Source organism: Brachyistius frenatus, unplaced genomic scaffold, assembly GCF_029030835.1.
Source record: "Brachyistius frenatus isolate BFR_SWC_R1_liver_20210118 unplaced genomic scaffold, ASM2903083v1 Contig_309, whole genome shotgun sequence".
In the NCBI taxonomy this organism is placed as follows: domain Eukaryota; kingdom Metazoa; phylum Chordata; class Actinopteri; family Embiotocidae; genus Brachyistius; species Brachyistius frenatus.
This window is the reverse complement of record NW_027210908.1, coordinates 1-130,000: the sequence shown is the minus strand read 5'-3', so window position 1 is coordinate 130,000 and position 130,000 is coordinate 1. Positions and strand designations below refer to the sequence as shown.

At 40.5% G+C, this 130,000-nt stretch overlaps 5 protein-coding genes across 14 annotated transcripts in view; 3 read left to right on the top strand and 2 right to left on the bottom strand.

Moving 5' to 3' along the window:
• Positions 1-11, bottom strand: part of aaas (achalasia, adrenocortical insufficiency, alacrimia) — a 7,785-nt gene extending 7,774 nt beyond the window's left edge. Inside the window, exon 1 of the mRNA XM_069722944.1 lies at positions 1-11. This exon is cut by the window's left edge and continues 416 nt beyond it. The gene's annotated coding sequence lies outside the window, so the exon portion shown is untranslated.
• Positions 12-2,531: 2,520 nt separating this feature from the next.
• map3k12 (mitogen-activated protein kinase kinase kinase 12) lies at positions 2,532-13,273 on the top strand. Its single transcript, XM_069722934.1, has 14 exons — positions 2,532-2,745; positions 4,059-4,582; positions 5,883-6,066; positions 6,182-6,373; positions 6,460-6,618; positions 6,938-7,096; positions 7,305-7,413; positions 7,639-7,748; positions 8,005-8,121; positions 8,214-8,348; positions 8,463-9,186; positions 9,275-9,342; positions 9,526-9,823; positions 10,513-13,273. Exons 2-14 carry the CDS (start codon positions 4,120-4,122, stop codon positions 10,666-10,668), a joined length of 2,874 nt encoding a protein of 957 aa, XP_069579035.1. The 5' UTR covers positions 2,532-2,745; positions 4,059-4,119; the 3' UTR covers positions 10,669-13,273.
• A 157-nt stretch (positions 13,274-13,430) lies between these two features.
• LOC138635453 (poly(rC)-binding protein 2-like) lies at positions 13,431-19,833 on the bottom strand. 2 transcript variants are annotated; one of them, XM_069722925.1, is made up of 13 exons: positions 19,665-19,833; positions 18,535-18,668; positions 18,346-18,369; positions 18,220-18,252; positions 17,973-18,089; positions 17,748-17,879; positions 17,535-17,663; positions 17,366-17,440; positions 17,124-17,165; positions 16,668-16,740; positions 16,518-16,573; positions 16,184-16,353; positions 13,431-14,650 (listed from the first exon to the last, which is right to left on the bottom strand). In XM_069722925.1, exons 1-13 carry the CDS (start codon positions 19,828-19,830, stop codon positions 14,614-14,616), a joined length of 1,188 nt encoding a protein of 395 aa, XP_069579026.1. In that variant the 5' UTR covers positions 19,831-19,833; the 3' UTR covers positions 13,431-14,613. The 2 variants fall into 2 exon arrangements, with proteins under 2 accessions (XP_069579026.1, XP_069579025.1); XM_069722924.1 differs by having other exon boundaries at positions 17,106-17,165; positions 19,665-19,832.
• Positions 19,834-29,976: 10,143 nt separating this feature from the next.
• dlgap4a (discs, large (Drosophila) homolog-associated protein 4a) lies at positions 29,977-113,786 on the top strand. Of its 7 annotated transcripts, none has more exons than XM_069722930.1 (12): positions 29,980-30,493; positions 90,684-91,968; positions 92,309-92,550; positions 92,946-93,023; positions 93,597-93,738; positions 95,491-95,737; positions 105,266-105,687; positions 105,796-105,893; positions 107,228-107,664; positions 109,115-109,206; positions 109,694-109,846; positions 110,305-113,786. In XM_069722930.1, the coding sequence occupies exons 2-12, from the start codon at positions 90,760-90,762 to the stop codon at positions 110,527-110,529; spliced, it is 3,345 nt and encodes a 1,114-aa protein (XP_069579031.1). In that variant the 5' UTR covers positions 29,980-30,493; positions 90,684-90,759; the 3' UTR covers positions 110,530-113,786. The 7 variants fall into 7 exon arrangements, with proteins under 7 accessions (XP_069579033.1, XP_069579031.1, XP_069579027.1 ...); XM_069722926.1 differs by having other exon boundaries at positions 90,684-91,980; XM_069722927.1 differs by lacking the exon at positions 29,980-30,493 and adding an exon at positions 30,505-32,117 and having other exon boundaries at positions 90,684-91,980.
• A 1,820-nt stretch (positions 113,787-115,606) lies between these two features.
• LOC138635457 (6-phosphofructo-2-kinase/fructose-2,6-bisphosphatase 2-like) lies at positions 115,607-128,279 on the top strand. Of its 3 annotated transcripts, XM_069722938.1 has the most exons (17): positions 115,607-115,734; positions 116,653-116,837; positions 118,034-118,159; positions 118,615-118,711; positions 118,923-118,989; positions 119,188-119,262; positions 119,726-119,782; positions 119,888-120,012; positions 120,551-120,758; positions 121,212-121,358; positions 121,443-121,547; positions 122,125-122,254; positions 124,094-124,156; positions 124,252-124,316; positions 125,269-125,469; positions 126,995-127,066; positions 127,157-128,279. In XM_069722938.1, exons 2-16 carry the CDS (start codon positions 116,747-116,749, stop codon positions 127,046-127,048), a joined length of 1,611 nt encoding a protein of 536 aa, XP_069579039.1. In that variant the 5' UTR covers positions 115,607-115,734; positions 116,653-116,746; the 3' UTR covers positions 127,049-127,066; positions 127,157-128,279. The 3 variants fall into 3 exon arrangements, with proteins under 3 accessions (XP_069579039.1, XP_069579037.1, XP_069579038.1); XM_069722936.1 differs by having other exon boundaries at positions 126,995-128,279; XM_069722937.1 differs by having other exon boundaries at positions 115,639-115,684; positions 126,995-128,279.
• The last annotated feature ends 1,721 nt before the right edge of the window (positions 128,280-130,000 follow it).

Genomic DNA, 130,000 nt, shown 5'->3' with positions numbered 1-130,000 from the left:
CCCGCCGTGTGGACTACGGCAAGTCGAAGGGACAAACAGTCCGGTCGGCGGTGTTCTTCTTGGATTTATTTGGCGTACCGCAAATCAGCTTTACAAGTGCGTACCGCCACCTACCGTGCCGGCGTGTGGATTTAAGGCATTAGATTTATCTGAATACTAACTAACAAAGTTAAATAAATAACACTATTTCCTAATTCTACCTGTATTATAAAATGTATAACCCCCGCCCCTTGAATGAATTTCAGTTCTGCACTAAATAATTGATTTTAAACTCCATCCCAGCTCTTGTAGGCTACTATATTCCTGAATATCTCCCTCTGTTAATTTATATTTGCTGTAGTGCGTTATGGCATGATCACATCTTCAAAGCAACATCTTCCAGGGTGTTAGCTTACCCCGTGGACGCATGTGTGATTAACTCTTTCTAGTTATAAATAATGTGGAGAGAAACTCTACACGCACAGGCAAATGTGACACAACCAGGCCACAACACACAAACTGGATCAAGCTGACGTGCTGCCCTCTTCAGGACACAAGGGGACATTGTATCCCCACTGAGGCAAACGGGCATCAACTATTTGACATTACATTACATTTTATTTAGCTGACGCTTTTATCCAAAGCGACTTACAATAAGTACATTTCAACCATGAGGGTACAAAACCCAGAACAACAATCAAGAAAGTAAAATTTTCTTCAAGATAGCCAAACTTCAAAGTGCTATAAGTAAGTGTCGTTTTAAGTGCTACTGTTCAAGGTAAAGTCTGAAGAGGTGTGTTTTTAGTTTGCGGTGGAAGATTACAGAGTTTCCGCTGTCCTGATGTCTGACGGGCCGGGATGTAAGGTTGGACCATGTCCTGGATGTACACTGGACCCGATCTGTTCGCAGCACGGTACGCAAGTACCAATGTTTGGAAACGGATGCGGGCAACTACTGGTAACCAGTGAAGGGAGCGGAGGAGGAGGAGGAGGAGGAGGAGTAGAGGAGTAGTGGGAGTGAATTTAAGAGGTTAAATACCAGTCGAGCTGCTGCGTTCTGGATGAGCTGCAGAGGTCGGATGGCACTAACAGGTAGACCTGCCAGGAGGGAGTTGCAGTAGTTTAGACGTGAGATGACCAGAACCTGGACCAGAACCTGGACCAGAACCTGGACCAGAACCTGGACCAGAACCTGGACCAGAACCTGGACCAGAACCTGTGCCGCCTTCTGAGTGAGAAGGGGACGTATTCTCCTGATGTTGTGCAGCATATATCTACAAGAACGTGTTGCAGTGATGTTGGCAGTAAGGGAGAGTTGACTGTCGAGTGTAACACAGAGGTTCCTCGCAGTCAGGGTCGGGATAACACAGGGTTGTCAAAGGTAATAGTCAGGTCGAGGGTGGGAGAGTCTTTCCTTGGAAGGAAGAGCAGTTCAGTCTTGTCGAGGTTAATTTGCAGGTGGTGTGAGGACATCCACTGAAAGATGTCAGTCAGACAGGCAGAGATTTGTGCGACTATCTGTGTTTCAGATCGGGGAAAAGAGAGGATCAGTCGGGTGTCATCGGCATAGCTGTGGTAGGAAAAGCCATGTGAGTGAATGACAGAGCTGAGAGAGTTGGTGTACAGAGAGAAGAGGAGGGGACCCAAGAAGGAGCCTTGAGGGACACCAGTAGTGAGAGGACAAGGTTCAGACAGATCCTCTCCAAGTTACCCGGTAAGTGCGGTCATTGAGGTAGGATGAGAACAGGGAGAGAGCAGAGCCTGAAGGGAGGAAATAAGGATCTGGTGGTTCACTGTGTCAAATGTAGCAGAAAGGTCTAGAAGGATCAGAACAGTATAACTAATTATATATATATATATATCTGAAACACAGATAGTCGCACAAATCTCTGCCTGTCTGACTGACATCTTTCAGTGGATGTCCTCACACCACCTGCAAATTAACCTTGACAAGACTGAACTGCTCTTCCTTCCAAGGAAAGACTCTCCCACCCTCGACCTGACTATTACCTTTGACAACCCTGTATATATATATATATATATACAGTAACTATTTGTTGTTGGAGAGTTTAAAAAGCTTATTCAACATCCACAAATCGAGTTTTTTTTTTCTTCCTATAGTATATTCATCATATTGTTGTGCAGATCTAAACAAGGCTTTGATTTGCTTTTACGATGAATATAATGATGTTATATGTCCCTCCTCATCAGGGAGGGCAGAACGCATGGTCAGCAGCGCACCAGCATCCCTGGAGCTGGCGGGGGTTCAGTGTGTCTTGCTCAAGGACACATCAGCAGCAGCAGGACGGATGCTGCTGATTCTTGGTCGTCCGGTTGGAGCTCAAACATAAAACACAGTGAATGCCATGCGCCCACAATGACACATTTTGCGAATGGAAGTGTTGAATGTGTAGATGGCAAACTGAGCCTACGGTTCCGTGTGTGTCTGTGTGTTTGCTGAGGCGGGTCGTAGCGCCCCCTTGCGGCGCAACTCGCATTTCCGTGACGTCAATTGAGCACTGGGAAGGAGACAGCTCCCTCCCCCAAAAAACCCAGCGCGCCTCACGTTGCATGGGTCCCCGGTTATTGATAACACAATTTACCCGCTGGGATCCATCCCAGTACGTGAACCTCGTGGATATTGGCACTGGAAACACAAGAGACACCACGGAGCGAGGAAAAACAGCGATTTGCTCATTATCGCCGACAAATAGAAAGCCGAGCCCACCCCTTCACTTGACAACGCGACATCAACCAGGCAGAAAGGTATGGGAATGTCATACTATCCGGTTAAATGCTGATTGAATAAGAAATCAGGCATCTCAGGACGTTTGGGTTGGATGCCGTTGCTTGGTGCGGTAGCGTTCATGCCGCTCACACTGCACCACTTAACTGATGCTGCCAAGAAACGAATCACCGTCGATGAATGCCACAAAATCATATTTATGCAGCGAGAAACCTCACATTACGAAATATTTGCGTGGATGCCAACGTTGAGCAAATGTAGGGACGCTGCGGCAGTTTGACTTGGCATGGACCATAGTGGGCATCGGGCTTGCAATTCATGCACGTCGGTTATGATGCTGCTGAGTGTCATCATCACATCCTCGGTTATTTAAAGACTGATCTTCCTTGCGTGTGTGTGTGTGTCTCTGCCTGAGTGTGTGTGTGTGTGTGTGTGTGTGTGTGTGTGTGTGTGTGTGTGTGTGTGTGTGTGTGTGTGTGTGTGTGTGTGTGTGTGTGTGTGTGTGTGTGTGTGTGTGTGTGCACTGCTCCTTCGCACAGGCCCGGTGGTTGTTTATTGCCCGTTTTTTCACGTTCTCATTTCGCTCGGCCGCCGTGGCTCTTCTCGTGCAGTGGTGCAGTACAAGACACGGAGCTGCTGTAGCATATGTGAATTGGGTACATGTGCTTTCTCTCTCTCTACCTCCCTCTCTCCCTCTCATACACACACATGCAGGCACGCACGCACCGACATACACATCCACGCACACTGAGCTGGTTATGCAATTCATCATATTCTTCATCATGCTCTTCACTTGATGCATGACGGTCGACATATGGGAGCTGCTCTGCTCTGATCCTGTCAGACACTGATGCTGCTCAGAGGGACAGTTGAAGAACAGGTGACAGTCAGGGCTGCGGACCTTACAACCGCCTCTGGTCGATTCATTCATAAAGCCCGTCTCAACAGTGGATGATGGCTCCACTGGGCCATTCATAGACACAGAGATGAGGCTTTGCTACATGATTCACACAGAATTTGGGTATGAAATTGGAGTGGATAAACTGTGGGACTGGCTGAATGCCCGACTCACAGCACGAATCCACTGTTTTGGTGTTTTGCATTGTTGAATGGAAGAAAAGTTGGTGCAAACTCTGGAAGAGACTGGACCTGACGGCAGCTGCGGTTTCAGCACTGGACAGCTCCATTATACGCAAAGCAGTCTGACTTGTGGCGCTGTCCGGTGCTGAAATTAACCTACATGTTTATATCCCGAAAAGCAGCACTGTGAGTTGATTGTGGGTTTACAGAAAGTCATCTTAATGCATTTATTATCATGAATCTTCTCCTTCAGGCTTTCTTCTCATCTCTCCATCCTCCATCCACCCTAACCTGCTGTGTTGGGGAAACCCCTGATGAGTGGGACCTGTATCCATGAGCCCCGTGCCCCTTCCCCCTCCCTGTCAGGCTTCAGTACCCCCATCTCAGAGCCCCCCTATCGAAGACTCGATGGAGACACCCCTGCCTGCACCCCTGAAACGGACCTGACCCCCACACAGTGTGTCCTCCGTAACGTACTGTCCATTGACACTGGTGGACCGGGGGCACCGGGCGGCAGCAGCCCCACTCCCAGTGATGGAACCTCAACCCACTTTGACAACAGCGTGCTAAAACTACATGAACATGAGGCCTGCCAGTGCGGCGGCGGGGCCGAGGCGGGGCACAGTCCAGAAGCTGGAGCTGTGCGGAGCCAGTCAGAGAACATTCGGTTACAATCAGGAAGTGGAGGTTTTTTGGAGGGACTGTTTGGCTGCCTAAAACCAGTCTGGACCATGATTGGAAAGGCCTACTCCACTGAACACAAACATAGTCATGAAGGTATGTGAAGAAAAAAGAAAATGTTCTACCTCTATGCTGTCTGATGCTATGTTTGGAAAGAGAAGTTAGATAAGACCGTGACTTAAACATGTCAGTCGCTCAGTACATGAGATTATTGTGGTGCCTAGGTAACCATGGAGATGCACCACAGAAAATAAATATGTGAAGCTTGAACGTCACAGTGGTGGAAGAAGTTAAACTCCTGCATTTATAATCCTATCTCAGTAGAATTAGGGAGGTATAATGAGCAATTATTCAGCTACATGAATTTACAGTTGCATACATTTTTTCATATTTCTTTTCAGTGAAATATTGGAGAAGTTGTGTTAAAACCCAATAAGGGTTAAAACCACAAGCAAAAAGATTTGTAATCGCTGTTTTAACCTTTAACAGTGCATTATATTTTATAGCCTTTTTATATGTTTTTATATTAAGTCTTAATCTGAAAAGTACCTAGGGCTGTGCGATAAGGTGAAAAGTACAATATTTACCCCTGAGATGTAACGGAGCGAAAGTGTAAAGTGGCAGAAAATGGAAATACTCCAGCACAAGTACCTTAAATTGGGCTTAAGAACAGCACTCGAGTAAATGTACTTTGTTATTTTGCTAAACTAGAACCCCATTACTGTCATTGCTCCCCGACTGCCACCTCGTCATCCCGGCAGCGTGACTGTGTTTTCGAGTCTGTCAGCCCGACTCATCCACACTCAGGCAGCCACACTGAGTTTTCACAGCTGCTTGGGGAGGGGGAACATCATGTGCATCTGCCTCCGCTGCTGCAGCTCTCCAGAGATCTCGACACTTCAGTGGACCTCATGAAGAATTGATTTGCCTGTCTGCTTTTATTCTGCCCGGCTCGTCCGTCTTTAGTGACCAAGCTCTCCCAGTAATTTAAGTAATATCAGCAAGATAGATGACAGACTGAGTAGACTACAAGGGGATTGTTGCGTTTCCTTTAAATCCTCTCTTGTCTCTGGATAGAAATGTAATGGTCTACCAGATAAGTTATCAATATACCATTTGTTTGAACATGGCAGGCCCTTTGTATGATGTAATTGTGTCCTACCAGCTCATTCTAATGTGCAGCATGGAGCTAGCATTTGCCCAGCAGCCCCTCAGACTCCTCTCTGTCCAAGCAAATTGACATGAGGAGGCTTTGCAGTGTGTGATGGATATAAATTAAGTAATTACTCCAATGGTGCAACTGAAAACATTCTGCTGCAATGCCTCTGTCATACTGTATAACTCTCCACATGTACTCACTGAGGTTTGTTTTGCTGGCTTGTTGGTCTGAGCTTAGAGTCCTGGGAAGTTCCTTTTGAGGAAATCTCGGACCTGCAGTGGGTGGGCAGCGGGGCGCAGGGTGCCGTCTTCCTCGGCAAGTTCCACGGAGAAGACGTGGCTGTAAAGAAAGTGCGGGACATCAAAGAGACAGAGATCAAACATCTCCGCAAGCTCAAGCACCCCAACATCATCACTTTCAAGTGAGGAAACTACCACTGATATTTTACTGGGTCACGTATCAACAGTTTAGTTATCTAACTCTTGATTGTGCTTTCCTTTTCCGCTCTGTTACCTGACTGCTGTGCTTTCTTCCAGGGGTGTGTGCACGCAGGCTCCTTGTTACTGCATCTTGATGGAGTACTGTGCCCAGGGCCAGCTGTATGAGGTGCTGAGGGCGGGCCGTAAAATCACCCCGTGCCTCCTGGTTGACTGGTCCATGGGCATCGCAGGTGGCATGAACTACCTCCACCTCCACAAAATCATCCACCGAGACCTCAAGTCCCCCAAGTGAGACTCAGCACAGCTAGCATAGCGACACTTTCACCCAACACTAGAGCTGAAAATTTATGACCGTGTAATCTCACCTTTTTCAGCATGCTGATCACACATGACGACCTAGTGAAGATCTCTGACTTCGGCACTTCAAAAGAGCTCAGTGACAAGAGCACCAAGATGTCATTTGCCGGTACTGTAGCCTGGATGGCTCCTGAAGTGATTCGGAATGAGCCGGTGTCAGAAAAGGTGGACATCTGGTAAGTCTGATAAAAAAAATTTTTAAAACAATGTTTATCTTAAAATGCACCAGCAAGTTTGTTATCTCGATTCAGTGTAGCAGTTCAGCAATTATCTTTAAGATATTGCCCTGCAGAAGAAGTGCAGATAACTTATTTGTAGTCTGAATTAATAGTTGTGATTCCAATTTTGTAAAGACATTCAACCCTCTGAAGTATTTTAGGTTATACTCACTAATATTTATTGTGTCTGGATTGTCTTGCTGTACTTTGTATGTGTGTAATTTGCTCTCCAGTCCATGATTTGTCCTGAATACATAAAACTTGACTTATCTTACAGGTCCTTTGGAGTGGTGCTGTGGGAGATGTTAACCGGAGAGATCCCTTATAAAGACGTAGACTCGTCTGCCATCATCTGGGGCGTGGGAAACAACAGCCTTCAGCTGCCCATACCCGAGAGCTGCCCAGATGGCTTCAAGATCCTCCTCAGACAGTGCTGGTGAGCAGCGCCTGGAAATGGACAGTTGAGAAAGAAAAATAATGAGCACAGCGTGGAGGCCGAGACAAATGAGCAGATGAAAGGGTTGAAAGTAGTTGCGTGGGGGGTGCGGGGTGGGGTGGGGTGTTAGTCTGTGGTTAAAGGACTTTATTGATTTCACGGTGCATTATAAATGTACACAGCTGTGTTTCCCATCTTGGATTTGCAGGAACTGTAAGCCCAGAAATAGGCCGTCTTTCCGTCAGATCCTTCTTCATCTGGATATAGCGTCTGCTGATGTACTCTCCACTCCACAGGAAACATATTTCAAGTCTCAGGTATGTATGGGAGACCTTTTTTTTTTTTTTTTTTTTCTTTCCTTTAACACCAAAAGATCTTATAATCATACATTTAAATATCGTCTATATAGCTGTACACAAATACACATGAACCCACTCGTGCTTACAAAGTAATCGGCTATTAAATGGCAGACACAGAGAGAGCTGGTTTGATGGTTAGCTCTGACTAGACAGAGCTGCTTAACAGAAATGTGCTCTCATCAGGCTGAATGGCGAGAGGAGGTGAAACAGCACTTTGAGAAGATTAAATCTGAGGGCACTTGTATCCACCGACTCGATGAGGAACTGATCAACCGACGCAGAGAGGAGCTCAGGTTTGTTCTGCACGGTTAGATCGCACTTACGTTGTTCCACCATAGCCCCAGGCATTACGCTGCACCAGATTAGACACCGGTAACTTTACTAGGTTAGCGTACAGAGGCTTACTTTCCCTTCTGTCCCATTTCTTGCCATCACTCCTTTGTCTGCCCCCGTGGATAAAAATGAGTGCCCTAAGTGCACGTCTATTGTTGACGATTGGATTCTCTCATGTGGATGCACAATGACAGCAGCTGCTCCTTTTCTCCTCAGGCATGCTTTGGACATTCGTGAGCACTACGAGAGGAAACTGGAGAGGGCTAACAACCTTTACATGGAGCTCAGCGCTGTCATGCTGCAGCTGGAGCTCAAAGAGAAGGAGCTGCAGAGGTACAAATAAATCAGTGAAAACAGGGTATACATGTTTGAAAGTAAGCCTCAGTGCAGTTACACTGTGGTGTCATCTGGAATTTCATTTCCAGGAGAGAGCAATCTCTGGATAAGAAGTATCCAGGTTTGTTCAAGCATCACAGCTCTAGGCAGAGCACCTCGTCCAACTCCATGGACAAACTCATCAAGAAGAGAAACGTCCCACAAAAACTGCCCTCAGGAAAGAGGTGTGAGATGTCATTTCATTTGGATCTGATTAAAAATGAAAACTGAAATGAATAAATGAATATTCAGCAGGTTTGTGGATTGTAGTTGTTGACTAATCCCTCCCACTCTTTCAGGCCAGACATCCTGAAGTCTGAGGTAATCATTCCCAAAATGGATTCCTCCGTAATGCAAGTCACTATCCCGGCCTGCCCCAACCGAAGCTCCACTTCTCCCAGCCGGTCTCGGAGGGTGAAGACCCGCCATCGTAAGCCCGGTAAGGGCAGCAGCGGCGACCTGGCCGGACTCAAAGCAAATCAGTCCTCTCCTAACAGGGACGCAACTGCCCAGGCTAACGGTTGTACCACTAACACCTCCAAGCAGCTCCTGGAGCCCTCTGCAGCGCTGCGGGGCCTCAGCCACGAGCAGCAGCAGAGGCAGCTCTCCTCCTCCAGCCCTGACCTCATCTGCACCACACTAGAGGCAGATGGTCAGGGAAAAGGGGAGCCCTCTGTGGGCGGGTTGGAGAGAGGAGGGAGCCTCAGTGCCTCTGCTGGTTTAGGGGGGTCAGAGGGCGGGGCAGCCGGTCTGGATGATCTCACAGAAACTCCTCCACGCAGTGACACTCCCAGCGAGGACGCCGCATCGTTCCCATTCTCCAGCAGCCCCGACTCACCGTGCGGGAGGGGGGCGGCAGCGGGACGGGGATCTCTGGGATCTCCTCGCCTTCCTCACGACGGGGAGGACAAAGAGGAGGGAGCCGGCACTGTGAGGTTGCCCCGGGGGGCATCAGGGGGGATAGGGAGTCAGCACCTCACACCTTCAGCCATTCTGTACAGGGCAGCTATCACACGCAAACAGGTACGATGCTGCACATTTGTCCGTATTCCTCCCTGTAGTGACACTTCGAGCATTTTCACTCATGCATTTTTCCTGTTTCTGACTACAGAGGCGTGGAGTGTCATCAGAGGAGGAGGAGGGTGAAGTTGACAGCGAGGTTGAGTTACCACGGAGACGGTGAGTAACCTGCTGTCCTTCGTCACGCGAAAAATTCCCTAAAGCCATTTTCCATCTCTCACAAGTTGCTTATTTATTCAGTGAACCGAGAAGGATTTCTAGTTTGCGTCATTGTTTGTCTCAATCAAATTCAGTTATTTAAAAAAAAAAACGATTTTCTTGTTTTCTTTTTTATCTCTTCAGACGTCCCACGAGCATTACCAAGTGCCAGTCTGTGTCGACTTTCAGTTCAGAGAACCTGTCGGTGTCGGACGGCGAGGAAGGCCACACTACTGACCACTCTCACAGCGGTACTCCCGATGTGGTCAGCACCAACACCGACGATCGGCTGGACGACCGCAGCGACGACCTCCTCTCTCAGGGGTCGGAGATTCCAGCGGACAACACCGACCCTGCGCAGGCTTCTGATGCCCTGTCGGAGAGAGACGGAGCCGTGGGGCAGGCCAAACCTCAACAGGACGCCGGGCAGAATTCCAATGAGGTAAAGAAGCTCCACAGAGAATCGCATGTGTCAGTTTGAGTCATCCTCAGGGGTGGAAAGCGCATTTACTCAAGAACTGAGCAGAAGTGTAACTTTGAGGTACTTGTACTTTACTTCAGTATCTCCATTTGGTTTCGTTTTATTGTTCTAGTACCACATTTCTCAGGGAAATATATTATATTATAATGTATAATAATATTATATATAAATTTTTTTACTACTATAATAAACTGTATTAAATTAGCACTGATTAGATGAAGATCCAACATTTAAAAAAGAAAAACAATAATGATAAAAACCAACCTTTTTGGCCTTTCAAAATAATCAGGGCTCAGTTGGGGTCTCTTTCCACATTACAGTTCTCAGACTATTTTGTTGAAATACAGGCCCAAAACTTTTAAATTATTTATTTATCTATTATAAAATATTCTTTTATTTCATAAAAAAAATATTACAAATAGAAAGAAGACTAATAGAGATTTGCATAGCCACACTTCCCTCCCCCCCCCTCTTCCATTAATAATCTCATGACCCTTCAGATTTGTCTATGTGAATGAATACTTTTACTATCAATACTGTCATACTTGATAATAGTGCATCTTCACTTGTAATGGAGTATTTTCACATTGCACTATTTGCACTTACTACTTAATTGTCCACTTTCCACTCTCTTCCTTACGTCTCTTCAGAGTCGGGCCTTGTGTGATGACTCTGACTGCGACAGCGCTGAGCTGGATCAGTCAGGTAGCGGGGAGCCCAGCCGTCCTCCCAGTGCCGGAGCGTGGGTGCCGCCATCTCAGCCCTATCAGGGGTCTCCGCAGGCGCCCCACACAGGTCCTCCATAGGCCACTGGACACTAGACCTCCAGCTATCCTACAGTGAACAACCATCACAGGCGTACACCAATCTGTCAGTGCAGTACATTACTGTTGTCATGAGGGATCACACCCACCGCACCACTCAGACTATGACAAGTTGACTTATGGTGTCTCATAAGTTTGTTGGCTGACAAACCTGCATCAGATGACATAGGACATTTGTCATAACCTGACATCAGATATTTTGGCAGCTTGTGACATCAGATAAATGTCATTTAAGTTCAGCAGGGTTGTTTTAAGGGAAAATAGTTACCACGGTAACCTTAGCCACTGCTCCAGTTCAGCAAAAACCCCTTCCACAGATGCACACGCACGCACAAAAAAGATACCACACTCTAAGTCCTTTAAACACTCTAACCCTCACTCTGGGAGCATCCTCCACAAGACTCCACACACTAATGCATCAAATACTAATGAATAATAATGTAAATATCCATTACATACCACATGAGAAATATCTAACTTTATTTTATTTGTAAGATAAAATGTAAGACTAAACGGTATGCAGCCCTGTGAACAAATGCATGACTACATGTTTATAATTTATGGTTCGAATGTGTCCGTTTTATATTTTGTGAAAGTTTACACTTTTTTAATCCTGAAAGTATTGCTTCAGTTATTTTGTTTTTTTTTGTTAATAAATGTCATCACTCAAGAAACAAACAAACAAACAAAACAAAAAAAAATCATAAATGGAATGAAAATCTCACGGAGACATTGATCATGATGCATAATTAGGGTTCTCAGTAGATACTTTTTTTTTTTCTTTTTTTTTAACCCTCCCACTACTGAGTTTCGAACACATATGACACGTTTGAGGTTTTTATTGAGTTTTTCAAATTTGTGACAGGATGGGAGACCTTTGGGTTCATTCAAAATGTAACCCTGCCATTGTACATACACTCAGTTGGCCAGTTTATTAGGTACACCAAACTAAAATGAATGCACAGAATTCCTGAAATAAATCCTACATTCAGGAACGTTGTAGTGTTATAATGTTCATGTAGATAATGTAGTTAATTAGCGGTGCTGTATCATTTGTAAGTGTCATTACGCAGAGAGGTGTTTCTGTTATGTAGCCAACAATAAGTGATGTGAATGGGGCGCACAAAATAATAGAAACATCTGTCTGTACCATCACCAAGTACTGCATCCTCCAAAATGACAACAACTGAGTCAACATCTTTTTAAAAACAAGTGAAACAAAAACTTTGCATTACTCCACCAAGGCTGAATTTATTGCAGGACCGCTGTTACTTTCAGCTGGGTGTACCTAATAAACAGGCAACTCTGTGTTTTCTGTCACTGCTGTGCCAGTTTTTTTTTTTTTTTTAAACTGTTGCCTTTTGAAAAGTAATGTTATTAGAGATAAACTCATACATGCACTCGCATCATTAACCAAAGTAACCTAACATCTTGTACTTTGACAATTTCAAAAGTGCAAAAGTCCTCCACTGATTTAGCATTGCATGTTGAAGTCTCACAATGAACTATTCACAATAGGATTCACATAGAAACAGCAGGTGCAGGGATCATTTTTTATCCCGCGCATTCTTTCATATTGTCAGAGCCTGTCACCTACATTACCCATAATGACACACAACCAACAACAGTTGAGTCGGTTGAAAACTGGCGGTGCAAGCTGTGTTGGTTGCTAATGTAGCCTCGAGCCTTCCACAAAGATGAAGAGCTTTTTTTTTTTTTCTTTTTTTTAATCTAACTTTACTTCAGAATAAAACGTCTAGACTGTCTACAGAGGTAAGCTTCCTTCCTTTTAACTTCACGTCTCCACATTTTAAAACTTTTAAAACTCCCAACAACACTGACTCGAGGCAACACTGGAGGCAGCGCTAGTTGGACTATGATGGAAGTTAAATCATTAAACTCGTAATTACGAGCATCCAAGTGTGAAAACAGGCTTTGACTTATAATTCCACAGTCATTACTAAGTAAATGAACAACAAAAGAAAGCAGCACATTTTGGTTGTTTCCATTTGGTGTGACTACATGGTTAGCGCATGGATTGATGCCTGAACACGTGTCAGAGCTTTATTCTGCTGACATGGCATGAATACAGCCACTAAAAAAATAAAAAATAAAATAAAAAAAAGAAGTAGTTCTTCCCAATGAAACCTAAATAAAAAAAGTGTAATATCAGTCGAATTCTCCTTTTAGTATTAAACCAAAAAGCCTCCTGCGGTTCATGATGTTGTCAAGCTCCATAAAAACCTCATCTGTTCTTTTTTTTTTTTTTTTTACCATTTAAGATTATTACTGCAGAAGCAGCCAGATAAAGATTAGAGCACTTCTCTGTGGTTAGTAGAACAGTAAGTATCCTTTGGGTTTGAATAGAAATGTTTTGTTTTGATACAGCATTGCACATTGTACCTGTAACATAGGAATTATATCAGAAGCAAAATATTATGAGCAACAATAAATAATGTATTGGTTAATAAAATACAAGCTGTGTGATGTTTGTTTAAAAAGACGGGCCATGTTATAGCTACAGTTTGTGCTGTTGCTGCATCACGAAAGACAGCTGAATGAGAAATAAATGACTATTTTCAATGACTTTGAGCATGTCCAAAAGGTCCCAGTGTCATTTCTTGACATAAATTTGCCCTTTCACACTTCAGTACAAGCTTTTCTGGATAAGATCAAACTGTATTTTTAGAATTATTATTAATTTGAAATGGAAAAGAGGCTTATATAAAGGAGGAGGCCAAGAATTGTTTAAGCATTTCACATCTTTTATTTCTGCATTTCATTTCTTCAACAATTTAATTGCACCCAGATCTACAATAGTTTGAAAACGTGCACAAAAACTTGAGTTTCTTCATCCTGCAAAGAATAATAAAAAATAAAATCTGACCCAGGCAAAAAAGGATAGCAGGAAACTAGTGTTAATTCTATAATTCTCCTTCTAGTTAATCATAATTTAATACCTCAGCATAATATACTTATAAAGACCAATATGTCTTGTAGTTTTGCCCCTTGCAGCATTCCCCAGCCCTGCAGTTAAAAAAAATATTTTCTCTATTTAAAACAAACATTTCAATGTTATTATCATCATCATCACTATGGTCTTAGTAATTTCAGAGGAAAGGAAAATATCTTCCTCTCATTCAGGCCCACTCCTGGTGACCAAGGCCCACCCACCCTTATCAGAATCCAATATACAACAATGCTCAAAAGTCCTGATCGAGAAATAAAACGGATGGAAACACAGGAATGACACAAAACAATTACTCAGCAAATTAGAGGTGAGACAAAATGTAGCTTAAACTTCGCCATTGAACCCGCACTAAACCACCTTCTGTCTAAAAAGGTTTTTCCTGCATACATTTTCAACTGGAGATCATTTACACCCACTGAAACCCGTTAAACCAACAATGCCTCGTTCAGGAAGTACAGCTTCAAATATAAGATGGCAAATATCAATGAATTCTACTCGTACACATAGCTGTGTATTAAATAAAAAATAAATAGATATTTAAAGGAAGGGAAAGAACAGTCCATCTATAATGTTATTGTGTCTTTTTTTTTTCTTCATTTTTACATTTTCTAAGAAAAATCTGACATAAGAAAAACATCATGTATGCCTTTTCAGATTTTTCTAAAACTTTTTACCTACAGTATATCAAGAAGATCATACAGATATACAGCAAAATAAGAGCAAAAAATACAACAGAAGGGAGTCTTTAAAAACTATATGCAAAGGGAATTTAAAAACGCAATAAATAAATAAAATACCAATATCATGATGATGGTGTAATTACAACTGAGTAGGTGTCTAACCAAAGCTGAGGAGAAAACAGTGAGTACTTGGTTTTTGCATTAAGTTCAATAAGGGACCTCTTGGTAAAAAGTAGGGGGAGGGGTTAGATTAGGTGCTGATGAAGATCCTCCGTGTCAGTTGGCTGCGAGTCCAGTAGCTTCAGAAGACAGCCTGGACAGAAAACAGACAAACATCAACCCTGATATACAATTCAAAATAGAGAAAAGTCAGTAATACATGCCTCTACCAGCTGCTGTATTTTAAACGGGACAATCAGTTTGAGGGTTGCGTAGTGAAAAATGTATCTACAGTCCTATTTGACATTCTGACAATCTGAGTTTTAGTGACTGAAGGGCCACATTTTCTGTTTTTGAGTTACACAAGCTCAGTCTGTAGCAGATATGATAATTACATTACCCAACTGCTTACTCTACTCAAACTGTATCCGTACGGCCCCTTTCACACAAGTTAGTGCAGCTCAATGTGCTTCACAGATAACTCAACGAGCGGATAAGACAGCGTGGGGGAAGGAAAAAAATTAAAAATCAATATATAAAAATGGATTACTAGGCCAAATAAATAAAAGACAACAAAAAGTGAGGTAAATAACTAAATAAAATAAGTAATGGTCATAAAAATCCTAATCCGATCCGGTGACATATTAAAACCTACCTTCTTATCTAAATAGGACTTCACTTTCTAGTCAGATAAATTTCAGTTGGAAGCAGAACAATGTAATACCAGAGTTCTGGTCAGTACGGCTGTCACGATCACAAAATTTTAGATGATTAATTATCATCCAAAAAAAATAAATCTCAATTAATAATTTATTTGTCATTTTCTGTTAATTTCATGCTACTATTATAGCATAATCTTTGCTCAATAACACACCTTATGAAGAAGAACATTGGCATTAAATGCAAAGTTGATTTCTGTTTGCCTTTTAGGCTTAAACAAAAATTGCACAGGGCAGATATGACATAATTAACAACTTCAATATACTAAGCGTATTACTGAAATATACGAATAAATTACCGATAATAACAGGTAGCATTAATCACAATAAACACTTTACTGTGGTGGCGCTAATACGCCACTCGTGTTCCATTAAGCCGCAGCTGAAGAAGCTTTAAAAAGCCACGGTCAAACCTCAAACGATGTAAAAAATGGTGATGGAAATTTGACGTGTGTTAGTTTCAGCTGATTAATGGAAACCGTTCCAACGATTATGCAGAACGATCTCAGTCAGCTCAAATAGTTGCGATCAGGTGATTATGTAATAATTGTGGCAGGCCTTCGGTGGAGTTTTTGCAGTCTGATTTCCAGCATCATTCACGATTCTGCATTTCTTTTAAAGCTCCCATTAACTGCCTATTAAAAAAAAAAAAAATGTCAGTAGTCCAATGAGAATAAATCTTTTATAAAACTCATTTTATTTTGGGGAAGAAGCACTCCTTGTCTTCTCTCTTATTATCAATGGGAATAAGGGCCCTTCAGCTCATCTTGTCTCCTGAAGTCTTTGACAACTACTAGCTGGCCTAGTGAACATGCGATCACAAAACTGAAGCCCCATAAACTCTGATCCGGTTGTCATAGCGCACACTGGAAAAAAAAAAGCAAACAGACGTAAAACACAGCCGTGTTCCTGTAAAACTTGCTGCTCTGTGGTGGATGCGATGCACGAGCCTGCTGCTTCTTTCTTACCTGGCATTGATCAGGTACTCGGCCAGGCTGATACTGGCGTGGGAGCCAGTGATGGTGACCTGTCTGTCAGTGGAGCCCTCCACAGGGTTGGCAATCTTGATCTGAGCCCCTGACATCTGACGGATCTCATTGATCTTTGCGCCCTGACGGCCGATGATACAGCCAATGAGCTGCGGAAGGAAAAGAACAAGAAACACGAGCCTGCGTCAGTACTTTCAATGCCAAACAAGAAAAGACACAATTAGGAAGAAAAACAGGCCGCTTTGCGGAGGCCTCCCGTTTCTCTGCTAAGAAGAAATGGTAAATTCGCAAAAGCAATATAAATGCGACTTACATCGTTTGGAATGGTTAGCTCATGAGAGCCAGTTTGTGCAGAGGCATCCATCCCAGCTGGAGGAACACAAAGAAACCATGAGAGTGGAGTCTGGGTGGATTATTACAAATGTACAGCGACATTATCCCCTCTTTCAGTCTGTCCACCTACCCTGGAAGCCCTGGTTGCTATGTGCAATGGGGAAGGGGCTCTGCTGCATGGCCAGCTGGTGAAGTTTGGTGAGCTGTTGGAACAACGGAGGGAAGGAAACGGAGAACAAACACATGCATAGACTAGAGTTAGGAAAATATGGAAATAACACTTCAAGGCTGAAATTGTGTTATTCCCCTTTTGCAAGTAGTTGCAGTGAAAATGAGCAGAAATCATGAAATGGAACACGGGGCCCGTGATTTAGCCTTAAGTTTTAAAAACAATGTTTGTTAGCATTTGAAACTATAATCTTTGGAATTGTTAAATGGATGCATGTATCAAGCAGTGGTGGCTGGAAAAATAACCAAAAAAAACCAACAACAACAACAACAGAGGGATGAAGTAAGAAGGTGGCATGGCTTCCCAGGACCGAAGTTGCAAATATATTGGATCACTTACAGAGGGGCCTTCACTTACATCAGGCTGTGGAATGGCGTGCTGCCCTTGGACAGCGTATGCCTGCAAGGAGAGAACAGCACTTAGGAGGGTGTGGCAGTGTGACACACAGTGTGCTCCAATATCCATCAGACCTCTGTCCTTGATGTACTACAAGAACAAAATCAGGCGTGCTACACGCAGCACACCGGCTACTAGAGTGACACCACGCGTTTAACTAAATCCCCTCGACCGCTGCGTTTCAAAGTGCTTTTGTCGTTTACCTGACCACCTGCAAAGATGACGGGAGAGCCTGAGGGTTTGGGTCTGTACGGGATGGTCACTCCTTTTGGTGGAGACTGAGGAGACAAGAGAAACATCGAGTTGACTCTTGACGCAACATCGAGGGGACAAAACCGCGAAAAGCAGCATCGCATTGAACGGCGTCCATACCTCGAGCATGACAACACAGATCTGCTTGACACACTCAATAATGGACTGTGGGGTCCCTGCAACGGTGATGGCACGCTCTGTTGAGTTGGGTAACATGTCCCCTGCTACTTGTACCTGAGCTCCTGCTGACTGTGGAGACACACAGCGACAATCAGGACGAGTGACAAACGGATGTAACATTTTACAAGAAAGAGAGATGTGCGACGGACTAACCTCTCTGATTTCTTTGATCTTACAGCCACCCTTGCCAATGAGTGAGCCACACTGGCTGGCAGGCACAACGAGGCGCATGGTGACTGGCGGTTTGCTGGTGGCCGTACTGTTCGTCATTGAGGTGCTGATGTCCTGCGGGGAAGCGACGCAACAGGAGGGATTTTAAATGACACGCGTCTTGTCGCTTCAGCGAGTTTCATTTAGAAAGCGGTGAGCCTCTCTTACCTCCTCCAGTTTCTCAATGATCATGGAGAAGGCTTTAAAGATGGAGGTGGTGGGTCCTGCGAGGGTGATGATCCTCTCCGGACAGTTCCCCTCTGAGATGTTGATGCGAGCGCCACTCTGTACAAACAGAGGAGCAAAACAGGAAATACCAAATCAGTCACTGCGTTATCACATTAGTCAGCGCCTCTGAAATTATGAAAATGTTTCTTTACGTTGGCCCACATGTTGAAAACAAAAAACATCGTACCTCCTCTCTCATCTTCTTAACCGACTCGCCTTTCTGTTAAAAGAGAGCACAAATACAAAATATTAACAAAACACACGGAGGAACAGGATGCAGATGGACATCAGTCTGGCAGGAAAAACAACTTACCTTGCCAATGATGCTTCCAACCTCCTGCAGAAGATGACAAAATGCACGTTAAAACAATATGTGTTTTTGTTTTGTTTTTTTACAGGTTTCCCTTGCTTTGATTTTACAGACTGCAGCTCCTAATTAAACCGAGTGAACGAACGCAGATTTAAAAGGTGGTGGTCAAACCGTGCGTGCAGCCACACTCACCTTCCCGTGCATGAGTAGCCTGATAGTTAAGGTGACATTAAGTCCTCCTTCAACCAGACTTGAGTCCATTGCTGCAGCTGAATTCAGGATATTACAAAGCTGACAAAGTGAGTCTTTGGTCGCTGGCTGAATATCTGCAACAGAGAGGAAAATATGACAGTCAGAGACAAATGCAGTTACTGGAAACTGTGAGGACATGTCAGAAAAAGAAAAAGAAAAAAAAAAGCCTTGTTTACAACCAAAAAAAAAAAAAAAAAAAGCTGCTGTCAGTGCAGATCAGCGAAGTGATGCAGGCAGCTAACATCTCGTAGACGCGAGCTTGCGCTGTTACTTTTAACAACGTTAGCCTGCCGCTTCCAAAGAATGAAAACACGTCAGTTCAGTAATTCACACGAGTCTGGCCCGAGTCCATTCATTCAACGTTAGCACAATGACCTACTGTCTCCCCTGCGGCTGCGTCTATTCCCCGGCGCCGAAGCTGCTGTGGCGACATAGCTCATCTATTTATACGTGTAGCCTAAATGCACCCCTCCAAACCTCCTCCCCCCCTCCACCCCCCTCTTTATAACACCGTAACTTTCTGGACGACAAGCAGGCTCACAAGATAACACGAACATGGCAAATCCTATTATTATTATTATTATTTTTTTTTGTGCAAAAAAAAAAGATGGGGGTGGTGGTGGGTGAGAAGCATCACAGCTAAGTCACGCAACCCAAGATTTGAAAGCTAAGTTAGCAACGAAACATTTCTACCGTAACTCCATTAAAAAAAAAAATACAAATAATAATAATACAAAAAAAAAATCCCCAGCTGTTCGTTTGCACGACCACGTTTTTGCCGTTGGGACATTTAACCGTTCATATCGGTAAACATTCTCTTGAACCGGGGGCGCCTAGCAACCAACTCCTGATCCGCCGTCAAGTTAAGTTACAGTTCGGTAATTTTCCATCCGGCTCCGCTAAGCGTTAGCATCGTTCCATCCAGGAAATAGTCCGATCCCGCGGCCTACGAACCGCACTGAGTTGTTCCCGTCCTCTCACTCAGGGAAAAATGAAATGTAAAAAAAAAAAAAATTAACAAAAAAATATTTAAAAAAAAATTAGAAAGCCGCATTTCTGCAGAGTCTTACCCGAACCGTCCCTTGAAGTGTGTTCAGGGGGTGGGTAGGGTGGCAAGGGTAGAAGGGGAGAGGTTCGGGAGGGAGTTTTAAGAGGATCCGGGGAAGAGGGAAGAGACACCGCTGTTCGATCGGACTCCACTCTTCGCTTCTGCTTAGCACAAAAGACAAAACGCATTCAACTTTGACCCCTTATCTGCCCCGCCCCTCCACCGGGTCAGCCCCGCCCACCGAGGGAGGGGGGGGTCAATGCCCCTCCCCCACGGATGTTTTAATTCAATTAACTGCAGCCTGGAGTAAAAAATAGACTACGCGTGTGATATTTGTAGTTCAGATAGAGTAAAAACACATAAATGTTTACTTTGAGATCATTCAGTGGGAACTGTGATTCTGCTGACTGATGTAGGATGTTTGATGGGACACCTCACACTTCATTCAGATGCAAATCAATACATCTGCATGAACTGGCTTCAGATCCTGCTTTTGAGGGTGAGGTTAGGTTAGGTAGTTACTTTATTAATCCCCGAGGGGAATTTTTTTTTTTTTTTTTTTTCGCTACAGCAGCATTACAGAAGCAATAAGATAATAATAGAACAATAGAAAAGCAATAAAATAGCAGTAAAAAAATATAAATATAAAATATAAAATGCACAGTATATACAGTACAGTATATATCTATATATATTATATACAAAATGTTGAACTCAAAAAGTTTAGAAGAACCGCAAGGAATATGAATATATCAATCTGTTAACTATTTTACACAGTGTTTTTGTAGGACTATTGATGTCTTTTAAGTTATATTTTTGATTCTACAATTCTTCTTATAATAATAATTCACTGTATATTTACCTTTTTCGTTTTCCATTTGATTTTTTTTAAAACAATCACAAACAAATAATATCTTCAACACACTTACTATTCTGGAAATCAGCAAGCAAATGATAAGAAAATAAGAAAAATACATATAGCCGACAGAAAAAAAACAACCAAAAAAAGCAATACTTTTACCCCGTACATATTCAACGCTGTCAGATATTTTTGAGACCTTACAAATACTTGAATTACATTTGCACCGAAAGCACTTAGTCTAAAACAACATAAAGATAAGTAAAGATAAATAGATAAAACAAATAGAGAAAGGGAACACGGGTGTCGTAAAATATAATTATTCTCTTATTTTATTTTTTTATGCAGGTGCCTGCAATTTAGCTACATTTGTTCTGTGTAAATATATCTAACTTTTACTAAAAATTCATATTTCTTTTGTTTTGTTTTTCTCCATAATTCAGTGACCACTTGAAATGGAATTAGTAATAATGTTTATATTATGGCTAACAATGCTAATATGACATTTTGAATATTGTACAGCATGCTATAGTGATTGGATGAAGAAGCAACAACAAAAAACAAAACAGCATATATAATTGGAATAGTATGTAAAATGTCAGAAAGACATGTCATTTAAACTCAAAGTTTGCATATTACTAAAATACTGTTGTATTTATAGTTTCCAACAGCGCTTATAGTCACGAGGTCTGCTGGGAAAATCACACGTTCAGTATTTCCCAACGACTTCAGTAATAATGGCAACAGGCATATTACTGGCTCACTGGAGCAGATGTTTTCAACACCTGGTCAGTCCAAATGATCCCTACAGTGTGTATTCTAAATGGTGATAGATGGAGGTAGACCCACAGGAGATTTGAATGGTTTGTGTGCTACTGTTTGAAGCACTGTACCTGCCACTGATAACAACCTGCTGCAGTTGTCTGTGAATCCAACAGATGGCGTAGTAACACTGATAGTTTGGGCCAAGAATCTGGACATAGCTGGTTGCGTCCTCTTCCTAATCCTACATCCAACAGCATGGCTGAAATTAAAATGACTCACAGCTGGATGCATTGACTGAGGAGTCCTGGCTCTACTCCCTAAAAAAATGACATTTAGTGAACAGGTTTGACCAATGTAAGAGCCTTTTCATCCAGTTAAAGATGTAAAATTAAAGGTAGTAGCACGGCGAAAGTCATTCGTCCCAAGAATTTTGCTGAATGAGTCAGCACTCAAAATTTACATTTCCATAGAGCTGCTGGAAAATGTGTGTTTTAGTTACAGAGCAGGACAGAATTATAAACATATCAACTAATAATTTATATTCCTGCAGTTAATCTCCCAGCACAGGCTCAGGCCACAGGGCCGGCGTATCTGTAAATTCCTGATGATGAAGAGGAGACATTTGGTCATTAACTGGATCACATTAAATTGGCTTTTGCTCTGAAAGATTATTAAAGGTTGTTAATAATCTGGGGACATATTGGAGTATCAGTCTGGTTTTTATACCTCCATTGTTTTACTCTTAATGATATGTGAAACCTGACACAGTGATTTTGCTAAAACGTCATCATTTTGGCCAAAAGGAAGATTTCAGAAATTGACCTCTTGACCTGAAAAATATTAACCTCAACCTCATCATTATTTTATTTTTTAATACACAGAATATGATTGATGACTTTCTGCTTCATGATGAATTGCCTTGTTTTCTGCAAGGGTGCTGTTTTGTTGTTTTGTCACATGATTGATGGGATAAACAAGGATCTTAATTGTCTGCTAGTGTTTATTTTTGAATTAGACAGAATACAATCAAAGCCGTGTATTGTACAGTTAAATCCTGGGAATCGTGATGGTGATGGTTTTAGTACTTTATGAGGCCGGAAAACAAATAAGATAGATGAAATGGAACAGCATAGCCCTACAACCATGTGTTCATGGTCTGGTTGACAGTGTATTCTGCCTGAACTCACTCAGCACATGTTCATTAATCTGGTGCACATCAGAGCACCCACGATACAATTAGTCAATGGCCAGAATAGCCTTCAATTGTCTGTAACCAAATTCCAATGAATCCTTAATCTTGTGTAAATCCTATTTTCTCTCAGAAGTGATGTCCTACACAGCGTGGTTTACACACTAGTGTTTACATGCATGACTCATGAATCACGTCTGGCTCAGTTTCATGGAGTTAAAATCGCTCTGCTTTCGATAGATTGCCTCCACACAGGGAGAAATGGAGCTCAGCTATTCTGAAAGCAGTTTGTCTCAGCACTTCCTGTTTTTTTTTCTCCCCCTTCTTCTTTCAAACATGAATCCAGGCAGTAGATATTGGAGCTCGCTTTACCAAGCCATCTGCAGTGCTGCCTGAATGGTGCCAGGCTTACAAGGCTGGTGGTGTTTTTAGAATAGAACCATAGCTGTCCAGATTTGCCCCAACCAGGGATCATCACACTCTGGTAAACAGGTTGAACGTGTTACTGTATGTAAAAACTCTTGTATTAATATGTGAACAGTGTTGGTTGTAGTTTTCCTGAAGGAAAGGTAAATAAAATTAAGTCTACATGCAGTGAAAGACTTGTAACAAGTGTTTTTTGTCGTAACAAAAGATGTTTAATTAGTGTGAAAATGCCTGGCTCTTTGATCTGAAGCACAATCACTGAGCTGGATTATACAGGGGAGAGTAGGTGCAAGCGCTTCAGCTTTTCCAAACAGCACACCGTCTCCCTGGCCTTTTATGTGTGTCTCTCCCTGTCAAGCAGTTGCTTACATAATCATCTGCTTACTTTAATCTCTGCATCTTTCCCACAACTTGTGCTTCTTTTTTTTTTTTTTTTTTTTTTTTTTTACAAGTTCACCATGTTTTTCTTTTGTATCCCCGACCAAATTCAAATCATCCTCCTCTTGTTCCCAGTTTCCCTCCATCAGTGCTTTTATCTGACATGCCCACCGGCACTCTCACGCTCTCTCCTGTCCCTCTTCCCTCTACTGGTGAGTGGTCATTCTCTTATTGTACATGGATTGTATGATTAAATGCCACTCGCCCACCTATCATCCTCTTGTCAGCTGCCCCTGACATCCCACTGCCTCTGGCTGTGCACTGCAGACTGTCTTTGCCAGAGTGTTTAATGCCCACAAGGTTAGATCACCTTGATATGATGTGGATTCACATCTGGATTCACTTTCTGTTTGGGCTAAAACAAAGTGTGTTTTGCAGTGAGGCAAGCACATATATCCCAGCACATATATGCAGCACATGTGATGCCAATGCAATAATGGTATGAAACGCCATTGTTTACAGTGATAAAAAGGGATACTAAATCCAATTTATTCTCTTCAGCTGTAAATTGTCTGCACATATTAAAGTAAATTATTTGGATTACAGTGTGAAAACTGATGACACACTCAAAGCCAGAGAGGCGAGCATCCAATTAGTCACCTAATTAGCAAGTGAATGTTGTTTTAAAAATTAAAGGTCTTAAAAAGAGATGGGAAAACAAAAGCACCGAAGACTAACCTGCATCTTTTCAATTTGGTATCACGACTTAACTGATACAGTGAGGACACCTGCTTTTCCATTCGTGAGTTGTGACATCTGAAACAGATATGTACTGACTGTCTGATGGAGGCGAGGGGGAAGATCGGCATTCGTGTTTGACAGAGCCGCGGGCAAGTTGTACAGATCTTTTAACTCACTAAAATGGAGATGCAGGGACGCACAGTGGGACTGAATTCTCTCTGCAGGGGTGTGAACAGAACCAAAAGCTTGTGCTTGTAGGGTGACTGCAACGTCACAGCCAAAGTTAGATGGCCCTGCAGGGCCACAGTGAGAGGTGACACGTGCCCACGTAAACTGTCCAGTCAGGAACCAGGAAGGATGTAGGGCGGCTGTGACTCCCCACTCTTATTTTAAGACGATCTTCCACAAATAGCTTGCCCCCACAGAGACAAATAATTGGCGTGATATCTTGGGGGCACGAGCATGAGGAGCCGTCTGCATTTTAATGCCAATCCTCCACAGGAAGAACCCAGTTATGCATGCCACTGGGCATGATCTCTGGACTCCGTGTTTTCAGGGAAACACGTGCGACTGGAAGAGAGCTTAGGACAGAGTAGAGGTGTAATGATATATACGGTGAATAAATAGAATTGTAACGACAGATTGTGGCACACATTTATCTTTGTGGAGTCGAATGTTTGTGGTTCTAAAATGGGAGCAATATCAGCAAGAAAATAGATATTTGCTGTTACAGATGAATCAGCTGTTTTGTATTTCATCTCTTTATGACCTATTTGGTTCCTTGTTGTTTCTTTGGGTGCATTAAATAGGCCACACAATTGACTGAAAGTATAACTGCCAGATAATAACAGACTCTGAAAGCATCTTAAATACAGATATCCTCGGATCCATCTGCCTTACATCTGTTTTATTAGTTATATGAGGTGATTTCAAATGGTAAAATTACTGTGTTGGTCTGCCAACTTGTGTCCAGACTGAAATATCTTGTTGTCTATATTCTTGGTGTCCAGATGATGAACCCTACTGACTTTGGAGATCCTCTGACTTTTTATCTGCACCATAATTACTTTGGTGGGTTTTTTTTGTGTGTGTGAAATATCTCAACATCTACTACTTGAATACGCACATAATTTTGCTCAGACATTCATGATTACCAGATGATGTACTGTATGCTACTGCTACTGTTTTTCGTAGTCCTCTTGACGTTTACCCTGGTCCCACTAGTTAACCTTTTTAATTCAGAATGAAAGACAACTTTTGTAAGGCTAGCTGAGACATTCATCTTCCATCCATCTGTCATCTATACCGGCTTTATCCTGAACAGGGTCAGAGGGGAGCTGGAGCCTATCCCAGCCCACATTCATGTTCCCTCGGGAATAATTATAATAACTTTGATGATTATTTAAGTTATCATTTTGGTTTGGTTTATGACCAAATGCCTTCAGAACTAATGACATTCCCATCAACCTCAGCATTTTTTTTGTGTGACACAGAGGCCAATCTTCTATTAATCCATCCATGGAGGCAGGTTCTTAATAATTAATACTGACTTAATAATTATTTTAAATGTCATACCTTTTGTCTGCTCCTCTTTTCTTTGTTAGCTAACTCGGCACAATGCATCATGTCTTTAACCAATTTCAAAATGGCTACGTTTAACAGCTGTCAAAAATACACACATGCTGTACATCTGGTTACGATGCTTTCTGAGTAATCTGAGAACCAGTTTGTTCGTCCTGGAACAAGTACTGTATGTAGAAATTGTTACATGAAACAGATTGTCAATGACAGAATGGACTGATCTGATCAAGCTCACAACACAGCTTGGCAGTTGATGGTGGAGCAGCTTTCTACCTCCTCCAAAACACTCACTGTACACTTTACTGTATTATACACTCTACTCACTGGCTTGAGTACACGCAGGGAGGACAGAGACAAAGCAAAAACAAGCCCGCTATTTTCACTCTCCCTGCCAGCTATGTGTCACGATTTTGTACTGGTTTCAATGCTGAAAAGAGACCGTTTAATTTCAAAGGAGAATGAAACCGCACGCTTTGTTTTCAAGTGAAACATCTGCATCTGGACTAAATGAACCACACAAAGTAAAGGACACTATCAATGATGAATGGATTGTGAAAGCAATCCCTATTATTATCTATCTGGAGCATAAAATTCAGAAGAAGAAAAAGACTTATAGTAATAGTTAGCCAAACAGCTTTATTTTCAAAATATAAGCAGTGTTGCGTTGAGACAGACTAAAAACAGAAGTAATTGGTTTGTGCTATGACTACATATATCTGGACTTACACAGGCTGGTGGTGCAAAGCTAATTTGGTGTGTTTATTTAAGTAGCATTTCAGGGAAACCTTTCTTAAAGAAAAAAGTGTCATACTATAAAGTTGTTTAATAGTAGTTAAGTTCTTTGCTCATTTAGTTTTACTGTTACTGTTTTTGGTTGTCATTACTGTGTTTGAGGGCAGCATTTGGTTTGGATGTTGGCCTAAAGAAAACATTTTCTTTCCATGGAAAAAAGGACAAGACTTGAACTTTTGATGAAGGCGTTACCTCTTTCTCAACAATTTATTTTTGTCTATGGCAATTCATAATTTTCCCAATAATTCTAAAGATAATAATGCACACATTAAAAAATAAAAATAAAAAAAATAAAAAAGTAAACACTGGTAACAGTCACGTGACCTTTACGTCACCTCAATGCGACCTGCAGCGTCCCGATCACTGAACAGCTGATTGGACTCGGCCTCTGTTTGAATCGGAAAGCCCCGGTGCACACACAGAGGTAAGTGGACCAGCGGCGCATTATACGCTGCAGGAAAGCTACAGGAAATGTTAATGCTTTATGGTGTTTTATTTTCGTTTTCGTCAAAGATGACCTCATCATTAAGAAAACGTTTAACACACACACACACACAATCCTACTGAGACGCACACCCCTCCCACGCACCCCTCATGAAACACTCATAAAACATCACTTCACTTTTAAATGAAATATTTGTCAACTTTTTATTACCTGGATGTATATTTACTGTACGAGTAACTAAAGACAAGAGTTAGTGTCAATTTACTGTTAAAGTTAAAGCTGTTTCGGATTAAATTGCTGCATTGTTCTGACTTCACATCGGCCCATTTTACCTGAACAATGTGTTGTCGTGAAATATTCTGCTGATAAGCTAACCTTTTTCTTAACAAATAAATATTTAAGTGTCCCATACCAATTTATAAAAACATCATTAGATCTCATGCATGGCTTATTTGGTCTTTTTAAATCATTTATCCAAACATGTCCAGTTTTAGCTGATTCCACCAGTGTATTGTGGAGAATGGGATGATGGACGAGATGTCTTCTTGTAACTTCTGGAAATTCCACCGTGCAAGTGAGTTTCAGTCCACTAAAGTGGGAAAACTGAACTCTATGTTGAGACTGAGAGACGAGACGTGGGGATATTTCTGCCCAACAATTTAGCTGAACCCCGTGGAAAAGGACAAGCTGAACAAAAAAGTACTGAGTTTATAAGTCGACACGGGCTGCCTTGATGCCCTCTTTGGATAGCCGCCCTTGGATCAGATGCAGAGTTATTAGTCATGGTCTTATCCAATCAGCCGTCCTTAATGCTTGTGCTACTGGGCATTGCTGTGGAGAGGAAAGATTGTCTTTTATTGTCAGTTTGATTTCAAACTGGAGATTAATCCTATACATGCAGTCGCTGGTGGCACAGACTTCTGTTTGCGTGTGTGCGTGTGATGTTTGCATTTGGGAATTCAAAAATCTGTGTGGCCGTTATTCACTTGGACAAACATACATGTGTAGCTATGGCTTCATAGATTAAAGAAATAATCCACCCTAAAATATCTCTCGCATGTCGTATAGAATATCAGAACAAAGACAGCCTCGAGTGGTGTTGACAACTAATCTTGAAGCTGCTCCATCATGCGATTTAGTCCGAGATATGAGGTGACCATATATGACTATGATGATCTCTGTGTTTTCTAGGGAATTCGAGGGATTGGCATTTAAAAATGGATAGACTTGTAGGTTTGATGTGATACATTTTCACTAAATGTAGAGCAACAATCGTATACAAAGATGTATACAGCACTGAAGAATTAAATAATACAGCTGACTGAATGATGTAATGTATGATGAAAAAAAACAACACTAAATTGAAATAATTAGAATGATAATGCCTCAATATTTTATTTATTTTATCTAAGGACATTTTGGACACTTGGGGGCAGAAAAAAAAAAAAGCTGTGAACCCAACTTGGACATCCATATACTGTCAGCTAACAGTTTCTTACCCAAACAGCGGATACGGAACAAGATTGTCATTCATGTGAAGTCTTGTTTCGAAACATCAGCAGAACGTGAGTACTATATTCTATCTTAAGTCTTTTAACTCTGTTTTCGGTATCTTCCACATGCTGAAGAAAACGTTTAGCCCCTCGTAATTGTGCTTTTTTGGGGGGGGGTTCACAGAGGTATCATCTGTTTGTTAAAAAAGACCTGGCGATGTTTGAAAACCACTTACAGCTGTTCCAGAAAAGACTCTTCAAACCATCTGGATGAAAAAAGATTATTTTACCATTTCCCAACTGTGCCTCTGTTTATAACAAGTCTAGCAGCTTAAATGGAAAAAAACAACAACAAAAAAACATGGTGAACAGGTTAAGAACTTAATTTTTCAGACTGGAAGAAATATCTTTCATCTGGACAGTTAGAGGAGTCTTTGAGGATTCTGTAACATCGGCAGAACAACTAATACACGACAGGCGTAAACTGGGTCTGGAAAACATCTGTCTCTTTAGCTGCTAAATGCTCAACTCACCAGCTTGTTGCTAACTTTGTCGTTCTTCCATTTGGTGCTTGGCCGGTCTATTTACAGTCAGTTTTTTAAATCTTATTTGGCAAGATGTGCTGCCTGCTGCGACGGGAAACAATACGAGAACAGTGAGAGTGAATCAAAACAGTAAACTTGAGGCCAGAAAGTAAAAACAATGAGTTGAAAGACTAGAATGCTCCTTAGAGCTGAGGGGACCTGCAGAGTTCACGAGGAGAAGTCTCTCTCGCACGAAAGAGCCGTGAATACATGCTATTAATCATGACAGGTTCACTCCTCTAGCTTAAATAAACAGATATGAATTAGACACAACTGTATACATGCAGGTAAAAACGTTAGCCTCCATAACAACCGAACAAGAGCTTCAACAATGAATCTTGAAGCTCGACATGTCCTCCTGACAATTAGAAACAGTTTTAAACCCACCTGGGTATAATTTGTTTTCATGTATTGACAGTTTCATGTTTTGTGTAGTGAAATACAATTACAGCTGTATTGTAAAGGCTTTAAGTTATTGACAAATACATCAATCTATATTTAAGGTGTCTTTTAAAGTGTTGTACATTATTGTGAGTTATAAATGCTAAAGGGGATATGTGTTAGATTTTGGTGAGTTGCTCTTTTGAGCGTTGGTTTCATAACATGTCTGATTTATATGAACATAAAACGTACTTGGAGGGAGCATTTTAAACAAACACTGCATCCGATTAGTAAATCAACAGAAAATGAGGTTTGAGCCACTTTTCAAGCAGAAATTCAGGTAACAGATTAAATATGAAGATTTGCTGCTTTGTCTTTTGAGTTTTTGCAATGTTGTTTGGACAAAACAAAACCATTTTTAAGCCCTAATGTCACTTTGGGTTTTGTTTTATTGAAAATTCCTAAACTCTACCAATACGTTAATCAGCAGGTTAATCAATGATGACAATAATTAGTTGCATTTTAACAGACCAACTTGGTAAAGTGCCACATCATCACTCGGTGCTCTGATTTCAAAGCTCATACAATGCGTTTGTTGGTTTTTTTGTTGTTGTTTTTTTATGAATTTTTCCTTTAAAGTCCCCTTTCTCTCCCCTTGAATCATCAAAGAGCATCACTCCTCACACGCGGAGAGAATGAATAACACACGCACGCATGTCGCCTCTCTCTGCGCACAATGATTCATCAACCACCGTTTGCTCATGAGACCGTGATTTCGGCTCCGATGAGTTCATTTTCGGAGCTGGCTGTTTTGTCGTGGGCCCTCGGATGCCCCCACCCCCCACCACCTCTCTCATCCCGCGTCTCGACGGACCAAACGCTGCTGCAGAAGCATCACCGGCAGCCTCCAAACTGCGTTTTCCCTGCCGCGATGGATCCCCGTGTAAACCGGTGAGCTGCTACCAGAAGACCGCTGTACTGTGGCGAGGAAGGACCGACACCCGATGACCGCAGAGACGTTGTTCCACACATCAAAGGGATAAAAAAAAAAACAACAACAAGACAATTATATTTCCAGCAATGTTATAGGATCGTCTTGTTTACCTTCCCGACAGATAAACAGCCGGGTGATTGAGATATTACGGCATGTAAGAGCTGGATAACTATTCCCGTGTGACCGACACCCATCTGCAGCTGATTACAATAAGATGAAAAAGGTAAGCTGGTTGACACGTTCAGGATTTACATCGGGCGTTGCGGGTTTCAGTCAAATAAAAACCTCTGACGGCTCGATCGGAGCTCATCAGGCTGCATTGTTGCATCGTCAATCCCCCTCCTGAGTTGAAATTGACGATTTGCCCGTTCAGATGAAGTCCCTCTCCACCTGCCGACTCGTGAGAGTGGCTGTTTAACCGCAAGATGCCGATATGTAACTTGTCATGTCATGACAGCACCCTGTTTAATTGTGAATCTGACTGGTTGACCTCAGGATGCCTGGAACTGGACGCGGCTCCAGGCTCTGCCTAAACCGAAGTCAGTTCAGCCCGTGAGACCACCTGAAACATTTAAATCCCTCTGCAGCCTTATGTGCGTGATCTGTGTTTGGTAAAGTTATCAAATCCTTTGCTTTCATCAGTCCTACAGAGAGAAGGGCTGCTGAGTTTGGAAAGGGGAAAAAAAAAAAAAAAAAGCTTGTCTTTTGAGAACAATTAGGTGAATCTCTGTTAGCTTTTAACTCTGTGCAGATTTTTAATTAATCAGCCCTAAATTACCATTTACTTGTACTTGTTTGTGTGCTTTTTTTTTTTTTTGGTGGGGGGGGGGGGCTTTTGATGAGTAAAAAAAAAAAGAAAATCTGACTGGCAAAATCACAGAATATGCCGCCTTTGAAGTTTCATCACTCTCACTGTGAGAGTAATTAAATATTGCAGTTTTTTGGTATCTAAAATGTTACTTGAAAACCATATTTCTGAGGGAGCTAAGAGCTGCCTGCTGGATGTCTGTGGATGTAAACCACCACTCGCCTCCTGGGAAGCTGAAGACGAGGCTGCGTCTAAGGGGGTGATCGATAGGCAGTTTGTATTGAGGCCCGTGTTGTAGTTGTCGAACGGGGTCCCTACAATTAAAAGCCCATTTTGTTAGTGGAAGGGGGATTAATAATTCATCCGCAGCTCAATAGGAACCACAAATCTGTGGATGGTACAGTGAAGGATGTCAGCGTAGCAGTGTAGCGCTGGGCGGGCTGAGAGCTTTACACATCACAGCATAGGCTGGATGATAATACCCATGTCTCCGTTTCCTGCGCGTTTTAAATGTGTTCAGGACTGTTTGCTCAGAGCAGAAGACTAAAACAAACTGAGTGTTGAGCGGTACAAACAGAGCACTGGCGCAGCTCTGGGTATCCAGTGTCAAACAGCTCTCTCGGTGGTGGACTGAAGCCTCGCACTATGGTGTCAATGTCATATCTGCTGCCAGGGAGCCAACAGCCACGACGATACTGTACCACAGAGTTTGAAGGAAACCCAGCTGGCTCTGATCCAAGTGTTTAGAAGAAGAAAAAAAAAAAGGGCTTAGTCAGGGCTACTGCGGGGAGTGATTAGACAAGATAGTGTACAGTATCGCACAGAGCAGTATGACGTCAACAGGACACGGAGCATTAAAAGTATTTTCACACCAGGACCCTGAGGAGTCCTGCGACGAATGAGCTGCGCAAACAGTCACTCTGAGTCCATTAAGTTAACATTTAGACTGCTGTCATTGCAAACTGGCTGCATGGACAGCGGCTCTTCTCTGAAAAGGTTGCAGGTGTCTCTGAATGATCTTTTTGGGTTCCACTGCAATGTGAGTAATTATTTACTTACAGGCTTGATGTACTTGCACGTTCCTTAAGTACCTAAAATTTCGACTTCACATCATTCTAGAGGGAAATGTACTTTTACTCCGCTACATTTAACTATTTACTTGTGGAGTAAGTACTCAGCTCCTTTACTTGTGAAAGTAGAAATACTGCAATGCAGAAACACTCTTTTTTGTTTTTTTTTTTAAAAAAGAAAAAAGTAAAAGTACTGGAAAAGTATTGGCATTAAAATATATCTGAAGGAAAAGTTCTCATTACACAGAAAAGCTGTGTTCAGGATAATGTAAATTACATCTTAAATAAATAATGGATAAACATTACTTTATTTTACAGCTAGTAATGGAGGCTGCTCCTTTTAAGCATTATTTCATGCTCCCAGCTAACTTAATCTATAATATGTGATTAATTTGTTCATATTTTGTTTTAATAATCTTAATCTATAAAAAAGTAACTACTAACTGTAGTTATAAGATAAATAGGAGTAAAAAGTACTGTATCTTTCCTTTCAGTTATCACAGGTCCCTTCATCACAATTAAGTCCTGACCAATAAATGCACAAATGAACAACGGTCAAAATTTGAGCTATCGATAAGTCCAGTACCTGCTTAATTATTCACTTTAAAGATCAACGTACCTGGATTGAATGGAGCGTGTAACTGCAAGCAACATTTAACACAAATGTCTAAAAACTGACTTGGGCAGCAGAAATCAGTTGGACATGTTATCACCAAAGAAGCAAACTTGTTAGTGAGCAGTTTCTTATTACAGATTCAGTAGCATCATCGTTTGGAGTCGTGTTTGAGTCCACCAAGTTCACTATTAATTCTCTTTAATCTCTGTTTTTGGTCTCCACCAACTCCTGAGGGAAAAATGTGGCTGTTTAGCTGCTAAATGCTTCTATATGTTCACCAGCTAGTTCCTAACTGTGTCTGTGTGTTGATTGGTGCTGATCAGGGTTTTAGAGGTTGTCGGACAGCCAGTCAGTGAGCTGCAATGGTAAAACTGCATTAAAACCAGTGGTGGAATAAGTATTGAGATCCTTTATAAGTAAAAGTACTCCATTACAAGTAAAAGTACAGAACTATTAGCAACAAATTTAAGTTTAAGTATTAAAGTAAAAGTACAGGTTTGGTCCCTCTGACTGATATATTATTCCATATGACATTATTAGATTATTAATAAGTGTGTAAGCAGGAGGTGGAGCTAGTTTTAACTACTTTATATATTGTTTTAATTGCAGGGACAGCAGATAAATCTGAGGGATCATCAGATGATAACTGGGAGAGGAAAGAAGAAAAAAAAACAGTTCTGATAAACAAACCGTTTTCAGTTTTGGATTTTTTTTTTCCTCTACTCTTTTATTTTTTAGGGATTTGCTGAGTCTTTTGAACATCTATTGAAATAAAATCATGTAAGCAATTTAGAGGGAAAGCTGCTGGTGGAGCTCTTAAAATCTCATAGACATCTGAAAAGGGACCTCGATTACACACCGCTGTTTGCAAACCACTGGTTTAATCTTTAACAATATGCTGTATTTTAAAAGGTGGTTATATTATCCATTGTGTCAAATCATCATCTGAAAAGTAACTGAAACAGTCAGATAAATGTAGAAAGTACAATATTTCCCTCTGAAATGTAGTTAATGGAAGTATAAAGTAGCATCAAACTCGAGAAAAGTACAAGTACCATAAAACTAATTTACTTTCCATTACTGTGTAAAACGGAATTTTGACTTTTACTTGGAGTGGCATATTTTGTCTGTTGTATTGTTCCTGAAGTTAAAGAGCTGAACGCTTCTTCCACCTCCGCTACAATCAGAAAATACTCAAGGAAGAGTTTTCATTTTCTGCTTTTCTGGCACGAAAGGAGCACAAGTGTTAAAATCTTGTGGGTCTGACCCACTGTGTTAGATCTCTGGCATTATAAGGCTTCCCGAAGTATGACTGCCCATGCTGGGGCGCATTAGCTGTATCATGAGAAGAGAAAGAGCAGAAATGTCACAAGGTATTGGCTTAATTGGTATTTCAATGGACACAGACAACAGTCTCTTCTTTTATTCTCTTTGTCTCGCTTTCTCCATCTGTTTTATTATCTTGCCGGCTTTCCTCAGCCATTTTCTCTACGACACCAGCCGTATGTGGTGGGTGTGAGGTCAGATCACAAACACAATAACGTAATTATAATACAGCAACCCCACCAGCCTCTCATGTCACTTGTCACACTACGTTATATTGAATGATGTTGTGCCATAAACAGTATCGATATAGATTCCTGAATTATCTTTGTTATTACATCTAACACTCATATCCAAGGTAGTTTGTCATTTTATGTGTCCACACTGATTTGCACTGTGAAAAGAACAAAAGGCAGCAGAGACCACAAACAGATTTATTCTTCAGTTCCAAATTTGAGGTATTTCAGACAATTTGTTGTGTTCACAAATTTTCTCAGACGTTGAATTTTCTCTTCGGGACAAATTAAATTGACAAACGGTCCATAGGTGTAGAGGAGATTTATATTTGTTTGACCTGAAATCAAAATGTTTACGAGTTTAAGATACAGAAATGAATCAAAACAAACTTAATGTGCAATTAATTATCTGTTCAATGTATCCTCATCACCATGGCTGTCAGTACTGAAAGGTTTTTTAGAAATGTATAATTTTATTCGGCCTTTTTCAGTACAGCAACACACACTGTACACGTTCTTAAGCCATTTCCTGTTTACGTCTGTCTCGACACAGCACTGTTGACGTGTTGATGCCGCTGCTAAATTTTCTGCATTATTGTCTGCTCAGACATTCCACTTTTGTACTCCTTTGGCAATACTTTTACAAATAAAACTGGTCCTCAAAGGCAGCAGAACAGTTCTTTGTTTAGGGCATCAATAATGCTCATGAAGAAATTGATGGATGGAATTCTTCAGGCTGAATCTAACTTGAGAACCAACAATCCTGGCAGATAAAAGTAATAGAGGTTGAAGATAAGAGACGAAAATGTTCTTTCATGAGGCCCGGTCTGTTTACTGACTGAGAGAAAGGAGTTCACATACAGTATTTCAAGCTGTTGTTTCTCTGTTTACCATAGCAACAAGCCACCAGTGTAACTTCAGTTCAGGCAGAAGAATGGCGCTCTGAACTCAGCCATGTGTACACTTCCTCCTTATCATCGGTGAAGTGTCTTGGTGCTCCATCTGTTCAGTTATTGTCTCATCGTCGCCCTCTCAAATTTGTGGAGAAAGACGACTCAAATGAAGAGCAAAAACTGTGTGATTTCATCACTGAGGAGAGTCGTCTCACTCTGTACGTCCTCAGCACAGAGAGTTTTTATGACCTTGGTGATGCTGCTGCTCGGTCCATCTCACGCGGGACCTGATGAAGTGGCTGGAGGTGATTAAAGTCTGCCTCCATTGATGCTCTTCTGTGCTGCTGAGTCAGTGACCTTTCCTGCCATCAGGTCACCAGCTCCTCTCCTCTCCTCTCTCCTCACCACCTTTCCTCTCCTCTTCCCCTCCTCGCAGCTTCTGTTCAGCAATTTGTTTAATGCAGCAAACAAACCAAGGACAAAGCAAATAAAATGATAAACGGTCCCGTGCAGCACACTGGAGAACTCTCTTTCCGCCGCACCTTTCAGCTCCCTCTGAGCGTTCGTCAAATCAAAGTTGTAACATCCTCGCATGGTCCGTTTCTCGTATCGTAGCTCAAAAAAGAAACAACTTTTTTACAGTAGGCACCCGACAAATGTCTTGTTATCTCCCTGCATGTGTCATCTTACAGTAAGTCCCTGCCTGGGCTGCGTCACTGAATGGATCCTCTGACACAGATTTGTTAAGAGGAACATTCATCACCAGGGACAATTAATCAGCACACAGCAATTAATGAGTCGGTGTCCCCTGGTGATTAATTATGTCTCATGTGTCCAAAGCAGGAAGGATCCAGCAACAGCTGTTTGTTCATGTCAGTGTTTCTATTGGACTCCGTATTTATGTTCAACATTTAAGAAAAACTGTTTTCTTGGGATGTTAAGCCTTAAAATTGGGTTTGAATCAACAGCTGATGAAGATTCTGAAAATGTTTTCTCTGCTTGCAGTTTACAATCAAAAGCAAGCAAAAGTTAATTAATATGGACAAGAAGCATGGTTGAGAGGTATTTGCTGTGTGAAAGATGAAGGAACACACGAGCTCAGAGGATGCTTCAGAAATAATGCAGGGTGATATTCAAAGCTTTGGGATATTTTGTTTCGCGACTACAAACAGCATTTCTTCAAGCTTTGCTTGAATTTCTGGGGCAGTTCTTGGTGATTGTGTCTGTGGGTGGTTGCGTGTTTGTAAAAATATTTTTTTGGACAGGGACAGAGCTCACAGCGTTATATTGTAATATCCACTGCCCTTGAATCATAAGTTGGCTTTAATTACTTCCGTGTAAACATAAGAAAACTGGTGTTCAAAGCAGATTTTGCCTTTTGGAAAACCTGCTTCCCTCCAGCAGGTCCAAACCAAATGCGTAAATTCTCATGCATCTTCCAGAAAGCAGCGGGATAGCAAAGAAATATTCTTGTGCTGACTGTAATGTGTTGCTGCACAAGCATGTGGGAGCATTGTGGTAAACAAACACAAGCATGCAGACAAAATTAAAGGAAATAATGTACGGTTTGTTTGTTGTTGCATCATGGAGGGAACGATCTATTCCTACTGCAAATTACTAAAAAAAAATTTTTATATTGACAAAATTAATTGATAATGCCATCACTAACTTTCTTTACTATTGATTTGAATGTGTCTTTTCACTGCAACAGAGTCAGTGTGCTTGATAGGGAGTCAGAGAGCAGATCAGAGCCCTCTGAAGATTAACACCATGGGATATGTGCCTTCTGGTTCCTGTCAGCAATTACATTCATTCGAACCAAGATGTGACCCGGGTGTGTGCCTGTGTCACAGGCCCGAGCGCCATATGGACATGGCATCTAATGTTATCGAGGCTGTTGCCATCTCCAATCCTCACCACAGCAGGAAATTGTTTTCACCTTTTGACAAGCGTGGCTCCACTTTGTTTTAATGCAGGGTTCATGTGTCAATAGGAATAATTAACATATCTGACCAGAGCCGATGGCTGCATTTTTTTTTTTTTTTAAACAATAATCAAATCTGTTTGCTAAAATAGATACTTCGACTTAACACAAATTTATTCTGAAAGATACTCGAGCTGAAAATGCACGACCAAAGCCAAACTGCATCAATTATTTTACTTGATGCTTAGCTGCGATAAGAAATAATTTTGTTTCGTGTTAATATCATCTGTTCTGCACACATGTCTTTTTTTTTTTTTTAATGTTGTAATCCCTAAGATTTAAGTCCTGGATAATTTGACGATACTCATGGTTGGAGCAAACCCTTGTTAAGCAGCTGTTATGTCGAAAATGCAACAGAAGAGCAGCTTGTGCATTTGTTTACGGTGCAGCCGACCAAACATATATTGATTTGATAAAGAAGTCAGTTTACAATAATTGCAAATGTGAACTGATTTCATGCTTTGCATGGACACAGTCTGAGTTGTTTTCCACACAACAGCTGGACACCCTGAAACCAGTTGGCGGTGTGCAGCCTGTCACCTGCAGCTTTAATAACAGCTCACTATGGCTGTCCTTTCTGTTTCATTACTCCCTCGCAAAAATTAAAAATCATCCATTGATGAAAAGATGCCAAAAATGATTGTCTTGTTTTGTAGATACACATCTGATAAACGTTCATAGTCCGCCTGTGTTTGACAGCTGAAGGCTTTTAATGGGGTGCAGGAGCACTGCTCGGTCCACTGTAGTGTGTGTGATGTAAATAGAGGGTAATCAGACAGGATGTTATCAATGAGATTGAATTATTGTGAATCACAGGCGGGTATTGTTTGTCTATGGATCTCTTGTGCTGAAGAAGGTATCAGTGCTGGGATGGTGGATTCTGCCACTACAAATCAAAACAGAGAGACAGATAGTGAATAATGAAATTTTCTCTTTCTGCACATGACAATTATCACTGTAAAGGTTATTGAACAATTGGTTATAACAGGTAAAGTAGTCTTTGGTCCAGATAGTTAGGTTTAGACAACTAAAAACTTGGTTAAGATAAAAAAAAAAAAAAAAAAAAAAAATCAATTTACAGTTAATGAAAATGTATTGATTGCTCATTTAGTCATGTGCAGGGAAGTGAAACCTGATACACACCCATCCACCACTCCAACCTCAACAGGCTTTGGCTGCATTTACACCAAATCAGGTAATGTGGAAAAAAACATCAGTCCTTCCATTCATTTAAATGGAAAAAAAAATGTTAGGCTGCAGAAGTGAGGAATTCATGGGATACAGAAAGAAACACAGTGGCCATGCAGGAAGAAGTTGAACCAGGATAAACCTTTGCCAAAACTCAACCTGATGTCATGCTGCAGCGTCCAATAATCTATTAGACCAGAAGACGCATTGGGAAGAAGAACCTTCGTTACCATGCAGCAAATGCTAGCAGCACGAATGACCAAAACACAATGAAGTGTAACGTTATGTTTTATGTGCGCTCACTAAGTTTAAAACCCACCGTGATGACTGACCTCACATCCTGGTAATTCATTGAACGTAAATGTGTGTGTTTTTTTAATTTTTTTTATCTGTCGTTGCAAACAGACTGTCACTCAAGATACTGTTCATACTAGCAGCTGGGCTAACAAATACTAACAACATTTTCTCATTTTAGATAATATTTTACTTATAGTAGCCTAGAAACTTACACAACAGTTTAACCCCTATCGTACTAACGTGCCACGTTTCCCCAATATGTATTAATTTTTGTTTTTATCCTTAAATTTAAGGTTAAAGTTGTTCCTCTTGTTTGTTCTTTAATGGCGGTTGGCAAATAGCTTTTGGGTGCGTTACCACCACCTTCTGGATTGGGGGTTAAAGTTCACAGCATGACGTCACAAAAGTGGTCCATGCAGTGACAAGCCCACACTCATTAGGCTTATCATTTTATTGACTCTATTGTTTCTCGAGAACACCGACCTTTAATATGTTAAAATGTCTCTACTGCTGCATCAGTAACCCGACAGCCAGTATCCTTGTGGCATTAAATTATTTACCCAAAAACACTCGCACACAAAACTGTTGTTCATGGAGGCTGCACATGATGTGCAGCTGTTATGGCATGAGGGTGCAGAGGCAGCGTCGAACTCAACAACGGACCGAAAACCTCACATCACTGCGAGTCACATTTACCATCCACATTAACTGGTTAATGAGCGCACTGTCACTGACACACACACTCATTTAAGTGAAGGATTTCAGGCAGGAATACTGTAGCCTTTTGTGAACTGCAGATTAAACTAAACTCAAGTTAGAGACAGGGAAATCACACCATGGCTTCTTTTGGCTTAATCCTGCCTGTGCACGCTGTCAAGCTCTTGCATAATAACGTTAAGTCACTGCCGGAGTTCGAGATAAATGAAAAGTTAGAAAACTGCAAGGATATCATAACTTAAAGTGCAAAGCCATCAACAATACAACATGTGAGAACACTGTCAGCTGGGAATTACATTACAGCCAACTGTGCTAATTTGTTTGGCCAAAAAACAACAACGTTTTTATGCAACTTTACTGTCACCTGGATCATGTTTAGTGAAATTGTCTGTTGTAATGAAGGAAATGCCATGTGTTTATGTGTTTAATGTATGTAGTTGGATGCTGATGGTACAATGGACTCCTGACACCAGAGATTATTGTTTGCATCTAAAGCTTCACATATGATTCATATGAGGCACAAACTGATCTTCATTAAGGTTTGGAAAGATTATAAAAACATATAATAATATTTCAAAAGATTTGATTCTTTTCTAAACTTAACCAAGTTGTTTGAGTCCCTAAGTGTAACCATAGAAAACATCAATGATGCATTAATCTCTCTCTTGTGTTTAAGAGCTGATATTGATGGAAAAGCAAATTAAATATGATGATGTGTTGCTGATATCATTGATATTAACATTTTTGGCCACTTATTATTATTATAATAACATTATTATTATTATTATTATTATTATTATTATTCAGGAACTAATTATTTGTTATTTGGTCGTTCGTGATCGTAATTTGTTCCTCACTTCCGTAGTGACCACGCAGGATTTTCTGAACTCTAATCGTTTTACTTGTGTTCATTTTCATAAACTTGTATTTCTGACCTGAGGGCAGGGCTACAGTAGCCAGACCCAAATTAACTCTGTGAATATATGAGTCTGGCTTTGCTCCATCGGGAATCATCTGCAGTCGTTTGTTAGAAGTCGGGTTTACTTTAAAATTATTGGAGCCGTCTTTAACCAATCAGTATGTGCCAAAACTGCCTCAAACTCTACCACTGCTGCAACTACATTTAGGAAAAACTGCTCAACTTCAATGTTATTGCACTTCACCAATGACACTGGTCACTGATTGGTCCGTCCTTCAGAGTGGCTGCGCAAAGGTTAATGCAAACACAGTTTCCATACCATAGTCACAGCAAAGAAAACTGAAGATCTAAGTGATAGTCTGACGGAGGTTTGGTGTACAGTGGATTTATCTGAGCCTTTCTGCTGAAAACTGCCTGTTTCAAGCGAAACAATGCAACGTGCATGGAGAGAATGAACCAAAACCATAACGAATACTCCATAGAGGACGTTTATTGGTACGTTTGTCACATAATTCTTCAAAAACATGAGGAAATGTTCTTCTGCTCATTAGTTTTGATTAACATTATTCTGATGGCAAAAACATATTGTCTTGTGTAGATGATATATAGATATGTATACTTTGCAGGACATTCACCTTTGTTAATCCATTTGCAATGTTTGATGGTTTGCTGCTAATTGGTTTTTCTGTGTTAAAGACTCAAGTCTATATATTTTGCTGCCCTCGTGCCTTGTTTACTACTTTAGAAACATGCAACCACGTTTCGTCACGAGTGACTCACAAACACACCCACACAGCCCCGTCACAGTCAGGGCCGCAAGGAATCAAGAACAACATTCAACCTTATGACATTACACACCCGCGTCCCCTCTGCCCACATACACACTCGCACAAAGTTTGACTATAGCTGGAAGGAGTGATAGTGCACTGTGTCATCCACAGCGGTGAGGCAATTTGAAGCCTGTCTCCCTTTTCACAGATAGATGCAACACGTCTCCCAGGACTGCTGAACACAAACACTCTCATGATCACTCACCCTCACTATAACCTTGAAGCTAAATAGAATAGTTTACCACATGACACAAGGTGTGCTATGATATTTTTTCTTTATTACAGTTTTGGTCCTCGGTGTACCTGACGTATTGGCCTGGATGCTGTTAGTGGAGTAACTTCCACCTCCTGTATATATCAAGTTATAACTTTGGCCCCTGTTAAAACTACATGCACAGAGAACTGTATTTTCTTAGGTGTACATTCTGTCAGCCTGAAGGTGCCTCGGTTTGTTTCATCCTTTGTTAATCCGCGAGGTGTAAATCCTCCTAAACTAAGTTGATACAGTATCTAGTGCTCTCCGTTTTATCTTGGCGACTGGCGTTGCAAGAGATTTGCATGACAATGTGGTCACATCCTCACACTATTAAAGTTAACATGGTGCATTAGCACATATGACAGCTGCCCTCCTTTCTGTGCCTCAGTTTGCTATCTATATATTATTCATCGTGCATTCATGGGCATTCACACTCACTGCACAAAGTGGAGCCTGTTGTGTTTGAGTAGCACTCAAAGTCACATGAATAATTGTTAACACACAGTTGTGTGAGATCTCGTCATATTAACACTAAATATTCATTATGTCATGACCATCTGCTGTATAGAATTTAACAAAATAAATACGCACAAGGTAAAACCAGGGCCAAACATATTAGGATTGCACCACATAATTATTGTGGGCTAATGGACAGCAGTGCTGAGTGTTTTCACTGGATTTAGAGAGAAGATGTGTGATGTAATACCGAAACTCGTGTTGCTCTGTTACTGCGGCAGGATTAGCAAATAACTGACTTCTGCAATTCCTCTGCTGTCTTCAGTTTGTGTGTACCTAAACCTCGTAGTCGCCACAGCGTGCTGTCTGAGTTGCTTAGATTTCTTCGTCATGACTCGACCTCCGGTCTCATTGTCATCCTCCTGCGTGGAGCGTCGGTCGATGAACAGGTCACCCTGAGCTGTCGGTTGTAAATTCCTGTCGTGCTAACTGTAAAACAGCAGGAAGAGACGCTCGCCCAGCCTCCATCCTCACCCCACTGAGGTTATACGTCCTTGTTTGTGTTTCTGCAGGCAGTGCACCTTCATTGTAAACACCACTGTTGCATAATACACAGCAGGAGGGAGGCAGCTGCTCCTGAAGATTGGCAGGTAATGGAGCAGCTATATTTCATATTGCTATATTGCAGTTCCAACGTTTCCCGTTGGGATCCCTTCTGGAGGCATGACTGTACTGTAGGTCTGGGATAAAGCAGCTGTCTCAGCCCTCCTCTTGAATGCTACACATTCCTGTAGCTCATACGTACAGAAACGCACTGTCGAGCTTCAGGAGCTGACAAATGACAGAACTAATATTAGTCTCAGATTTGCCACCTGCATGGAGAACATCTGTCTGTCATCAGAAGGCAATCTCACTCTATTAATCTGTTGGGTGTGCTAATGAATCTCCTCTGGAGAATTGCAAGGGCTCCCAAAGGTCACTGTTTGCTCTTTTACCTCACTTCACGTCTCTATCTAATCCTCACTCTTCCATTTCAATTTGTTTAAAAGCATATATTTACAGTAAATACTGTCTCATTCTATCGTCCTCTGTTCTCTGTTGATGTCATGCAAGCATTTAAATCCAGATTTGTTTGGGCTGGTGGTATTTGAGAGATGAGTCTGGGTTGGTGCTTTAAGCCAAATATTCGTATCAAGAGCAACACATGATACATTAAATAATAATACATTTTCAAATCATTTTAATCCTGAATAAAAACATTTATTTAGCCCAGTTACAATTGTGAAAGAACAACAAAGAAGGTCCATGCAGTGTTTGCCTTATTTGGCCGACCTTCAGTTACTGTATATCAGCATTAAATACAAAATGCTTTCAAAATATTTACAATATTTCCAACAAACTAATTAAACTCCAACAATCAGCCAACATTTCAATCGATAGAATACAAGACATTAAATAAGTTTGGCTCAAAACAATGTCGCTTTAAAAAGATTCGGACACATAGATGGTAGCTGTACTAAGTATATTTTCTATTGAGTTTGTCTTTAACTGTTTTTGCCCTTTTGTCAGCACACCAGACAAAATGTATTGATGCATTTGCTGTTGTAGCTTTTGACAATTACATAAAGACTCGCTGCACCTCTGATAACTGATGACACTAAATGACTGTGATGTTTATGTTTTGGCTGCTATATTCCAGATGTAATGACAATTCACCTCTTTATATTAAATATAGTTTCTTAAACAAAAATAATCAATTTCACTGGTCAATCAAATAAAATTTCAATAACTTGTAGCTGAATATTCTCGCAGATGGGAGGGGGGAGGAGGGGGTGGTTCACAAGGCAATATGCTGCGTGGTAGCTGTGTGATTGTTTCTGCCTGATCCCCCTGCATACGCTTGGTCACTGCGCTGCGTAGAGTCTCATTAGTATGGGTGTCAGTGCCTCTCCTTCAGCTGAACCTGCCATGCCACTACTGTAGTAGAGCTGCCAGCCAGCCTGCCTGCCTGCCTGCCTGCCGCATTGTCCCTGGATGGCCAACGTGAGGCTGCCAGCTCTGTCTCCTCCCAAGGATGACTGAAATGTGGGCGAGCGTCAGAAGCTGAATGTCATGATTCAATCAAAGGAGATGTGTGCGTTTGAATGTGCAGCACAGGAAATGTTTTATGTGGCTGTGTAGTGAACAGGGAACGTGTCAGGGAGCATTTTGATTATCACTGTTTACTGCAAACATAAAGCCTGACTATGAATGAATAGAGACAACTGAGGGCCTATTAAAAACAATTATTCAAATGCATGAGAGGCTTATGAGACAGAGAGTTAAAGCATTACACGCATGAACGTTTTGAGCATTAAAAAGTAAAGTGAGGCTGTCTTAAGAAATAATGCCACCAATCCTTTTTATTTATCAATTAATTATCAGTTCTTCTGTGGATTTAGGCTGTGTCAGTGTCTTCTGTCTCTTCACATGATCCCAGACTGACTGATGGTATGACCAGGGCTCTGTCGGCACTCCTCGTTCTTCTAGTCAATTATAAGGATATTTAAAAAAAAAAATGCTGGCTGCATCTTTGGGCTCCTCATCATGCTGCAGAATGAGTTGGGGACCGATCAGACGCTTCCCTGATTGTTCTGCATGATGGAAAAGACTCTAAACATCTGAAAAACTTTTACACATAACTGGATATGTCTATTTGTTCCATTTCTGGAGCAATTTTTATGTGATTTTAGTTGGAAAACGTTTAGCTATTCTTGGATTCACACAGCTGACAGCCTAGCGTATTTGTTTGTTTACTCTGACAGTTCTGGCTATAGCTCTACCGCCTCTCTTAGAAGCATCACAGGTGGTGATGTACAGTACAGTTCAAGGACACAGCTGACATTGAGGAAAAAAAATTATGCCACTTGTGAGATCCAATACCTCTCTAAACAAAACAGCTGTTTGTGAGTCAGTCTAAGCTTTTGGACAGGGATAAGTGTGAAAAAGAGACTTCTGGAGCAGAAAAACAAACAAGCAAAGAAAAAAGAAATCAGCCAAGAAAACCTGAAATCTCAGATGACTGTGAGAGAGAACCACATTGCCGATTGGGAAGGTACCAAAGTAGTCTAGAAAGTAGCATGGAGAAAATATATGGAAAGTGGCCTTTTATTAAACCAGGATGAAGGGGCCGTTTACATATGAGAGTGTGTCCCTAAAATACTGTTGTCCCTCTTCTCTGAACACAAGAAACACTCTGCTGTTCGCCCTCAGACTTGATTGGGAATCAATGAAAACAGGACCTGCCTTAGCCTTCACTAATTTAAACACAAAGGAATAGTTTAATATTTTGGGAAATATACTTCATCCTTGTTGAGAGTCATATGGGAACCTGTCATACCTGTACGGTAAATAAGAAGCTACGGTCAGCAGCTAGTTAGCTTAGCAAAACAGCTCGCCTGTTTCTGTCCAAAGGTAGTAAAATCTGCATAGTATCACCCTTTAGGTTCACTCATTATCAAGCAACGTGTAAATGTGACAAGTGGTTTTATGGCAAACTTACTGTATATTAACAACAACACTCCAGGACGTCACTGTGCCCAGCTATTAGTTTTATGTGTATATAAATGAAAGAAACAAACATAAGGAGGTCATTAACACTTTAGAAGTGCTGGTGCGTTATTTGTTTAAAACTTAGAGCCATTATTTAGGTGTTGCTTGGTAGTTACTCTACAGAAATAAGAGTGGTATTAATCTTTTAATGTAACTCTTTCATAAGTAAATGAACAAACACATTTCAAGGTCTAACTGTCATTGTACAATGAAAAAAGAAAAAAAGAAAGTGTCTTGTTTTAACCGAATAAAATCTCAAAAATAAAAAGTAAAGGCAGCGTCTGGCAGGTTAAGCACAGCCTCCAGTTGAGTATTTAATCATCAGGCCTGCCAGTTGTTGAGATTATGGTTTCAGCTTTGACAAAAACACTTTTAAAACAACTTTAAATGAAAATGTGGAAATGCATCATTTTAATGGTTTTAATGGTCAACAATCAGAGACCTGAAAGAGCCGCAGTGACTGGAAAAGTACCTGCCCCAAAGACCTTGAGAGTTGATTTTGCAGCCAAGTCATTTAAGCGTTAAGCAAGGAGTAGCTCAAAAGCATGTTCCAGTTATGTCATTCAGCCAAACAGGCTGCTGGGCTTCAATTAGGAACTTCAGTGCAACCTCAACCTCAGTCTGATGGGCTTCCGGGTTCTTTCTTTTCCTGCAGTGTTCAAAGCATTAAATCAAAGTGAGGTTTATGCTGGCAACGAATGAAAGGAAAGGAATGATAAGTGTGGAAAAGACCTGTCTGGAAAGATGTTTATATATTCTTTCTTCTCTGCACTCAGAGCCATTGTCCTTTGTCCCACCTCAAGGCCAGAGGATAAACTGTCCTCTCACTCCCTGCTGCTCTGTCATCAGTCCTGGCCTTCATTCAATCAGCGTGACACAATAAGATGAAACCGCACTGCATTTGCAAAGTCACCTGATTATGCAATATTCTGTTTTATCCTTCACAGCATCGGCCCGTCTATTCACGCACCGCCATGCTTCAAACGCCACAAGAAACCATAGATAAAACTTGTTAATATTAGAGCCGTACTTTGAGCTTCGTTGATATTACATTACATAAATTGATAGACAACGCTCGGCTTTGTTGTGCTGTGACTGCGCCGATCGAGGCCCTGGTGTGTGTGTGTGGCTTGCCAATTCCCACCAGATCTAACTTTAAGACATCGCATTTCACTCGTCATGGTTTCTTAGCACAAACACACACACACACACACACACACACACACACACACACACACACACACACACACACACACACACACACACACACACACACACACACACACACACACACTTTTCTTTCTATAGTTGTGAAGACACTCAATGACGTAATGCATTCCCTAGATCCTTACCCTAACATGAACCATCACCACTAAGTGCCTAACTCCAACCTTTATCCTAACCCTAATCTAAAACTAATTCTAACCTTAACCCAGCCAGGCTAAATGTCCTCACCCATGTGTGTTTGTCCTCATAAATATGGTTTAAGACGTGTACAGACACACACACACAGACACACACACACACACACACACACACACACACACACACACACACACACACACACACACACACACACACACACACACACACACACACACACACACACACACACACCTGCTCCATGTAACGTGCTCAGCAGGAGCGAAAGCTTTCCCAGGCATGACTCTGAGAGACACAGGCACCCACCATTTTTGTTCTTCGTGTTCTCACAGTAAGACGTATTGACATGTTTTCTCAGTGTTTTTGATAATATGTTTGGTCCTGCCAGATAAGAGGTCCATACATCAAGCTGTGACAGGTCTGTCAAGCAGCAGCCTTACCTCATCACTTATATTCTCTCACTTATCCTGTACACTTTGTCTATGGTACTCCCACACATTTCTGTTTGACTACTTTTATTTTTCACTCTCCTCTGGTAGATTTCTATCCCAAAATATCCGTTTCCATTTATTTTCTCCTTGTCTCTGCCCTTGTCACTCCGTTTCTTCTTTTTAATGTTCTTGCCATCCTGGCACAGAGTCCGTCTAGATGAGACTCCTCTTCTCTTCTTTCTCTAAAACTTTTGTTTGACTCTCTTCTCCTCCTTCTTCATGTGAATGAAGCTTCGATCGATGTCGTTTTTCATAAACAGAATTGACTATTATGCTCCGTCCTGTCCTTGCTGGTAACAGGAAGAGAAGGAAAAAGTAAACACCTGATGGAAAATGTATTTAAAAATTAGGAAGGCTTGGGTTGGAAATTAGTGGCTCCTGAGGATAAACAGGACAGGACAGGCTCATTTGTCATGAACTGAAGCCTTAAAGGCAGAGCGGGCCCCACCGAACAGGTGAGTGCAGTACACCGCTGTGGAAATGTCAACTTAACTAATGGTGGCTGTGGTACGGGCAGGAGGTCGCTGTTGGCTTTAGAGATTAATTTCTGTTTATCTTTTACAGTCATACGCTGATTTAAATGATGCTGTCTTTCTGGTGCTGATGAACATGGTTATGATAGACTCCTGTAGTCTCTTGAACATCTGCTAAACCCAACCAGTCCAGTCATAGATTAGCATCGTCAAGTTCTAAATTCCTCTACATGCCCAAGAGGTTTACATGAATCTAATGTAAATAATGTTAAGAGTTAGGTATCTCTTAGTCTTTCAAAACCAAAAACTCAAGCGTATGGACGGATTGAATACTGTGGTTAATTGTTCTGACTTAAACAGAAATGATTAGCAAGTCCTCATAATCAACTTACTACTGATGGTAATTAAGCAATACGTCCAAAGCCTAGCGTATCATTATTTAACTACATTATTTTGTATAGTTGTATATGAAAAAAGGCCCTGTTTATCTATCTATCTACACTGAATTAAATTATTTTCCTGAGGTTTGGAACTCGTTCTGCATATTGATAACATGAATTTAGGCTAGACTTAGCATAATAGTAACTTTAGCAGAGACTGCATTTTCTTGTGCGATGCTTAATAGAGTTTGAAAATATGAACAAGCAAGAAAGCTAGCAGCTAATCAGGGTTATGTTCATGGAATACAAGGCGAAGCTTACATTTTTTCCTGTCGTTTATGCAAGTCAGTTACAAACTTTGAGTTTCAGTCCTACAGACTCGTTGCATTAACGTTCGCTGAATCAGCCAGCTGGCTCTTGTTTTCATTCCAAAAATCCCAAATCGAGAGTTTCCAGTGAGTAATGAGAAGCCTTCACTTGTCTAACTCATTCAGGAACTCATTGCTTCAAAGAATGGCAAATCGTCCGCTGCACTGTCAACCATTTTTGTATCTTTACACTTTGATTTTACGCTTGCATGTCTTTTATTCTATTTAGGCCAAACTGTAGAAAAATGTAAATCAACTTTCCAAAACTGATCATGGTTGGCTCCGTCTCGGTTTTCATGGGACACCTCCTCTATTGATTGAGCCCGCTTTGTTCTGAGATCAAGGCCTTCCCCGCGGCTCAACATGTGGTCAGGATTTGCATTCAGCATTTCATTATCAAAGAGGGCACTCTGGCACCCAAAATGCTGATCCCCGGTTCTGAGTGATGTATCCTTGAACAGAGAAACTGTAACTTTTGCATTATTTATATGCTTGGTGTTTGGTATGCTAATAGTGAACATTATTATTTTTCCCCATGACATATGGCTGCTCTCATCCTGGCAGTACACGATCCCAGCTGACCATCAATGACACAGTCGTTGGAGGAAGGGCGACTTCTCTTTTGGTAAAACTTTTAGCTGTTATTTAAATAAAATAACAACAAGTCACCTTGTAAAGACAGTTAGATAGTTTCAAAAGTCTGTTTCGAGACTGTAACTCTGTTCAATTCAATCTAACAGTGCAAAATCATTTCTTATTTTGTGTTGTTTCTCCCTGCTTCGTTAATTTGCTGTCAGAACAGCTTAACTACTGTAAGTAACCCCTTTATCTTATCAGCCACCACAACAGATAAATCCCTCTTATTTTTCAACCAGCTGCTTATCTCTTAATGTATCATCCTCTGGTCCCAGCAAATCTGCTCATCAGCAGAAAACACTGCAGAATTTACATAACTTGTAAGTTTTTCTAAGAAGCAAGTCTGAATCATTACCCTCCAACAAACTAGCTGTCCAACAAGCTGACTCACAGCATTTATTTGATGTGATCAACGGGTAGTGGTGATGTCAGGAATTATTCCTTGCAGGCAGATTGCAGCTGCTGAATCATAAACATGCTTTTCTACTTTGTAAAGCCTTAATGTTTCAAACAAATTTCAAGAAAAAAAAAGTCAAAGGCAGTATTAAACACATGGCTAAAATACAGTAAACACAAATAAATACTATTAATGTGAGAAATGTACATACATTTATATGAAGTAATTAAATATATCTTTTTTTAAACACTCCTCAGATTTCATGTTTCTAAAATGTAGTTTTGGAAAGTTGTTTAGGACATCTACCTCATGCATGACACATGCAATGTTTCCAACAATCATTGACAGATTATTTCAACTTTAAATCTTATCACAATTCAAGTAGGTCGGAAGTTAACATACACTTTGTTGACTGTGCCTTTAGTTTAGAAGCTTCTGATTAGCTAATAAATTATAAGGACATAATTTTAGTCAATTGGAGATATACCTTTAGATGCATCTTAAGGCCTACCTTCAAACTCAATGCCTCTTTGATTGATATCCTTTGACAAAATGAGATCAGCCCAGACCTTAGGAAAAAATGTGGACCTGCACACATCTGGTTCATTCTCAGGAACAGCAAAAGACCTTGTGAAGACGCTGGAGGAGACAAGTCACATCACGAGGAAGGTTGAAGCAACATCTCGACACATCAGCCAGAAAGCTAAAGCTTGGTTGCAAATGGTTCTTCCAAATGGACAACGACCCATGTGTACTTCTAAAGTTGTGGCAAAATGACAACAAATTTAAAGTATTGGAGTGGCTATTACAATGCCCTGTTATCAATCCAAATAAAAATATGTAGGCAGAACTGAAAAAGCGTGTTTGAGCAAGAAAGCCGACAAACCTGACTCAGTTGCACCAGTTCTGTCCTGAGGAATGGGCCAAAAGTGCAGCAACTTAGTGTGAGAAGCGTGTGAAAGGCGATCCGAAAGGTTTGACCCAAACAAACCACTTAAAGGCAACTCTACCAAATACTAACAAACTGTATGGAAACTTCTGACCTACTTGGATTGAGATGATAGAAATAAATAGTTCCCTCCACAATTATTGTGACATTTCACATTCATCAGATAGCAAGTTTTAATCCTTACTGGACAGGCAACGTCCACAAGGATGCCAGGGAAAACTGAATTTAAATATTTGGCAAGGGTTTATTGAAAGTGCAGACTTCAAGTGTATATAGATGTGATTAGTAACATGAGCACAAGCAATAAACATCTATTGTTTCAGTGGTAGTAGGGGTTAACAGGCCAGCTAGTGTCATTGCTCATTATCAATACAATATACCTGACAACAAAAGGCAGACTCACAATTAAAGGTCCATATATCATCAGTACTGAATAATAGATACATACCGCCCCATTTATATTTGATATTGTTTTAGTGTTTGCAAATGTATGTTTTTCTCAACATTACAGAAAATATGCACTAAAGAACATTAATTAATAATCAAACAGAAGCACATTCAGACCCAGCAAGCAAAAATTGGCCTGTTTTCTATTGTCTGTATAATGGGGGTTTTAAACATGCCCAAAGCCCAAATGTGGAATAACTGTAGTAACAATAGCTGTCAGATTATTGGTTTAAGCCAGTGCCACTTTGAGATTTGAGCACACAGCTATTTCCTTTTCATTGATTATTGGTGTTAGAGCAATAAAAATGGTTTCTCATTATTTTTCAGTTTGTAATCCCCTCAATATCAAATCTCACTTTAAGCCCATGAAAGGCCAAGAGTGGCCCTGTGTGGTCTTAATGTCAGACGACAATGCCTAATCCTATTTTTTTTTTTTTTTTTTTTAAAGGACTAAACTAATTGAATTCCTGCACTATAGCTCTTGCTTTAGGTTGCTTTAGTTTTTAAGGAGTTTTATGAGTTCCCAAATCATGAAATCTCTGAAATGCATATTTAGAAAAGAAACAACTTACTTCCTCATTTATGCACACCATACACTATCATGTATGAACTTCTTTCTTGTTAACAGTATGTTTTATTATTGTTTGACTGCTCTGACACAGGTGAAACTACTGTCTTCAGGCACAATGCTATCTCAGCACAGGGTGCAGTCATTTTTAAACTTTGACCCTTGAAAAAAGATAACGTAAGTGGATGACCTCCTACCTCTGACCTGGTTCTGTCAGAGGCTTCTTTCCTGTTAAAAGCTGTTGGATGTTTTTTCTTCCTGTTAAAGGGGAGGACTTTTTCCTTCCAACTGTCGCTCATGTTGTTGTTGAATTGTTGGACTCCTTTCTTTAATGTTGTACGGTTCTGTTGTAAGGACTTAAAGTGCCCCGATATAACCTGTGATCTGGCGCAACATAAATACAATTGAACTGAACTTATTTTAGTCAAAATAATAATGAATGTATGGTATAGTTTGTATTTGCGAACACATTTTTTTAATCTATTAGTCACATTATCCAGCTATGTATTAAAAGTGTTTCACTCCAATTTAAATGACCTGGTGTACCAGATTTTTTTTACCACTTGTTGAAGTGAAAACAAACATAATATTGACATATTATCACCTCATAAAGTTAATATTGTGAACATGCCAGCAAGCAGTTGCTCATTTACACATTCAACAGGTGCAAACATAACATGCTTAACATGTAATTGGAGCTGTATTCCCGGCCCCCCAGTGAATGTAAATCCAGTGTTCGCTCTATTTTTAGCTGTTCTCGGTCTCTACTAACTGCTGGCAGTTTGTTTCTTTAGCTGCTAAATGCTCATTTGGGCAAGTAGTGTACAATGTGTTTCTTTTGTTTGTTTTTTTACTTAAAGCAATTACTATGACTGGAAATAACATAGATGAGACAAGAGTGAACTAAAGAAAATTAGTCAAAATCAAAACAATAGGCTGAAAGACGCAGAGCAAAGGAGAACTGCACACTCAGAAGTTAGTTCTCTGTGGATTTATAACAAGTATATTTTTTTTATTCATGCATTTCTGAGAAACAGGACAAGAAATGAGATTTAATGTGGTACACCACGGTAGTAATTAAATGTGATAATATCTTGAAAGAAATATAACTGCTTTAAAAACAAGTGACAGGAAGTCACGCCAGGGAGCTTTTCTTTCTTTCTTTACTTGTTATCAGGACATTTAATGAATCTGTAGATGCCAGTCAACTGTTCATTTAATCTGCCAATTATAATTCCTATGATGAATACATCTCTTTGTAATATTATCTGTAATGTAGAGGTGATTTGTATTGACTGCAGTGTCAGTCACCGTAAAGTCTGTTCCTTCTTGAAGCTATAACTCAGCTGTGCATGCAGCAATCGAGTGAAGGGAACAAGTGGAAGTGCAGCGACTATGCATCAATTTAGTGTTTAAGATTTCTCTCATGACATATGCGAGCACCGCTGATGCCGCTGATCTTAGCAGCTCTCAGCCTGGTGATAAGCTTTGTTACCAAACGCTCCTTCTGTGTGTGTGTGTGCGTGTGTGTGTGTGTGTGTGTGTGTGTGTGTGCGTGTGTGTGTGCGTGTGTGTGTGTGTGTGTGTGTGTGTGCGTGTGTATGTGTGTGTGTGTGTGTGTGTGTGTGTGCGTGCGTGTGTGTGCGTGCAGCTGGCCTGACAGCAGCTTGATAGCTGTATGTGATGGAGTGCTCACAGCAGGCTGACCAAAGTAATGAGAGGTACGTGGCTGCAGCTGATACTCCAGCGCCTGGCTCACCTGAAATGGATACCCTCCTCACGCACACACGCACACACATGCACAACATCGCCCTGATACAATAAACCTAAATCATTTTAGAGGTCATTCAAATCTCGTCATTTATCAAGCTTCTTTTGACCAACCTGGCTACAGTGAGTAAGATTTATGTGAGATGCTATCAAGGCCTTAATGACATAAACCCGTCTACACCTTGTCAGTGATATTGACCAAAGTTTCATGAATGTTACTGTTGTAAATTGACTAGTTTAAAAGGATTGTGCCCCAAGAAGATGAATTCACCCCTTTTTACCTTGTCTGTTGCTGAGGAAGCGTCCATGTCACGTGTGGTCACGGATGTGGTGGTTCAGACTTCAGGCCTGATGTCGCTGTCAGATCAATACGATGTTTGGAGCTGTGTCTCCTGGGTGTTGTCGTCTGGAAGCCCCTTGGCAGACATTTGTTCAGAGGAGCATTTGTCGTTAGTACAAGAACGGATAGCGAGATCTGTTCAGTGCAGCAGAGTGTCCAAGTGGTGCGAGAGTCCGCCGTGTAAGTGGAGTCTCATAGTAAAGGAAAGGAGGCAGGATGCATCGATCAAGTGTTTTCTTGGGAAGACGGTCTCAAGAAAACGTGCTGATTGCAGTGAACCACAGCATCAGCAAAATGTCCAAAACAACATTTTTACATTCGAATGAGAAGGAAGGAGGAAGTTATTATAGAGCCACAGGGAGGAGAGTGAGGAGGTTTAGGCGTCTTCTGAAATAGCCAAAATTGTCGATTCTTCCGCCGAGGACAGTCTCAGTAAAAATACATTTGAAGATCCCCTCAAGACACATTTTAAGACTTATGTAAAAATACAAAGCGTTGATTTGTAATTTGTGTGTGATATTTTTTACGAAAATGACGGCACATGTGTGGTAGGCTTTATGTTTTTACATCACACTTTGTGTAATTTGCATATTAGACTGTGATTGTTTTGATATCACAAATTTTTGTATTTTAAAGACATTTAGTAGATGAATGTGTAAACGGCCTTTTAGTGTCGATCTCTACACATACAGTACGTCATCCTGCACAGTAAAGGTCAAAGTGAAATATAAATATAATATGAGCAAAGCCAAGTTTTGAGTTGACAGGGATTTTAATTTATAATGCACAAACATTAAATTTTGATTCTGTTGTATCATCCTCTTCCTAGGTTTTTATTCAACCCAAAGCTTCTGTTTGTTCTTCTTTCCTCTCTTTTTGTTTCTTTTCATCACACACTCATAAAACATAACCAAAATGACAAATGTACAAACTATCTCACAGGTTCACAAAGGATTTGAGCACCTTTAGAGAGCTGCCGCTGGTTTCCCTGACAACATTACAGGCAATCGATTGTACTCAGCTCCTCCAAGTGTAGGGATCATACTCGGTTCAATCATCAATGCACCTGCTATACAGTGTTAGTGATTTCTCTGACACTCACTGCATGCGGAGGCTTTTCCCAAGCCAAGCGCAAACGGCATGCCTGCAGGAAATCATTAAAGCTTGTTTTGCAAGCTGTGAATGTCCTCCAGCATCACACACTGTACTGTAGGTGAGGCGGAGAAACGTGCTGCATTGTTGGAGAGCGCTGCCATTTCACCACTACATCTTCTTCTCCTCCTCCCAGTGATTCCTGCTTTTACAAGAGAGACAATTTATTTTGAGAACTTTCTGCTGTATTGCTTCATTTTTTTTTTTTTTGTTACAAACCCAGACAAAGACCTCATGTTGAAAGTTTTGTTAACAAATCAGTGTTCTTCCATTTCCTGTGACCCCCCGCCATGCCTGGCTCCCTGGTTTGTGTTGCTGCTTCCAGTTTCCTGCCCTTGTCGAGCCACAGAAGCGGTTGCCATATACGTCTGTTCATGATGTAACTGATCAGCATGACGCCGCTGCAGCGTCTTGATGTTACTAAGCTGTTTGCAGTCTGCTGTCATGTCCTCTGGTATCATGTCATGTGCAGTCTCGCTCCCTGTCTCAGATGGTGCCTCACTGAGTCTACTGTCACTGACATCATCAGGACCTGCTTTAAAATAGGTGAGATATTCAAAGATACACAAACCAGGTGGTTAAGAAATTACTTTATGTCCATTTGGCTCTGTTGTTTGAGTATCTGTTCATGATATCCAGCAATAAAAGAAAACTAGACCCTCACAGTCTTAATAATCTTTTTTTTAAATTTCATCTATCTTCCTTCCTTCAGCTAATTTTATACATTTTTCCAACAGTCACTGATTTAATTTCCCAGAGTGCTATTTCACAGTGCCCTGATAATTAAAAAAATGTAATTTGAAAAATGCTACACATGTGGGGGGACATAGAAGTACCCATAATCTATTAAAAAAAAAAAATTGTATTGCAGTGCATTCAATTATGTTCTATTGAGACTTGTAAATCTCATAAAGTATCTTTACTTATTTATTCTATCTGTACAGATAATTTGCTGTAGAGAAAGGCCCTCATTATTCATGTGGTGTACAGCATCAGATTTTGCATTGTTGATGTTTGTCCAGCCCAATATATCAACTCAAAATATTGCCAAACAAAACTCCTTCTTTCTCCGATCAGCTGCCTGGCTGTCTGTCCAGCTGCCTCTATTTTCATTGACTGTTGTGCTTTACGATACATCAATTTAAAGCATCTCTGTGTCCGTTTAAAAGGAGAGCATAAGTTTATGACAATTTTCAAGATTTCCAGCGACAGCAGTGATTTATGTTTCTATCATATTTTTGACATTTTTCATAAAAATTGTTTCTAAAGAATGAGCTGTTGCAAATCTATTCAAAGCAGTGTTGCAGCTGTCGCAAATTGGCAATGTTGTTGGTATGAATATGTTTTGAGTATTTTGCATTTTTGTCTTGTTTATTCGTCCCGCCCCAGTGTGTAAAGGCCTTCAATATTGGTAGAGTAAAACTAAAAGGAAAATGTTGAGCTATCCAATCAGAATACACAACGTACATCCCTGGTGTTTGTTTTCATTTGTATGCTAATTTCATCAGTCAATAATAGATACTTAAGTGATATTTATTGTCCTGCAGTGATTGCACAGTGATTCAATTAGCACAATATGGGCAGGCAATACATCCAACAGCCTCACAGGAATTTAACAGGGCAAATATAGTCGCGCAATGTTGTTGTGTTTCGAACAGGGTATGGTACATTCCTGTAAAATCCTGTGCGGATTAAGTTGGGACTTTCATTTCAGAGGTTTGAAGGTGACATTCACAGTGTATTTCGAAGGTTGTTACGTTTTCATGGGAATACAAATTGTTCCTTAAATATAGTGACTGTCATATTATACAAAACTTTGACTTCCAAGTAAAAATCAATAATATGGGAAAGTTTGCACAGTCTACTCCAGGCTGTCCATCTGGTGCCTGTTGTCAAGGTGATATGTAGTCCTGTCATACAAAAAAGGCCTGAACACTGTTACAGAACCAAAAGAGTGCCTTGGGTGCTTTGATGAAGTAACTGATAGATTTTGTATAATGTGGTTTACGTTATCCTCGAAGCACCCCTTGACAAACAACATTGAATCCACAACAGATTAACAGTGCTGGAATTGATCCCTGGCTTAGTCTGGCGCATCAGACTTTAGGTGAGAAATTCAGAGTCTGTTTAAAGGATCTGTTGTGCACAAAAAAGATAAGACTAAACCATCATCATCATGCTGACAGGGTTAAGATATCAACATTAGAATGAAGACACACACACACACACACACACACACACACACACACACACACACACACACACACACACACACACACACACACACACACACACACACACACACACACACACACAAAATGTTGTGCACTGTTTTAAATGCTACCTATTTTCCTACAGAGAAAAGTCCCTGGAGGATGGTGCCTATTAGTGCATGATTGACGTCGGTGGAATTTCTTATGTAATCCGTGGAGGGACAAGGACATTGTTATTGCTCGCTTCCCCTGTCATCTGTGTTTAGCAGCGACTGTGAGTTTTTTCCCCTTTTGGTTCAGCTCCCAGGGCCAAATGATTCAGAGATGCTGTCACATGACACAAGATAATGAGTAGACCGCACTACTGCAGCGTGACAGCAAGAAGGTCTGCTCAAATACATTGCGGCAAAGTGCGCCTGAGCATCCAAGGACAATGCTTTGTCACTTAAAAGGCCTGTATGGATTGCATTTTATTGTTTGTGTGTTTGTGCCAGTCTGGGCTAATATATACCGGGTATGTGCGCCCGAACACCCGTATGGACATGCGGGAAAGTGAATGTAAGTGCCTTCATACATAATGCACTTTAATATACTGCCAAGGAGAGCTGTCAGTGCAGCTTTAGCCCGTGAGTCAGCGGACTACATCCACCTGAGATCTAAGTTGGATGCAAGTTTTGGTTTGTTTGATCTACATACCTGAGACATTATTAGAATTCGAAGAGAATGCAATTGCATGCTCGGACAATTATCCTCCTAACTCAATCCAAAATGAGGTTCAGAGTTGCCAGATTTACACCATGTGCTTTTTAAAATGTTTCACTTTGTCTTAAGCGGAGAGCACCGTGTGATGTGTTGTTTTTGAAACTCAGAGACAGCCGCGAGGGAGACGATCATGGCATCAAGGTTCCTCTCCAGTGTGTGGAGGTGAAGACAATTATCGTCTTGCTCTTACCGACTGACATTGCATTGTTTCTGAGGTTTCCATTCCCGGATGACTATTAAGACTTATGGGCTTTTTAAAAACCAGAAGAGGAAGGCATGTATTCACAGAGAGGTTGTTTTATAAAACAGAAGACAGAAGACATTTTATTCTTAAAAGACTAATCCAGCACTCTCGTAAATCTCGGAGATTCGAAAGCGATAAATTGAAACAAAGAACAGTCTAAATAGATGCAGCAGGCATCAAGAGATCCTGACTTTTAGCCTTTAATAAAGGTCAAACACTCCGGATCCGACTCGACATCTCCTATAATGCAGCTATAGCATCTTTTCTTCTGCCCTGTCTGCCTGGTAAATGCCCACATTTTTCAAACTCCATGCCCCCAGTTTGTATCACAGGGTTTTCTTTTACAGGGAGGTGAAGAGAAACCAGAATTTTTAAAGTGCTATCCCAGAAATAAGAAAACCTCAATTCAAAATTGTAGTGACATTGTTAATAATGCTATTAGCTAAAAATCCAGATTTGAAACAAAGCCTTTCCCAGGAGTGAATTGTGTAGTTTGCTACGTATGTTTGGATAGGGCTGTTGTTCATGCAATAAATCAGTTCTTTTTAGTAGCTTTGTGTTTGGTACACCTTTGCAGGCTAAATGCCACAAAAGAAGTCGAGGGGTCTGACAGAACAATAAAGAGGGGTGAGCAGTGTAAAAGACTTTAGTATTAAGTACTCCTGGTAACTTTGATTGTAAAACTGGTAAAGAGCCCCTTCAACTGTTATTGCTTATCATGTGAGTAGTATCTTCCTCTTCTATGTGCAACACTTTTTATTGCTCAGCGATAGCCGGAGGTATTGTGTTGTCAGATTGTCATTCAGTCGCTCCATCCACCTCATGACCGTAAACACGATATCTCAGGATCCCCTCAAGGGAATCTTTTCAATTTTGGCACAAATATTCACTTTGACTCAATGATGAATTGATAAGATTTTGGACTCCAAAGGTCACTGTGACCTCACGTCCGTCCCATCGTTGTCAACACAGTATCTCAGGAACACATCGAGGGTCTTTCTTTAGATTTGGCACAAGTGTTCACTTCGACTCAAGGGTGAGCTGATCAGATGTCGCTGGTCAAAACACTTTTATGGCCTTTATTCAAAGCCAAAACTCAGGAATGGAGGGGGCGGCGGGGGGGGGGGGTGTCGATAGTCTGATGTTGGTTTGAAGATGTGTGTGAAGCATCCACAATTTAGAATTGGTAGCTTTTTTGTAGCAACATCAATATTTGGAACGTCTTTCAGGTTGAAACACTCATTTCTTGGTTATTTGTTTTGCTGTGGTATTAAAACTGTTATTGAGGATCATGGAGTTTAGCTGGTATTGTTACCAACTACCAAAAGTCTGGTATCGTCACAACTGTAGTCTATAGTGTCATGGCTACACCTTTGTATTTTATCAGAATCAGCTTCATTGGCCAAGCATAAGAACACATAAGGATTCCTTCAAAGTGTTCACTACACATATTATATGAGTCTGCACCGACATCGATGGGAACCACAACTAAAATGGTTGGCGGCAGCATACAACCACGAGGCAGTAGTTCTCGTCCATATTTGAGGCCATTTGATTTAATGCAGCTCGAGTTATGTTATTCTGCCACACAGTGTTAATCTTTAAAATGCCAAACTATTTTCAGACAGCATATTAATGGCGTAAATGTTGCAACAAAAATAAGACCCATTAAAATATATTGCTATGAACTGTGACTAATATCTACAGTAGAGAATAATAGTTCTGGCTCAGCAGTAAAAGGCCAGTCGTCATGGTGCTTCTTCTGCTTGCTAACTCTCCACTGAACCTTCAGACAGACTACCGGCCCATGTTCTCATAAATGTACTATACATGTCTGTGTTCAGCATCTTAGTGTTTTTCAGCACAGAAAGAGCAGGGAAAAGATCATTCGGGCCACTCATGTGTATTCAGGCAGAAGGTACAACAGCCGGGTGCATTCTGTAGTGACTACAGTGACTTTTATCTTCCTCTCCCCATTTAGAAAGACCATGCAGGATTAACGTGCTTGGTTCCGCGTCAAGCAAATCTTCTTCTCTCACATATACAAACAGTTCACACACACACGTGGCTATGGTATTTACACAGCATGAGTGCAACACAAGCATGCATGCGCACAGCATACACACACTGCATAAGTCCCCATTATGAATATTGATAGTAATGAGCTTTTCCTCTGTATCTGGGTTCATGCTGCTGAGAAGGGATTGTCCCTTATGGCGGCAGTGGCACTGTCGCCAAATGAAGATATGCAGTTCATCTAATATTGAATATCATCCTGGCTGGGATCCATAATTCATTATCTAAGTGAAGATGTGACTCTGGTGAAGAGGATGAGATTTAAAGGCTCAGTGGGAGGGGTTGATAGAACAAGGGCCCACACCAGGTGCCCTCATTCAGACAGCAGCTGAGATCACTCCCTCTGTCTGCCTCATATCCATTCGAGAGGTGAGGTTCAAGGCTTGTCATTGCAGGAGGTTATCTCCGTCTTCTAAAGAGCTGCCACGGTCCCTGCCAGTCAGTACTTATGCTAATAAGCACGAGGAAGCACTTAAAAGCTTTTAATTTGTGCTGTTTGACATCATGCCATAGGTGAATTTGTCTATTTGTCTGCATTAGTAGCAGTACAGTAAGGCAAGAAAACATGCAGACTCTAACAGCTTGCTGTTATTTGCATTTAGCAGAGGCAGTGAATAAACAAGACAATGTAGATGTATTCTACCACATTATGTAAAAAGCAGAGCACTCTGAGACCACAGACCTCGACCAAGGCTAATAGTCAATTCCTCTGTGATATGCAACAACTCTGGTAAGGTTACAGTTGTTGTGGTTGTGGTTGTTCTCTATGAAACTACTGTCCCTGAGTACTCCATGATGACTTATTGCTGTATTAAGCTGGAGCAGGAAGGTTTGCATCCCAAAAGATTACTGGTTCCCCTGAATGTGGATTGTCACCTCGAATCATCGCTTTTCTAGAACTGCCTTCGCTGTCACTAATGAACTTCACTTCCATCTCCTGGATTTTTAGATACAGTATATGCCATTTAGTAGGCCAACTAACCCATTTTGCAATGTTAATGAAAGTGAAAAATAATTTATGGATCTACCTCTTGATTTAGATCCACTCCAAAATATAACTGGTTCTTCCCAGGCTCATGCTACACCCTTCTACCAAGTTTGATGAAAATTGGGTCAGTACATTTTCCGTAATCCTGCCAACAAACAAAATAACAAACTGCGCTAAACATGACCTCCTTAAACTAAATAAGAAAAGTTGCTTTGCTCATGGCTATTTGAGGCTGAACTCAGGGACAGCAATGTTTTGAGCTAAATGCTAACTTCAGGAGACAAACATTCTCACAGAGACTGTGCTAATGTCTAGCAGGTACAATGTTTACAATGTTCACCATCTTAACTTAGTGTGTCAGCATACTGGCATTCACTAATTAGCTTTGGGAAAAAATAACAACTGAGGCTGATCATTTGTTCTGCAGGTATTTATTTATTCTTCTGATCCAATTAATGACAATCCATCAAATACCCTTTTGCTAATATGAAAGTGTTTCAGTTATAAATAACAAGTAAAATCTGGCGATTGCTTTTAACTTTACAAAAGAGATATAAAAAAATATATTCACCCTTTTCAAACCCCACTGTTGTCTCTTGTTTCTAATAACTACTCATACTTAGACATCTGATTTCAAAAGACCTAACAGATCCTAACAGCTACACAATAAAAAAAATAAAATTAAAAAAAATGTAAAAAAAATGTTTTTGCCAAATTTCTATCTAAAGAAGAACAGGTCAAAGGCAAGAGAAAACTACGCAGCTTTTGAATTTGTGGTCAAACAAATTTTACGCAAATATTCATGATTACTCACTTATCACATTGGTGTCTTATTTGTTAGGTGATGGTCTCTATTGTCTTATTAATTACAATATTAAGTAATTGTCATTTTGTGTACATAAAGATTTCTATTTTTGTGTCTACACACAAGTACATGCTGTATAAACAGTGTACATAATGCAACGTGCCTTGCTGGATCTTACTGTGCTAGTTTGATCTTTAGCTACTGTGTTGTATCTAAATTTAAAAGCCTTTATTTGTATAGATGTTTACGGATTATTAAGTGTACTGCGGTAGGTTGTTTGTTTGCACATTTACTGCTGCTGCGATTGAAGTATCTCATTCAGTCTGGAGCCGAGTTGTTGCCTGGAAGGCACCCGCAAAACTGATTTCATCCCTGCATCCAAATACATTTCTGGGACTATAGTTCATTAACTATAATTTAACACTTTAGCAAGTCAAATGGAATAATCTATCAGACTGTAACGGTGCACTTGCCCTGTAGTAGCAGCTGCATCCAGTTTTGCCACAATGAATAATTCAAATGATACACAAGGCCACTTTTAATTTAGATATTCAGAGCAGCTATGTTTACTGCGTCATCCCCTTCACAGTCAGCACTTTTTTTTTTCATTTGGTGTTGTGCTCGCAGAGCGGGGAGGGTGAGGGAGAGACAATGAGATGAAAGAGGAGGAGAACATGAGGAAGCACTTATGCAGCCGCAGCAGCAAAGATAAAGAGTACGCCCGTGTGTGAGGGTGAATGCACGCCCGCCGCAGCTCTCAGGTAGATTGTTGTGAGACGTGTTGTTGTGTTTGGCGTGGGAGAGTAAGATGTGGTTGAAGCCTGAACATCTGCTCTTTGATGTCACAGCGACCCAGCGAAACAAACAGGGATACAGACAAGGTGTTGTTAGCATTCACACTGCTCATGAACTCCACAGCATATCATCAGCCATTCACTGGTGGACCCCATAATTGATAGTCCTGCCCCCAATTAGAATCGTAATTATACCTGCTGTTTTGTTGGCATCATATAACTTCAGGGGGTTAAAGGCGAGTTTATTTCTGTTAATTTCTCCCTACCAATTACCATGACGGCACTTACTACATGGTACAATAAAAAAAAAAAGAATATGTTATGGTTCACCCACAACATAGAATATCACAAAAATAAAAGGTTTAAGTACCAATTGATCTGCACTTTTTCTGATTTTCTTCACACATGCAATGAGGAAGTAGAGCTGAAGTCTCTGAGTAGACGGTTGCATCTGTAAGAGATCATAGCAGGCAGAGTTGGATACAGAAGGACTTCCGCTTCTGTGAGCATTCGCATTTCACTGCGGGACATGTCAGTCTGCACTCACAGCTTTAATTATCCAGAACGACGGCTTTGCTGCCCATCAGGCTCAACCAGGAGACAGGTGACAGACACAGGGTGGACACAGGTGATCCAGAAAACACAGAACCCTCACCCACCAGTCACTTCTCTACATGGATCCTGTGTCAGAGATGACTGGCCCGTGAAGGATGACGGGTCAAAAGAACACTGCGTCCCTCAGTGAACTATGTATTTTTGTCCATCGTTGGAATAATAAAGAAGTAAAAAACTGTCCAGTTTCATTTTCAGCAGGCCTATAAAAAGCCCAAATGACTCATGTGGAGACTGTTTGCACTTAGAGTAAAACCATAACAGTCTGAGGTCATACACTGGATGTACTTTTCCTATTTAGATTCAGCCCTTTTATCAGGGAATATTTTTTGACCGTCATTATTTTGGGCAACATAAAGAAAAAGTCTGTCTTGTGAATAATTGACAACTAACCGGAGATGGCTCCCAGCCTATAGTTTGTTTCAACAGAAAAGTTAACTTGCTGAATGTCAACAGCCTGGCATAGTGCATCTGTCCTCTAATGGCTTTGTGCAGAAAAGAGCATTCAGGACAGTTTGAACAGGGGAAATTGACATTTAGAAGAAAAGAGGAGATTATCAGAATCCTTTGGGAGCTTGGAAAGTTGCTCATTTTCTCCTCTTTTTGTACGGGATCAGACATTTCCAAGTAGAAAAAAAGTGTATCCTCTGCCTGCCAGAGCTTTCTTTCTGACAAATAGTCTTGGCAAAGGCTTTGGCCCAGTAATTAACACCAGTCCAATGAAGAGCCATCTCTGCCTACGACCTGACGGGCCTGTTCCCACAATGGCCTCACACACCAGGGCCAGTGTGTCGGAGCAGATCTCCATTCACACCAGTTTCTGTCCACACACTTCTCATCTCTCAGGCCTGACTCTCCCCCAGGTGCAGCCGGATGTACAGTTTCCACCAAGTTTCATCAACTGTTAGATCAGTATGGTGACTATCGGTATGACTGCATGGTCTGCTGACATTATGCTGACATAACATGTGTTTACAGGCAGGATAATGATTTTCCCCAGCCAAAAAGTGAATAAAATTTCACCCAGCTCTTCTTCTTTTGGCTGTTTCAGACAGAATCCCACCATGTTGTTGTTAAATCAGCCATGTCCTCCACCAGTGCACTGCCTCTTGTGACAGAGTGCCTCTTTAGTATGGAGGTGGGAATGGACAAAGGAGGCTTGGGAACTGAGGGCTCAGCAAGATTTGTCACATTTTGACACCGCTTTGCTCCAGTAACCAGCGTCACTCTAGGTCAACGTAATCCACCCCATTTCTGCAGGGCGATGTTTCCCAGAGTAGATAAGAAGATGGAAGTCAATGTGCAGCTGCTGTCTTTATGGGTGAACCAAAGGTATGTAAGTACAGAGACTGGACTAATATGTTATTTGAAGTCACACCTCCTGGATTAGGCTCTAATGTTAGGAAAAGAAAAAAATAGGTACTTTTTTTTTATGCATTGTCAACGAAGACAAGTTTTAGTAACACTTCAGCTTTAAAATGTAAATGTTTTATAGACAAGGGATACCCAGGAAATATCACTGAGAAACTGTTAGTACAAGTGAAGAAGTACAGTGAACAAGAGGGAAACAAATTTAAGTTTAGGAAGACCTTGAACTAATTTATGCTTTTTTAATGAGCCTGTACATATTCAATAATTAAAAAGGTACAAATAGAACCAGCAGACTTAACCTTGGTGTCCTTTTGAAACAGCTACCTCAAACATAAACTTAGTTAGGAAAAAATAAGTATTACAGTAATTACACAATAATTACAGTGAAAAGGAAACAGAAGAAAGGGACCGCTTCGAGTTCAGTATTAAATCACTGTTTTAAACAAAACAATATTTTGTATAATGTTTACATAAAGGCACACTGTTTTGTTCCCCAGCAACAAACAATAATGTAAAAACATTTCAAACTTGAATAGTAATGATATTGCATATTTAAACACTTTTTACATTATTTCACCCTTTTTTGTAAATACTCTCAAAATAAGTTGTACGAAAAAGTTATGAAAATATTAACAAAGTTTAAGAGGGAGGTCGTTTGATGAAGGACAAAGGTTTTTAAGGTCCAAGTAAGGATGGGGTCGGGGGTGGTTGGATGTAATAGACACATGACTTTCACCCAAACGGCCGTAAATGCAAGAAAGCGTATTTACCTTTGGCAATGTAGGCCATATGTAACTTAACATAACAATACTTATGTAAAATTACTTTTTTGAACCCAAACCATTATGTTTTCCAAACACTTATCAAGTAGTTTTTGTTTTTAACCCTATAGGGTTATAATATGGTTGTAACCATATTGCAACCATGTCACATTTAAGCAAAACCACGATCTTTTCCAAAACCTCATGACGTGGTTCTCACCATACGTGACTTTCCATGCCTAGGCGAGCAAAAACATTACATTGTCATGGTACTATGTAGTAAGCTAAAGGGTGTGTTACATACTTTGGTCTGTCATAAGGCTGCATTGTTCCTGCCTTGTTGCGATACTACAGCACCTGAAATTATGAAATTAGCTCTCATTAATAACAAAACATTCCTTGCAGTGTCAAATATTCCTACGTCCCTCTGAAACACAATTTCCCCTTCTGTTTAACCTTTTGTCCTCTCTCCTTGTACTTACATATAGTGGATGTACCAATTAGTATTTTACTGATAACCTATGTACATTAAATAATTACACAGTAATGTGTGGGTCTAATTTAAATCATTTATGGTTTTTTTTTCTCTTCCCCTTACTTTACCTGTCATAATCCAGATTAGCCCATCAATCACTGTCCTCACTGGTTATTATCTCTCTCATCAGCTCCCACTGCTGCCTATTAACAAGCCAACTGACTTACTTAAACTAAATTAAACTAAGAGGCAGAGTGACATCACCCTTCAATGACTCACATGACCACACCTGGACCGCACACACACACGAACACGAACACACACACACCCGAACACACCACGCACGAACACACACAGTGAGCGGCAAAGACGAAAAAGTAACTTTGAGAAGCCGTCTCAACTGCATGGCGGGGCATTATCACCTTCCCCTGGGATACTCTGATTAACCATTCCTAACCACAGAGATTTACGTATGTGCTGCTTCTTTTACATAATTCCTTATCTCTGCTGCTATGAATAATTCATGTGAAACTGGAGAAGTGAGAAGACATTGTGCGGGAGAGTGCCTGGAAATCTTGCCTTGCCTTTGTTGTAAATTGGTGACCTGAAGTAAATACTGGGTTTAAAATTAGAGTAGTTTTCTACTGAAAAAAAAAAAGTCTGGTTCGGACGGCTGCCTCAATTTGTGTTCAATTATTTATAGCGCTGATTAGTAACTAATCTGTTCATAGTTTAGTATATAGATTAACTGATTAATTTATAAGCATAATCATGCTTAAAGTAAAAGGTTATCATGGTTGCAAATGGGCACCATCTAAAGCGTGTTTTTGTCATTTTCCAGCTCAGCATTAAATCTATATTCCACAGCACTGTTACGTTCAGGTCACAGTGACGTGTCCTCTTCTACGTCCCTCTCCCATTATGCATGGCTACACTTTCATTAAACTGCATCAGCATTTTGAGTTTAGCAGCACTTACCACCCATCGTGCCCCTGAGCAAAGCTACAAAGTTTTACTCCATCAAAAAAAAAAACAACCAGCTCAGTGAGTCCAACTTCTGAACTTCTATAGTGTGTTTGAGTAAGCTTTCAATCGCGTCTTATGGTCTTCCCCAAAGTGACAGTTTGACCATTATGTGACCTGAGAATGGAGCATTGATTATGTGTTAACAAGATATCTGAATGGGGAGGAAATTGTAACTATAGTCTGTATTTAAAGATTATGGACTGATAAGGCTTCAGTCACAGGACAGAGGGAAACAGCCAAAGGCTACTTATTGATAACCTTGATAATTTGTCTCCTCGTCCTCTCATCTGGTTATTGAAGAAGTAAGTGCATAGCAAAATCTATCCATAAAAAAATAGTGTATTTCTAAATAATTGAAAGATTTGTTACAATTGTCTACAGCTCTTTGATCAATCTGCCATGTTCTTTTTTTTTTCACGTGTGATTTGGGGTTTGGGCAAAACACTACAGTTGCTGACAGTCAATCTCAAATCAGTGAAAATATTTTCAGCCATAAAAACAATTGTGGAAAAAAAAAAGAGAGAAACTAAAAGAATTGTGACGAGCCACCAAAGTTTATCGTTATACATGAATATTGCATGCAAAAATAAGTTCTAGTTAAAAAACCCTTAACTCTCAGTTTTCCTGAATTCTTAAATAGCTTCAAGCTTTTATGTCATGTATCATGTTTTAATTCTTAAAAAAAAACTGGGAGAAATTTTCAAACCCAAGACTGTTGTTTTTTTCTAAGTGGAAATATTTTAAATATCTTGCGCTTGATTTTACATTTTACAAACCCATTTTTGTTCAGATGGGTAGATTTGGTAAAGATGTTCTCCTGTACAGTTTCAATAATGACCCGTTACACAGAAGAAGTTAATCAGATTGGGAAAATGTCTTCTCTTCAATATAACTGCTTTCCATTTTCAGTGTCATAGGCAAAGCAAGGCAAGTTTATATGTAAAGCAAATTTCAACAAAAAGGCAATTCAAAGTGCTTCACATAAAACCATTAAAAGCATCAAAACACCAGGCAAAAGAAAAGGACATTTCAAAACAGCGATTAAATTATTAAAATAAAATAGATAAAGCAAGCTAAAAATAGGATAAAAGTTACAGTGCATTGTAAGAGAGAAAAGACAGAAATAAAATACAGAAATGCAAGAAATTCATCGGGATCCTTAAATCTGGTTCAATGAAAGGCAGCAGCAAACAGAAAAGTCTTCAAGCTTGATCTAAAGGAGGTGAGGGTTGCAGCAGACCTGCTAGATTTCTTTTTTTTACCTCATGTTTGGGTCTGTCAGCCTGCAGGACTTCTAGCAGCTCTATTCAGGATATCTGACTGAAAACATCCATTAAAGAAGAGGAAACAGCTCAAATTCACTATAGCAATAATAAAACAAATGCTATTTTCTATGTTTTCTATGTTTTCTATTGCTATGTTTACTGAAATGTCAACAACAATGCAGCTCTATGACATAAAACATTGTAATAAAACATTTATAAAGCCAATAGGGCTAGCAGATTATCTCACTAGCATCAGTGCTACCTTGGCTGCCTTGCTAGATTGTAGAGAATCTTCTCTCTTTCCACAAATGTGAGTGGCTTCCTCTATTTTTCTCTGGTCGTTCACTGCTTCTTGATCGATGGTCTTTGACCCCGTCTTTGTCGGTGCTGTGCCTGTGTTTGGTGTTGGGTTCACAGAGAGCGGATGTTGTCTTCTAGTGTCCTTTCCACGTCGTGTTAGTTGTTGCATGTGATGTGATGCCCTTCCTCTCTTGCTGGGTCCTGACGCAGAGTTGCAGATATCTGAGAGCTGATCTACTAAAACTCAAGTGAACCTCTAGTTAAGATTTTTTCAAGAATGAACTTTTCATGATTCTGCAATATGACTCAGAAATTGGTTGACAGAAATCAAATCCAGTGAGTTTTTTTTTCTACTGGGAGAATGTGTGAAGCTGTCACATCAACTCACTTCATGTTGCAGACACAAGAATTAGTCTTGTGTCTCCTGAGCCATTCTGATTCAAATATCTTTACTTACTTTGCCTAATGTATTCAAAGGAGGTTTGGTGAAGGTTTTCTTTTCTCTTTGAAATCAATTCAAAGTCGTAGCTGTTTGAAAAATAGCCAAACGATTTTGGGTCGGAGCTAAGCCCTCTTTTGCCTTTCTGCATTTTCAATCTCAACCTCTAAATCTTTCACACAAACTCCTTTTCTCTCTGTCGGCCTGCCTCTCTCTTCTCTGCCTGTGTTATTTTCCCTTTTCCATTCCTCTCCTGCCTTAAAAGTCATTGATTCAACCATCTACCAGAGAAAATGTCTTTGCGGAAAAAAAAAAAAAAAAAAAAGCCATGAAGGGTTGGTAGACACCTTGAGGGCCTATTCATACATATACAATGACAGAAGGTTCGCTGAGGTCTCCTGGGTTTAATGTGTTTGTGTTTAATCCGCTCAATTTATGCAGACCATGAATAGCTTTCAAAGTAAACTGTTTATTGTTGCTGTTGTGTGCAATTTGGTTTTGTGCTATTAAAGATGTAAAATGCTTGCCTAATGCTCCTGGTTCAGCGTTTTACACACGTCAGAGAAACTGTTGAAATGGAGGTGTTTAGTAAGATTCAACAGTTTGAAATGGGGCCAACTTGATGACACATTTACCACACTTCATATTTTTAATCTCTGTTTGTAATTTTTTAAATCTAATTCAATAATTTAAAAAAAATATCCCCTAATACATTTATATCAGGCAGATCTGAACTGTGCAAGTAAGTGACTTTAAGTTTCTATTAATCTTTTGTTAATCTTTTTTTTTTTTTTTTTTGTACTTTGGACATGATACTGTACTCAAGTCTTTAGAATATACTGTAAATGATAAATTGCAGTTTACAGTAAAACAGATACCATAAAATCCATATAGGGAATTATCATGTAGATTTAGCTGCATATAGTTTGAGGCAGAATGTCGTGTCTCTGCTGTGGGAAAATCTATTATCTAATCAAACAAAATCAATAATTACATTATTATTCATGAGTGAATCTATTTAAATAAAGAATGGGCTGTTAAGTGGACATTATGTACTTCCTTTAATCACAGCATGGACAAACTTCTGTAACTGCTGACTGTGATCATACTGCTGTTTTTGCACTTCAGTTCAGAGCTGATGGACCTCATTTGAAGCCTAGTTTACATAAAAAGTAATGACGCAAGTCCGGACCTTAAGTCCGATGAAATTCCTGCCCAGGAGATTAAATTGAAGGCTGCTATCTCCGGCTCTTAGTGTCCTTCTAAGTGTGATGAAGAGACAAAACACTGTGACCTTTGACCCATCAACCCAAAGGCACAAAATGAGATACAGTTGGTAAAGATGTGACACATGATGAAGCTGTGTATAAGCCGAGGTTTAGGTTTCACTGAAGGTTAGAGATCCGCGTTGCTAATGAGGAACTCCAAAGCGCTTTTTCCTTGAGCTGATTGTCAAAGGGGCCGCGGTTGATGGAGCTGTCCAGGGTCCTGACCTTTGGACCCAGTGAGGAGTTCAGCATTTCGCGTAGCTTTTCTCAAAGTCACAAAAAAGCACACAGCTATTCAAAGGAATGAAATTGAGAATTTGAATCTGGCCTCATTGCACAATATGTACAGACTCTATCCCACATATCCACCAACATTTAAACATGTCACACAAACCTTCACCAAAACACAACGCTTCATACAGCAAATATTTATGATGCTGGTCTCACTTTCCTTACATGCAGTACAGTCATGTAACAAATCAGCAAAAAAGTCCAGGTAAACAAAACAACAATCATTATCAGTCCTTCTAATTTTACAGTGCTTCACAACTGCATTGTAATCAGGTCAGAACTTTGTTAATGACCAAATAAATTAAAAACCAATAACTTCAGTGCTGATTGTTGATTCTAGTGCCCACAATTGTTTGCAATTGAAAAGGTTACAATTAAGGCATTTGTTGTTAATCCTGCTGAGGGGGGGTTGGACAAATTTTAAACGAGCAGCTGCTTAAAATCACTGAGCGTTATCCCGTAGTCGTGGTGGACAAACATCATAAGGCTTCCAAATCAAAAGCTAATCAAAACATGAATTATCAAATCAAGAAGAACCATCTACAGTTTGGTAATATCAATCCAGACACAAGGGTTAATTTATGCACAACCAAGACATCTTCTTTTATTGCAACTAACATGAGAAACGAAAACATGAATGGCCTGGCAGCTAGCTGGGAGATGGTGAGGACAGTCATAGTGATCGATAAATTAATTTGGGACCTGCAACATTTAGAGGTTTGTTGGAGGAGTCGTGCCTCCAGTGGTTTGCCTGATGTGTGGTCCTTGCTTTTGCAACAGCCTTCATATAATGAAAACAAAACCGCCTCAAACACCTCTGTGCTAAGGGCAAGAAAGCAGAAAGCGTTTGGTGAATAAAGCATTTCTATCTAAAGAAGAGTTCTCAAAATTATTATTCCAAATATGTAATTTTCCTCTGCTCTGCTGTCCAGTCTGAATTTGCATCTCTGCTCTGAGCCACAATGCTGTGCTGCTTTACACTGGTTGTATATTTGAATTTGCGTCTGAACAACAAAGACGAGTTGTCCTGGAGAAGCAGCAGCTCCACAGATCTTATGAGAATGGCCTCTGTGTTGCTGCCTCCTCGGAGCATTGTTCCTGTTAATCAGAAAGCCATTTGTGATGCCGCATTAAACTCTCGGATGTCTAAAATGTGACAAATGATGATTACCTGGGGGAAATCGATGATGATCACCACACTATTAATGGTCCCTCTGCAGGAACAGCATCCATCGACGTACAATTCTGGCAAGATTCAGCGGCACAGAGGAAGCTCTAATTTAAAACTAGCTTTGTGGCAAGTAATTCACTTAATCACCAAGGTTTGAGGAAGGGCTCTGGTTAAAAAAAAAAAAAAAGTGGGCACGACTGCAACCTCATGCCTTTTTTTGACATTAAACAGGCGAAACAAAAAGAAAACAAAACCTGCATTGTCTTCCCCCGGCGGTGTGAATGCAGTTGCTCTGTTCTGTGAGAGCAGCTGGTGTGTCAGACGGTGTAGTATTGCAGATAGAAAGACAGAGAAAGGGGAGGGCAGGAACATATTTGGTAGTTTATTGATGCTGTATTACAGTGGGTTTCTTCAGGGCCAAACGCACACTCGCTCATCACTTACTGCCCCTGGCGTCGCTCAGGTCAACGAGGGGCAATGAGCTCAGTGGCATCGACTGCCATGTCTGTGCAGCCATGTGTTCGTCTTCACGTCACTCCTCTCCATGGGGAGAAAATCCATATGTCACCGCCAATTTATGGTCTGCCTCTTGCTTGTTCTCTCATATGAATAAGTTAGCATATGTGTGAGAAGAGCTCTTCAAGTGGGTTAGATAAGAACTCCAGTGTTTGCATGTGTGTGAATGAGATCAGGTGTGGACTACACACAAGGGCCGAGGGTGGTCTTTACTTATGCATGAGGTGACACTTTTCCAGCTGATCACTGATGTGATTTGCCATCTGAGATCGCTCCAGAGATCGGTCTGACTGCAAAAGTCATGCTGGACAAAAAAGGATGCTTGCAGTGACAACATCTGTATGCATGTGCTGTATTTTTATCAGAATATATTTGCACCTGTATCAGTAAGCAATTTTCCAGAGATAGCCACTCAATTTGTTTTAGACTGTTTAGTCCTGTTATTTGTTGCATTTGGTTCAGCTGCTGTGACTGATCGTAGATATCGTAGAATGCCGATTTGAAATGTAATTAAATATCATTGCCAATAATGGTTTATTTGCTTAAATCTGCAGTAACCGATTTTTTTTTTTTACCTCATTGATGGCAGCCGCTAGCTGTAGACACAACACAAATGTGGCAGGTATTCATTATATAAAGTTAATAGAGTGATCAGTTGCCTGTTTACATGTCAAAAAGAGTATAATTAATATATTATTGGTATTATTGGAATTGAATTTGTGTCCACTTGATATCACGTAAGTCAAATAATCACTTTCTTATTTTATCTCTAGTTTTGGTCTCCACCACCTGATGTTATTGTTGTTAGAAAAATATATATTACAGTTGCTTAGGTACTTAATTTAAGCATTAACGTGATTTATTTCCAGCTTATCAGACGTGGAATGTGCAGTGTAAATTTAATGTCTTTGGATCTTAGACTGTTCGATGGGAAAAAAGCTACCTCGAGATGTCACTTTGGATTCTCATTATTATGTGATATTATATAAACTAAATGATTAAAGGTGCCCTGTGGATCTTGCAAACAAACAAATCTTCCTTTTACATTGAGTGTTCTCCAAAACACACTGTGTTTGTCCTGGAGGCCTAACACACACAGGCTGAATGCTTTAATAGCTCAATAAGATTTGAAACCTGCATTATTTAGGTCTACTCAAGCTGTCTTCTTCTTCTTCCCTGCCTTTGCTGGCACATTGTTGAGTTTCTTGATACGTTATCGCCACCTGTTGATCAGAGGAATAAAACCATTTTCAGGCATGTGTATTGCAATTCTGCATAGTGTGCATGAGGTAAACAAAATGCTGCTCCATAAAGGCACTAATAGTCAAAACCTGATCAACTTATATTGTTATCCTCATTTAATACCATGGGTGTGATTGTTAAATTGTACTCAAAATAGCCCACAGCAGTTGTGTTTTTTGTGTGTTTTCTTTTGCTTGTTATTCTGTTGATGAACAAATGGCTGAACATCAGTGAGGTGGTGGAGGTGTTAAAGAGGTTAGGAGAGTGTTTCATTTTCTCTCCACAAAGATATGAGAAGAAGACAGTGTGTGCGTACAGAAGAGCAGAGTGTGAGTGAATTTACAGTATGTGTTTGTGTGCGTGACAAAGGAAGAGAGTCAGACAGAGAAAGGGAGGAGGAGATAAAAAGAGAAATAGGTATAAGAGAGCGGGAGGAGACGAGGGGGTGGTGAGAGCCTAAGGAAGAGAGGTGGCAGGCAATAAAGCGCCCCATCAATCTGGTAAATGAGTGTCCTTCCAGCAGAGGGTACTCTGAGAAATGCGGCCTGCTCTGTGTTCATCAGTCAGAGGTTTAGCACTCATCCTCCGCTCCAACACTTCCTTATTGAGGAGAGAAGCAGTTGGACAAAGGCTTGGGCTGCGGGTCGCTCTGCCAATTAGACCCCATTTACTTGCAGTATGAACTTGCCCACTTGCCACCTTGAAGGATCATGCCAGCGTCACTGTGGCGTTTGCTTAAATTGTCCCCCGATGCTATTGACACTTTCAGTCCATTTGTATGAGTTTATTATGAGTGTTCATTCATTGTGGCGTCTATTGACCCCAGTCTGACTATGAACATCAACAACACTTTAGAGTCTGCTTATGTCTCTATGGATTTTTGTTCCTTCAAGGGCAATTTCTTTTGTTGCCAGTGTTGGAAAGCATGTTCACATTGTTTTAGTGAAAGAATAATAAAACTATGACTCGAAAGAAATATGCGAGAATATCAGCCTTTATTATATACTGTGTCTTTGTCAGCCAGGTGGCACTAAGTGACCCTAATTCTCAAGTATTTCTTGGCTCAAACTGTTAAAGCAGTATTAATTAATGTCTTGATGGATCACATGCTGATTGTATGTTTAAGAAGTTGCCCATGGGGACAAATGTAGAAACTTCATCCAACTATACTCTTCCTCAGCTCTGTGCAGTTTTACTGTTTTTCAGCTCACTGCTTTCATTTTATTTTATTTTTTGCTCATCAACTTGTTTTCAGCTATAGTAAGTTGTGTTCAACAAGTCTCTGTTAAACTGACTGTGTGCCACCTGCTCAGCATCGAGCTTAGCCACTGACTATTCAGCATAGTGGAGCCAGATATTTCTTCAGATATTTGATAAAGACCAAAACCACTGCATTTAGTAGAATGTTTCCAATGACTCCCTCAACAACATGTTTTCTGCATCCTCTATGAGACCAATGAAAAAATAACTCATTTACCAAAACAGCATGTTTTGGGAACCAGACCTTCATTGTCACATTGTAAAACAATCCCAGTTTGGTTAAGTTTAGGCACCAAAACTACTTGGTTAGGCTTATGAAAAGATACGTAATTAAGTAAGTTAAATACATTAAGTAAGTTAACTTATGCACTTAAGTTTCATTTAGTCAGTGTTGACTTTTGGTTTTACATGGGACACAAACAGCACTCTCCTGGGTAAAAGTCAAACCCTAAATTTCATCCAATGACATCAATTTAACTGTTGTACAGATAGTAATGACGATGTTTTTGGTGGACATCAGCAAGGGCTTATGACCATCCCATACTCTGACCAAGAACACCAGATAGAGCTTTGATTGTTGTGTGTCTCCACATGATGCAGGTTTCTTTGTAAAGAACAGAAGGCACACAAATGTAGCCCCAGATGGATAACCTTCATAAAAACCTGAATCTCTGAGGAGCTTTAGCGGCACATTTGAAAAGTTTTTAGTTGCATTCTTCAGTAAATAAAATGTTCTGCGCATTTGGAACCTTTTGTAATTTATTTTTTGTTCAGAGAGAAGTGGGATGCTGTTGTCAAGGCTGAGCTTTGTTGGTGGAATTGCTTTGCGATGATATGATGCTTGGAGCGCAAAGCAAGCCAGGCATTTGTCATTGTTGTCATGAGTATTGTGACTCGACCACACAATCCCATAGCTGCTAGTGGTGGTGACAATGTGAGAATCAGTAATAGACTCCTGAGATGAATGTTAAGACTCTTTTCTGTGCTCACACAATGATGTGAATGTCTGATATCGGTGTCAGTCATAGAGTCGCACAGAAAGAAATCATACACAGATTAGAGCTTAATGAATGTCTGCATGTTTTGTGTTTAAGTAACAGCTCTGTGTTAAAACACAAAAAGTATTCACACACACTGGTGCTGTCTGATGTGTGGTATTATTTATTGTCCTCAGTCTGCATACTTTGAGAGGGCATATATTTTTGTTGTCTTTTCTTTCAAAAATAGTCACCCTTCCTTTTCTTTGATAGAAAACCAGAATGAATATTAAAAATATATATATTTTTCTCTCTTTGCCTCCAGGAGAAATATAACCATAAAAAGGTCCCTTAGGGAGGTCCAGTGATCTGTAATTATCTTTTTTTTTTAAACATGATATTGTTTTTTTTTGTCCAATAGAATTTTAAAATGAATTTAGGAAGCGAAGAATAAATGACAGAAATAAATGTTCAAACTTCGTCTTAATGTGTAACTTGAATTAGTGTGAGATCTTTGCAGAAAAAAATAAAATGGCAGAGGTGTGAAATTTATCTTGAAATTACATTTACAGTTGACAACTTGAAGGAAACGTATACCAATTGAAAATAAAAATTAAACCACTGTGAACAGCTCCCTTTGATTTCCATGCTGTAGCTCATAATGTTACACTCTTAAAAGGTTTTAGCTCACAGAAATCAACATATTCCAAATATCCAAAACCCCATATAAACACTTAAAACCAGGGTTCCCCCAATACCTTCTGTGTGGTAGTGAGACTCAGCAGCAGTGAGAGCAGAAACTTTTCATGACCTTAAGATGACCTATATGGAGGTGACTCTGATGAGCATTTTTTAAAAACACATTCAACAAGAATCAAACTAAACTTCTTCTTCATTCAGTCGATGCCAGCTCACCCAGATGGCTGGTCTGGTGATATCAGTAGGCTCATTTACTCTATGCTGTGATTGCTTTGAATAATTGCTCTGAACCTGTAGTCGACACGCACCTATGTGCAGCTCTGTGTCTGTGCCCAGAAGAGTGAAGGAAACCCAGGGGACGGGCTCAACTCGCTGTCCTGCAGCATTAAAAAGTCCCACAGGGATGGACTCTCAATTCCCTTCTGCTTTTCCTTTAAACAATGCTATATTGGACCATCTGGATGAAGCAAAAAAACAAAACATGTCCCCTGCTTTTGTCTGTGGTCTCTGTCGTATCATAAAGTCCAACAGAAATGAAATTGCATCTATTACAGCGTACATTTTACAACAATTTGTCAGAATAATTAGTCCTCAATTTAGGTAGATGGAGATCTTATTTTGATATAGCCATTCAAATCCTGCAGCAAGCACACGGTCACAATGAGCCAAACAGCTGCCTGCTACACAACACAGGAGTCACAGATAATGAACGGCATTCACTTTAGCTCTCCTGTTACAGTCTCCATCTTATCTAACTTTTATGAACACATTTTGTCCCGATGTAACAAATATTGCTGCTCATATTTAGAGAAAAAGCTTTGCTAGAATCAGTTTTCATGCTCGTTGAGAAATGAGCTGCTCGGTTGCAACATATTAAACAGCATGTAAACATGTCCACAGATGCTGATCTCAGGTGATTTTCTACAATTTTCACACAATTTTCTCTGTTTTTAGAATATACCACAAATCAGGCTGTGCTCCTTGATTGGTTAGGATTGCAGGATAACTTTCTTTGCTTTTCCAGAGAATCAGACTGAGTGCGAAGTTGGAATATTAGCATAATGGACAGCATGTCTGTACAGATGGTGCTCATAAGGTAACCTTCTGATGTGGTGACACTATCTTTCCAAGAAAAACAACCACTTTTCTGCTTATTAGTGTAGTTACGTTACATTATGACAGTGCCCTCCCGTGGCTGTAAGTAGAAAGTCATCATACGGCGGGGTTGGGGTGGAGGGATGGGTCAACAAAAAGTTTAACTCAGGAGCTTGTTGTTATGTTTCACATTTCAAACTTATTTTAACCATGACTGCATTTTTATTGTTGTGACCATGACTACAAACTTCATCTAATTTAACTTCAATCCTGATCTTCCGAATTGTTTTGAATTGGTCATATCGAGAGGGTAGGGACATACATAATGGTTGTTCAGGTGGAAGAACTCTTTGACTATAGTAGCATATATTGGTAAAAAAAAATCTGGTTTTTGTGTTGTGTGTTCTTTCTGTTATCTTTAAAAACATAAGTCCTACCTGTTTTTTACAATGAGAAAAGTACTTCTAGTATCAGGCAGTGTCATGGATTGAACATGTCTGACCATTTGTAAAATAACTTATTTTTATTATTTCATGCCTTTATTCACTTCTTTTCTATTCTGAGAGCTTTAATTATAAAAGGCTTTTTCTTTCATAATGAAACAGCTCTTGCTTTCATCAGTGGGGAAGTTAAAAATGTAAATGTACTGTACTATAATCTCAGTCTGTTGGCAAGCACATCATGAGCTATGAGTATGTGCCTACAGTATATATAACTGGGAATGAAAATGAGTCAAGTTGGTGTGTGACACAGCTTGGATTACATTTGCAGGCTGTTTTTTTTCTGCTGTTACCAATGTCTGTCTACTGAAATCTACAATGCTACAGGAAGTAAAGCATGACTCTGGATGCATGTGGAGTAATATGTTTCTTCCACATAGCAGGAAAGCAACTGGAAGTAAAAAATAAAAAAAGCAGCTGTACCATAAACTTAACCTCCAGCTGGTAGATGCTTAAAGTATAGCATCTAAAGCCTCAGACAGATGTTGTATTTTCACTTCACCCGCTCCATAAGCTTAGCCTCTCGTCTCCGCTCCAAGATGACAGCATAGTCAAGGATAAATTAGTCTGACACTGCACTGGCTAAACACTGCCCATCAATTCCCGTCTTGGTTGCCGCCGTTGATCCACATTTACTCTGCTATATGTCCCTCGGTGTCAAGCACGCATGGGATCACAGACCAGCTGGAGAGCACTGACTGATGAGCTTTGTCAACAGTGAGATGGCAGCAGAGGCGATGGAAATTCTCCCAGCACTCTCTCAAGATGGAGCCACAGTGCGTCATCTGTTGTGAGACATGCCAGTACGAGCAAGGCAGAGTATTTAGTCCACCTCCAGTTCATCATCACTCCACTGACTGCCTGCTAACAGGTGTCCACAGTGTATTACAACATGTGGGAATCTATGGAAGATGAGGGCTGGAGCTGCTGTCAGTCATTTGACGTTCCCTCAATTACATGGTGTGCTAGCTACAGGCTTCGCGGCAAAGTGTGTGAGATGCTTGGGGAGTTGGAAGCAGTGTTGTCAGATTGGAATGACAAAAAGTAGCCTGGAACCTGACTAGACATCATAAAACATTTCTTATTTTTATTTAGAAAAGGGTCAGTCCTCTGTTTAATCAGTATGCTTAGCCAAGCTAATCAAATGGATAAACAGTAGGAGTCATAAAATCTAACCTTCATCTGGACAGTGTTACACCAAACACTAAAAGGTTTCACTCATATGAACAGATTTATCTGTAGGTTGTTACAGCGTAATAATTGAATTAAATAAAAAAAATTCAACTTAAAATAAACCGAACATATTTTTATATCGCTCACAACATATTTGAATGAGCTCATTGAACCCGATGCCTTCTTAATCTCAAAGTAATCAGAGGAGATGACGGGCAGATTTAATTTAGCCCAAATTAACAAACAAAAAAAGTAGATATTTTTGTTGAATTAAAAGTAGCTCAACTGGGTAGAAAACAATCTATCAACAATGAATGCAGAAGCCCACAGCACCTCTGCTCAACAACAAGGAGCTGGAAGTCAACCACATGTTAGGGTTGACACACTATTCGAATCACCAATAAACTGAAGCTGTTTAGTGTAATGTTTTTTTTTGTCAGGCAAGATGTTGAATCTACATGGTGAGAGAGATAATAAAATGACCAACGATGTCGATGTTGCCACAAGCTGCATTACAGCCCTGTCCTTAAGCATCTTAAGCAAAAGCTGAAATCGTTTTTTTCTTTGACAGCTGAATCTTTCAAACATCCTTCTGGTGTAGAGAAGGAGGTTTAGTGTTTATGCCTACAAGAATTGTCAAATGCAGAAGCTCAGCCTCGGGTTATTGAGCCTCTCTACAGCCCGCAGCCTGCCCAGCCTCTACTCAGATGGCAGCGCCAGCTTGCCCCGTGACCAATGCTCCCCTGGCTGAGTCGCCGTAGACCTAAGGCTTTCTGGCACAGTTGGTGTCCACTATGGTTGAAGGGACTCTTGACTGAATGTGTGTGATGCTCAGAAAGTGTTGCACATAGACTGTCAATAAAAATGGACGTGTAGTCTCTATTTCTAAAAAGTAAAGCGGATGCAGAAGTACCTTAAAGTGCAATACCACTGAGGGCCACTAGGGGCTGGCTCCAAAAAAAAACCTCTGGCTCCATGTGATGTCGCTGGCCAAAATGCCAAATGCAAGGCTTCAAAATGGCATTTCATAAACCAATGAATGAGGACACAGTTGGTTGCTACTCGGTTTTACTGTATTTTTAGCCATGGGAGCACCATCACTTAAGAAAACTTTAGTTTTGTCAATGCTGGTCAGTCTGTTGGTCCATCACTGTGATCCAGATGGAAATATTTTAACAAATATTTGTGGATTGGGATGTACACTTTAACGCACGTTGCGGTCCCTTGAGGATGAATCATTCTGACTGTGCTATCTTCTACCCTTTCCTGTAGCATGACCAGCAGGTCAAAGATTTGTCCAATTCAGTGAAAGGTTTCATAATCTACTAAATGGACTGCCATTAAATTCTTTGAGAGAGTATACTGGCCTCTTATTGGCAGGACACGAATACAAGTTCAGAGCATTTGACTTCTATTTTAATCTAGATTTCATCATTAAAACAGGTTTATAATCTGATCCAATGATTCCAACCCAGAGTAATGTTTAGACTATGTTTTACCATGTTAAAACCTATAACACTGCTACAGTATATATTGTGTACTAATAGTTATAAATGAGATCTTGTGGCTTCTTCTGAATCCTGTTACTTCCATTGCTGGCTGTGGATCTTTGATGTTCATTGTAATTAGACCACTTTGCAGCACTTTTTAGAAAAAAAAAAAAATATCTGCGCCTATTTAATATGAACTTGTTGTAATCCTCACAACAGCTCCCGCTTCTGTTTAAGTGTGGCTCTTAATGAACAGAAAGGCTCCTCCTCCAGTCCTCTGCTCTACCTTGCCCGACCCTGACTGCTGAACTGCTCTCTCTGGTCATGTGCAGCACACTGAATCCTAAATCCTGATACTGTTGGATGCTCTAATCCTTCCACACTATGGAGAGCAAAACGGCATATTAATTTCATCTTGTTTTTAGTGTCAGGGCCAATTTGAGCAGCGAGGGACAGCTGCTGTCTGGCTGGCCTGAGCTCGCCTCCCAGAGGATTTACGTGGGACTATCTCTGAGAAATCCATTTAATATGACACCCCGGGCTGGACTATGATGGAGTTGAAGCTGTTGTGATTTATTGTAATGTGAACATAAACCCCCAACACAGAAATATGTTGCTCTTTATGTTTGAGTGATAACACAGTAGTTCACGTTTCAGAAAATTTTTCAGATTATTATTAATTATTTTTTTGAAATAAAACTAAAATGTCCAGATTAGTATCATAATAACTGTCATTGTGAATCCCTCAAGATGAATAGATGAACTGAGTAGACACAAAAGAGTATCAATATTTTACTGTGCATGACTGAGATTAGATGATTTAAGGTCACTGTCCTATTGGAGAAAGTCCAGACCCTATCTGGGGGTAGGTCAGCATCGAAAGAGATAAACCAAACAGAGCTCACAATCACACGGATAGATTTAATCCAGGCTGCAAAGAATTAACCCCAATAGTTTGCAAATGGGTGAGAAATCCAACGGGCTATTAAGATACAGTTGTGCAGAGCATGATGCCACAAAGACACTCAAACAAAGCTCAAACGAAGCCATTGTACTTCCTATGGCACAGTACTGTCTGTTCTGCCTGTTCGGTTTCCAGAGTAGACTGAAGCCTTTCCTCTCTAAGCCTGACCCCCCCCCCCCCCCGGGACTGTTAAAGCTTTGACAGCAATTTAAACGAGCACTGGTGGAGGATTCACCCTCCCATACTAACCAATAGCATGCAATAATTCCCCGGGGCCCAAGTCCTATTCTGAATTTATGGGTTGCGTGTTTTAACAGTGTAGACAGTGGGTTGTGCATGCTTAGCATGCATGACACAACAGCACATGACTGCAGAGGTTAACACGTGCTGCTTATTGGGTCCTTTATGTCTTGTTTCGCCTGAGACCAAAACAGTGTCAAAGTCAGTTTGACAGCAAGGAAAGTTCATTGCTCGCAACACCCACCCTACAACTTATGCTACACAGTTCTACTTTATGAAGACAGAAAAACAGAGATGCACATATTGAAAATCAAAACTATGTTTTCCTTTTCTAACCTACAATTTGCCTTTGGCTCTTTGCATATAATAATAAAAGTAGTTTAATTCTACTCAAATGTAATGGAAGGGATTTTCACTTCACAGTATGGAGAGCCAATTAACAACTACAGCCTTTATTTTAAATTGTCCAGCACCATCACATGCATTCAGTCTTGCAGAACCACTGAAGTGGATCTTCGTGGTCGGGCAATGCTGAAGCGCTGGCACAAGATGTTACCAAATGAAAACATGCTGAAAGGAACCAGCAGCAGTACAGTGAGGATGGTAAATGGCCCAAGGGAAATGTGGAACCTCTCTCTCTAATTACACTTCAGTGTGTGCAGTGGTGAACGAGGGAGAGCAGTGCACTGGGATCACTTTAATGGGCAAAGCACTGATGAGAATCTTATGAGCGGCAAATGCTCGTAGCTCTGAATATTTCAGCAGGCTGCACGCTTTGCGAGCAACGTCCTTCAATGTTAATTTTTTTTTAAAGGAAGATGCTTTCAGATTGTGGAAAGCGTGCTTGCATGCCGTCAACACAAATCCCTGACAAGCCAGTCACTGCAGGAGATAAGCAGGTGCTTTGGTTAGCCTCTACCTATGCTGCAAATACAGGGAAGCAGAACGAGAGCTGTCAGCTGCTGGAGCTTGTGTTTAATGCAAAGTACCAGATCTGCTTGACTTAGCTGTCTACCTCATAGTCCTACTACACACTCTGTTTAGTTATGTTAAAGGAGTAGTTTAAAAACACATTTAAATAAAGAGAGAAATAGATGATTGATACCACTTTTATAATGTAAATATAAATCTACTAGAAGCAACCAGTTCCCTCAGCATAAAGACCAGAAACAGCTGGCATCACTCTATCCCAAGGTCAAAAGATTGACCTATAAAACATACTAATTGTTTGTCATATCATTTGTTAATTACAAACAAAAACATTTACGGTCATATTGATTAATAGAAAATATTCCCATTTTCCCATCTTTTCCCACCTAGAAATGATGCAATGTTCTAGCAATGATTTCAGCAGGAGATTTATTTTTACTTCCAAGTTCTTTTTAAAGTTTAAATAATGTTTTCTTATAACCTTTTAAGAATGTTACCTCAAAATGTTTGTACAATGGTTTGAAAATTTGGTCTTACTCTAAAATAACAGTCAGAAAAAACTTAAGGGCATAATGTTCTGACAATGTTGTTAAAAACCTTTTCAGAATATTAAAATTAAGTATTTTTAGAATGCCTTTAGGGAATGTTATCCCAGCTTTTGAAAGGAACATTCTGAGAGCAAACAAAAAACTTCCGGCAGAAAACACTAGCAGAATATTAGATAATATTATATGATATTATAATAATATATTACACAACATTCTAAGACTATTTTTAGAGCAAAGAAAATCTACCTGGAGTGGGGACTAAGTCAACAAGATAGTGGCATGACTTCAGAGTTGGACATATAAAGAGTAAAATACTGTGTCATACTCTGTATGAAATTTGTTTTAAATTTCGTTGAATGATGTATTTGAATGATATAGAGCTTCCATATTTGTTTGGTTTTCAGACACTTTTGTCAAATCAGAGCATCTCAGTTGTAATTACGACCTACAGGTCGACATGAACATCATTTACAAATCAGAAACTTGTAATTGCAATGACTCCACTTTGTTATGAATGCAGCAAATTTCTTGCCTTTGAGCAGTTGCCAGGCAACCAACAGAGTCTCAAGGACATTACTGGTTGTAGCCAAGAAATAGTCGAGCACATAAACCCCGTAAAACCATGAAGTGTCATTTTTAAACTTCAGTTTTTGTACAAATTTAAACGAGCAAGACATAGTGTGCTTTAGAGGAGGATTTTGATAGATTTCTGTTTATTGGAAGGAAGTGTAGAGATCCAGACTGTCACACTGTTTCTTCAATGCTGACTGAATGCCAGTTAGATAAATGGTGCATTTGACAGTAAAGTCAGCTCATGCCTTAACTAGAGGTACAAATTTCAAGTCTGAGATTGTTCCGATTTTCTTATGATATGCATGATATGTTTGTGGAAGGGTTTTTGTGATGATTAGTCCTGTGATCACCAGAGATGAGCTTTTGTTGCTCTGGCTCTCCCGAGGCAGTAGAAAATAACACTTGCTTTATCCACAGGAAGGACAGATGACATAACTTTGTGACTGCAACACGCTATTAGTGGCTTCTCACCAGACAGTGGGGATAGCGGATGGTGTCGGCCCATCTTAAGTGTTATTACTGTAAACATGGACTTTGTACTTGTGGAAGCTTGGAGGAAGACAGACACATTTTAACTGCTCATCATAACATTTTATTGAATCCTCTATGATTTTGCAAAGTCAAGCTTACAGGAATGAAAAAAAAAGTAATACAGAATTTAAAAAAAAAAAATCCAGTGGACTGTAGTGTAAATGTACGGACGTGTGGCTGAAAGTGAGAGGTTGACCGGGAGGACCAATACGAAAAAAAAAGGTGATTACAGAAGGAGGCTGCAAAAGCCAATACCCAGCAGCTGTATATTCACCCTTAGAACAAGGAGCGAGACCCGAATCGATACCTCTCTCTTTCTTCACTGTCTCGCCTCTCCCTCTGCTCATCACCGGCGGCTGCAGGGGAAGTGAACAGCTCCAGGAGACATTTATAACAGGCCTGCTCGGTGGCTCTGTGGGACACAGACCAGCAACTCTTGGTTTTGCTTGTTAGCAGGCCTCGTGTAGATCTAACAGGGGCTGTATGTCAGCATCGGGCTACGTGACATCACCTCCCTGTGGGCCAATGATGGAGGTTTTGACAAAGTAGCAGCAATTTCACTGGCCCTGTGAGGATGATTGTTTTGTCAAAGTTCATTTATGGTCAGAGTGCTATCCCTATTGGTAAAACTGTAAATCTGTATCTCCAAATACAGTCATTACACTTCATTTTTTACTTCTATTTTCATTTGTTTTAGTTTATCAAAAGATATACACATGGATTCATGAAAGAGAAAATACATCTTTCTCATCCCAGTATTTACCCCCCTCCTCTTTACAGCTTTAATAATGCCATCTAATGACAGTTTACTGATGCTGCAAAACTTGAAACTCACCTTTTCTTTTCTTGTAAATCTGCAGTTTGCAGGTATTTACAGGCTCTTCTGTGTGTGCTTATACTCTTCTTTTGCTGTAGAATAACCTCCACTATTGGCCCATTTCACTTTTTTTAGTTTCAGCCTTTAATGACATCAATGACGTATTGCAAGGTAAATGACGTTAGTCTAACAAAAAAAAACAACTTTAAAACTGATCTAATTAACTGAGTTTTGTAATTTATTCATGTTCTGTAGCTCATTTTTAGTTGATTTTAGATTCTTTATCCACAGATATGAGCTTGTTGATGCAGCCAAATGACCAAAAAACTTGGCTGCATTGATAATTGTACAAAGGAACAGAAAATATCAGCAACGGACTCCCTGTCATTTTTATCTACTACATTTTTATTATAATTTAAGCAGGAGTGCTCTTATTATCGAAGACATTGGTAGTTTGACAGCAGAAAATCTGATACATAACCTAAAGGATACTATAAATACTACTTCTCCCAGCGGGGATTTTATTTTTCCTTTCAGAGGAAGCTCTGGAAACTGCATCACAAAGTACTTGGAAAGTCTCAGACGTTCTCCAACAATGAGCATTCATTCCGTTTCCAAAGCTGCAGCCCCGATAACATTTGTGCTTGTTTATTGTTTGTCATCTGGCTTTGATTTTCCAACACAATTACATGTGACAGCAACATTGTAAAGGAGCCAACTCAAACAATCACATATACACATGCAGGCAGTGTACAGTAACAGCCAGTACAATAGGACGACTTTATTTTCATGGGACTAATAAATGAGAAGCTTTGACATTCAGAGGTCTTCTGTCACATTCAAATTTCAGTTTAAGGCAGCGGAATTGGTTTTGTGTAAAAGGTTTGAGCGAGTATATACTGTATCTTCAGACAGTAATGTAAATGTATTTGACATCGTTCATCTCTGCACTGCTTTAAATGCAAAGCGTTATAGTATTGTGTTCATGTGTTTATAATGAGGAAATGATGAGTTTTATTTATTCTGTAAATTAAGATATCAAACCACTTTTTTATACCTCCAAATGTTACATTTCATAGAGTAACTGAGAGAATGTATCAACAACAGTGTGCTGGACTATAATGTGTTTACTGTGGAGAAGAAGCGAGTACACTTGAGTTTTACTGCATTATTCAAATTAATAGTAAAACTAACTTGATGACTCAAGTGGCCTCTTGATTTCAGAGCTGTTTTATGAGACTTGAATAGAGAGGGTGAAACATGAAGCTTCTGTTGTGAAATTATTACAGTGAAATTTAGAGATATGCAGTCAGTAAAATGGTAGTTTCTGGTTGGTATGTCCTTTGTAACTGTGATGAACAGGATATTTTAGGCTAGTAGGTGTCTTAAGCAGCTAAATCAATATATTTATATACTAAATCAAATGATTACATAATGTGAAAGGAGCCACTATGGTAGAGAGCTATCACCTGACTCAGTAGCTCCCCTCAGATCACTCTAACTGCTCTAAAAACTCTACATGCTCAGCGCCAAACTGTTTGTGATCATGCTACTAAACACAGTGGAGCATTTAGCAGCTATAGAACCAAATATTTCTCTCAAGAGTTAGTGGAGATAAAATAGGGCTTACAGGAGGGAGAATATTGGACTTGAAATTTATCAGGTGACCAGGGGCACGGCTCTGCATGAATGATAATGTTGCTCTGTGCTGTATCTGCAGGATATGTAAACAGGTAACTGCTTGCTAACAGGTTTTTCTTCACTAAATCAACTTAAAACTAAAGTGATAATATGTCAATGTCATGTTCACAGATGGTTTCTGCTGCCCCAATGTGGCCAAAAAAAATGAATACAAAACTTAATTGTCAGCTCATTGTGTGAGCAGGAAAGTAGCTAATCAGAGTTTAGGTGCATTTTCTGTGCTGTACATGCAAAGTAACCAAACTGAGTATGAACCTGACTTCAGCACACTCATTATGAACTAGTCTGTCTCCATGGAAAAGCAAGTTTCCATGTTGGAGCCTGAGACATCCCTATGCTTTTTAAATGCTCTGATGAATCAGCCATCCAGTTAATACTGTGGTGTAGACCAGTGCAGGGGGAATAGGCAATGAGTCTCGTCTGCTTTAACTGATAAAAAGACTTTATCATTTTTTGTTATGTGATTCGTCATTGGGAGAACGTGTTTGCAGATTAGAAGGAAAAACATGCATAAAATCTATTATTTGTACCTGATTCTTTTAAACTTTTATTGTGCTCATTTGTTTTATTCAGATTTTCCCATAATGCACTACGAAGTGCTTTGTAAGAAAGTGAATTATTATTATCATTACTACAAATAAAAGATTGGGATTAAGAATGAAGCTGTCAATTAAGATATGATTTCAGCAATTTGAAAAAATACTTTGTAATTACTGGTCTGTTTCAGAGACGTCCTCACAATGTTATTTTCCTCAAACAACATTTTCAGTTTTTTCAGCAATTTTTTAACATTTAAATTATTAAAGACAGCTATTGTTCTGATATGCAATTTAGTTTCCCATTCCCATTCATACATTCCTCAGCTTACTTTCTTTGTTTTTGAACAAGCGAATGCATCATTTCTATTCATTTCAATCGGTATTTCAGTAGGTTTTTTTTGCTTAATCCATAGTTTACTTGCAGGAGTTTTTACCCTCCAAACGATCCTTACAGAACCTGAACACACAAACAACTGTTTGATAACGTACCCTTCCGCCGAGGCAGACTACAACTGCAACTGCAACATAGTACGGCACTTACAGCATGTATGAGGTCATTTGAGGATACAATTTTGATGCTGCTTGTGAGTACACGCACATGAAGCTGCTAAGAGACTCCTGTCACTCAGTGAATGTGCAAGATCCTCTGAGACAAATCCCACAGCCAATCATAGCTTCCCTTTGCGGTGTGTGTGTGTGTGTGTGTGTGTGTGTGTGTGTGTGTGTGTGTGTGTGTGTGTGTGTGTGTGTGTGTGTGTGTGTGTGTGTGTGTGTGTGTGTGTGTGTGTGTGTGTGTGTGTGTGTGTGAGTGAAGCATATTTGCTAACATTACATGCAGTCCCAGGATTCATTCACCTTGTAATTATGCAGGAGCCTGCTGGCCACCATCACACAGACAGGCAGACGCAGTGAACCTGTAACAGCATTACATGAGCTGTGAACATTATTTCTTTCTCATCTTGCTCCTGTGATGCTGAACACTTGACAGGGTTTCTTCGGTGCAGTGGAATGGTGGGTGGGCGATTTAGCACGCTTATGTGTGTGTCATCGTGTGTTGGTGTGTCAGTGTGTAGGTGTGTGTCAGTTTGTCAGCAGTGGCGCCTACAGGATGTGAACACGTGGGGCTACAGTCAGCTCGGGCGAGTGAATTACAGCAGGTTGTGCCGTTGTAAAAATGCTGGTGTATTTGTCAGCACACTGCTGTGCCCGTCCAGGAACACTGACTCAGATAAGTGGCTGCTCTCGTACTGTAGAGAGTGTATGGGAGGTCAGAGAGATGTAAGAAGTGGCAAACCAACACAGTGAAATGAAAACGTGTGCAGTTAACGTTCCACATTCAGCTTCCAGGCAAGATTTCATGCTTACTGTGGGAGAGGGCTCTTACCATTGACTGATCGGTGAGTCACTCCACTCTGATACAGACAGCATCTGTTAGAGTGAATTTAATGCAACATGGATTTCTGCTGTGTGAATTATTATTTCATAACCTTGATGCAATATTGCTGTCTGTTCACAGCGAGCTTTGAGAATGAATAAACCCGTGACAGCAGAACAAGAGCGAGTCACCCTAACATGTCTCTGTTTCCCTCATTTGCTCTGCATTGTTTATGCGTTTGTGTGCTCGTGGTCATCCTGCTGATGGGACACTGAGGCACTGGGCCAGACCTTCATGTCTGCCTTTATGACAGAGATATATCTTATGTAGTAGATGACAAAAACAGGTCATCATGTTTGCCTTCATGACACATAGATGTATCTTATGCAGTAGATGATAAAAACAATTGAAGTGTCAGGATAAGATTCATTTTGCGATTGCATTAGAAACTCTAAGCCATGTTATTGACTAGGAGGCTGTATTGGATTTAGTGTTATACAATAGAAACTGAGAAAATAGCCATTAGCTATACATCAGAACTGTCTTCCCCGGTCAACTCCAAGTTTGAAATTTTTATTGCAGATTGAATTCAGTATTTATTTCTGCTATATAGATGCCACTGTAATACAACTGTAAAAATAATTGCCTTTGTCTCAGAATTCTTCTGTTTCCGAGCATTAAGGAAGATTTATTGTTCCCCGCGGTTGGAAAAGAAGGAATCACAATTCATACCACAGTAAGCAGATTTGAGAGGATGGCTAAGTACCAAAAATGATTTGCGGAAATGAGAGTTCATTTCCTGCTTTGGAACAAATGGCGCCTCTTAAATATAAAGCTCATTTACATGTATGAGTCACAAAATCGTTCTCCTATGCATTGTACCTCCGGGCTGTACATCACTGTGATGTGTTATATTGGGCCTCTGGTTGTCTGGCTTCTTGCTTTGGTGGAACAATTCATACAGTAAACTGAGTAGGCTGTCCTGTTCGCTGAAAATAATATGTGATTTAGTCTGTTCATCTTTTGTTTTTCACTGTAATGGCTCTATTGCTCTTATTTATTTTGTTGGAGACAGTGATTGAAAGAAAAACTGTTTATGTGGTGTTCAAACCACTTAAATCACAATATTTCTATCATGCTTTGGGCTTCTTTTGATATTCCATCCACATACAGTTCATTAAACCTGGATGTGTTGATTTTTAAATGTACATTAGGATCTAAATACAATGTGTCTGTGTATGTTCTCCCTAAAGCCAAACACTATCCTCTGTGTACTTGCTGCTGCTGCTCCACCTGGTGGTTTGTTGTGTGAAGCAACTTATAGTAGTCTATATGTATGATGACAATGGCTCTGTGCTTCACATGAGCTGCCGTGTTATTATTGCCTCTGTGAAATGCACCACACAGCAGAGACCATCTATAATGTCTTTTTTTTAAACTCACTTACTGCTCTGAAAATCCAAGGACACACAGGGAGAAACACTCCTAAATGGGCTCTAACTCTAATGTGTTCATTAGCTTTAAGTATAGGTGTGTCAAGCTCCCCTTCTGAGACTTAATGTTGTACACAAATGACTGTTTTACTGTTATGCACTGTTAACTATAATCTCTATAAAGGGATGAACACATGCGCATTTTTTTTGAACATTCCCTAAAGAATTTGCAACTAAACAGAGAAAATAACTAAAACGTGGCAGGAATATTCCCAGGATGTTGTCACAGTTTTCTTTTTTTTTACTTTTACACAACTATCAGACTGTATGTATTGAATTATAGCAGCAATCACACACTTGAATCGCATGTTTAATGGTTGTTTTTTGTGTGTGTGTTTTTCATCTCTCCAGATTGCAGGATGAGCCCCTCAGGTCAGTAGACCCGTACTGATTGGAGACATGTTCTAAGGACAATACCTCAGCCACCATGAAAGGGTTAGGAGCCAACCGCAGTCGTCATCTGTCTGACTCGTGTGAACCAGCGGGATGCCCACAGAAGCCTTTGTGTCCTTTGACCTCCGACCCTCACAGCGCCTTTCTGCTGAGCCCCACCGTGAATCACTATGGCACTCTGGACCCCCATCTCCATGCATGTGCACCCACCAGCCCCACCACCCTGACCCCTGACTGCCTGCTGCCTTTCAGCCAAATGTCCAACAGCAGCACCTTCCCTCGTCTGCATTTCACCTCCCAGACGGATCAGATCGACTGCTCTCAGGGCTGCATGGCCGGCGGTGGAGGAGTTGGGCAGGGCAGCAGGGCAGGTACATTATCCACCTCCTTGTCTATGGGTATGGGCTTGGGTCTGGGCCTGACTGGGGCTCCTATGATCACCAGTGGATCAGCAACCATCTCCTCTGCAGCAGCAGCCAAGATGAACCGGTTACCCTCCAACCTTCTAGATCAGCTAGAGAGGCACCTTCCCCTGCAGCGCGACGGCTTCAGTACGCTGCAGTTCCATAGAGGACGTATGTCAAAGCAACGCAGTGAGAGTCCAGGACGTATACGCCACCTGATGCATTCTGTGCAGAAGCTTTTTGCCAAGTCCCAGTCCTTGGAAAACTCTGCAATCAAAGGCAGCCTAAACGGCCGCTCTGCTGGAGGGATGACTGGAACTATGGGAGGTGGTGAGGATGGTGGCAGACCAACCCGCAGGAGCAAGAGTAAAGACAGGGCTAAGACTGAGGGGCCAAAGCAGAGACCTAGACCTAATACACTAGGCCTCTGGAGCTCAGATGATGCCCTGGACACTGACACTACCAAAGCTGGCACTATTGCCGTAGGTTACCGCAACCCGCTGACCATGATGACTCTTGGCAGAGCGGTGTCAGACAGCCAGGCTCCTCCCAGACATATTCCACAGGGCTACCACACCATTTCTGCACATACTCTCAAGACCTCGAAAAGCAGCAGTGACCTCAAGTTCCTGGCATGCCAAGCGACACAGGTAGGATCCAAGGAAGAGGCGGGAAGAAGTAGGGCAAGCAAGGATGATACACTGGTGAAGAGGGGGTCCTGGTCCACTCTCACTCTCAGCCAGGCCAGGCAGGTGTTGCAGAAGGGCTCGGCTACAGTCAATAGGACCCTGCTTAAATCAAAGTCATGCCACCAAGACCTGGCGCAACAGTTCCTTCAGGTAGGAGGGCCAGTGAGTATTCATCTTCATCTTGATTTTTTGTAAGTTTGCATGATTATCTTTATATTTTCTCTGATTGTGGTTGGTTTTATTGGTCAGTTTTGAGCACTGGAATTCAGTTCCTGTTTTAACTGATGATTTAATTAAATGACCTTTATTCTGTTTATCAAATATACTTTACCCTCATTGTTTATACTCGGTTGTAGATTTTTCTCACAAATCATAACAGTCATCTTAGTCATATTTCCTCTTTAAAGTATTATTGCTGAACATGCCCAGGATCATACTCACTTTGTTCATTACAAAGTCTCACGACAGTGTATGTGTTTTCATAATCCAGGTCCCTGTGGGGGACTGGGCGGGAACGTTGGGCCGTGGACGGGCCAGAGGAACTGAGATCCCTTGTCGAAGGATGCGCAGCGGCAGCTATGTGAAAGCTATGGGAGACCTGGAAGACAGTGAGGACTCAGAGGGAAGTCCCAAACCTTCCCCCAAATCTGCAGCTCGGCGTCAGAGCTACCTGAAGGCCACCCAGCACTCTCTGAGTGAGCAGCAGCAGCAGCCACCACCACCTCCGCGCAAGTGAGTCCCACAGCAGAGAAATTAAATAATCATACAAGAATTATAACCTTAATTCTCATGCTCATTGTTGTGTGTTGAGTTTGTGCTCTTTTACTTTACATTCAATAAAACATAAACAGGCGCTGAAGAGGGATTTGTTAAAATTGTGGGAAGGAGGGACATAAGACATTTTTCCCCATGATAGTCTTTGGGTGGCAGCATCCTCTCACAAATAACTGTTGGGACTTGCAGCAGAAGTTATTTAAAACAAGCTCACAGGCTGTGCAGGGAGGTAGAGATGCAGCTAAGTAAGATGGGACAATAAATAATTTACAGTGTCATCTTTATTTGCTGCAAAAGCAATAAGAGGTGAATTTCTTTTGCCATGTTTTTCACTCCTACATCCACACGGACAGGCCCCGTTGCTACGCTCTCATGCGGGAGGATTATCTGTGGTCTCCTCTACAGAGTGCATGCTCTATGCAGCATCTGAGGTCAGTGGCATCCACAGGCAGGCAGTGTGGCCCTCCTCCCACCCCCCACTTGTCCTGCCACTACTACCCAACACCTTTTTTTCTTTTTGGTCTAACCCTCCCAGTGATTTCCCTCGCTGGCCCCAGTTCCATCTCTCACCTTGCAGGTTCCCTGAGTGGCGTGTTAGTATTGTACTCTTACCTGCTTCCTCAAGCCCTGATTTCATAACATGCTAATTTTCCATGGAAATCACCCCCAGCACACTGTTTCTTAGTGCACACACATTTTCACTAACACGAGATGCCAAATTGGTAAGCCAGAACAGAGGAATTTCTAAACTCAATTAAAAATCAAATTTATAAAATACTATTCAGCAGTTTTGCTCATAAATCATTGTTTCCTCTGTGCTGCTATTTTAAATCCTAACACATATCACTTTGCGCACATCTCAGTTGTGTTTCATTTCAAAATACACAGGGGAACTTTTCAGAGTGAGGTGTAAAGTTTCTCCTGGATATCATCAATTAAACACAGCCCTCACTTACTCCAGTCTCTGACTTCTGAGAGGCTGATCGTTCCATTCACTTCCACAGCTCCCTGCCGTCCCTGAAAGAGCTGGCCACTAATCGGAGCCTCGATAACTTAGACTGCCTGGTGAGCCCTTTGGAGGCCCCTCTACGCCACAGGAACACTGATTTTAGCCAATGCTCTGGCACACTGGGCAGAAGCACTCAGGTATGTCCATGATCTTAACAAATGTGTTGTTATTTTGTCACATTGTTGTTTGGTTGACTTTCTCTCATGTGCTGCAGATACAGACAGTGTGTGTGTGTGTGTGTGTGTGTGTGTGTGTGTGTGTGTGTGTGTGTGTGTGTGTGTGTGTGTGTGTGTGTGTGTGTGTGTGTGTGTGTGTGTGTGTGTGTGTGTGTGTGTGTGTGTGTGGGGGGGGGGGGGGTCACCACAAATCTCAATTTACTCTCTAAAACAGTTAAAACAGAAACTGACCATTATGACCTTCATGAATGTAAGACGTGTTGCAGGACAGTTGAATTAGACTGCATTATTTTTTACTAGATGTACCTCATAAAGTGGCAAGTTAGTGTACATTTTCATACCTTATGAGATTTTTGAAACAGCAAATTTCATAAGTTTGATTGACCCCAAAAAAGAAGAGTAAATATGATCAATTGGATAATGGTGAGGATGAGCAAAAATACATTTGCATAACTGCAATTTCTAAGCTACTGTCAGAAAATATTGTAATGAGCGCCTCTGCAGAGACTGTATGGGAATAGGCCAGTCGGAATATAAGCTTGAGCAACAGAAAATATGCTTGAGAGTGTCAAAGTGGAACACATGGCTCTGTAGAAACCTGATGGAGCTCGTTGTAAATCTTCATCAGCAGGATTTTACTGAGATGCAGAATCACACACCATCAACAGTTGAGGCAAAAATAGCTTTTAAAGAGAAGCAATGGAATGACTGCTGTATATTTGGAGATATTTTATATTATTCGAATGATGACTGAGAGACTCGATTTACTGTCAGATGAAAAGTGAAGTCTGTCCGACTAAAAGATTTCTTGAAACTCAAGTACAACATTTGGAGTGAGCTGATTTTGAGAGATTATTTATCATGTTTATACCACCCACAACAGAACACTCTCATATTTGCGACTAAAATGCCAACAAGAAAATAAGCGCTGGTCGTTTCCACTTCATTTAATGTTGCTTGATCAAACATTTTAGATGATGCTGGATGTCACCGCTTCTTCCCATCATATAGTGACATCAAAAAATTCATGCAACAATGAAAGAACAACTATTTTGAGCAGCTCATACAATGCTACATGATCTATTTTTAAACCGTTCCTGCACCACGGACAAAAGATTCACTCTTGTATTGGCTTTTTTTGTGTGTTAAATTTTCACACCCTTCAGCACTCATGTAAAGCAAAAGTGGCCTACATTTTGATTCCTGGGTTGAAATAGGTAGAAAGTAACCACGTACATTTACTGATGTAGAGTAATACTTTACATTTCGACTCCACACTTCAAATTTTCAAGGTTGTATCAAGGAACCATGATGTTTTTTTTTATTTATTTGCTTTTCTTTCCAACACCACCAATCATCTCAGAACCCCTGAGATTTATTGTGCGACTGTGGAGGGAAAGCATTGCCCTAGATTGGGCACGATAGTACTAAATGAATTAATTGTGTATAAAGCAATAATAAGGGTCTCTATAAAATGTTGCTTCTGCATTGGCTTTATTGACCATTTTACTGAAGAATAAGTGCTTTTACTTCTGATGTTTTCATTCGCTGATGATGCTTCTGTTTGGCTTAAGTAGACTAAATGACTTGTAACGGAGTAATTTCAGATGATTAAATTGGCATTTTTATTGAGGTAAGATGTCTGAGCATGTCTTCTACCACTGAGTATAGATGTGTTAAATGCATGTTTATCAGTCTTCCCTCTGCCTTCAGCGTGTGAGTCTGCACACGTTCCTTCAGGTATGCGGGCAGGGCTGTGGGCACTCTGTACAATACTGTCAGGGGGAGTCTCAGGCAGTGGAGGCTCTGGATCTGCCTGCGCCTACGTGCTTCCGGTCGCGCAGCCACAGCTACCTGCGGGCCATCCAGGCAGGCTGCTCCCAGGATGAAGACACAGCTTCTGTGGACTCAGACTCACCGCCGCCCACCACCACAGGCTATATCTACAGCTCCAACACCAGTGAGTACCAGTGAGAGGAAGATAGTCTCAATTACTGTAAAAAGATTTAGCTGAGAGGGAGGAAATGCTTGACATTAAATATCATCCACACAGCTGTTTACTGTGCTTCATGATAGCACAATTAACATTGTGTGGGCAATTGAAAATGAAAGGAAATAGGGCAATTCAAGAACGTCACGGAAATCCATGAAATACACAATTTAAAACATGCTGTTTTATGAAGTACACTTACGAACAATTTAACTGTGCATGTTGAGTTTCGAGAAAAAAACAACACGTACACCAGATGAAACAGAAATCGTTGTGCAAATTGCAGCTCAGTCGGGTGCTTCTCAGCTTGAAAACATTGCATTTTCAAATAACAAAAATTAACTGAAGGCCACTGATTAATGTACATCCTGTAATTGTACATTTGACATCGCTATGTCTTAATCAGAGTAAAACTGAAAGAAGACACGAAGCAAACAACACAAGTAGTCAACCAGAACAGGTGTATAAATGCCATTGGATAACTCGTTGAACAATATTTCAAAGCTATTGAATCCTGAGTCCAAGTTCAGGAGTTTCCAAAGTTGTACATACTTTAATCCAGACAGAATTGTATATTTTGTTCAGTCTTGTTACAAATATTTCTGCGCATGGGATAAAACATAATTTTACCTCGTTTCATCCCCTCTCTGCTGAAAGAAAACTTTTTGAATACAGACATGCATAACTTTAGATGTAGAAATTGTTGAAACAAATGTTACATCGCAGTCTGAATACAGACTTTTGGTTAGATGTTGCTCCACCTCAGACTCAAACTCACATCAAAATATTCACACAGCAGCTGAATATTGCAAACAGCTCTCCTCTGAATCTGAGAGCATGAATGCAAGAAAGATACAGCAACATTTTTTTACATACAGTAGCTGTTGTGCCACATAAACTTTACTCAAAATTCATGAACCATTTTTCAGTGTATAGCCTATTATTTGGTTTGTGAGATAAAACAAATATGACCATCTGTCCTTGTCAAAAATGCTTTATTTTCAGAGAAATGTTTGTATAAATGTCTCCACCAGGCATTACCATATTTGAGATATTGTATTAGTCAAACACAAGTTTCAGCATCAAAAAGAAAATAAATCATTTTGCTATTGCTGTGGGTTTAAATGGATGTGAGATATTGTTACTTATGAGTATTTTTTTGCCTCCAGTCCAGTTCAAGTAAGAAACAATGATTTGAACATCTCTTAAAAATGTTTATAAAATATCAAGTAATTTAAGGTCCAGCTCATTTTCCGGAGGCATGTTTTTATTGTTGAATAAAATGGCCTACAGCTTAAAAGAAAAAGGAACAGGACATGGTGTGATATGGTTGTTTTTCTTCTACAGTACGAAGGGTTCTATATGTGTCTGATATTAAATCACAAGCTCATGCTATTCTTATATGTCCACTCCACAACATTTCAGAGGAAAATGTTGTACTTTCTACTCCACTACATTTATCTGACAGCTTTAGTCACTTTTCAGATGAACATTTAAAACAATAGATATTATAACAAGTTTTCAAAATACAACACATTGTTCAAGATTAAACCAGTGGTTTCCAAACTGTTTGTCTTCTCACGTCCCACAAAAGTCAACGTGGTCGGGGGTCACATTTCAGATGTCTATATGTTGTTAACAGCTCCACTGAATAGGGATTTTTAACTCTAAACTTCTCATATATATATTTTTCAATAAATGTTTAATGATCCAATATCTCACCAAAAAAAAAAAAAAAATTAAAGATGAGAGTAAAAGTCCAAAAACTGAAAACAGATTTGTGAATGATAACTTTATTTTAGTAATCATCAGACAATCCCTCAGATTTATCTGCTGTCCCTTTATATATAACTGTATATAAACATGCTGCTTACACACTGGTCGTTCAGTGTTAATGATCTAATTATGTAACTAAAAACCAATACTTTTACTTGAATACTTAAACTAATACTTCTGCACCTTTGCTTAAGTAGAATTTGTATGCAGGACTTTTAATTGCAATGGATTGTTTGTTTTTTTAATTGCTGTATTTACTTTCATTTAGCTAAGTAAAGGATCTAAATTATTCTTCCACCACAGGAAAAATCCTATATTTATATTGCGCTTGCGGCATAGACTGTTTGCTTTAATGGTTGATAACATTAGAAGGAGGATAGGCGCTGTTGTATTTACTTGCACGTTACAACAATTTACAAAACATAAGCGTATTATTTGGTCAAATTTGAGTCGACTATTACTCCTCGAGATGTTTTTGTTGGTTTTGTTGGGCGTCTTGGTTGTGGTATGATGTTTAACGATGAAATTCAGATGCTGCTCCATTGTTGAGGAAACAATAGCTCACAATAGACTATTGAATATGTGGTTTTGTTTTTTTTGTTTTTTTTAATAATGTCTGGACCCGGAGTCTGTTCCCGCGGCGTCACCAATGAAACGCACCTACCGCGAAACACATTCCCAAAAAACAACGTCACGCCGAGTCGTGAACCAATCACCGCCGCGTTCGGTTACCTCGAGGTCCGCAGCCGTCCAATCGTTTTGCAGAACTCGGCCACAAGAGAAAAACGTGGACTTCCAATCCTCGTCGTCAAGGGCGTGTCCTACAAATCTTTTCTTCCCGGTTTCGGTGTTGTGTGTGTGCGTGTGCGTGCGTGCGTGCGTGTGCGTGTGTGTGTGTGTGTGTGTTACGGCCGGACACCGTAGCTCGTCTTTGCATCTTTTCGGTCTGCGCTCCGTGAATGGACAGAAAACGAGGATTTTTGTGTTTTCCACCCCCACACCGAGTCGCCCACGTTACAGTAAGGATCTTCTTTGCCATTTCCCGGCTGAGCTTTTTTTTTTTTTTTTTTTATTATTATTATTATTATTATTTTTGTGTGTGTGTTTGTTTTAATGTTCCGACTGTCAGTTGGTAAGTCGGTGCGCTAGCAACGGCGAGCTAACGAGAGCTAACGGTGTGGTGGTAGGTTAACTAGCTTAGCTTTAACGTGGATGGAAGAAAGAGGGGATTAAAACCTCCCCTCTCTCTATCCCCCCTCCCCCACAGTCCCCCTCCCGATTACGAGCTCGTATTGCCAGCGGGCGGGCGAGGCTTGTTTAGACCGTTTGCTCAACGTTAAATGCTCCCGTGTCACGCCGCGATCAGTGGTTTACTGGGCTAAGTAGCAGGAGCTAACAGTAGCTTGAAGGCGTTAACAGCCGGTTGTGGCTAACCAACCCGTCTTGTTACAGCGGATAGCTAACATGGGAGCTAACGCAGTGTGTGTGTGTGTGTGTGTGTGATCTCTCTCTTTCTTCAGAGATGTGTTGAGGGGTGATTTCTTTCAGTAATCTTTCAGGTTAACCCCGTGAGCGCTCACGTTAGGGTAGAAGTAACGGTTCCTTCTCCACGTGTGAGTTCATGCTCAGAGGCACGAAGGGAAAAGACGCGAATCACGTCTTTCATTTCACTGATCGGTGCGTTTAAACACAAAAAAAAGTCAGGACTGACGCTTCTTTTGCACCGCAGGTTGGCATTTCCGCCGACACCGGTTTCAAGTTGTTCTTATTCACAGAAACTTGCTCGTATGAATTTGACTCCCGACTAATTTCTGGCAGCCGTGTGTTAATAAGGACTTGAGGACGCAATCAATTATTTATCAGCTTCCTGCACTCTTTTGACTCTTCACTGGGCTTTTTTTTAATTTTTAATTTTTTTTATAAAGACCACCTGACACAAAGAAGGATGTGCACACCGGATGACTGCAACATCAGAGCCAAGCACTCGCAGTAATACTACCTTTACCCCCCTTTTTGTGCTCATTGAGGCCACTGGTTTATATTGCCTGGGGGGGGGACCGTGTACAGTATTAACGTGTCAAAGATGGAGATTCTTAAAACAGGCTGCTGGCCCGCCATTGCTTGCACTTGCTTTGAAGGCTTCATTGTCACTACAGGGCGGGTTCATTGTCTTCAGAACCACATTAAACAAGACAAGGTTTGTCTGTTTATTACCATGGATAGACTGAGTCACCCACCACAGTAATATACTCTCTTCCTCTCATACACATCGATGAGGTAATCTCTTGACTGAATGGGCGAAGCAACTAATCTCAGTCACAGCGAGGTCAGCAGCAGACAGGCTCTCTTGCAATAAGTTAACACGGTCAGTCAGTACAGTTAAAGGCTGATCCACCCCCGGCAATAATGGCATGCACTTATTAGAGAACTGTTTTAAACACGGGTAGAACCATTTATTGTAGAGCCGGAACGGTTTTGCCAGCCACAAAAAACAAAACAAAAAAAATACAGTTTCAGTTAATAGTTAATACACAACCATATTGTTTATGATGTTATTAATTTATTACATACGTTTGGACGATTGGTGTCTCTCACTAATCACGTTTACATTTTTGCCAAGTGAGTAGCAAAAACGATCCTGCTAAGTGGTTATTTGGTGGTCAGTTGTTTTTTTTTTTTAAGTAAAAAAAAATCTTGGGAGTTATAACATTTTCAATGGGTGTTTTTCACCTTTTTTTTTTTTTTTTTTTTACATCTAATGGACCAAACGATTATTTGAGAAAATATTTGACAGATTGCATAGAAGTAACTTGATCATGTACTTGAACAGCAGCCTGATGCAAATCTCGCTTCTCAACATAACTTTGCATGTCTCGCACGCATACATACCGATACTGAAAATCATGGACGTGATTCTGGTTTTAAGCATCATTTTCAGTGTTATTAACATCGCATTACGTAGTTTAAAAAAAAGAAATAGCACCTTCTGACTTGAAACCTGTCCACTCCTTAAAGATCTGACCTCAGAGATACTCGTCACGTGTCTTTGCATTAGCTGATTAGGCTCCAATCCAGACTGTTCCTCCAGTCCAACAGGTCAGAGGAAGAACCACAGGATGTCTTAAAGATATCAGACTATAGAGCACATAAGAATGAATGAACAAAATCCCCAGCGGTGTAAAAATTGGACAACATTTGTGGGACCTTATCTCAATTTGAAGGGCTGTTTTCAAGGCAAGTTGTTCAATTGGTGTAAACAAGTTTGCATTGCATTTACCTTTGGAGTACTATCTGCTGTAATGGAGAACATGTTATGTAATTGTTAATTAGGTCATAGCTGTTTGATTTGATAGTTTATTGTCTGTGTGATGTTTAGTGTTTCCTATCGGTATGTCAGCTGTCTGCTGAATGGTCGGCTGCATGTCTTTCTGTCCCGACAGGTAGCTCTGTCTGTCATGAAGTCTCTTCACTCATGAGCCTGTGGCTTTTTTTTTTCATGAAGTTGTGAAAGAGCACCATGTAATGGATACCCATTTCTTGAAACTGTGCCAACAATATTTATACCTATCGTGTAATAAGCAGCAACGGTGAAGTGAAAGCTAAATGATGTCACATGTCATCAATTTACATGGTGACTCAGATTTGCATGAAGATCTCAGTATATTCAAACCTGGAGGGCAAAAGAAGGATCATTTCCTGCTTCCTCATAGGAATTGGCTTTCATTAGGCTTACAGTCATCTGCTATGATGTCTAAAATCCTTTTGATTCAAAATCTCTTATGTAAATGTTTAAAATTTCTGCAGTTTTAATGCAAACATATAGGACTTTGAAAGTTGTGTTTTTCCACCTGATCTGAGAGATCTGAGACAAAAAATTGTTAATTTAAGGCCAACTTTTGCAGTTATTTGAGCATTGGCCAGCTTTCTGAGCAGATTTAAATGGACAGCGTTTTGCTGAATGATGCCCTGTGTGGTTAATGTGTTTGTCAGGAGTCACGCTCGGCATGTGTCCTGGTCTAATCTTTCAGTCTGCAACTCCCACAGTCTGCCAGACTGCTGTACTATTTTATAGTAGGACTAGCTAATCTTGGACAAAGCTTCCGCTGCCACCTCTTTTCATGATACTTGGATCAAATCCAGTATGTTCTCAATGGTTCATCCACAATAAACTACAATACTGTTAGTACATATTGGTGTGTACTTTACTCTTATGTATATTGAACTTCAGTGGAAACTCAAGTGGAACCACACTGTCTCCCCTTAAAGTTAACACTGCAGCCTAATTAACACACTGAACTGTAAGTCAAAATCACTCCAGAAGGAGCTCAGCAGTAATCAAGATTTAAATCCCAAACAGGGTCACCCAAAATGGAAAGGCTAGTTCTGCTTTTTTTTTTTTTTTTTTTACAAAACAAAACAAAAACAAATAGTGTTCAGGGCCACAGTACACTATTTTGACAGTATTTCATGCACTAAAGTTTGAGCTTGGTGTGGAGGACCCATTAGTGGTCATCTGATAGCCCTCAGACAGACCTGCTGATGGAGCCGGAGCATATTATGGCTCAGAGACTACATTGCTTTCATAAGTGAAGCAATTTAGTTATTATTTGATGATCAAAGTGGTGTTGACAACATTGGAATTGATCTGAATTGTTTTCAGAGTAAGAGAGAGCCTTCGGGCCCCTTAAATATGCGATACATAGACAGCTGCTGTCCGCATAATTTGGCAATGGGATTTTTTTTCTCAGTCACATTCTTCTGTTGGCTAAGTAGGCAAAGATTGCTCAATAGTTGGACCAGGCTGCCCCAGTCCTTTGACAACAGACTTACTGTGTTTTTTTTTGTTTTTTTTTTAACAGCACAAGACTCTGTTTACTGTTACACCTTGTTGACGAATAATATGAACTTATTTTGAAAATGTAAAAACAGTGTGAAAGTGTTGCTCGTTGTGCCGAACCTACAGAGAATTATGACCCCAAATCCGCAGCTCCCCTGTTTAACGCAGCTGTATAGTGACGTTCAGCTCATTGTTTGGTTGTCCAGTCCGCAATTTTATTGTTTTACTTTCACTGTCGCTACTTTCATAACGTTGTTTTTGGCCGCAGCAGGCGGCTATTTTCAGCAAAAAGATAACCTTGAAAATTTCACTTTACAGTACCTGCCCAGCAACAGATGGCAGACAAAGTTAGCAACCAGCTGGTGGACATAGTGGAGCATTTAAGCGGCTAAAGAGACGGATTTTTCCCTCAGGAGTCGGTAAAGAGACCAAAGAGGGGGAATATTGGACTTTTTTTGTTTGCCAAGTGGACCGAAAAGCCTCTCTAAATGAACGCTAATGTTAATTTATATCTGACGGAGGTGTGCGTGAGCAACAGTTTGCCATATCAACCTAATTGGGGATTATACGTTCATGTTGGGATCGCAACTGCTTTCGGTTTCTGCATAATTTCACGAGTATGGGTTTAATTTCAATGAAATAACGTGTGATGATTAAAGGTTGGATGCCCTGCACAGCTTGAAAAAGTAAAAGTAAGGGCTGAGCTGGCCAACAACTGAGCTAGAGGTTTATGGTCTGAGGAGCTTGTTCATCTCCCAATCACTTGGCACTATGCTGAATGGATTGTACTCTTTGCTAGGCGGGTAAATAATCTCCAATTAACCCACTTCACTAGTACTGGATGCTGTTAACCAGTATTAACCTGTTTATCGTTGTTGCTGATAAATGATGCTCCTGTAGAGCTGAGAGAGAATTGCGCGTGTGGCTTACAGTTGATGAATATCTGGCTTGTCATCCGCTCTGTGTGTGTGTGTGTGTGTGTGTGTGTGTGTGTGTGTGTGTGTGTGTGTGTGTGTGTGTGTGTGTGTGTGTGTGTGTGTGTGTGTGTGTGTGTGTGTGTGAGTGTGTGAGAGAGAGACAGTGAGGCCTTGTAGACTCAACAAATGCAACAGAGTCATGTGTTGAGATTCTGCACCTAACGGCACACATATCATTAGGTTTGGGAATGTCATGCATCTCTGCTATGAGACCTACAAGAAGTGCCTCATTCTTTGGGAATAAATGTTCTCTTTTGTCCCTGAGGCAAGCTTGTCCCAGCGGGACAGGGCTGCTACATGAACTACCCAGAGTGGATTCCACAGCCATGTTTGTGTATGTTGGTGGGATTTAACGAGGGCCCGGTGCTGTGAGTCACCGGCTGATGATGGAAGTGCAGCGCCCTCAGAATTACAGGGTGTTACGTTGCTATTTAGATTGAAACCACTTCCGGGAGAGATAAACACTACATTTCCAATATTGATTCGAAGTGGTGAGCCTTAAATTGCTCGGTCAGCTAATTTTAAAGAAATATTCCACCCGTCACGTGGAGCAGTAAATGCTGTAATGGGGCAGAAGTATTCGCTACCGTGTGTTTTGCAACTCGTTCAGTCATATGTTGCCAGTTAAGTAGCTTAAATTGCATCTGTCCCCTCAACTCTTGAAGGAAGCCTGTGGGTTTTTTCCTGGTTTCTCATGTTGTTGTACGACAGCTCACTCTGTATCATCTACCACAACCCTGCAGACTGATGACAGAAAAAGAGGCACCAGTCCCATTCCTTCTCTCTGAGTCAGATTGTCTTTGCTCAGTGGTAATCCATTTTTGGGCCTCATTTCAGTTTCTGTTGAAAGAATTTGTGAATCACTGGTTCATACGTACGCGAGTGTCATAATGCGAAACCTTGACAAAATGGAATCTATGCTGTGTGGATCTTGGTTGCTCTTCCCTAATAGACATTTTAACAGATAATAGGCATTTTTTCTAAATAATTGCTGGTGAATATAATAAAGAGTCAAAGCAGTGATTTAGATTTCATGTTCTGTTTATCATTTATGTGATGTTGTTCATGATTGAGTGAGTTTGGAATTAAACAATTAACAGGTTGTAGTTCATCAGCATTATTTATGGACGATAGACGGAAACTGAGCAGGATATGAGAGTACAAAGCTAGTGAAGGAGAGGGGGAAAAAAACATAATTTACTAGTCGTTTAGTCCCTCATGTTCTGGAGTGGAAATAAATAACCAATAAACACGCAGCCAATCGTCTGTCAAGTTTGCGGTCTAATTTTCCAGCTTTGTATGGTTTTCTTTTTATCCTTTCATACGATCTACCGAAACATGTGACACAAGAGTAAATACAAAAAAACACTGCGAAGACTGTGTCTTTGTTTGACTAATCTTCACAGTTCTTTGAATGCAGTGAAAACACACACGGGGCAGCATAAAAGAGGCACTTTTCCCCTGGTTTATTTCCTGTTGATCCATAACTCCTGGAGCTGTTAGGTTAAAAAAAAAAAAAAAAAAAAGGGCTGTTAGCGGAAAAGGCAGAGTTGTCCTGTCTGACAATCCCCAGAGTAAAAGGCCTGTGAAGGTGTGGCATGTAAAGGAAGATCCCCAGAGACAGACTGACGTCAATGGAACACACGTTACACGAAGCATAGAGATAGCTTTCAGTACAGCTTAATAGAGGCAACAATGAGGGCAAAGTACAGGTTTGTTTTTCAGGGAGTCCATGTTAATCGTTTTATGTTTGGGCACTTCATAGACACCAGCTGGCTTTGATGTAGTCACACAGTTTTATTGTACCCTCGTATTGTTCCTGAAGTTTTCACTGACAAAGAGCAGGTTTCTCATTTTGAGCTCTCTGTTGTCATTTTTTTTTTCTTCTTCTTTTTCTCCTGTCAACAGTTAGCAATAGGAAGGCCCCTCCTCCCGTCCCACCCCGCACCACTTCCAAGCCCCTAATCTCAGTGACGCTGCAGAGCAGCACCGAGTCAGCCCAGGACACATACCTTGACCAGCAGGACCGCGGCAGTGAGGCCAACAGTCAGTCGGGACGCAGCAACTCCTCCGACAGTCTCTGTAGCATCCGCACGGGCGGCCTGGCTAAGGGGACCCAGCCTCCATCGGCCCCTGCTGCGACCCCGGCACCTGCTGCAGGCTCCGTACCTCCTGTTCCAGCCCCTCGTGACCTCCCTCCCGCCTCCTCCACCACCACCACTTCCACTTCCACATCTACTCAGCCCCAAAATGACACCCTGAGGGCTGGTTTCACCCTAGAGCAACCCCCGACCGCAGCCAAGAGGAAACTTTCCTCTATAGGAATTCAGGTACGTTTTGTCTTTTCATTTGTATTTAGATGTAATCATACAGAGAGAAGAGCATAGCCACCTTTACAGTTGCATTTGACTGATAGTCTATTGTTCATGATTTTCCAGGTGGATTGTATTCCGCCAGTTCCAAGAGAGGAACTGCTAACCCTGACTACACCTCTAAAGTTTCAGTCAATTGGAGTTCAAGTTGAGAACGGCAGGCCGTAAGTTTACACTCAGGTCGCAGTTGTCACAAGCTTGTTGTAAAGACAAGATGTTTGTAATGATGAACAGGATTTTAGAAGAGAGGATATTAACCTATACATATTCTCATACTCCCATTAATGGCAGTATTATATAAAAGTGTATTGCGACTTAATGGGTTCCTGATTTTCAAATGCCATTTTTAAGACTATTTGATTTCTCTGTGGCTCAGTTACTATATCACACTCTTGTACACATCTGGCCTGCTTGGAAAATGTGTCGCTGTTGCTACTCAGCTTTATAAAATGGAACAAAGAGAATATTTCCGTATACAAATTGTGCAACTATATGAATCGGACAGAAAAAGGCTTCATTTAATTGGCAATAGGCGATACGATCATTGGGATTAAAGGCCGAAACCTTAAGAAGTCGTGGTTTAAAGATTAGACAAGCAGGCCTCTTTAAGCAGGTTTGTTTCCAGACTGGCAGGAAAGAGCCGTGCATAACTTGCATTAAAGTGTCCATGAGAGAAGCTTTCAACTCCAACTGCTGCAGTGTGAACTGTTCTCTGGTTGGCAGGTCAGACTGTGGTTGTACTGGGCAGCTTCCAGGTTTTAAAGTGTGTAATTGTGTTAGTGTGAACACAGTGTTTTGTAAAAAGAGATTTTTCCTGTGCTTTCCTGGTTAAACAATCATTTATGAATATATTTATGTATATTTCCCGTACACCAATATGCACTGTATTGATATTGAGAAATGAAACCGTTATGAAATTGTGATATTGATTTTCGCCTGACTGCGCTGGAGCTCTTCTCCTGTTTTCCCTATATAACTGCATGCTCTTACCAGTGTCAATATTTCATCTCAGATGCTGGTGCATCTGCAGCCCGTGCATCAGTGAGTGGCTAAGGTCATTGAGCAGTCAGCCTGACAGCAGCACAGCGCTCTGATTGATGGCCTTTCCTCTTGTTTTGACTTCAGTGAGCTGAATATAGTGAGAAACTGGCCATTGAACCTTTGCAGAGCACTGTAATTTCCCCTTAATCACATTTGTTTGACAGGCCGCTTCTGTTTCTCCTGCTCATTATCTCTGAACCCAGCAGTCCGTTGAGCTTTTATGCCGTATCCCTGATATGTTGCTTATTTCCACACTGCCACATCCTCGATAACCGTGTCTTCTCTGACTCTTCATGCTTCTTTGCAGTTGATGATAATGCACAATCAGCTGCCTCAAAGTCTTGTCAGTTATACTCGCTGACCTCAAACTCTTACTACAGAACATGACCGACCCGTCACTGAATTGTCGTATTTGTTTAAGTCTGTCTGAAGGTGATGTTTGTGCATGTCTCTGCAGTCTCAGCCGGGACAGCAGCATGGCCTCTAGACAAAATACAGTGACCGAGCCTCAGGAGCCCCAGGATGCTGCACCCACAGAAAACAACACCGCCAACTGCACCAACAATCAGACAGTGAATACCACTGCGCCAAATGGACAGGACAAAGCCATGGAACAGCAACCCCTTAAACACACCCCAGCCCAATCCAGGATATCCACCTCGCCTCCAGAGTCTCTGGACCCGGCTTTAGACCCGTCCTCTCTGCCGCCGCCAGATCCCAGCCTCGAGTCCGGAAACTGCAGCTCCCAGGGAGATGCTGTTCAGTCCAGCACGCTAGCATGCCTCAGAGACGGTAACTGGTTCCTGAAGCTGCTGCAGGCGGAAACAGGCCGCATGGAGGGCTGGTGTCAACAGATGGAGCAGGAGACCAAAGACAACAAGATCTCAGAGGAGGGTAAGTGACAGAAAAGTGGATATCAAAACATTTGGGTCCCATTAACTGCTATCACATTCTTGTGTCCAGATCAACTCTGGATAAGATATGAAAATGATAATTTCCTTTATATCGTGCCCGACTGTTTGCCAGTTCGCAAATCTCATCGCATGTCAGTTTTCCCAGGCAAGATGCAAATCGGGTCCGAACTTCCTCCACACTACTTTTATCATTTTTATCACTCTCACAGTCACCCATACAGACCAGTGCAGTCTGTGCTACACAGATCATTTAGATGTAAAACAGATGAAGGATCAGATAAAACTCTACAGCAGCTGTTTTCCTCAGATTGGAGCACGTGTCGACTTTTGTTTTCAAATCTGATGGCGATCCAATGTGCCCAAGATGGATGAAATAACTCGGTGTAAATGGCTTCTTACTTTTTTCATAATAACTTCATTTAGATGTAAAGTCATCAAAGCCACCACCGACTGCCTGTTGAGGAAAAAGTAAGTAAGTGATGTTGAATGCTGGAGTACCTTCCTAAAGCAGACATCATCAAGTGCTTCACAATAACAGACAGACATAAAACAAAATACAGTAGTAATAAGGTCGAGTAAATAGCTCGTCAAGTCGATGAAGAATTGAACTGATGTGCCTGTTAGTGAAGTTCACAGACAGGGGACTAGGTCAGGTCTGATCCTTGCTGACTGTGGACAATGAGACAAAGCATGACACACTCATTACTGCCACTGAGTCACAGCACTGCAGCTCATTAGAGTGGGAGTAAGCTTTGTTTTAGCTGTAATCGAGTCACCGCAGAGTCGTTTCACTTTTTCATCTCCCAGAATACCACTCAGGCTTTTAGGCAGATCAATCTCTGCAGTGTCTTAAATATGAATGAGCAAGAAGCAGACCAGCAGTAGAAGCTCCTCCAGATTATCTTTCCTCCTCCTCTGTGCGGACCTGAATTATGAATTTCAATTTACATGCAAATATTAGTCAGAAATAGCTGAATAAAGAGTAATTTGTTGCCCCCCCCCCCCCCCCCCCCCCCCCCCCCCCCCCCCCCCCCCGGGGGGGGGGGGGGGGGGGATTCTCCCTCCACACATCCAAAAAAAGATATTGAGTTAATAAATTACTTGTAAGAAAATTGTTTACTGTCATAGAATGTTAAGTGGTAAATGTTAGTATAAATATTTAATCACCAGACAACAGGCATAAAAACTCCACCTAGGCACACTCTGCCATGTCTTAATGTAGCTCTCTAACCTTCATGTACTGCTTTTCTCCAGTGCAGACGGACAGTTTGTCTTTACTCTGGAAGCCAAAAGAAAAACCTTATTTTGTCCTTTTTTTTTTTTTTTTTTTTTTTTTCTTTCTCTTGTGTCATTTTATTGTAGCAAAAACACATTCTGTTCTCATTCTGTTCTCAGCTTGTTGATGATTTTTCATATATTTCTCTGCGTAGTGTTGGGGACAATCCGCAGTGCAGTGGGCAGCGCTCAGCTCCTCATGACACAGAAGTTTGAGCAGTTCAGAGGACTCTGTAACGAGAACTTGGTGAGTGACTTCATTACCTCCCTTTTGAATCTCTCTGCATATTGTATATATTTTACCCTTCTAACTATTTTGGTTCCCAAAATTCGTACTTATCCATTTGCTTTCATCTTTCTACTACCAGCATCACTCGTGCTACGCCAACTGACATGCCGAATCTTTTCATTAACTAACATCGAGAGAGGAAATTATCCTTTCAAGCAGAAATATGAAATCCACATCTAACTGATGGATATTCACTCGGCCTACTTGCTGCAATTTCCCTGCAGTTTGTCTTGTCAGACTTTCCGTATTGCAAGTTTAATATTCTTGAAATTTTATATTCTCTGAAAGTTGAGTGGTGTCAAATGTATTTTCTCTTCCTCTATTTGCTCAAAGGGCGGCTGCCCAGGAAGCATGTGCTCGGGGAAGGATGTGATTCATTTCTCTTGATTTGTCCAAAGCCATTCATCCATCACGTCTCTGCACTGTCTCATTTTCTTTTGACTAGGACGTAAATTCCAACCCGCGACCAACAGCACAGGACCTCGCAGGCTTCTGGGATCTGCTACAACTCTCAATAGAAGACATCAGCATGAAGTTTGATGAGCTCTACCAACTGAAAGCCAACAACTGGCAACTTCCTGAGAAGTCAGAGAAGAAGGTGATGTTTGGTGCCAGACATTTTTTATAGAAGTTCCTGAAGTTTTAACAATTGATTAGTCGAGGAAAGTCGATCAAGACGTGTGTGAAATATTCTCTGTTACAAGCTTCACAACGGCAAGAATTTCCTTTGTGTTTGGGACGGATGGCCAAAACGATTTGAAAGTATTGGAAGTTGATGATTGGTGTGTTACATTTTTCCGAAATTTTGCAGACAGAACAATGAATTGGTTAATCAAAAATAATATTTTTGAATTCATCTATAGTGAAAGTAAATGTTAATCGCTGCCCCAAAGTAAAGCTCAGTGGGGTTTTTTTGTGGGTTTTTTTGTGTTTTTTATTTTAATGTTTTTAATCATATTTAATGGCTTGCAAATAATATCAACACCACTGGTGGTGTTTACAGCCTAGTGTCACACTGTATCTTACTCGTCTCTCGTGTTGGCGTGATTTCCTCAGGATGAAAACAAGCAGCTTCCATCATCTGTGCCAAAGAAGCCGTCAAAGCTCCGGCTGTCAGCAGGGAAGGACAGGAGCGTGGACTCGGCCGTGGACAAGCAGCGGCAAGAGGCCAGGAAACGGCTGATGGCAGCAAAGCGCGCGGCGTCAGTACGACAGAACTCCGCCACGGAAAGCGCTGACAGCATCGAAATCTACGTCCCCGAGGCCCAGACCCGCCTCTGAGAGCGAACCAGCGCCGATTATCGAGGAAAATCCTGACTCGCTTCAGACGTTCATTGACACAAACACACAGATCTGAGACGAACACACACAAAAACGTACAAAGGATGCACAGAGGTCGATTCCTCACAGCAGCACAGCTGATGACAGGAGACACGTGGGGATCACAGGGCACCGCAAAAAAAAAAAAAATCCAGAATAATGCAGATCATCAACCTGCTGCTGTGGGACAGAAATAACCTTGACAGATGTTTAATACTATTGTTATTATTGTTATTATTGACATTATAATAATTATTATCTCCTAAAGTATTTGAAGACTTAATTGTGCAAGTATCTTGGATAAGGACATCCTGTACCTTGTGAGCTGAAGAACCTTGGTATCCCAGAAGTTTACTCTCTTTAAAACTCCCTTCACTGCTGAGTCTACCGGCACGTTGCCTGGTTTACGAGCTGAGCTACCATCCACACACACTCAGGACACACATGCAGGTGTACTCACTGTCCACAGAGTCTTCCTGTTCTCTCTTTGTATTAGGCTGCCACTCGTTGGGTGTGGTGTGTACGCTTTACTGTGGAAGAGTTCTAAGATGGCGTTGACGTACTCAAGAGGTTTAAAATGCAGAGAACCAGAGGAAGGCAGTAGCATATATATTATAGATATCACACTATTACAATGTTCATTTTGTAAATGTTGTATACCAGATTATTTGTTAGAAAGAGGTCAGTGTTCAGTACCAAGGTAGTTTTTTATAGATCGAGTACATTTACTGTCATGATATATTAGCTCTTGATGCAATCATTCACTCCACCTCTCTCTCTCTCTCTCTCTCTCTCTCTCTCTCGCTCTCTCTGTCTCTTTCTTCCTCTCCGGTTCACAAGCGCACACTACACAGTCTGTGTCTGTGAATCCCCATCGGTAAAGTCTTACATTGGTTTGTTTTGGTAAGGGATGCGAGGAATGACTGCCCAGCCACTGAGCTACAGAGGAATGTATGAAACGTATGCATTTACAGCTCATGTAGACTTGATCACTGCACTTTCCATTCACCTCAGATCAAGTTTGCCCACCTTTTTTGTTTTCCCCCTGATCATTCTCACTTTCACTGCATCCTCGTGCGATGTAGGGGACCAAGACATTCACCACTTGATATGGCATTCCCATTCAACCTGACTGTGTGTGATGGGGTGGGGGTTTACTCGCTTCTGGAAAGGAAATGGAATAGCATAGCAATAATAATACAACATTAGAGTAAGCAATGCAGTAGGTGTAGGTACCCAGTCTTAAATTATTTTATCAATTTCCAGTGGGACTTTTATTAGCATGAAGGATGAATGTTTTTTTTTTCCTGTATGAACTAACTGTCCATGAAATGACACAAATCTCAGGTTGAACACTCAACAGTAGAAACCACTAGATGGAATATTTATTTTATGACCTCGGAAGAATTGGCCAAACGCTCAAGAGCCTTTTGCCGCATATTCCACACGGCTCCAAACTTACTCAGTGTTCCTCTGTAAGGAAATATAGGATTTAGTAAGGTTTGGCGCAGTAACATTAGAGGCTTAATTTGACTGCTAAAATCAGTGGTCTCCTTCGCTCCCCTTTCTAGCAGCTTGAACTCCCACCCGTGCTTTTTGAGAATGAAGAACTGTGGTACATTTTTTTTTTTTTTTTTTTTTTTTAAGTTAAACTTTAATGTCATTTGACATGTTTTTGTGACTTTCATCTGAAATGAGGTCAACCTAAACATGTCTCTACTTCTGTAATTATAATAATTAATGGTGCTGCGAGGGATTTCACATTTTGCCGCGACGGCAATGATCAACATTTCAGTCTCATTTGATGGAGCTTTTATTTAAGGTGATTATTTTATTTAATCTGCTCATGAATTCAGCTGCCTGTGTGCGCATTCTCTGCAAAGGTTGTGTTTGCATCGGCTCACTCCAGATACACTATGCCTTGTTTCTGTGTAAACTCGTGACACTTTGACTGTGGGACTGGAATATTTTCCATGTTTCAGTTTTCTTAAATGGAAACACAAGTGCCAAGGTTACATGAGTGGAACTGGGCATAGCAGATACTCATGCACAAGTGTAGGTTGACACTTGTTTGTCTTTTTTTCGTTTTCCGTTTGTTTTTTAGTAAGAGCTGGCTCTCCCCCTACTGGTCAGTCCTTGCGTGACACTCCAGACATCTTGTTCGGCTCCATTTCCACTTTTTAGTTAACATCAAACAAGAAATGAAGTTGAACTGGGAATGCTGACACAACACTGCGTTGTCAATTTTCGTATTCTCTTATTTGTATTACATCAACAATGGACATGTGCATTTCATTGTCCAAAAAAAAAAAAATCATTAAACATCCCTTTGCTACATGTCCTGGTCATCATTATTGCTGTCTTTTTTTATTGCACTCATCCATGACACTTGTAATATTAGCTGCTAAGTTAATATTACACAGAAATAAATCATAAGCATAAGAGTAGACCTATTATTGTTACTGTGTAATCTCTAAAAGCATGGCCTTCTTACATATAGAATATACAAAGATCCTTTGCCAGTGAATTTTCAATATTCCTTTCACTGGGTCTTGCAAATGATCAGAAGCTATTCAACCTGTGTGAGGCATCCAGGGTATGTACTGTATGTAAGAGTTTATAACCGTGATAAATGGTGGAGAGTCCTTTCCTTTTTAGTATCATTTGAGAGCCGGATCCCTTTATCTGCCCGCATATTGAACTTCAAAGAGAGCAAGACCTGATCAGGGATCTTCAGACAGTTTGTTTACCAGTACTTCCTGAGTTTCAAAGGGCTACAAAATGGACAAACAATGACCAGAAGGTGCAACTCTGGAGGCAGATTATGTGGATGCGATGTTCAGCCACCATGTGGACAAGGCAAGATTCTGCAGCGAAGTGGTTTTTAGAATTTACAGAGATGTTTGAGACACGGTGGCCATGGAATATTTGAGGTAAAAAATTGGGTCATTGGGTATGCGTGATGGACAGAAGCACTCTGAGAATCATAAGTCCATAAGTAACCCGCCCTCGTGGCCATATGTCCCTGGCTATCTCAGAGATCCAGTGAGTAAAATGAGCAAAAACTATGTAGTTCCAGATTATCTTGTACTGACACATTATTTTACAAAATAAGCACATATCTTACAGACGAAGGGTTGTTTAATGTTATGGTGTATTAGTTAGACACTGTGAGGCTAGTTTCTTTTAAGAGAATAAAGAATTGTGATTGCAACGATTGATGTGGCATATTTTTCTGTATTAGGTCAACCGTAGAATTAAAGGGGAATGCTGCATAATTTTGGAATGCATGTATTTCTTTCCTTGGATATATGTTTAACCAAATGACCTCAATTTTATTTATTGTTCTTGGATTTGAAAAATAGAGTCCAGAAAACCTCTCTTTGTGATCCCTTTTGTTTCTTTTTCTTTGTGTGTGCTTGATTGTTTTTATTGTTTTATAACTTAAAATAAAACAAGGGTCAGCAAAATAATTTCATTTGGTCCACCTTAGTGCGTGGGCTTACAAATAGTACTCGTTCTACTAATTACAGCAATATGTAATACATGAAGATCTACTGTATGCCCAACATGCACACCAGTGTGTTTTCTTTTTGCATAGCTGTTATTTTAGGTGCCTTAGTTCCAATTAATGGAAATTAAACCAATATACTTTCTATAATAGTGAGCTTCCAACTTTGTGGCAAATGTTTGTGGAAAGCTCTTTTCTGTTTTAGAAAGACAATGCTGTCACATACCAAACAAAAAAGTTCATAGAGAATGATTTTCTCAGTTTGGTGTGAAAAAAAAAAGGACTTTCCTGCCCAGTGGCCTAAAATCAACCCCAATCAAACACTGTTCACTTTGACTGCACAGACTATGAGCCAGACCTTATTGTCCAACATCACTGGCTTACCTCACCAGTGCTCAGTAGGAGCAAATTCCCGATACCAGGCTTCACAATTGAGAAAAAAAAAAAAAAAAAACTCAGCAGCAGTATATCCAAACCCTCGATTTTGGTGCGAAATATTCACCAGTCACATAATGGCTGTAATGTGAAGGTGTCCACATAATTCTGGTCATACAGTGTAGACACGTTAAAGGAAAATATAGTTACACCAAAACAAAAAGCATTTTACAAGCTGCAGTTTAATAAAGCGTATGCATCACCGATTTAATGTAAACCTGCCACTTCCCTGCCTGCCAAACTTCCTCTGGTATGATCTCTAGTTATCACACACACTTACAAGAAGGAACAGGAAGATAAAAGCAAGTGAAACGAGGACAGCTAAATTTACATTTTATGTGCGTAAACATAAGAGGATCAGCCTGCTTACATTTCGAAACCACCACCATCTGGCAAACAAAACAAAACTCTCTAAATTTAGTGGCATTCTCCTTTAATGCACACCCGCCAGGCTGCTGTCACGTGAATCTGACTAAGTCATATCCACTGACTATGGCGCCTCCTGCAGGCGTTATGGTGCATGAAACAAAGAAGTCTGCTTACGTACAATGAACACGCTTCATGTCAAATGGGGGAGTTGTAGTTATTATATTAATTTGTTAAAATAAATATAATTTGATATCATCTCAATTGCTTGTATTTTAGTACACTTTTGGGATAGGCCTATTTGTTCTCACATATTTCCATTTTATGAGACATTATGCTGTAGCTCCACCAAGTTTTTGAGGAAAAACAATTGACCCTTTACTCCGCTATAACAGTTTTGGCTACCTAAAATCAAGATTTTTCCTGTAAATGATATGGTCAGTTTATAAAAACATTATGCATTGTTAGAATAAATATGATACAACGATGCATACATATAACTCTTTATAAATACTAAACAGGCGGCTACAACGAAGTGTAAATGTTTATTCCAATATTCGGTGATGTTATTGCAAAATAGAGATCCCAAAAATATGCCAAAGGATGCGGCCTGTAAATGTTTTTTTTTATTATTATTATTATTTTGGAAAACCTTATCCGGAAGCTCTTATTTAGAAACAGAAATGAGTTTCCGGCGGCAGACCCCGGGGAGGAGGAGGAGGAGGAGGAGAAGGAGGAGGAGCTGAAACATCCGTGAAGAAGGAGTCGTCTCCGCGGCGGAGGAAGCCGAATGATGGCAGCAGTGTAATAACGAAACCTTCCTTATATATGTTTGACACTTGCCCTCTTTTTTGGTGAGTTGATACATATTCGTGTTTATCTCAGTTTCCTGCAGCGGCGGTTTCCTCTCAAACGGCACTTGTTCTCGTAAAAGCAGAAGTGATGAACTTTGCAGGCCGAGAGTTGCGGCAGCTGCAGCTCTGTTGTCTGTGACAGGATGACAGTGGTACAACCTCCGCTCTCACTCATCATATGTCCTGCGGGCGTTACATTTCCATGCGATGAAGTCAAGAGATGTTGCACTGATGTTAGTTTCCAGCTTCGACTCAAATATATGTGTCTGTGGGATTCGTAGCTAACAACCCGGCATCACTTATTTGATCCAATAAACCGGCAAAGGGAGAAGGAGGTCGGCCAAAACAATGTCAAACAACTCTTCTTTTTTTTTTTTTAACTACTAGAAACTGAATTAAGCTGATTAATGGACGAGTCAACCAAAAATAATTCAAGTGATTTATAATACTAGTCAGTCACTGGATCCAGACTCTCTGATGTGGATATTTACTTGTTGTTGTTGTTGTTGTTTTTTTTTATAGTCTTCTTGGTATTAAACTGAGTATTTTTGTGAAAAACTATGGGTCGCACAAAACGAGACGATTTGGGCTTTGGGAAATTGACATTGCATTTTTCCTACATTGTCTGGCATTGTACAGGGCCCCAAAAAAAGATCAACCATTCATGGAAATCATTGTTAGTTGACGCAGTAATACATAAACAAGCAATTCTGCACATTTGAGAAGCTGCCGGGTGTTAAATATTCCTAGACAAGTAATTGAATAACTGACCGAGACACTTTATATTGAGCTCATGAGATGCTCTGGTACTTTTCATCTCCTGCGGTAGCTGGGTCCAGTGTTATCACCTTTAACTGGACCTGAACATTTGCTTGGCTCCGACTTTGTGCACACTGTTCTGTTCTGCTGTATCATCAGGCAGCGTCTGACATGTTACACCAAAGTCAGTGACCAGAGCTCGCTGTCCCCCGACCAGCCGTGACAGGACAGCAGGACACAGGTCAGGCCCGTCATGGCTGCCAGGCAGCAGAGAACCGCAGCTGCTGCAGACGGCCCAGCTGAGGCCAGAAGGACGGACCTGAGGGTCAAAGAGAAGAAGTGCTGTGAGTGGGGTTTTTTTTTTTCTCCTATCATGTGCTCTATTACTGATTGAACTGTTTGATGGTTACATCATTTAATATGATCCAGTAACATCAGGCTGTAAATCACAGAGTTTCTTCTCTGTTTACATTACTAAAGAAAGATTATAACATTTCAGCAGCCGCTGGTCGTTAACTGTCAACTTTCTGTCACCGTCTTTCATTATCAGTATGTATGCAAGGTGTGGTTGTGTTTAGGGCGACCGGTACTACAACATACCTTCTGGACAGTAGAACTGTTATTAGCGACCTAACCTGCAGTAAAAATGTCAGTTTTAACTGCACACTTTGAGGAGTCTTTAATCAGGAATGTGGGATGGCTCAAAAATCCCTTTGAATACGTGTCCAGCGTGAAACTATCTCGGTCTAGAAGCTGCAGACATCTGCTCTGAGAATTTCAAGTCAAGTCTATTCTTGCCACGTCTTTTGTTTTGACGGATTTGTCTCCCCTGAGCTGAGGATGATCTTCCACGGAGACTGAAGAAAAAGGGAGAGGAAAAAAAAAAAGAAAATATTTTCCATTTCATGGTCCAGAAAACAAGGTTTCACTGGATTATTAAACTGGGTTGCTAAGCAGCGGGACTTTGAGAAACTTTAACCAGCAGCCCAGAGATAACGTTGGTGTGACCGAAATGTTTAAATAATTGTTAACTAGTAGACACAGAGGTGCAGTGGTCAGCATTGTCGCCTCACAGCGAAAAGGTTCCAGGTTCAAATCCGGGCCCGGGCCTTTCTGTGCAGAGTTTGCATGTTCTCCCTGTGCCTGCGTGGGTTCTCTCTGGGTACTCAAGCTTCCCCCCACCGTCCAAAAACATGCATCCTAGGTTAAATGGTGATTCTACAAATTGCCCTTAGGTGTGAATGGTCTTCGTTTCCGTTGGTCCTGTGATAGACTAGCGACCAAAAGGATAAAAGCGGGTATAAATAATGGATAGACTCAGAGGTGACATTGGATTATTACACAACCCTCCCATGCCTTGCTGTCAGTGTACACTGTGTGTGTATAAATTTGTGTATACAGTACGCATACCTGCCCTGTTAATTCAAATGGGACATTTTAAAGGCTGGCTGGTCACCAAATGTCCCCGCATGTTTATAACTGAAATCTCTGGTTGTGTGTTTGTATTTGTCTGCACGGTTATTGTGTATGCAAACTGCAGCGTGGGCCTCCTACATGACCAATTCTCCGACTGTGATAGTGATGATCGGGTTGCCCGCCAGGGGCAAAACCTACATGTCCAAGAAGCTGACGCGCTACCTCAACTGGATTGGAGTTCCAACGAAGGGTCAGTACAGAGAGAAAATCAGTGTGTGGTTGAGCTTCAGGGTCATAGTAACATTTAACAAACAGGAAATTAAATGATTAAAAAAAACATGTCAGAGCCCTGTCACTGTATACAGAAAGTATTTTGTGTATTTTGAAAGGGACTCTCCAGTATAAAAAGTACAGACGTGCATCTGCAGGTCGCTTAAAGCAGCATGATACATTTGTGTGCCGTGGGATTACTGTAGTGAAAATCTGGTGCTTAAGGCAAAAGTGAGTTAATTTGTTGTTAAATTTATGTCACGCAGCTCTGTTTGTGGTTGCTCGTTCATGATTTCACCTCTGTGGAAGGCAGGAGAACTGGTTTGTCAGGTTCAGTTGAGATAAAGGTCGCTGCCGCAACACAGGCACCCACACTAATCCCCTTCACTGTCTTTGCACCTTTTTCTCAGACTCTCTGCTTTGTTTCTCTTGCAGTATTTAACCTCGGGGTTTATCGGAGAGAAGCAGTGCAGTCATACAAGTCCTACGACTTCTTCAGACATGACAATAAAGAAGCTATGCAAATTAGAAAGTGAGTGAGCGATTTATTTTCTTTGGTGTAGGAGATTGATCTGTTCCATTACTAAGCCCTGTAAAAACAGCTGGTTACTTTTCATGCAGGCTGTGTGCTGCATTGTGTTTGTTTCAGAAATGATGCTGCAGTTATTCCAGCACATTACGTGTTAAAGATAACGTTGAAGTTTGATTTCCTGATTAGTTTTCTTTTTGGGTTTCTTCCGTAGACAGTGCGCTCTGGTGGCACTGGAAGATGTCAAGGCCTATCTGAATGAGGAGGGAGGCCAGATCGCTGTAAGAAAACACACACACACACACACACACACACACACACACACACACACACACACACACACACACACACACACACACACACACACACACACACACACACACACACACACACACAAAAACTGAACGGTGTGTTTATTCTTTGTTAATAAATTAAAAGTACAGTTTTATGTAAGCTGAATGTTCCATGTTTTCTGTCAGGTTTTTGATGCCACCAACACCACCAGAGAGAGGAGGGAACTCATCCTTAACTTTGCAAAGGATAATGCATACAAGGTCAGAATTACACGGATGATTGATGAACAAACAACCTGTCATGTGCTCTATTAAGGATTGAATTGTTTTTGAACTGTGACATATTTATTACAGTTCTGGTAGCAGGAAACAGACTCCACACATCAAAGGTTTAACCAGCCCTCCACTATCAGCCATAAACTGCAGTGAGGTTAACGTCATGAAGCGAGGCGTATGTGGCTCTTCTTAGCTACTCCTTTTTTTTTTTCAGAAACAACAAATTCTAGTCGAAACCGTTTCTAACAAGCACCTCTCAGACATTTGAGACACCCAGACTTATTAGAATTTTTGCAATTGGAGGTTGAATCTTCTCTTACATCAAAGTTTCAGTGCTTCTATAAATGACACGATAAGATGATTTAACAGTGATTCAGCAAATTCTACATATACAACCCATCACAGTCATCGTGTTTATGAATTTCTCCCGATTACTGTCTTTTGTCAGGTGTTTTTTGTCGAATCTGTATGTGATGATCCGGATGTCATCGCTGAAAATATTCTGGTAAATGATGCATTTATGTTTTTGTGTTAAAATATCAGCCAACTTTTGTCCTTGAATGGTTACAACTTGGGGTGAATCACGTCTGAAAATGTGTCTTGCACAAAGGATGTGAAGGTGTCCAGCCCAGATTACCCTGAGAGGGACAGAGAGAGTGTCATGGAAGATTTTCTGAAGAGAATCGAATGTTATAAAGTAACCTACCAACCTTTAGATCCAGACGAACACGACAAGTAAGAAGTTACATAAGAACTCGATTACTTAATGTTGTTTAAAGCAAAAGGATTTTAGATTCAGTTAAACGCTATTGTGGTCTTTAAAGGAGTTTAAAACTGATGTGGATTATGTAGTTATTGTGTGTAAAAGAACATGTACTTGCAGAAATTGTCCAGCAGGTGGAAACAGGAGCTCATTTATAATGGAAACAATGACTCAAAGGTTATGAATTTTTGGTTTAAAGTGCTGGTCGTTTGTTTGAATCATTTATTTACTCACTGATAATATTATTAGATATGTTGTAACTTTACTGAAATTAAGATCATGCACTTTACTTTTGATTGGATTGAGGGGGAATAGATGTTGATTTTTGTACTGTTGCTTAACTCTTGTTGACCTTGTTACAAAGCTACTGACGTACAATGTCCTGATATATTTAGACTACTCCAAAATTACAAGATATCGCTTTCTCACCCTTGAGTTGCTTGTCTGTGTTTTCAGTTCTGTTTTCCAAATGGAATCATTTTCCTGGTATCTTTTCACTCTGACCTACAGGGACCTGTCCTTCATCCAGGTCATCAATGTCGGCCGTCGCTTCTTGGTCAACAGGGTAAAGGACTACATCCAAAGTAAGATAGTCTACTACCTCATGAACATCCACGTTCACTCCCACTCCATCTACCTCTGTCGGCACGGAGAGAGCCACCACAATGTGGAGGGACGCATCGGGGGCGACTCTGAACTGTCAGAGAGAGGGAAAGAGGTGCTTTATTCATTCATATATTTCTAAATCTCTTTCTTGCAGACAGCTAAATGAAATTGTAAATCCCACTTATATATATATTTTTTACAACCAGCAGGTAAGCTTAGCACAAAGGCTGCACTCAGGGAGTAACAGCTAGCCTGGCTCTGTCCAATCCACCAATCAGCACCTCTAAAACTGGCTAATTATTGTAATGATACAACTCAATAAGTTATTTACAAATGGAAAATTAAATGCTATAAAATGTACAACAAAATTCGAGCAACACATTGCAGATGCACGTTTTCTAGTATAAGTCCAGTCATGCTGCTTTAGTAAATTCCTGTTGCTTTAAACCGATTTTGGGACATTTATGGAAAGAATGGCTTAATTTCATTCTCTGTAACGTCTGATCTCCGTTTAGGTGTCGGTTCTCAAACTTTAAAGTCATTTTCTTGTGTTGTCTATTGACAGTTTGCAGCAGCGCTGAAAGGTTTTGTGGAAGAGCACCGACTGTCGGACCTGAAAGCTTGGACCAGCCAGCTGAGGCGCACCATCCAAACAGCAGAAGAGCTGGGTGTTCCCTACGAGCAGTGGAAGATCCTCAATGAAATAGATGCTGTATGTTTCGTAATCTATCAGTGAGGGGACAGACAGAGTCAGTGAGACCTGTTATAAGTGTCCCTGTTATTGCTTGTGTTTCAGGGAGTGTGTGAAGAGATGTCCTATGAGATGATTGAGGAAAAGTGCCCGGAGGAGTTTGCCATGAGAGACCAGGACAAGTATCATTACCGCTACCCTGGAGGAGAGGTAAAACACTTCTCTTTCTCTTGAAGTGATGTTTGACCTGACAGGAATTACCAGCATGAGTGTGTTGAGGATTTGTACAACTGACTTTCAATAACTTTAGAGCCTGTTAGGTTTCTTGTTATTTTTTTTATTTTATTTTTTTTATCATAAAGTGGATGCTGAAGGACTAGGGCTGCAGATGATTTGAAAGCCTTAAGTCGCATTTTATCAGTCGAATTAGTGCACTATTTTTTTTTATTTTTTTTATAGCTATTTAGCATATAGATGTAGCACTACAGGAGTTTATTGCAGAGACATGCAGAAATGTGATAATGTACTGACAGGACAAAGGAGAATTTACATGCATCTCTCATAGAAGTTTTGAATTAGCTACTCTACAGGAAAAATGTAAGACACCCTGAAATAATAGTTTTATTCTAATTATTGCTAAGGCTTATTGGGAAATAAAAGCATCAGTTAAAAAAAAGGAAAACAGACAACAAGCACATGACAAATTTAGATTCAGGTTCCAGCCCTGCAAACCAAACCCAGCGCTGTCATTTGACTTACCAATAACATAACATTCCTATCTCTTAAGTCCTACCAAGACCTGGTTCAGCGGCTAGAGCCAGTCATCATGGAGCTGGAGCGACAGGGCAACGTCCTGGTCATCTGTCATCAGGCGGTGATGCGCTGCTTGCTCGCCTATTTCCTCGACAAAGGCGCAGGTCAGATGCACAGAAACAACCCTGACATGATACATGAATCAAGATAAGACAATGCCTTATATTACATATTTACAGTACTGTGGGATCCCAGATTGTTGTATATCTACAACTTCTTTATCAGTGCTTAAAAAACATTGCTTAAGCAAGTAATTCAATCCCACATTGTTCCCTGAGTGCTAAAAAAAACTGTCACATTTCTGAGGAGGCCGCTGAAGAAACAAACATTCAACCCCGCCTGAAGACCGGTGGGTCAGGATAACACCTTGATGTGAAAGAAGAGCCTTGGAATTCATAATACAAACCTAAAAACCACAAAATACTCCTCTCCAATTAGCAGAAGTAAAGTAAAAGACTGCACACAAATGTAACAGTCATGGATGAGGAGCATTTTCCAAAGCATTTCTTATTTTTGGTTGTTCCCTACGTTTAGACATTGTTTTGACCTTGAAGTTTGCCTTTCCAATTCATCTGCTGTTGGCTTTGCTTTTTGAATTTGGCATGGTCCGAGTGATTTGGAAATGAAATGTGACCGGTACCTAAATAACAGGAGGTGTTTGTGTTTGGTTAAAGATCAATAACTGCTGTAACAGTACACAGGAGCACATCTAGTTTTATCACATACTGTAAACTCTTGTCTGTTCCATTATGTCAAATCAAAATAAGATTTAAAGGAAGTGCTGTAAAAGCACAACATGTCATGCACAAGCAGCGCCAGACTATTGCTGACCTTGTTCACACCACTCTTTTGTTCCTAATTCATATAACAGGATTAGGGATAGGCTTAGCTTGTTATGTGGATGTTGTGTCTACCCACCAGGTGTTTCTTTGCTCTAAGCGCCAGGTTGCTACAAAGACCCTCCAAGAATAGTGCAGTTTAACCTGCAGTGGACATTTACATGTCTACCTGCATTAAACAGGATGATTATTATGTGGATTATGTGCAATTATTATATATATTATTATATATTTTGGCAACACTTGGTAGTGGATACTTCGGAAACAATCGGTTACTTGTTCAAACTTCCTCTCCTCCACGGTGTCCTTTTTTTAATGCTTCCACATGGGGATCCCAAAGTCACGGATTTTCACATTTGAATGCACAGACTAACGTAGCACAAGTAAAACGTACACGTTGTTAGCACTCAACATAAAAAGATCAGAATGTCTACATACAAGTGACATCAAGATCCTCGGAGGAACTTTGGTTATGTTCCTAATCATTTAAATATTGTTGATTACTGTTACAATTTTGATTTTAAATGATCAATTTAAAGTGAATCTTCCTACGTCTCCTCTTTGTGTGTACGTAAAAGATATTGGAGAAGGGGGGGGGGGGCAGAAAACCTTTGACATCATGAGGATTAATCATCCAGCCACCAATGAAACAAAATTCCACAGTAGTCGATGACAGAAATGTTAAATGGATTGTTAAAACGTGAAAACTAACAGACCTGAATGTTAACTGAGGTTAGAATGAAAAATAAAGTTTGGAATTAAAGCCATAATTAGGCATGGGCAGATGGAGGGATCCGTCAGTCAGCAGAGGAAGCTGTTTAAAGGCTCGACCACAGCGTGAAGACTGTAGAAACCAAAGTGTGGGTGCTGCTCTGACTGGCATTTTACTTCCCCTGCACACCCACCCATCGGGCCTGTAGCATTGCAGATTTAACACAGCAACGTGCTGCCCACCTCACACAGCACAGCAGATGCTTTACAGATGCTTGCCTTCTCAGACATGAGAGAGAAATCCACAAACATTCAGGAGAATACAAAAACATGACTGCATAAAACCGCAGCACAGAAAGTCTCACTAGTTATTTGTTATTTTTGTTGGCGCAGACGATCTACCCTACTTGAAGTGTCCTCTGCACACTGTCCTGAAACTCACCCCTGTGGCTTATGGTAAGTCACAACTCTGCTCAACAAAAAAAAGTCTTCCTTCGCTTTTGTTTCTTTGTTGTGAAGCATTTTTGTTTGGCCCTCTCTCCGTCTACTAGGCTGTAAAGTGGACATGTTTGACCTGAAGGTGGACGCTGTCAACACCCACAGGGACAGACCATTAGTAAGCTCCTGACCTTTTTTTATATGCTGTGTCACAAACATGCTGTCAGTTTCCTCAGACGCCGTCTCTGCCACTTTAATGTGTCCATACTATGCAGCCTGGAGGATCAGTGAAACCTCCACAGTCATGACTGGACTCACTGCTCCAGACCGGGGCTATTTTAAGAAGCCAAACCACAATTACACATCTACGTATGCACCAAGTTATTATACTTTGTTCTGTGCAGTAAATCTCAGTTTTTGTGGAAGTGGGTGCAGTCACCATCACGGATTTCCACAATTGCATTAAGTCATAAATCAACGTGCACCTTTAAAAATAATAGTTCTGCATTTTGGCAAGAGTCTTTGGGGAAACGTTTGTATTTTCTTGCTGAGAGAGGATAAGACCATTAAAAACAGGGAAATGAAAGTCTGCAATATAAATGGAAAAACTGAGCATGCTAAATGTACTTATTTAGGCTTATTTAAGACCTGACTAATTTACCCGTGGGCTGAGTTGCAATGCCACATATGTAAAGAAAAAATTAAAAAAAATTAAAAATAAATCACGTTATCTACATGACACATATTGTACTGTCCCTCTTGTTTTTATTTCCAAATCAGTAAGCCTCATATCTGTTCTCTGCTGGAAGAGGGCGCGCTGATTAGTGATTAAACGCAGAGTCCTAGACATAGCGGGTGTTAACACACAAATCCATTTATTGAGAAAACCTCTCGTTAACTTGGGTGAGGAATATCCTGTCTGCTCAGACCGACATGACAATGGTTTTCTATTTATGTCTGTTTGTGTCTGTGGCTGTTTTTTTGTTGTTGTTTGTTTCTGAGCCTTCTCAAAGTCACTTCCATGGCACACAGTAAATTCACACATTCATTTGTATACCATACCAAAAAAAAAAAGAAAAAAAAAGATGTGTTAATCAGTCCGCCGGTTCTGTGTGTCCTTCACCGACCAGGATAACGTCAGACCGGACGCCGTGCCGCCCGCGTTCCTCCGGAGGAACAGCTTCACGCCGCTGTCCAGCCAAGACCAGATCAAACGACCTCGTCTTTACAGCGTGGGCAACCCTCCACAAGTCCGCATGTCCCAGGCGCCCACTTTACCCAGCATGCAATTCTCAGAGGCATCTGAGGGGGCCGAATTGCTTCTCAGCGGGGTCAGTGTCTCTGACATGTTTTAGTTATATTTTCCTATGTTATTGGCAACTTTTTTTTTTTTTTTTTTTTTTAATACGTTTCATTCCCCTTTTCCCCCCAGGCAGCATGTCATATTTCCTTTATGCTGTGTGGTAAAGCTTTGAGATGATGGCATGTCTGTGCGTCCTGAACAGGATCGTCCAGTTTGTGTTTGGTTAGTACGTGTCGCCAAACACGCTTGAGCACCACGTGAGCACCACGTGAGCATCACGTGAGCTTGCTACATAGACGCAGCTAACTTTTGATATAAAATTACGTAAGCCCGTGTTGGTGATGCTTATCCATTATTTACTGTTGAAGTGACACTGTTTAAAAATTTTAAAAAAATTTTAAAAAAAGTATTTTTTAGTTTGGAAGCGAATGCTGACAAAGTTGCCACAAAGAGTCTTAAAAGACTGCGAGGCGTGGCTCACATGAACAAAAGAGTCCTCGGAGAACTCGGTAAACAATAAGGTAACAGAGCCGTCCTCAGAAAATGAACAGAAAGATCACAAAGTAAACTGAAGTAAAACTTGTTCATAAACTTGATACGCTTCTCTTTTCTTTCACCTCAAACTAGTTTTGAAAAATTGTGATCTGAACAACTTTATAATGTACAACGAAACTGAAGACATGCGGCAAAACCAACCACCCTTCAAAATGGGCTTTATTTATTATGATTTGATCTATTGTGAATGTCCAGAGAAATATCAGAAGCACACAGATCAGTGCCTTTATAAATATTAGAAGAACAGAATTTTTTTTAAATAATTGACCTTAACTGAAATGTTTTTTTTTTTTTTTTTCATTTACAAACTAAAAAAAAAGCATCACGGTGCGGTCTGTTCGATAATAAGAACTTAAACATGCTCGCCTGCTAGCTTGGCTAGTCTTCTGATGAAGTTTTGCAGGTCGTAGCGGTCTGTCCAGTCTTTTTTTCCTAGTTTTTCTAGTTTGTGGTAAAACCACTGATGTCATGCACGCACTGGACCAATCACTGCTCTCCACATGCCATTATGCTCATGGTTATATATCACGAGGGAGAATTATTTTCACCCGAACTGATTGGAAGTTAAAGGAAAAGTAAAAAAAAAAAAAGTATACTCCATGTTTCTTAATACATTGTGTTTTAATTATTTACTTATATTTTTGACTCATAACATTTTACAGATTTTTTTTCTCAGTTTTAGGGCTTTGGAAAATTTGATTTAAAAAAAAAAAAAAAGATTATGTGCATGGATGTTTCGAACAAAAGTACCTACACGAGCTCCCTGAATAGCTTAAGGATAGAAATCACATGTTTTTTTCCAATGTTTTTGCCCGCGCTGCCCACAAAGTGAACTTTATTTACGCTCCTGTTTCCAAACAGGAAAAGGACAGAAAAATAGTGTTTCTCACTGACCTCAGATTTTTATATCGGTTCAAGTTCAGTCAGTTCCAGTCAAAACAAACTCCTCATTCCTGTTTTGGTTTCCACTTTCTCTCCCTTCTTTTTCCATCTTGCAGGACTCTCTGAACGGTTTCAGTGCTTCAGACACAGACGACTGTATTCGAAGTTAAGAACAAACACACGAAGAGGTATCCTCAGCACCTTCCTCTTATTGTCCACGTGGATCATCTGCTCTCCGCCTCGGTTATCTCACTGCTTTATTTTGCCATTTAACCCAGGCTTTTCTCCACTTGGGTGTTTCGCCAGTTCTGACGACCAGCAGTAAAATCCAGCTTCAGCAATTAAGCTCTGTATTAGGCACCATATCTGTCTATCCGTATATATGTCTTCTCTTTGGTTACTGGGTATTCATGCTTTAGCATGTGTGCACATTCATCAATGACTTCACTCCCTTTGTACGACAGTCTGGGCTGTATCCATGTCAGATATACAGATCAAAGATTTGGAGTAAAGACGTGCTTAAAACCCGTCCATTAGTTTCTATCAGACTCCATATACTGTAGATTACAGTCCTATTATGCTGTATTAGATATATAATATGTTGATTGTGAGTTGTATACCTCAGTAAAAGCTAGTTTTAGTGGAACCTATATTTGTCCTCAGATTGTTTATTTTGCTTTCCAGTTGACACATTCCCAGGGAATGTGCTTCCTTCCTCTAGTGATCTGGCAAGATGTAGGAATTATTTTAATGTGAAGTGTAACAAATAACAACCGAGTTTGCAGCAGGCAGACATACGCTGCAAGAAATCATGAAATGTTTCATCTTGCCTGATAAACAAATGCAGAATCTACTGACGTCATTCTTCTCCTCTAAGATGCCTCCTTGTGTATTTTGTCTTCCTCTTAAATAACAGCGTTGATATATTCTGCCCTTTACTGTGATAATATGAAGATGATCACAAAGTTAATGCAAATATTTAAAACCCAAAGTGCTCATGTGTTCGATAGCATTGGATATTTTGTTGTTTTGTGAGTTTGATGCTTTAATTTCTTCATTAGCAAAAGCAAATCAGTTGTGTATTTCTTGTACAACTAAAGATACAGCACTTCTTCATTAATGCAGATAATACCATTTGCATAACTTTAATTTTGATACCAGGAAAAAAAGCATTTAAAGTGCCTTTATTTAAAGGAATGCAAGACTGTGTAGCAGTAATCAAGAATATTTCATTTATTTTAACATGTAACTGTACATGAAATGCTAAATTATGTTTCCCTTAATCTAAAGATTGTCAATACATTTGGATGTCTTAAAATGTGATGGCTTTGAAATCCTAAATAACCCGCAGGATTTGTTACTGCACTCATTTCATTAAATAAAGATACATTTTACACTCTTTTCACGATGACTTCTTGTTTTGCAGATTTTAAAGATTGTTTTAACCTGGAAAAAGATGCAAGTTTGGTGAGAAAGTGTGTGAGCTCATTGGGAGTAGCCTTCCTGTCTGCTAAACTCCAGAGCCAGACACACGTCACAGACTTAAAAGAGGGAGCGGTTTCTCGGGGCATATTTAATGTTTAATTGAAATACAAGTTAAAACTGCAAGCAGTGATATGCGGGCCCTCGCGTGCTGAACGTCAGGGCGAGTCGGGACATACTTCAAAATATTTAAAAAAAAAGTCATACTATAGCGTGTCGTCCAAGACATGAAAAAAAGTCGTATTGCATGTCGTCCAAAATATGAAGAAAAAGTCATATTATAGCATTTCGTCCAAAATATCTAAAACAAAGTCATACTATATGGCATGTCGTCCACTTGAAAAAAGTCATACTATAGCATGTCTTCAAAACAATGAAAAAAAAATCATACTATAGCATGTCGTTCAAACTATTAAAAAAAGTCACACTATAGCATGTCTTCAAAACAATGAAAAGAAAAGTCATACTATAGCATGTCGTTCAAACTATTAAAAAAAAGTCACACTATAGCATGTCTTCAAAACAATGAAAAAAAAAGTCATACTATAGCATGTCGTTCAAACTATTAAAAAAAGTCACACTATAGCATGTCTTCAAAACAATGAAAAAAAAGTCATACTATAGCATGTCGTCCAAAATATGAAAAAATCACACTATAGCATGTCTTCAAAACAATGAAAAAAAAAGTCATACTATAGCATGTCGTTCAAACTATTAAAAAAAGTCACACTATAGCATGTCTTCAAAACAATGAAAAAAAAAGTCATACTATAGCATGTCGTTCAAAACTATGAAAAAAAGTCATACTATAGCATGTCTTCAAAACAATGAAAAAAAAAGTCATACTATAGCATGTCTTCAAAACAATGAAAAAAAAAGTCATACTATAGCATGTCTTTCAAACTATGAAAAAAAGTCATACTATAGCATGTCTTCAAAACAATGAAAAAAGTCATACTATAGCATGTCTTCAAAACAATGAAAAAAAAGTCATACTATAGCATGTCGTTCAAACTATTAAAAAAAGTCACACTATAGCATGTCTTCAAAACAATGAAAAAAAGTCATACTATAGCATGTCGTTCAAAATATGAAAAAAAGTCATACTATAGCATGTCTTCAAAACAATGAAAAAAAAGTCATACTATAGCATGTCGTTCAAACTATTAAAAAAAAGTCACACTATAGCATGTCGTCCAAATAATGAAAAAAGTCACACTATAACATGTCTTCAAAATAATGAAAAAAAAGTCATACTGTAGCATGTCGTTCAAACTATTAAAAAAATTCACACTATAGCATGTCTTCAAAACAATGAAAAAAAAGTCATACTATAGCATGTCTTCAAAACAATGAAAAAAAGTCATACTATAGCATGTCTTCAAAACAATGAAAAAAAAGTCATACTATAGCATGTCTTCAAAACAATGAAAAAAAAAAAAAAGTCATACTATAGCATGTCATCCAAACTATGAAAAAAAGTCACACTATAGCATGTCTTCAAAACAATGAAAAAAAAAGTCATACTATAGCATGTCGTTCAAACTATTAAAAAAAAGTCACACTATAGCATGTCTTCAAAACAATGAAAAAAAAGTCATACTATAGCATGTCTTCAAAACAATGAAAAAAAAGTCATA

Bases quoted from the DNA above. Each gene is read 5' to 3' on its own strand.
- map3k12 (XM_069722934.1), top strand. From the start codon at position 4,120: ATGAGTGGGACCTGTATCCATGAGCCCCGTGCCCCTTCCCCCTCCCTG. The intron at 6,374-6,459 runs GTGAGACTCAGC...CACCTTTTTCAG, and splicing joins CGAGACCTCAAGTCCCCCAA to CATGCTGATCACACATGACG. The intron at 6,619-6,937 runs GTAAGTCTGATA...CTTATCTTACAG, and splicing joins TCAGAAAAGGTGGACATCTG to GTCCTTTGGAGTGGTGCTGT.
- LOC138635453 (XM_069722924.1), bottom strand. From the start codon at position 19,830: ATGCGTTTTGTCTTTTGTGCTAAGCAGAAGCGAAGAGTGGAGTCCGAT. The intron at 17,880-17,972 runs GTAAGAGAGGCT...GCTTCCCCGCAG, and splicing joins TCATTGAGAAACTGGAGGAG to GACATCAGCACCTCAATGAC. The intron at 17,441-17,534 runs GTATGGACGCCG...TTGTCTCCTCAG, and splicing joins TCTGTGTTGTCATGCTCGAG to TCTCCACCAAAAGGAGTGAC.
- dlgap4a (XM_069722926.1), top strand. From the start codon at position 90,760: ATGAAAGGGTTAGGAGCCAACCGCAGTCGTCATCTGTCTGACTCGTGT. The intron at 91,981-92,308 runs GTGAGTATTCAT...TTCATAATCCAG, and splicing joins TCCTTCAGGTAGGAGGGCCA to GTCCCTGTGGGGGACTGGGC. The intron at 109,847-110,304 runs GTGATGTTTGGT...TGATTTCCTCAG, and splicing joins CTGAGAAGTCAGAGAAGAAG to GATGAAAACAAGCAGCTTCC.
- LOC138635457 (XM_069722938.1), top strand. From the start codon at position 116,747: ATGGCTGCCAGGCAGCAGAGAACCGCAGCTGCTGCAGACGGCCCAGCT. The intron at 119,263-119,725 runs GTCAGAATTACA...GTCTTTTGTCAG, and splicing joins CAAAGGATAATGCATACAAG to GTGTTTTTTGTCGAATCTGT. The intron at 122,255-124,093 runs GTCAGATGCACA...TTGTTGGCGCAG, and splicing joins TTTCCTCGACAAAGGCGCAG to ACGATCTACCCTACTTGAAG.